Below are 135,495 nucleotides of genomic sequence, written 5' to 3'. Positions count from 1 at the left end.
CGAGAGACGCTGAAGAACTGAACTACAATTGATAGATAATTAGTTAGTGGACAGTCGGTGTTTTCCCTCCCCGAGGAAAAGGAATGAGCAAATTGCACTGCTACAGATGGGCCTGTCATTGGGCTATCCTGTTCTGCTCTCTTTCGGGGCTTCTTTGCCCGGACGCTCCCACAGAGACATATACATCGTCATAGAGAAATTCCTTTGCGAATCGCATCAGTTAATTGCATGTTAACCTCAAAGATAATCTGTAATTTTTCGCTTAACCTTTTCTTATATAGTTTTATCATTGCTCATTAAACATGACCGTTAAAAAAGGATATATCTCCTCTACTTGCATTTCACTTACTTATCATCATTACATAACTTTAAATTCATATATCCATCTAATACCCTTATGAAATCTACACGAATCTTGGCCAATTCACCTGAGTGAGTAGTCGCCAATGCATTTAAGGTTATCATAATCATCATCATCATCATCATCATCATCATCATCATCGAGGAGCAGAGCATTAAAGATGTCTTCGGTGTGCTCGTCGGAAGCGCGCTTCGACGCTCGAAGCTTGGAAGCGGGAGGCGCGGTTCTTGCGGCGACGCCTCGGGCAGCGTCCCCCGGCGACGTCGTCAGCGTCCACCGGTCGGCCCGCGCCCAGCTGCCCGTGATCCTGGAAGAGCTGCGGCGCGAGCAGCGCAGGGACCAGCGCTACGTGCTCTTCGGCTGCCTGGTCGTCTCGCTCGCCATCGGCACGGTCGTGGCCGTGCTCGCCTCGCGCCTATCGACGGACGTGTCGCCGGACCGCCGGCCGCCGCCGCCGCCTCCCGCGGGACCTCCGAAGCAGCCGTCACTTTCAGAAGCGGCCGACGAGGGATCTGCGGTGGACGGTCAACGGCCTTCCTCGTGGGACCTACTGCTGCCCAATGGCATATTAGCCAATCAAAGCGCCTCCACATGAACCATACTGGAGCTGGGTGTGGCCTGGGAGGCGTTTATGGAAGGATTACGGGTGCTGCTCCTCAAAGTTGACTCGTTCACTGATACAGCGTATCCGCCTTCGAGACCCGTGAGCGGCGGGCTGACTCACGCGACTAACTGTTCGAATCAGCCACGCATTCACCAATCAGTGCTGCGCGAAGCGAAAGCTAGAAACGCGGAGCGCGAGGTTCGCCTCCGGAGAGCGTGCACGGGCGTGCACTGTTCAAGTGTTTTTGTACACTGTACCAGGAATGACCAGGGGAACGACTTACTTGTGGAACTGTAGCTCTCGTCTACACGACGGGTGCGCTTTGTGAAGAACACGCGTATCGATTGGTGATTGCATGGATGAATGTTTACTGACCGTTGTAGAATAAATAGTAGTGATGCCAGTAAATATATGCCCGTCACTCAGAACGCAGTCGTCCGTTGCCATGAACAAGGCAAAGCGAATACCGTATTTGCATGATTCTACCGCGCCACCGATTGTAACGCGCAGGTTTACTACCGCTCAAATATCCAAAGGATTAACTTAGTGCCGATTCTACCGCGCACATCAAGTAACCAAACCTGAGTCAACGCGTACCGTGTTGATACGATATTATGGAACATACAAGGGCACACGGACTAGGGCACACATACAGGGGCACACGGTATAAGGACAAAGCCAAGTCTTAGCGGCTATAGTCGCTATCGGAGTCAGACGACACCTCCTCTTCGCTGTCTACCGCCCACAGAAAGTAATCTTCAGTTCCAGTTAATGCATTAGAAATGCCATACTTCTAGAAGCTCCCGCAAGCATCCCCTGCGGGAGGGCATCCCACGCACCATGGCCCCACCTTGCCATGTCTCCGAGGGTCGCTTTCTTCAGACGACCCGTTCAATAGCAGTGTGGCTAGCTACTTTGCATTGAGAGCGAGTTACGATTGTAACACGCCCATGCAGTAAAGCAGTGAAGGGGGCTAGTTGGTGAACGTTCATGGTTATATTGCGCTCAGTTTTACACAGACGATATAAGTGAAGGACGGGACATGGACGGAAATTTGAACGCAGCTCTTATATAAATAAAGTATGCGTTATAATCGTGCAAATAAGGTAATTAAATCGTGTCCTCTGTTAACGTTAACTCGAGGCCAACTCTGATTTCCCTATTCAAATACATATGAAGCGCAAAAATGCTGGCCATGAACAACTATTCATGGACGATGCCCCCCTGTGGGCACCACAACCGCCCAGGTCAACAACAACAACAACGGTTGTGTCTAAAGAAATGTGTTAGCCTATTGAAGCAAAATTACGGAATATCTGAAAAATGAAAAAAGGAAAAACTGACGCGCCAGTTTTACAGCCAAGCAACTCTGTGTCGAGACAACATACTGAAACTTTTTGAACTGCATCTATCTGATAATCTATAAATCGAACAAATGGTTGCGTAAAATGGGGTGTAGCCGCGGATTGGCGCTAAGCCCCGCGGTTTCTTAATCCCGTAACGAAGCGTCACGTGACGTAACAGTACTATTTCGCTCTCAAAGAACTAGTCGTCCTTCCTGAAAGCGTCTGTGCGCCGAAAGCCGAGTGCGCCACGTCCTGTCCAGGCCTGTGTGCTCCCCGGAAACAAAGATAGAACCGGGCTTCGCGTCCTCTTCACGTCGACCGAATATCGGTGCTCAAGCTTCGTCCCGGCCAGCAGCGGCTTCTCCGCTTCCTCCCGTCGCCCGTTGCCCCGCGCACTGCCGCGATCGTCCCGCTCGCCAACACCGGCGTCGTCCCGGGACGCGGTCCCGCGCTCCGGCGCGCGACTCACGGTCCCGGCCCTGTGCTCGAGCCCGCTGGGTCTGGCGTTGTTCGCCGGCTCGGCGAACATCAGCCGCACGATGACCGCGAGCACGACGAGCACGACGCAGCCGAGTGCCAGCGCCGAGCCGAAGATGACGCGTCGCGTGTGCCGCTCCTGCTCTCGCTGCATCTCCTCCAACGCCAACGACAAGGTGGGAGAGGACGGCAGGCCGCTGCCGGGGCTGCGGACGGCTCGCTTCGCGGCGGCGGGGTCGGTGGCACTTCCGAGAGATCCGGCCGACGTGTCGCTTGTCGGGCAGCAGCCGGCAGACGGCGGGCCCCGGGCGCCGGCCATGTCGCGACGCGTCCGCGTAAACTCGCTGCGACGGTGGCCGCGTCGCTGTGCGCGGTTCTTGATGACCTCTCGCCCAGCGACAGGCGTCGTTGTCGAAGGCTTTGGACAGGTGCATCCGCAGTTCCAGCGCGCAGAGCAGCAGTAGCAGTTGTTGATGCTGATGATGATGAAGCCTGGATGAAGGCACAAACCCACTGTGGGGGATAGTCCACGAACCGGGTGGTAATGTGATTGAGAAATGAAATACATTAGTTAATAAATAAGTAATAATAAGCAAAATAAAGGAATGATCAAAGATGATACGTAAATCGATAATCAATGAAATAAAGTAGTGTATAATAAGGTAGTCAGCCTTGCTTATATAGGAATAATAAATAGTACAGGACAGACGTTAAAATCAGCAAGTTAGGTTTTTGATTATTATTATTATTATTATTATTATTATTATTATTATTATTATTATTATTATTATTATTATTTATTGACACTCTTCCAAAAGCAAAACAAAGAAACGGGCCTGTCTAAGTCAACGACGACTTGTGCGACTAGGCCCGGCAGAGTCGGTACAGCGATGTGGTTACATATTTACATAAAAAGTGAAAAGGTACACATTTACATAATAACGTTTTTTTTTTCAACTTTCAGAAGAATGGTTGGTAGTATTACCCGTTAACAGACAATGACATAGTAAATTAAAAGAAACCCATGAACAACTTAAATAAAAATCAGGACTAAATTTCAACATTTCATGAATAATAATAATAATAATAATAATAATAATAATAATAATAATTTAACGGTGGGTGTGTATTTTACTTTGAATTTTCAAAATTTATACCTTATTGAAGGAGAAATAGATTAATCGCGGAAAAAGCGAAATAATAATAAGGCAATCTTTTTGTGTCACACAACAAATTATAAATGGCTCAGCAAATGTTTCTGTGCCTGTATCCTAATATCGTTCCTCCAAGTGAGAGTATAATAGTACTGTATAAAGACAGTACTAGATTTCGAAGCAGAATTTCTAAACCTTTCGGTGAGTAGTTTCGGTGAGTTTTCGGCGAGTAGAAAATTGCCGACACGATAAGCAAAAAATCAGTGCCTTTCCACTGTGTGTATGTGGGCCCCTTAAATGGCGAACTGCACCTCCGCCGCGGATCGGCCCGGTATTGCATTATCCACGGAATCGGCCCACGTATGGGGAGTTTTGTGTCTACACACAGACACGATCCAGGGGAACTAGCCCTTAGAAGCTTCGCCATAAAATTTATTAGGTATTTGTGTTCAAAATTAATTAATACATTATAAATTAATTGATTGAGCAGAGTTTTAAAGCTCTGAAATAGAACCCCCGAGCGTCCTCTTAACGCCAGCACCTGAACGCCAGGCTGGAACTTCCTGTTATAACTCCAAAATGCAGCGCTCTCGACTTTCTTTTAACGAGAAAAGCTGCCTTACCGGCTCTTGTATCTTCGCTCGTGTGCATCCATTGAAATTTCCTAGAGTTATCTTCTTGGCATTGCTTCAATTTGTGCAGGCAAAGCACGCTCTACAGGCGAAGAATTGGTGGAATTGTTTCATAGGTAATCGACACACGAAGTGCGTGAAACACCAAAACTTTAAATTAAGATAAATAAAAAAAGGAAGGAGACTTGCACGACCCAGTAGAATCAAGGAACCAAGTTTCAGCGAAGCTGTTTCTTTCGAGCAGTTGCATTAATTTAAGTTGCTTTTAATTAAACCACACAGTTCAAAGAAGTTGCTCACTTTGCAACTCAGACACTTGCAATGTTGCCCGCATATAATGCTCGGCAAAGGCAGTACTTCCTACCCCCCCCCCCCCCCCACACACACACACCCTTTTAACTTCGCAAGCACATTAGCCGTAGTGTTCCACTCATTTACAGCAAATTTGATCTCGGTGGCTGATACAGTTCTCCCAGGACAGAGGGCTAAATTCTGCGCCGTAACTGAACCACACACTTCGAACTTCGCCTATACATCACCTAAACAAGGTGGCTCGTTTAGTTCACAGAGGACACCGCAGGCGCCTATATAACCCACAATTATAAAGACAAAAAAAGGGTTTATGTTATTTGCTACTACCGTAGGCAAACCAGAAAGGCTAAACTTTCTCCACACATTACCATGAACATTGCTCCCATTCGCACCTAATGAGAACTTGTCACGCGCAAGCGACAAGTTCTCTTAGGACACTGGGAAAGATTGAGCATAACGATAACATAACGTATTCGAGCAAATGATAAATATTTTTTTTCTGTAGGTTGTAAGGTATCAATAAGCATCAAACTTCGCATGCACATCGGCGACAATGTTCTGCCCACTTTCATTAAAGTTTATCTTGGTGGCTATTACAGTTCCCTCAAGAAAATGCGCTGGATTCTGCGCCCTTCATAAGGCACACTTATAACGACAATGAGCGCATGGATACGTAATTCACTGCAACGGCCAGAACTGACCCTCACACTGATCTCTGTACACACATTACCCATACCTGCCCCTCATATTTCACAAATTCAAACGAAGTGCCTGGTTTAGTTCATCGCTCACATCGGGGAAGCCTACTACGTGCTTAGTGGAATGCATGAAAACGAATAATTCAGTAGACATTTGCAAAGCTAAATTAAGAAACGTTATACTTTTGGCACAGATTACATTTAGCATGCAACCCATTGTCACCAAGTGTAGACTCAACGCAACGTGGAGTGCCCTCGAGACAATGGGAAGCATGGCTGAAAATGACTGTACGACGCTTTCGAGCACTTGTTTAACAAAAATTTAGCAAACCCACGCACTGCTCATAAGATGCCCTCTATTCCTTCAAAATGTCAATTTTCTGAAAATTTCAGGAGATTGGGCAAACTTCCTGTGCGCTTGTAAGGGTCTGGAATGCTTGTATAAGTAATTTTCAACAAAGGCTGCAATTAACCTACACACTTCAAATGTCACACATAACAAATGGCCCCCATTTTCTGCACATATAGAATTTCTATAGACAAACAAAAAGGAGACTGGCAAGAGTGGTGGCGTTTAATTGAGCAGTTGACCGTGTTAAGAAAAATGCCCCAACTAGCCCAACAAAACGTCCTAGTATTGTTTTTCTACACTGAGTTAAAATAAATAGTTATATTGGGATCCTAGTAGAAATGGCAAAGGCCAGAAAAGGCATTACCTGCTTACTTTGGTATTTCAAAAGCAGCTACACCTGCATAGATGATCGCTTAAAAATACTAAAATAGAGCTCTTAATATTATGACCGACTAATTTTGTCTTTTTCAAGCAAAAAAAAGTTTCTCTTGACAAAGAGTGGTCAATTAAACAAAAGTGTTCATGTTTAGATTAAATACTCATTCAACCTCACTAGGGGTGCACTACCACTGAAAATCAGCAGCTTTACTACAGTTGTCACAAAACACCTGTACAGGTTGTCAAGCCATAAACAAAACAAAGTCCACATATAAGTAGCTTTACGAGTCATCGTAAAGCACAACTGAAAATAAGTTTTAGGATGCTCATCAACTTCTGTGATACCCTCTGTTAACAATATAAATAAGTGTCGGCATCACTGCTGGCTGCTGAAGGAGCTTAAAGGGGATAGAGACTCGCAGAAAAATTTGGCCATGAGGCTATGAGGCATGACAATCTTTATGTATGCTGGAACGTTCATCCAAGCACACTCAAAGTCAAAGATTTCTGCACATTCTCTTTCACAAAATGTGATGATCACATGTAAGCCATCCAGATATACATTCTTTTCCTGCATACCCAGGAGTTTAAAACAATTTATTCTGGCAAGCAAATATTTTCTATTCAAAGGTCATCGGTCACAAACTGCATAAAGAGAGAAATCAACACACCCACTTGACCATAAATAACAGGTTTATTAGGATAGCCACATGGTCCCCATCACAAAACAAGAGTAAAATAGCAAGGTGTACATAGTGCTATCCATTTCACCACAATAACGTAGAAACAAACATATGAAGGCAAGATGATTGGACATGCCTATAGATAATGAACACGAGGTTATCAAGCTCTTGCAACACACTGACGTGTGAATGAGTATTCAGCATGTTTCAATAATTAATTGTAGAACATTTTGGCATGGCATGGTAACTAAGCAGTCTCACACAGATTTCCTTTCAAGCATGCATCAGAGTTACATCTTGTTGGAATTTCTTGCCTGTGAAGAAATAGTAAATTGCCTTAACCAACAGACGATTGTGCTGCAGACTACTTAAATAATTGTAAAAACACAAACTGAATGCAACTTTCTTGTGCAGTTCGGCATATTCAGATGCAGTAAACCTCGTTATAACAAAATCGCACCTGACAGAAATACCTTCATTATATTCAATTTTTGTTTATAGGCATATTCATCACATGCTGACAATGGTAAGAAACATGTTAGTGCTATTTCGTCATATCTGATAACTCATTATACTCATGGTCATTATGTCGAGGTTAGACTCCATAGCATGTTTGGCAGGAACGTTGCACACAGCATGAGTATGAAGAGGAGAGTGCCACATAAAAAACTGGACAATATGCATGTTAGTCATTTAAGGCACTTTAAGGCACACATTACGCTACAGTCTGGCATGAGTAGGCACAAAATACACCACAGTCTGTAGGACAAAACAATGAAAAAAGCACCGGCCAATCCATGTGAGTTTGCTGTGAGCTGGTTCAAAGAAGTGTTAAAGAAGCAGTGCAATCAGCAGGCACATCAAAACAATAAATATAAGTCAATATTGCAGCAATATTAATAAATACATGTCATTTCCCAAAGCTCATCAATAACAATCAACACAGAACACAGCAATCCACTTCATAACACATTAACTATACGTCATATGTATGAATGCATAGTATTGAGTAGACATTGTGCAAACAGATATGCCAAGGGAAAACGCTCACACAGACCTCATATCAAATACAAACACTGCCCACATGTGCTATCACAGTTTAAACAAAACACTCCAAGCAGCAAAATGAAAATGGAACCTGAACCTCTTCAAAAAAATTCATGTTAGTGAAGAAAAAATAAAATCTGCTGGTTTAACTGCTTGACAACATAAGATGACAAAGAACACTCACTATAGAACCTAAACCTAAACGCCTGGTATTTAAAATCACCGTCACCACAGCGAAACAGCTAGGAATACCAAGCTCAGAATCGACTATCAGTGTGATATGATGACTCAACATAATTGGGGAGAAAAAAGATGATGATATCAAAAAGAAAATGCCAAAGCAAGATACGGTCTAATAACACCGCAGAAAAACAAAATTTAATATACAGGCAGCGTTATACAAAGCCAAATTGCACTCAGAACAGCACACAGGTGTAATAATACACAAAATGGAACAAAAATGTTTCCTTCTTTTCTAAAGTAATGAACAGCAATTTTTTTAGACATATTCAAAAGGTAAGATAAAATTGCAGCCTTTTAAGAGTATTGTATATGTATCACTGGTGTGGAAAGGAACAAATTGTCAGCAAAATGATTTGCTTACCTGGTTCTTCGTTTAAGTTTGTTAAATGAGGGATACACCTCTAGTATATATTCAGTGTAGTGTCATAAACACCCATTGATAAATCACTCCTTAGGCTCTGTTTACAGGACATGTTGAAAAGCAAATACTAGTACAAAACAAATCTTCTAAAGGAACCGTGCAACACTTCCTGAATATGGCAAATAAACATATTTCCTTGATGAACACATTAGCAAGTATCAGAGCCAAATATTGTCTCTGTACATGCAGCCTAAAGCCTGCAATTCATCCCCTTGCAAATACTGCTTGTGTTGTTTTTTGCTTTTACACAAGAGTAAATGCAATGGCTACTGGCTATTCCAGCAAAAGCAAAAAAATTGAGAATCTCATTGCTTACAGGGCAGTGGCATTGTCTGGTGGCAGAGAATGATACCAATGCACCACTACTATGGCCTCCTTGATTATGGTTATGTCACACAATCTTGTGGCCATGTCAATCGAAAATCTCGGCACAATTATGGGCTAAGTGTGATAGGCATTGTCTCAAGTGAATGCAGGGCATTGCTTTTATTTCAGTATGGACGAGGAAAACTAGAGACGCCATAAGGGCGCAGCAAAGACAGGATCTGATTACCAATAAATCTACTTACTACAAGATGTATTCAGAAACTTCTCGCTGGATAAAGCCATCTGTAAGAAGACATCTTTTTCATACAAGACAAATTTCGGACTTCTAATAAAATATGTGAAATATATTTTAATTTTTAATTGTGAAATTGTGAAGTTAACTTTTAATTGTCAAAAGGTGAGTGCAGCACAAATAATCTTCAGATGCCTTTTTCTCTGTCTTGCTTGTTAAACGGTGATAAGTTATGCTTCTGAAACTTGTACACTGCTCTAGCGTGATGCGGTGTTCCAAATTAAAGCTCAGCCAAAATATAGGTGACAAGTGATACCTTGTGTCACTGGTTACATGCAGGTGGCTAGTACAACGCTATTTATACAAAACACAGAAAGAATCAATTATTCCGAGTTGCATAAATCCACTCCAACTTATGTCAGCCCCTAAGTCACTAAATCAAATCTGAGGCCATTTGTTCTTTCTACCCGTACTGCCTCTAAATTAACTTTCTTTTTTTTCAGACACATCAGAAAAAGAAAAGGGAAAAAAACAAGTTGACTTGTATTCATGGCCAAGGCACAAAAGGGATGGGATGAATAGGGGTACATGAACAATAAAAAAAGCACACGAAGTACCCTTTCATTCATGCTTTCACACTTGAACCTTCCCTAGCTCGCCCAATTTCCCACCTTAATATCTCTTGCTTATGATCATATTATGGAGATAATTTATCCATCACTGCTTTCATAAGCTTACTATTCCTGTATCACAACCAAAGAACAATGTGATCATAGGCATGTACCAAGTACATCTACTGAAAAATAACCCAAGGTTTTATACAATTGGATTATTCTTTTTTTAATGCTTCTTACTGTATTGTTTCATTCTTTAACAATGAACACCAAACCAAAACACAAGCTTTGTCTCCGTTGTAAAATATAGAAAAATAATGTACCAGTAAAATCAGCCCTATCACATACTGGAATGTCCTCTCATTTCTTCTTTTTTTTTTTCCTTTCTTTTCGACAACATCACAGAGTAACCGGAATAAGTGAGACGACAATACATGTAGTGCTCCAGACAACTTAGGGATGATTTCAGAGCAGCTGCCAGATTGATTAACCATGAGCACACATGCAAGCATAAAAATATGATAATAATCATCACTTTTTCACTGAGAATACACTGCATAAGCCAAACCCGCTCGTGGGTACGAGCCATGTTTTGAAGCAACAACAACAACAACAGTATCAGCCGGGTGAGCCACTGGTCCTCTACTCAGTGGTGGAACAGCCATTTCAGCTTTCGGTGCAATTCCTGGCGTAGGCAAAAGCCAATTTGGAGCAGCAGCAAGCACTTTTGGTGCAGGGTCGAACGCACATATGCTTATCATATAACACGCAAATTTTAATTGATGTAGTCGATATGCTGTGGAGACGGGTTTGAGCGAGGCTCACCTTGTGAGCGCAGTCACAAAAGAATGCAATGGTCCTTCACACCGTGACACAAAAAGGGCGCTGCGGCCGGGTTCGTTGGCTCTCCGATATGGCGTGGAGAAGGCAACACAGGCAGATCGTCAACAAACGCGAGTTTATGAACCAAGGATTCAACACAATGCGACAGTCATGGCTTGTGAGCAAAGGCTCACTGCAAAACCAATCGAGTATGCGCATGTGCGATGAACATGACATCATGCAAAACACTCATGTCATGCCACACGCATACGGCAGTTTTCAAATATATAATTGGCGTCAGTGCAAGTGCGCCTGCACGAGATGCAAAGAGGGTTTTGCATTTGCTCACGACACAATAGTTTTGCGTCAACAAACAGTGGCCGCCATCGAAGTGTAGGCTCTCACCGTGTACCATATTCGACCTCAGCCCTCATAAATCTGCGGCTATCAAAAGCAATAAACAATATCGTAGGTTCTCGCTTTGTCTCGTTTGGCTGAATCAAATAGAGAACTGCACAACATAAAAAAGTTGTGCAAACAAATTTTATTTTTGCACCTTTGCAATTTTTGCATTCAAAACATTCTTGCATCTCTCCCTCATCAATATGCGGCTGCCACAGCCGCAAGCAACCTCGCAATCTCGAGCTCAACAGCGCAACCCCATAGCCATTGAAAGGCTACTCCGACAGGTCACGAACTTCGGGGCACACTGATAGCTAAGTCGCAAGTGCGAAATGATGTGAAAATTGGTCGTGATATCAGGTCATGGAAAATAAGTTCAAGAATACATATAAACTGCAGAATGCACTAAGGCCAGCGACGAATACTCACACAGTTCTCATTTTTTTTTTTTCTCAACGGTCCCCATGTGTTCAAGTTGAGTGCTTATACATAATGCAAAATTAATAACCAGTCCCATATCCATACGAGCAGTAAAACTGGTGTTACTATCATAAATCATAATCTATTCATTAACTCAGACATGTGAAAGCCGACATGTGCTCGCGAATACCATTCTAAACTATTCACCACGTGTTTTTTCAGATCACAATGGCTGTTTCATAAAACCCTGCTATCACCAACAGACAGTGAAAAAAACTAACCTTTAATCCTAGAATGCGACAGCCTCATTTGGCAAACTCCACGGTATCACACGGCTTCGATAAACACCGAAATAAAGTGTCAGCAAGACGGCATAGCGGCACCACATTTAAGTCCGTCAAGAAAAATGCGGGAATGACAAACCGGCCAACTCTGACCGGTCTCTGATTCCTTCTACGATGGTGATGATAGCGTGTTGTTGGCTTTGATTTCAGTTTTGCTAGCTGCAAAGCATCGACGGAAGGAGGGTTTCGCTCATATGCTCATTTTGGCGCAGGCTCGGCACAATTTGCAGCTAAAATGAAGTTTTCGCGCAGGATGGCGTAGAAGCCCACCCTCGGTGCAGTTTGGTGCAATTTGCGCAGCTGTTTCACCACTGCTACTACATTTTGATTTCACTTCATTCAGCTCCCCTCCCTCACTAACAGTTTGTATACAACCCAACATTGATGCATTTAGTAATGGTATTCCTCTTATGAATTAAGTTGAAAAAGACTGCATCTCATTTTTCATGGCTATACTTCAAACCCACTTATAGCATTACAGGTTTTCACAATATGTACTTGAATGTAACAGCGAACAGTTGCTGCACCTTCAACTTTTGTGTGTGTTCTGTGGTAAAATAAACCACTTACTACAATCTTCCCGTGCCGCACTATTGGTAATAACAATTAAATCTGGGCACTGGGTGCATGTAGCGAAACAAAATGGAACACGAAATTCAGGAAAAGAAAAAAAGCATTCGAGCCACTTCGCCACACCCAACTTGGTGATGCACACCCTGCGAGGCATGTGTTAGTCGCGTTGCCTCAAAGAAAAAAGAAACGCGAGTCACTTTGCTACACTTGCTTTTGTGCCACATACCCGCACAACATGCCCTACTTGCCCCTCTCCCTTCCATCCCTCCGATGTCGGCGAGAGGGTGGCAGGGAAACAGGAGAGGGGCGCACTACACCGGCAATGTAATGTAAAGAAGGCATGCCGTGTGGGATGCACGGCACCAAGGTGCGAGTGGCACCAAGATGGCGTACCAAAGTGCCTTGCGCTCTTCCTTTTTTTCTTTCCTTCTATTTTTTTTTTTGCCGGATTTTGCTTAATTTGTTTTCTCTCTGCGTACACACCCAGTAGGCAGATTTAATTGTTAATAACAATAACGCGACATGGGAGCATTATAATGAGTGGTTTTGTTAACCATACAACACATACCTATAATAGTTGACGGTGAATCGGCTCTTCATTGTTATATGCAATATATTGTTAAAACTGGTATCAAGTGGGTTTGGCTGTATATATGGTCATGTGAACATTTCTACCCAAATAATTTCATGCTCCAAGTTTATCAATCCTTTCAAGCAACGTACAGTAGTGAACCACTGTAGTATCAGTAACATACCTGGTTTTCATCTAGGACACCGCACAATTGCGACCAAGGAAAGCAGTTGTCCTAATAAGGACAAGTCCAGTTGTCAGAACCTTGGCTCCAGTGACAACCCTTATTCAACCACTGCGATAACTTCCAGTTAACATACAGTGGTTCACAAAACATAAACTGAATTGCAAGAGTGCGTTTCACACCATACAAGAGGAGCACCTTCAGTTAACAATCAGCTGCAACCACAGAGAGTCAAGGATATGTGAGGTAATGATGGTTAGTTGGAGTAATGCCTCTCTATTTGAAAGAGTCAGTAATGCAGTGCAAAGGAAGTCACAACATACCTCCCATCTGCCGCATACCCTTCTAAATGTACACATGCTACTTACATGATTGACACACGTCCATCAGACAAGTTCGCACTAAGTTCTGAAGCATAAAAAGAAAGCTTTCGTCAATATGATAACATTAGTGGGGTGAGTTCTTGTATGTAGCCTGGAAACGCAGGCCACTACATTTCCTACTTAACAAAGGAACAACAAGCAACAGCAAAATACACCAGCCCAAAATTGCGAATGGGAACAGGTGATGCATCTTCAATGGATCTATCAGGTGGTGTGAACAAATCAGCATGATCTAGACTGCCATGCCAGAGCAACAGAACAATAGTTGAGCCCAGGGCTACATGAGGTTAGTCATACAATGGAAGGGAAAGTGCTCTGTGATTACCACCATTCACCTGCACCATTAATGTTAATGCTATCAGTTTCCCTATTCCCAGCACACGGCACTACGATAAAAACCACACTGCTGGCTTTCCTACCACATAATTCTTGAGACAAATGCTAAAGAACTTATAAAATAAATGCACCGGCTCTTGTGACTATTAACTGTGAAGTGGTTGTGGTACCTCAGTACAAACAGTTAACTGCCACTCAGATTTTGGAAGAAAAGAAAAGTAGACGCTTGTCTCTTTAGAGTCACAAGATGGTACAGTTACAGAAAGATGTGCCGGCACACTCCAGCAGCACCAGTGCAGCGTCTCCAGTTCTACATTCACATGTGCAATCAGCGCTCAAACAAATGGAAGCCCCAAAAAGAAGGCAGAAAGACAGTGACAATAAGTTGTGCCAGTTAGCATTAAGTAATCCCAGCCACCGTACGTGCCAGCCTTCACTGCACCTTCAGGTGTACTGCCATGTTCCGGCCTGTGCGCGCAAGCAGCTTTTCAGAGAGTGGTGAGCTCACTTCGAGCCAGGTGTATCCCGGGGTCAGCGCCACCTCCTCGACAGAAGCCTTGCACGACACCAGCACGCAGAGGCAGATGCCATCCTGTTCTCCTCCTCCTGCAGTTCCATTATGCTCCAGAGAGAGCACACCAAGTGGCTTGTGAGGTGGTGGTTCTGAGCTGAACATGTTCTGGAAACAGAAATTGAGCAGAACTTACCACAGCCACGCACACCTCACTATAACAGAGTCACATCCAACATTGAAACACCTTCTTCATACCCAGTATTCGTTACAAGCACATATATTCGTTACATACTGATATCAGCCAGAAACATTTTTGATCTACTTTGCTTATCTGATAATCCATCATGTCTGCGTTTGTTAGATCAAAATTCAACTATAACTAGTTTAACCTCTTGGCTCATTCAGCAAAATATCGCCATCGGTATTGTTACGGTGCATTTGAACAGCACCGTGCATGCTAGAGGGAGACGAAGAGGAAGTGGTAGACTGTCTCCTAGAGCTGTGACCTTTGTACCAGCCTGTATTAGATGTTCCGTGCTCATCTGCAGCCACCTGCTGTCCGATAAGTTCCGCAACGTCTGATCTTGGCATATTGCAGAAGATGATCACTGAAGACCTGCTTTCTGAACAAGCTGCAGTTCTTTGTAACATTATGGTGTCTTATCATGACATCTCTGACTCTGAGGATTGCCCGCTGGGACAGATTTCCATTGTTACCCATAAGATTGACACCGGTGATGCTAGTCGTATCCGCCGACGACCTGATCGTGTGTCTCATGCAGAACGCTACACTATCCAAGCTAAAGTAGACAAGATGCTAACCAAAAGTGTAATTCAGCCAAATTCAAGATATAGTCGAGCGCGTCATTGCCCACGCCAGTCGCCTCTTGTCCCCTTCAGAGCGCAATTTTTCTATCACTGAGCATGAGTGCCTCGCTCCGGTGTGGGCAGTGGCTAAATTTTGCCCTTACCTGTTTGGCTACCTATTTTCTGTCATCACAGGCCACTATGCACTGTGCTGGCTATTGTCATTGAAAGATCCAACTGGCCACCTTGGTCGCTGGGCACTCAGACTTCAGGAGTTTTCTTTCATTGTGATGTACAAGTCTGGTCGCTTACACATAGATGACGACTGCTTGTCTCGTCATCAAGTCGATCTTCCTGACAACGACGAACAGGATACCAACACTTGCCTTCTGGCCATTTCTGAATTTCGCGACATTGTTACTGAGCAGTGAAAGGACAGCTCCCTCTGGTCCATCATTGAGCACTTGACTTCAGGACAATCAGATCGCTCAATCAGAATGTTTGTGCTCCATGACCACATTCTTTATCGACACAACATCAGCTATGATGGACCAGATTTACTGCTAGTTGTCCCTTGTCATCTCCATTCTACTGTTCTTGCTGAGCTCCATGACGCACCCACTGACGAACACCTTGGCACCTGCTGCAGTTACAACAGAGTTCGATGTCGCTTCTTCTGGCCAGGCCTTTACCGCTCTGTGCGACGTTACATTGCAACTTGCGACCCCTGCCAGCACTGAAAGAGTCCATGTGCGCAACCTGCTAGCCATCTTCCTCCAATCGATGTTCCAATGGAGCCTTTCTTCCATGTGGGCATGAACCTTCTTGGCCCCTTCCCCACATCCATAAAAGGAAAGAAATGGATAGCCGTTGCCACAGACTATGCGAAGCAGTATGCCATTACACGTGCCCTGCCCACCAACTGTGCTACAGATGTAGCAGGCTTTTTACTTCAAAACATGATTTTTCACCATGGCACGCCAAGGCAGTTGCTGACAGATCGAAGCCGCTACTTCCTGATTCAAGTTGTCGAAGACATACTTCCTTCCTGCTCCACCAAACAGAAGCTCGCAACCGCATATCACCCACAAACAAACGGACTGACTGAATGACTAAACCACATCCTTACAGAGATGTTGTCTATGTACGTTTCAGAAGACCATCGTGATTGGAACAGCACTTTGCCTTACACGACATTTGCGTACAATTCGTCATGTCATGATACCACGGGTTTCTCGCTTTTCTACCTCTTGTTCGTTGCCATCCCACTCTACCTTTTGACACCTTGCTACTTTCGGTGTCGCGACATGAAGGTGTCGCAACATACCCCGGAATATGCCTATGACACCGTTGGTCGGGCTCGTATGGCTCGCTAGATTGCCTGTGATCGACTTACAGCGGCTCAGGCATCACAAAAGACTCACTACGACAGTCACCACTGGAACCTTCAGTTCTCTCCTGGAAATCTCATTCTGCTGTGGACTCCAAGTCGCCATGTCGGCCTGTCCCAAAAACTGCTGTCACGCTATACCAGCCCCTATCGGGTATTGCGACAATTAAGTGGCATAAACTATGAAATCACGCCTGTTGAAGACATGCCATGGTGATCCCAGCTATGAACTGACGTCATCCACGTGTCCCGCCTAAAGCCATACTGTTCATCTAGTTAGCTATCATTCTAAAAAGTGCCAGGACGGTGCTCCAGCCCCGAGGTTTATGTCACGGTGCACTTGAACAGCACCGTGCGCACAAGAGGGAGACAAAGAGGAAGTGGTAGACTGTCTCCTGGAGCTGCAACATTTGTACCAGCCTGCGCAATTACCACTAACCTTTCTCCATGTAAATAGTTATAAATACAATTGTGCATCGGGCTTCTTCTTCGTAACAGTATTTACAGGACCCTCCGTGAGATTTTTGTATGATTCAAGCAACATGCTACTAAGGTTCACAAAGCACTCCTAGGAGCACCATTGTTGACTCAGGGGAAAGCTAGCCACGACACGATTGAACCCTTCTAAACATTTTTGCAAAGGCAGATAGGGCATAGGTATAAATTTCTCACATTCTCCAGTTTTGAGAGCTAGCTTCAGTAAAATTGCTAATATATCCCTGTAAAATGAAGAGATCAGGAGGGAAACTGAGGGGCTAGTAAAATACCTGAGTTACTTGATTATAGGTGCAGTTATTTCATGGATCAACATCAATTTATCCGTTTACTTATTAGTTATTTAGATCGCTGATTAAAATTGTTACTAAACATCTACAATGCAAAGCAGCAAGCAGAACCATGCCATCACTGCACATTGTGTGCACAATAGACAATATCATACATTCAAAACTGCAATCACCTTTAGGGGAAAAAAACTGTTGCACTGCCTTTGTGTAGTCCCACGACATGCCTTATCCATCACTGCAGCTGGTTCAGCGGTTGGTATTTCAATACGCAGATACACATAGTTATTAGCTTCTACTCTACACCTTTTATCCTGGCAACAATGCATAATTACTTTAGATAAAACATTTTAACAAAATTCACTTCTTTTTGCATCCAGTGCAGGCTTCAACAGGAACTAAATGAAAGCGTCAGACTAACTTCACAATATAATAGCGCTGCCAATGAAGTGGCACAACTAGCGAATTAAGTCCAGGAAAGATGAGGATTAAATAAAATACATAATTATGGGTGAGGTGAAATGGACAAGAGTGGTATGGTTGTAGTCTTCAACACTACTATACCTTCAGTTTAATGTCTAGCTGTGAAGTTGAAATCTGGTGTACACTGTAAATGCCTGCAAACACCAGTTTACAAATCATGCTACAATGATTTTACAAGAGGGTACACATTAGCTTTAAAGAGTTTTCAATTTTCATCACTTTTGAAAGGATCTTAACCAGTTATGGGCACTGCAAACAAGCACACATTGTCTGTGCTTTACACAGTGATGATCGTGTCTGCAAAGTAGTACACTGATGCACGCAGTGAAAACAGCAGAAAATTAAAATGAAAGCCTGCATGCTCTCTTCAGAATGGCATGCAAATGCTAGGAAAGGATCAATAAGAATATGTGCATTTAAAGCAACACCCTGTGCACTTTGTTTTTCAAACGCTTTCTTTTTATAACGTGACCAACAATACTCATTTCAAGAATAAGTATGAACTCAAAAAGTTTCGTAAAAGAAATAAATTGGTGGGCTGCATTTACTCCTAGCTGCAACCTAAGAGTAATTTTAATAACTGATGATTATTGCAAGTACTTTAGCATGAGACTTTCTAAGAGTATAATGTACTTATGCAGCGCCCTCAACCATGCTTTGTGCGAAAGAACCGTGCGTGCGGACAATAGCAAAGTGAACAGCCGCGGCACTAAGCATCAGTTTCACAGCGCATCAGCATCTTCAGCGGTGGCACAGGGAAAGGGAGCGCTGTTGTCCCTGATAAGCGATAGGCTCAACACACAGTTGAGAGTGCTGCAATATGATAGCGCACGAGCACAGTCACAAGGTTTTATTTCATATTTCGCGGGCTATCTTTAAACGCCAAAAAAGATAGCCACACAGCATGTGCATTGCCACAAAAATTGGATCGGTCGTTTCTGAACCCCCTCTACAGCACAATGAAACGCACTTGGCCCTAAAGTGAATATTAAGATTCTGCATAAATGATTTTGGTTAATTAACTAATTAAGTGGATTATAAAATATACTCTAAGGAGCGCCATATGATGGCAAACCATATGCCATTGGTTTTATTCAGCTGTGGCTGAGCCTTTTCTTAAATCCTTGATCCAAGTTAGGTGAAACACCCTGCATAAGAGCTATGTGGACAATACAGCCGACTTCCATTAATTTGACCTACAGGAGCGGCGAAATTGATCAAATTATCTGGCAAGTGAAATTAAAAAAGAGGCGCAAGAGACATATAACGACATTGTTGCACCAAATCTAACATGCACCCAGCTTTTATGGGTGAGAAGTAGAAAATTAATGTAAAGTGTCATTAGAACTTTTAAACAAAGTCAAAATCTAGCATGCATTCAATTTTTTAACAGGAAGAACATAGCATGCCCCCTATTCTGGCAATCCCAAAAAGATAAACCCAGTGAATCTTACTTCCACAGAATCGAAATACACTTACACTTAATGTCCATTGTCATCACTCCCAGACACCACTATAATAATGCTGTGTATGAACAACAACATGTCGTCTGCCATACGGTGCATGGCACATTTGATATTCTGCATTTACCAAATTCTGCAACAATCGCAAATTGGAAGCTGGTCCAGACTTAGACTAATGACTTTGCTAGTTTGTCCTGCAAGAGGTGGCAAGAGGGAGGTCGTGCCACCCCCCCCCCCCCAGAATTTCAGGACCATGAGGTTAAATACCATCGTACGTACACAGATTGTGCATGTACAGTACCTAATGCAGATATTTGGCTTGCACCTTTTTACTCTTCAAAAATGCATCAGATAATTCCTTCGCAGGTGCCTAGAAAGCCCCTGCAAACCAACCACTTCATACAATTCAGTTTTTTACTCTCCTTGGACTCACTCACTGCTGCACTGGATTGTTGGTTCTCAAAGAACAATGGAAAGAGCTACAAGCTTCTTCAAATGCATCCTGTATTAATGAAAGATTTTAGTTGTATTGAGTTCATACAGCTCGCTGATTAACTTTTACAGCATTGACAACTTGAGAGGGCAAAGCATCTGCAGCTATGAGATGTGGGTGGTAGGACTGGTGACTATTCCAGTATATCTTACCCGGATCTTTTTATAAAGGCAAAGGCATTCTTTTCTGCTGTCACAAATGGAATCAAGGTAGCACTGGCATTGCCTGTCACCACTTGTACCGTCGAGCATTCATTCAGCACCATGAGAAGAGTGAAAACATGATGCGAAACAATAGGCTTGATGGTCTTTGTATGATGAGTGTCTATCGCAAGATTGGGCTGCTAAGCACGAGGAGATGGGAATGAATCTTGGCCACAGAGGCTGCATTTCGATGGGGGCAAAATGCGAAGACACCCATGTACTTAGATTTCGGTGCACGTTAAAGAACCGCAGGTGGTCCAAATTTTTGGAGTCCCCCACTACGGCGTACCTCATAATCAGATTGTGGTTTTTGCATGTAAAACCCCATAATATTTTTTTTTTCCCGTCACGAGTGAGTGAATATGGACAAAGATGAGTTCATAGATTGAGTCATCACTGAATTTGCCTGGAAGAAAACACGTCTGTAGCTTCTGTTTACTGACGAGTGACTGTTGATAGCATTCAAGCTCTGATTCAATAGAATCTGCAGGGCAAGCATTCTGTTTCTAGAGACTTAGGTTTCAATAATTTCTTATCTATAAACATTGGGCTTTGTTTAACAAAGGCAGCTTCTCCTGACCTCGCTACACTTGGCTGAATTAGAACGGTCACTTTGCACACGGACCTTGAATGTGCATGCCCGGATGCTCACATGAAGCCATTGCATTGTGCTACAAAGACAGTCCCACTCCGCGCTAAGCCACTGCATTATCAGAAAATAGTAAGAGAAATAATTACACTTAAGGCAGCCTGGGCCAGTCACGCATCAAAATAACAACAAAAGTTGGACTGCAAGAATCCCAAGTAAAAGCTATGATTGAATAATTTAATGTCCTTTATTAAAGACAGAAAGGCTCAAGGTTATAAGAAGGGGAAACTCTCATCTTGCAAGTTTTTCTAATTGAAGAAAATATTGTAATTCTGCTAATGTAGTCCACAGGTGCAATTTTTTTCAATGCTGGAGATGAGTAAAGATGAGTAAAGGCATGAGCAAGAAAGGGTGCTTGCACGGTGCAGCGGTACCATGAGGTGGAATGCGAAGGAGGAGGGTATGGCAAAAGCATGAGAAAAAAAGTGTGGTGCCGTGCAAGATGGGCTCTGCGGTGACAATGGCTATGATATGGCACCAGAGTAGTGCATGTCATCTGTATGGAAACAAAGCACTGCATGAGCGGAGGTCTGTCTGCGGTGGCTGCCGTGAATCGCGCCAACGCATCACCCATGCGCTGCCTGTCGCGATCTCCCGATTAGCGAGGCACGCCACACTTGGCTCCGATTGCATCTTGCCGCACGAGACAGATTGTCTGTACCAGCAAATATATAGCGATATGAAATTATGTATAGAGCTGCACTCAAATTTCACATTAGAGAGTATCATAATCATTGGTGAATTTTTTCATTCTCTGCAGCATGAAGTACCCACTGGCATCGTCACTTCTGTTTTATTGGTTGTAATAGCAATCGAAACTTGTGTGAGGGCGGCGACACTGCTGACAATTGATGTTTCTTTGCCAAAGCATGTCATGACCCAGAATCAAAAATTTTAACCTTCTTAAGGAAACAGTAAAACCTTTACTTGCTTACTCATACGGGCAAGTACAATAGTGCGGGGGGGGGGTTGAGGCAGTGGCACTGTCCCCTCCCCCACCTTCCCACCCCTAGAAAATTTTCTGTGGACGCCCATGCATGTGATAAGACTTTGTTGCCACTAGGTGAGCATGTAAAAGAATGTTAATTTTAATGAGCTTTTGTAATCAAAGACAAAAAGCAGCACATCGTCATCGTAATCAGTTTTGAGAACTTGTTCTATCGCCATGTTGTGATGACACTGACAATGACTGATGGTAGGCTGTCATGAACACTATAAACGTGGTTTTGGTTCTGTATCAACCGCATTGTGCAGGCAATTTCGGGACCGATTTTCTCGGGAAAGAAGGCCCATGTTAGAATGTAGTAATTACGGTAATGAACTGATCATTCATAGTGAAATCCAATTCTCGCTTGAATATGTTCCAAGGGCGGGCTGAAAATAGTACCATGAAATTCCGAGCAAGCATTCCTAACCATGCAAGCGCCCCTTCCAGTGGAAGCGCCTCTGTCCTCTCCCCCCCCCCGTCCCTCCACTTCCGAGTGATTTGAAATTGGCACCAACTACTGGGCAAGCGCAGCTTCCCTTTCTTCACTCTGTTCACCGCTCCATGCATTTTCACCGGACCACTTGGCTAAAGCTTTTTGTCAATGTTTTTCCAAAATGGCATATTAAATTACATAAAATGTCACAATTTATGGAGAAATAAATTTATTGCTTAGCTGCACTTCTGCCGAGGCCCAATAGTTCACCATACCTAGGTATCTGCATAGCCACAGCCTTTGTCAGTCGCCATTTTGGTCAAACGTGCGAAGTGTCACATATGAATTAAGCACAAGACACATAATGCAATTTTGCATGCGATCTGTCATATGACGCATCGGAGTCCGACTTGCCGCATACGACGATTCAGGACACGTGGTACGAATGAGCGAGCAGCACGTAGCTCTGCCCAGAACTAGCACCCCTGCATGGGCGCTCGGAATGACTTCACAAATAAAGTGAAAACAAACATGCTTGCACAGCTCTCTTGTTTTAAACAAAAGATGCCAATATAAACACAACTATACGGGCAGCATAGACGTGTTTCTGCACATGTTTCTGCAAGGCCAAGTCCGCAGTGTTGACTCCGTTAACAGCCACCAATAACTAGCAGCCAGCAGGCCTAGCTCGCTGGGCCATCAAATCAGAGACTGGTGGCACTTGTGACTTAACTGCATGCAGCTCGTAACAAAGTGCCTATGTTGGTCAGCACAACGTGTACACAATTATGTCGCACTTAAATTGCAATACAATTTGATTTCATGGATGCCGACGGAAGCAAACGAGCAAGCCAGGCGAGCCTACAATCACTGGGAGATTGTATAGACCTACCTTGCTGGCTGCCGAATCTGGGGTAAGGGCCGTGTTTTCTTTCTTCACCATTTTTACGAGGTGCAGCCCTGACACAGGACCAAGCCTTGTGGTCAAAATGGTGCTGAAGCAGCCAGCACCTTGTGCGCACCCATGTACCATTGCATTAGAGGTGAACACAGCTCTTGTCATCTAGCATCGGCACATGGAAGTATGCAGCGTGCGAAAATTCACCAATGCGTGCACACAGCATCAAGACATCGAATGCAATTTCTTCGCCGTTGGAAATCGTTTCTCTAAATTTTGGTCGCCCAAGTTGAGGGTGCAGCCCTTATAGGAGTCTATATGGTAGTTCCTTTATCTGTATTGTCTTGACTTTTCAGGAACTCCTTGCAAAAGTGGTACAAAAATTGCATCGTAATTTAGTTAGGACAGCGTAAATGGGTAAACGTGAATTTACCTGGATGAATCGTTTGAGTGCAGTGTGAATGCTTCGAGATGGGTTGATCTCGCAGGTAGGCAGGTGTGCAACACCCTTCTCAGACACAAGCACATGGAGGAGGTTGCTGCATAAATGTCAACCATAATAAATGAGCATATGTATAAGCTGTTTACTGTTTTAATGCATTTTGTGTTGTAACAGTGATAATGCTTGTTTAGAGTATTTATCATTGTTTGATCAATACTGATTATCTCATCGATTTGGATCTGCATAGCACAAAGGTGTGCATTGCCAGTTTTCTGTGCTAGGCAAGTAAGTCCTGGGAAACCAAATTTGTTTCTAAGCAACATATGTCACATAGTCACGATCATGTTTCCAGCCTTGAGTGGCTGCCGAAGGTAAATGGAAAGAGATACAAAGGCAAGGTTTATAATGGAGAGAGTCGAACATCTAAAGATATGCAGTGCAAATTTTAAAAGACTTCAGGGAATCTTATCTGGCATATTAAAGCGCTAAAACTGAAGCAATTGAAGGACGGGTGAATACAAAGCTTGTACAGAAGTCATGAGATGGCTGACATGGAATCGAGTGGAATGATTCTACTAATGCCAAAGCAAAGACGAAGCTCCTGCAAATGCAAGAAGTGAAGCAAGCAATGACAACTTCTTCAGGTTAACTGCTTATCATAGTAACTCCTCTTCAAATAATCTAAGCCTGCCCAGTTTTCTTTATTTTCTTTACCTGCTATGCTCTTCTAATCTCTTTTGCTAAAGTTTAATTATACTACAACCAATGTGTATGGACACAGTGTCGTTATTTAACTCCCATTTCTTTTTACAACTGAATAATTCATATATGGCAAGGCCTTTATCAAGCAAAATGCCCTTACCCTTCTCCCTTTCATCACAGCTAGTGTATGGCTAAATCAATCTGCTGGCAAGCAAATTACTTCAGAAGTACACAGCATTCCTCTTACTGACCTGTAGAAAGCAATCGTGAGGTCTAGGATGTATATACAGCTACAAAGAAAGTATTTCTGATGAACACTGTATTACCTACACTGAGTTCAGTGTGTTGGAACAGAACAAAACCAAAACCGAAAAAAGAAAATGGCATTTTTGATTGGAACAAAAACGTAAATGAAACGTTATTTATTAGTATTTTGTTTCAGAGTGAAACCAAAATATTTTTTATCTGTTTTCGGTTCAAGGGGAAAGTCGGCAATGTGAAACAACCAATGTCAGGCAATGTCAGCATTAGCGCATATCTCAGGGGTCCATATAAGTGCGTATCTCAGGAAGGGATAGTGCGAGCGATAGCCAATCAAGCGCTCCACTAATCTAAGCCTGCCGCTAGGTGCACTAGCAGTTCGGCATCGTAGCAAAACCCAGGGCTCGCGTGCTGAAGAGCTCATCATCTTGTTTTCTACGGGTACAAGACTTTGTTACCGAATTTTATTGTTTATTTAGTTTGTTTAAGTTTGTTTTATCGGAACAGCGGTCTCGCATTTCAGTGAGTACACTCGATAACGTGCTGCTTCTGAGATTACGCTTTGTGCCTTGACTCAAGGCACTGAGCATGATCTACAAATCCATAATTCACTTACTGAGAAAAATAAATACTATGTTTTTACTGGTATGTTACTTTGACAATTTTTGCATGTGAACCAAAACAATTCTGAACTGTTACAGATAATTTTTTTTTCCGTTCCAGAGCAGAACCAAAACAGAACTTTTTCGTAGAACAAAACTAAAACCAGAATGAAAAACATTTTGTTCTGACACCCTGGGTATGTTACATTTACAAAAAACTGCTTAGACATTGTAATGTGAAGCTTGCAAGTTACCCCGGTAGCATATCACATATTAGGCAATGTACATGGCTGACAACCACACATCTGCCAAGAGCACTTGTGCTTTTCACAGTCCTCATTTGGTATAGAAGCATACTAATGAAAGCCTCAGATCATGCTTTAGAGACCTGATCTGTACTGACATAGCATGATTAAGTCAAGAATGAGTTAGGTTAGGAATTGTTGAAAATGATGATGATTATGTGTGGTGTTTTATGACGCTAGGGCCAGGTATGGCCAAAGAGCGCCATGACAAATGGTAATGTTAACGATGTATTGTGGATGGTGTGGACAATCATTTACTTATGGTAGATGTGATGTGGCTGTAAAAGGGTCTAAAAATTGCCGCTGTAAGTGGTGTAAAACATACAGGTACTACTAAAATAATGACACTGATTAGTTAGGGATGTGGTCTGTGGCAAATGTGTTTTGTTAAAAACATATGACAACAAGACAACGGTGACACTAGAGCGAATTGTTGAAAATGGTTATGCTATAGCTATCAATTTGCAATGAGTTTTACAATCGCTTACTATGGCATGTCAAAAATTGTCGTGACAGGGGCAGCCCATTGAGTTTTTCATTGTCTGCTTTTGGCACAAAGGGGTACTGAGAAGAGAATTTGATTCTGCTTTAGAAACCTAATCCCAAAAGACTTTGCATTATTAGGTCAAGTAAGACCAAAGCTCGAAATTCTCCAAAATTATTGTGCAGCAGCCCTCAGTCTGGGCTAAGCTTGGCCTATATTAACTTGCACATGTTGAAAATTGGCCATGTAACAGTGGGCAGCATTTACTGAGGAGAGTCTTTAATTGTGCTTTAGAATCCTGATCACAACTCTTTATCAAATTCTTGGAAATGATCACATTACAGCCCTCAGCCTACATTAGGGCTGAGCTTGGGCAACATGCTGGATCAATCTGTTTTAAGGATATTTTACTCACAGTCATTGACAGGCCACATATGTGGGCAAAATTCCCATCAATCCAATTATGTGTTGCAGTGGACAGTTTATCGCACAAAGATGAAAGTAGGCTCCCAAATGTGATCAGTAGAGAATACAACCTCTACAAGCCTGCGTGTAGAAAATAGCCTATGCAACAAATGATGCAAGCACTCAACTAGCACAAGCAAAGGCTGTGCTATATACTGACTTGGCCTTTTTGCGAATGATGGTGACCAGGCGCAGGCAGAGCTTGGCATGTGGCCTGAGGGCTGGCAAGATGGGTGGATGCCATGGCTGGCTGGCATGAGTACTGTGGTAAAGGCGGGCACGTTCAATCACGGGCAAGATGTCCCTGCAACGCAGACTTAGCTGTTCCACATCCCCAACCCAGGCTGCCTGCAGCGATTCTGCGTCTGCCTTCGACACCGTCTTCAGCTCTCCCCCTGCAAATAGCAAATCAATTTTTTCAATTTCAAGTTTATTACATACATTAGGAATGATACATGGTTGTGCATATACAGAAGGAGGTCCCAAGGTTTATTCACCGTTGGTAATGGTCATAATATCACTGGCTTATTAATATAAACTTTGTCATAAACAAATATAAGCTTTGCAACACCATAGGTATGAATGACAAGCATACTGAGCACAAAGTTGGACAAGCATAGTAAAAGGAACATATAAGACAACAGGTGCTCCTCTTACTCCGTTTGCCCAAGTTTACACTCAAACATGCCTATGTTCAAGACCAAGACCAAAAGCACAACTTCACATCCTTTTGAGCTGGGTTTGAATGATGGTGCCAGCAGTGCAAAAAGTACAAAATAGGCAATTATGAGTTGTTTGCATATCACTGTACATAACTATTCTCATTGAACACTGAAGAATTTAGTACCAGCTACACCCACAGAAACGCACCTGCACCCGCCCTTTGTTCTTTCAGACTCCAAAACATAGTTTCACCGAGACACCAATGCTCAAAATAAGTTCGCCTCTGCCATTACACAAAGGAAATAAGCTATACTTCTGGACAACTTTCTGTGGCAATGAAGCGAAAGCTATTGGGGCAAAGCACACAAAAGCAAGAGTGTTTTTTATAAAGTCCCACATTTCCATTTGCGTTAGCTTAAATTGAGGAAGAGAAAACATAAACACCTTATTTACAACCACTAAATAAGACAAAATACACAACTGAGTGTTGAAGTTATTTTGCAGCTTTTACTTTCTGCATCTGTGCAAATGCGAAACGACTACATGTGGAAGAAAAACCAAAAGCGCTGTCAAATGCTGCCGGACTACTTGGCACGGTAAGACATGCGCAGAAGCTCTGCCCCCGTGGCTTTCTCTTCATTACCAAGAAAAGTTCTATGTAAATATAACATAACTGTGGCTGGTTATGTTACACATTCGTTAGCAAATTGCATGATGTAATTAATAACTTATCATCACGCTTTCCATCATCGCCCCTTTATTTATTAGGCGACTTTAACCTTCCAAACATTAAATGGAACACTCAGTCTCCTTATTACTGTTTTTTTCGTCTCAAGCCAAAGAATGTTTAGATTTATGTTCCACATTTTCCTTTTCACAATTGGTCACTCAACCTACTCGGAATCTCAAACACTGTCGACCTAGTACTTACTACTGAACCCAAACTAACTTCCAACATTACCTTCCTTCCACCTTTAAGTGACCATTCTGCTATGCATTTTACCGTTAGTGCCAGCAATCCGAAAAATATCAGGAAAAAGAAAACAATACTCGACTATAGGAGAGCAAACTTCGAGGCCATCAATAGCGAGTTACATATGTTTCTTGACACATTCCTGATTAACTTTGATGACTATTCTGTGCAAACTAATTGGGACATGTTTACTCATAAAGTAAGTGAACTAATGAACAAATATGTTCCCAGCCGTATCTTAACTTCTAACCCACAAGCCCCCTGGTATAACACTCGCATTAAACGACTTTCTAACCATAAAAAGCGTATCTACCACTCAGCTAAGTTGTCCTCAAGTGCTTCTCATTGGATGGCATACAAGGCGGCTTCTAACGAATATATTCAAGCATTAAAACTTGCTAAACATACTTTTCTTCCTGTTACTCTTCCATCTATTCTTAAAACTAGCATTAAAAAATTTTGGAAAATAATTAGACCTGTTTCTGATAACTTAATCTTATTAGATGACTCTACTGGGCAATCTGTTCCTAAGAATGGTGCTGCAACTCACCTTAATGAAGCCTTTCTCAAAAATTTTTCGGGAGCTCCTAATAAGCAACTTCCCAAGTTACGTAACTATGATTATCCAGTCATGTTCCCAGTAATAGTTCATACATCTGGTGTTGCTAAACTTATTGGCAAACTCGCCTACGATTCTTCGCCTGGCTTCGACTCAATTAACACTAAGTTCCTAAAAAACATTTCCGTATACAGTTCTATTATACTAACCAAAATTGTTCAACAGTCAGTCAACACTGCCACTTTACCTTATCAGTGGAAGGTTGGGAAGGTGGTTCCGCTCCACAAATCTGGTAACAAGAACATAGCAACCAACTATCACCCCATCTCACTTACCAGCATGTGTTGCAAATTGCTAGAACACATTGTATTCACAAGCCTCGTCGACTTTCTTGAAGATAACACATTTTTTTCACCTGCACAACATAGCTTTAGGAAACCATACTCATCAGTTGCATCGAATTTTTGATTGTTCATCATGTGCTGACTGCATATTTTTAGACTCCTCAAAATCAAGTCTGTGACAAACTTCGAGTCCCCATTTGAATATTGATGCTAATCTTTTAAAATGGATCGAACGTTTTCTTGTTCATCGCTCACAATACTTTACTGCTAACGACTGCAATTCGCCGGTGTGCTCTGTTGCTTCCGGAGTTTTCCAAGGATCAGTTCTCGGTCCTTTGTTGTTCTCAATATATATTAACGACCTTCCTTCACAAGTAACTTCTAACATTCATCTCTTCACTGATGATTGTGTTATATTTAGAGAAATAAGTACAGATTGTGATACTAACCGTCTTCAATCAGACCTTGATATAATATCTAACTGGGGCAGTTTATGGCTAATGGAATTAAATGTTAACTAGTGTAAAGCTATGCATCTATCTAGGACACATAATGTCTCTCAAGTATGCTATTTAAATTACCTTCCTTTAGAGCAGGTAACTTCGTACAAGTACTAAGGAATTCATATCACATACAACCTTACCTGGACAACCCACATTAATAATATAGTGAACAATGCTAACCACAATCTTGGTTACTTAAGGCAAAACATTTTTAAGACTCCAAACTCTTTGAAATTATTGCTTTATAAAACATTAATACGCCCAAAATTATAATATGCTACATCAGTCTGGGACCCTAATAACCTAAACTTAATTAACGCATTAGAATTAGTTCAGAAAAATGCTGTTCATTTTATTATTTCAAATTATAACAGAACTGCCAGCGTAACAGCTACAAAAACTAGCCTTTCTCTTCTATCTCTTGCAGCCCGACATAAAGTTTCCTGTTTATCATTATTACACAAAATTTTTTACCATACAACACTGCGTGATGTATTCATTCATACTCCAGACTAAATATCTCATCGCATCGATCATTCTTACAAGGTTCACGTCCCTTCTTGTAGCACAAATACTATTTCCCAGTCATTCGTATCTCGGACGTCACTAGAGTGGAACCACCTTCCCGCAAACATTGTATCCATCAGCGATAATTTCTTGTTTCATGATGCCTTAACCAACATTACTTGCTAGAATGTGGTTTCATGTACTTGTATATATCGTCCTTTTTTTTATAGCTTTTGTAATTGCTCATTGTATTCCTACTGAATTACTTGCGAAATTATATTTTTATGATGTTTTTTATCTCGTGTAATACTTACTGTTCAAATTTACCTGTAACACACTCTCTCTGTAAAGCCTTCAGAGGCCTTGAGGGTATAAGTGAAATGAAATGTTGTCAAAAAGTATTTGCTGTTTGTTTTTTACACTTTGTGTCATTTGAAAGTCGCAAAAATCGATCTTGCTGTCATTTGCCTGCATTCATTTTGTCATCTTCTTAGCCTGACTTGCATGCTTTTCTTGTGACTTAAATGTGGTAATTCTTATTTACGTATATTTATGTACACAAGCGTTACTGTACTGATGTACTTCTTGTGTCATATGGCGATTATCTTCTTTTTTTTTTTGCACTGTTATAACTTTTCTGACATTGTAATACTGAGTACTATGTCATTTCGGGGGTGAATTTGGGTTTTCAGGAGGCAGGTGCAATGTCAGGCTTTCTTGCCTGTTTGCCAGTTCTATTAAACATATTTTTTTTCTAGTTGTCTGAAATAAACTTCGAACTTCAAGTTACATTTTGTTTAAGTTTGCTGGTACTTAAATAATTATGTTAGTGCTGTGGCTAAGTCATCTCACTGATGCTTCACCTTTTTTGAAAATCTAATTAAATAGGCTAGCTGAAATTTTGAATCTGTGAAGTTGAGGCCAGAGCTTTCACCTCAGGATTAAAAAGCTGTAGATGAGCAACAAAGTTTCACACTCACCGACTACCGTTCCACTGAAAACAAATCTGTACCACTGGCCTTGCGCTGTTTCGACCATCACAAGTGTAGAAGGCTCAAAATCTAGGCCGGTTTCTTCCATAACTTCTCGCTTGGCAGCCTCCTGAAAAGCGAACAGCGGGAATTCACTATGATCACATAACACAAAGGAAGGTAACTTATATTAGTCACATGCGCTCCTAATCCTTATTGAGCTCGATCAGCATTGGATCGAATTTTTGAATGCGAACGCAGCACGAAGCGTCCAAGTAAAGCATGTTTGAGAATAACGTATAACAGCGATCTATCTGCACAGCATTCGATCGTAGTCGATTCATACGCGCTTGAAGATGCCAGCGTGACAGGGGTATTAAAGGGCAAAACGCGGAATTTAGAAAAGGCAATAGCTTACAATGATATTTTCACCAGGCTCCATTCGTCCAGCAGGCAGGTACCACGTGCCTGCGCAAGAACTTTTCGCTTCCTGCATCATAAGGACCTCGCCTTTTTCGTTGATGGCGACTGCAGCGACGATGTAAGTCACCGACTTCTTGACAACTGGTTTGTAGTCAGGTAGCACGGCGGACTCGATTCCTTTAGCAGCTAGGGAATAATAAAATACACTAATGGTGGAACACTGCCAATATTTAAATCCACAAAAAAACAGCACCACGCAGGTTATTACCTGCTACAGCATGCAGGAATGCGAAGTTCCTCGTATGAGGTACATCGCACCATGCTCACAAATCGAGACCCGGGACTATAAAAAGTAACTGTCACTTTACTTTCCTTGGTTCTATAGATAAATAGCAATACTTGAAAACGTTTTGCTCACATTTTTATCCCATTCCTGGTACACAAGATCCCATTACGGCTGTCAAAAGCGAAGCAATGGAAATCCGAAACAGCGACCACACGCTGACAGCCAACTCACCAAGCTCCTCCACTTGATCGGCGAGGCTGTAGTCTATGATATCGGCTGCATCGTCGTTTATCGCCAGACCCTTGAGCGTGTCGTGTATCACGCTTTCTATTTTGTCCATCCTCAGGAAGTTAAACTCAACAATGCGAACCAATTAAAAGATCTCCAGGTACGCCCAAGGCATTCACATTCACACCACTCACGAGCTGTTTCTTGTTTTGGTATAACCGTGCTGCTGATGATGATGCCGCGTTGGCAAGGCAAAAAGAGGAAGATGTTTCTTTTGTAAAACTTTTTAGAAATAGTATACTAATATTTTATGGGGATAAATTTGTACAACAAATTTATATTGAAATATATAACAAAGTTAAAGATAGGGCAATAACGTTGAAGAGAAAGCATCCTAAACCAAAACACGATTTCACTTTCCGCGGAATATTTAAATGAAAGGTGGTGTTCGTCCAGGTAACTGCGGTCGCAAATAAATTCGTTTTCTGTCGCAAAATATAGAAGATTGTGTTGGTACAAATCGTCATGTACTGTGTTGCCTTTGTCCTACTTGCAGGAAAGTAGAGGAGAATAAAGATGAGGAGTGACGATGGAATAATACTATGCGATAATTGCACCTGTTGACGATCAGTCCAATTCGATCAGTGTCCTGGCTTAAGACACGCACAATGTGCACACAAACACATTAAATCTATACGCAGAGCAATATACTTATACAGTTCCATAAGAAACGTTTACGTGCATTAACTATATATTTACGCGTATCATAGTTTCAAACCGCACAGTTCTCCAGGGGTGGGATTAGAGAATAATTATGCAAGATCATGCGATGTCGTGGGAAGGGTCGTACTATTCTGTCGCTGCGCGGGAAAAGAAGGATGCAGCTTCCATTCGATGGCGGAGACCCCATAAATAATTCACAGCAGATTATGCGGACCTGCTTCGCATAAAAGACTTAAAGGTTTTAGGTGCACATAGACCCATTCCCGAAATCTTGCCAATCTCCTAGAAGAGTTGTAACGTTTAGGCAAAAAGCATCTCTCCGTCGCAACTCAGCTGCTCCAACTTTGCCTTTGAACAAGCACGAGAAATTTAGCGCTTGCAGATTATTCTGAGATTTTTAGCAGAACGAAAACGCGAGAAATATCGACCTAGCACGAATTAAGCTCGATCCTTTGCGCAATTTTCTATTCAACTTGGTTTTTCGTGCACTAAACTGGTAGGAACACCTGGATCAATTACATTTCGCACTTATATATCGCGAAACACAGCGAACATACCCTGTGTGTGTTCGCTGTGTTTCGCGATATATAAGTGCGAAATGTAATTGATCCAGGTGTTCCTACCAGTTTAGCGCACGAAAACCAAGTTGAATACAAGTTTAGCGCACGAAAAACCAAGTTGAATACAAGCGGGAAGGCTTCGCGGCAGTGGTTGAATACAAGTTTAGTTTAGTTTACAAGTTGAATACAAGTTTAGCGCACGAAAAACCAAGTTGAATACAAGCGGGAAGGCTTCGCGGCAGTGGTCGTTGCGGCGGCTACCGGCACCAAGACAACGGCAGCGAGCGTGCGGTGCACGAACGCCACAGACGCTGAGGAGGTTGCCATCGCTCTGGCGATCACCGAGACCGAGTGTCGCACCGTGCTCAGCGACTCGAGGAATGCCGTGCGCAACTTTGCCAAGGGGCGAATATGCGCGCCGGCGGCCGCCATCATCGGCAAGCTCCAACTTCAAGATCGCGGCAGCACCGTCCGTATCAAGTGGTTCCCGGCGCACGCCGGCGAGTGTGCATCCTCACCGAACCACGACGAGACGGCCCATTCGGCGGCGCGAGCGCTTACCTTCCGCGCCCCCGAGAGTGACCGTTCCGTGTGGTGGTTCGAAACCAAGGACAGATTGACTAGTTATGCCGAAGTAACCAAGTGTTACCGCTTAGCTCGACGGACAATGCCGCCTCCCCACCCGGCACTCAGTCGGGAGGAGGGCGTAATCCTAAGAAAATTACAGACCACGTCACTCCTCGCCCCCGCAATGCTGCACGTGCTTCACCCAGAGCTCTATCCGAGTGGGCTGTGCGGTGTTGGTGCAGCGGGTCCGGCGGACCAATGGCACATCATGTGGGACTGTGCCAGGTTCCCGACGGCAGCTACCTCCAGGACTTACCCGCCAAAACTTCAAAGTGCACTGCAGTCTGCAGACAAGGACTCACAACTATGGGCCGTCCAGCAGGCCCGGGGTGCGCTCGAAAAGCACAAGCCTCATGACCCACAACAAACGGGCCCAACTGGGCTAGTGCAGAGTACGGTATAACCCCGGGTCGACGCTTGGCCAGCGTCACGACTCGTTAAATCGTCGTTTGCCGGCACTTTATTAAAGTTATTCCTATCCTATCCTACCCTGTGTGAATTTTTCGCGCAAATTAAAGGACAGGCAGGACCACGTTCACGTCTCGTGCCACGTTACCACGCTCGCACCTTGGTGAGCACGCGCAGTCCGTGGAGCCGAAGAAGAAATGGAAGACGCTCAGCGCGTTGAAAGTCTTTCGTCGCCGCCGGCAATGGATTCTTACGCATCTAGTCCGAAGTCGGACACCATGGCGAAGTTCTCGAGGACGTCCAAGAGACACCATAGCAGGTCACCCAGCCGGCGCATCAAGGAAGTAGCAGGCGAGTGACGCGTGATCGACTGTACGCACTGTTGGCACGCTTGTGTGTATACCTCGCCATAACTGCCTTAACTGAAGCCAACGTTTAGACAAGAGGACTTGTTTTCGCCAGGGAAGCAACTTCTCTTCTCGTCGAAACCTTGGCTCCAGTGACACTTTTTGTTCTTAAAGCATCCGTCTTCTTGTGAATCTGTCTCTTGTTTGGATCGCCATAAATGCGACTGTTTGCGTGCCAGATATTAAGGGGGCAGAAAGAATGACAGCGTCTGCTTGGGGTTTATTTAGTTGTTTATCGGTAAGAAATTATTACACTGCATACCGTAGGCGCTATATAGGAACTCAAAATACTAAGTTTATGGAACATTTTCTGTGCCGAAATGGCGCGCATACGAAGTACTTTAAAATCTGTGACGACAAACTGATATACCGGCGTTGAGGTACAGGCGGTACATGTGCGAAATTCAAAATAACGGAACTTTTTTGTTCTTCACTTTCTCCAGTAATAATGGAACATGTTTCCTCCAAATAAATGCAAATAGTTTTCCAGGAGTACTTTACTAGTCCGATCTAGTTTAGTATAGTGATTTAGTATTCCTTTAAGCCGTGTCATAAGTGGTGGTTACCATCACCATCGGGGGAAGAGGAACATCCTGGCGAGAATTGTGCGCGCTGGGAAATACTAGAAGTTGCGTCATAGCTTGACGGCACCTCAACATCGGTGCATCCGTCCAGTTGATCTTCCAACAGCACTATACATCCGGTCGACCACATGGATGTCCGTTTCTTCAAAAGGTGCTCCAGCTAGGAGGCGGCAGTCCAAGAGTTTTCTCATACGCTACGACTGCCCACTTGTCATCCATTGGCAACAGCGGGGACCTTGTGCGGCGCAGACTTATCCATTTAACTTTCATCAAGGGCTCTCATTTGAGTAAAATGTTGCGAAATAACGCCCTTCCGAAATTTCTAGCACCCGGCGGCACCATTATAGACTGCTCCTGTGGGAATGTGACATGTACACGTGTGTGGAACTGTTGCGTTGTAATATAGTATCACTGACGTTGGCCAGTAGAAGTAAGGCTTTCCTCTTCTGCCTCAGTGCCTTCTTCAAAGATAGCGTATTCAAAGCGAGCATGGCGTGCTGCCTGTTGCTAAAGCGTACCCTTTGTTACGATAGTGCATGACCTCCGAGATTGGCCGGCGCTCGCGCGTGCGCTATTTGACCTCTGTGGTCAGGAACACAGCGTGATTGGTGGAGAGCTGCAACATGAGAGAATTACGCTTTTTACTGTAACATCAGCCTGTTATACCTTGGTGGCACAGGCGAGGCTTTCTTTTCTTTTACCTTAATTTAATAGCCTCACCATTCTTTCTTTTCTTTTTGTAACATCAGAGCCTGGCCATCAGGACAGACGCTCTGGCGCTCATTCTCAGCGCCAGCGTATCCCACATAGCTTTACACCAACCGCTGTATAACTATGAAACCGTGTTTTATACCTGGATGTTTCAATACTAAACTAAAATTATTCCACCTGGCAGATACCGTGAATATTGAAAGATCCTAAAATTAGATGGCGTGATTTACTTTGCAGGCACTTGGATTAACTTTGTTGATCGTCACCGGCGCATTAGCTTACAATATCACACAAATAGGAAGTTTTGATGGCGCCTGAGCTTGATTTGCCAGAGAAACGCTGCCACGCGATGTTACGGATTGTAATAAAACCGCTAAATCTACAAGTGTCCACTATAACCGGTTTTCAACTTCGTTTATTCCTATATCGATTTCTGCCTTCGACCATCTAATAACAAGAGTGAGCACATGAGCGTGACTCACGCATATGGTTAATGCAACGGAATCTATAGCGTCGTTGCATGTGCAGGCTTGCTACAGATAATGAGTCCAATACAATAGGTTGCATATATTACATCCCGTCGAGAATTGCATATTTGTATGAATGCTTGAATTTGCGTCAAAACCAGATTAAAGGTCAGACGTCGACGTGCATTTCTCCATCAGATGAGAAACATGGCAACGATATCCCGGATCCGGTCGAGTCGATGTCGATGCCGACTGCCTTGTCGTCGCCCGCATCGCCGTACGCCTCTCTGACGTCCCCCACCCAGTCACTGCCGAAGCGCCAGGTGACCTCCTCTGGTCAGCCTAGCCAAGCCAATAAAGAGGGGACGCAGGAGGAAACACTAAGGTCACAACCTGCGGCCGCCGCCAGCCCGCAAGAGCTGTACCACTCAGCTCCACAGTCACTGGCCACCTCGACGAAGTTGAAAGGCAATGACACTGTCCCTGTCGTCCCTGCCGCCGAACGTGTCGTGTCCGAAACGAAGCCTGACAGTCAACTAGGCAAGTGGTTCAAAATAGGAACACAGTGGCAGTTTTATTGTACTTAGTTGTTTAAAGGTACGGCCTCACTTGCGAAAAGAAGCGCGCTTAAAAACTCGCGCTGCGAAAGGCGCTTTCACGGCACGAATTCTCTAGAATAACAGCTTGGGGTTCTTGGTTTTTCATCCTGGTGTTAACAGCGCAAAACGTAGACGGGACACGAGACGAGAAGACGACACCACGAGCGCTGCTGAAATAAGCGCGCTGCCTTGCGCGCTTACTTCTGCAAGTGAGGACGTACCTTAAGACATCAGGGCCGATATGATGTAACGATTCCTTTCGCTCGATTCTATTCCTCCCTTATCGGCCACCGTTCATGGCTGGCAGGCCTTTTCCGCGGTGATAACGCGGGCGGACTGCTCTCGCACCACTCACGAAGAGCGAATAGGAATGACATTGGAATAGAACCGTTACATTTCATCGGCCAAGGTTGCGGCTGCACGTCGCGGCTGTACTATTGCCGTCTTTCATTTTCACATGTTTCCTGACTTACGAAACCTCCTCTCAGTGTAAAGGTTACATTTTTGGCATTGTAGAAGTGTAATTTCTAACACAGCTCAACATTTTTTTTCTCTCTCTCTTTAGGGTCCCTTTAAATATAGAACAGGCAGATATATTCTCCGAAAATGAGTTGCCAGTAGTCCCTCTGTTTGTTCTCAGCGTGAATTCCCGCTCTCGGCGAATCTGTCACAATATTGCACGATGCCACGGCGAGCGTCAGGTAACGTGGATTTCTCGGGTACCACGCAGCAGCCGCGAAGACATCGCCAGTTTCAGTTGACAAAGTTGCGCCCAACAGAGGGATTCCGCCGGTGGCGCCTCTGCCAGCTGTACCGAGCGCGGCTACCACGGCTGCGGCACCGAACAACGCGTGCGCTACTCGCAAGCCATGCGAGAAGGCTTCGTTGACGAGCACGCATTCGGGTCCGGGAACGTCGGTGAGCGAGACACACATGTTACTCAGTTATGAGCGACTTTCAGCCGCCGTGAAAAACGCTGCCTTCCTGTCTGTCTGTCTGGTAGCCTTTAAATGGCACCTACACAGATGACACATGCACCTGGTGGTTAACGGATATGACGCAAGCCCCAGCACGTCGCCTCCGTAATTTTTTTTTCTTGCGCGCCGTGGGCAGGGCCAATCTCGCAGGTCATGCCATGGAGTCGCGCATTCTGAGTAAGGAGTCCCTTCCGGGCAGCGGTAATAGCGGCGTTCTTTCTTTTCCCTTTTTTTTTAATTTACAGCGAAGCTGTATAGCTATACCTCTCAATGGGTCTGTCGTGTCCTCAGACGAAAACTCAACCAATCAGCGGGAGGCGCGCGCCGTGTGCACCGCTGGGTTCCTTGAAGCACCAGCAGACGACGCTCCCCTCCGCGCATCCGCAGCAGCACCCGCCGTGCGGGAAAAAAAAAGAACCAGAAAGCTTGTCTTCGCCCATAGCGTTCGCCGCAAGCGTTTCCCGGTAAAGATTGCGTTTGCATAAGCTGCAGATGCCGGGAAGCGCCAATTGTAGTATACGAAGCAGGGAGTGACGTAACTACACTTTCGTATGTAAAAGAAGAACCCGCCAAGAAACTGATTCGATTTGGCACAGTGCTATGGGAAAGCTGCGTATAGTTAGGGCTCCTGAAGAGCAGTGTGCATACGACGCGCGGCGAAAGTGTGGTTAAGGGCATTTCTATTCTCTCAGGTACAGTCTTTATAGGTACACGACGTAGCGGCGCAAGTCGCAGGCCTTTGAAGCGTCTTAGGCTAACAATTAGGCAAAGTGCTTGTTAATATCGTCATGTGAATCATTTCAAGCTACGCAGCAATGTGTAATCGTTCTAGTTGTCGTTTACAGCTTAGCTGTCGAACCATCTTCACAGCGTGAATTATAGTGACCCATTTTCTTTTTGATAGTGTGTTTCACTGTTGGCATCAAAAACTTCACATTCGTTAGCTTTTTGTGATGCCTCAACTCATATTTCAAACGTAACAGCTTGCACGGAGGCTGCAATAGCTGCATCTACACTATCTGAAACTAGGCTTATCACGCGGCCCCAAATTTTGTTGCAGTCAGCACTTAATGCATATATTTCGTTGCCTCGATGCGCGCTACTCAGCTTTCAAGTTTATTTACCTCTCAAGAGCCTGACAGAGTGTAACGTCGGCAAACGGGCGTACAATTTCGTGCGCTTCTTCCTTTCCTCGAGGTCCACTAGACTCAATATTGACGAGTTTTTTACCCACGAAACACGAAATTCAGCTTGGGCCAAAGGGAACACCTCAGGGGGCGATGATCTCCCCCACGCTGTTCAACATCTCCCTGATCAGCCTGTCGAGGGCTTTGAACAAAATACCGAACATTAACCACACGATCTACGCGGATGACATCACCATCTGGTGCTCCAGCGGATGTGAAGGTCAGGTCGAGGGTGCTTTGCAAGGGGCCATCGATGTGACGGAGCGGTATCTTATCCCCACCGGGCTAAGGTGCTCGCCCGCTAAATCCGAGCTCTTGCTCTACAAGAAGAGGCCCAGAGGCGGTTATCGCCGGTCCTGGAAGCAAGCAACAGAGATCCACATTACGTTATTCACCGGTAAGGGCTCCCCAGTACCGCGGGTAGACACTTTTAGGGTCCTAGGAATGTTTATCGAGTCGAACGGGGCCAATGGAGTAGCCGTCAAACGCATTTGTTCCAAGACCGAAAGCGCCCTGGGCCTGATCCGAAGAATCGCCAACAGGTGCCGCGGAATCAGGGAGGACAATCTGATCCGGATTATCCACGCCTTCGTGCTATGCCACCTCGCTTATTCAGGGGCTATGCACAACTGGCTCGTATCGGAGCGCAACAAGATCAATGCCCTAATCAGAAGGGTCTTCAAGCTTGCCCTCGGCCTTCCCATCCGAACGCACACAAAAGACCTCCTCAATTTGGGAATTCACAACATGTTCGAAGAAATCGTTGAAGCCGAAGAATTTTCCCAGTTTGTCATACTCTCCGGTACCCCAACGGGCCGGGCCATACTTGGCAAGCTGGGACGTAACCCCATGGTCGTCAGTCTCGACGCTGTGAAGCTGCCGAACGACGTAAGTTCTAAGATTTACATACACCGGATGCCACGCAATATGCATCCCACCTACAATAAAGGACGAAGACGAGCCAGGGGTAAAGCTCTGCTCGCCAGTGCCCGCTTGAACAAGGACCGAACGTGCTTCGTAGACGCTGCTTCGTGCGTTCAAGAAGAGGCCTTCTCCTCAGTGGTCGACTGTGATTCTAAAATCCTTAGCTGCGCTATCATCCGCACTTCTAATTCCAGCGTTGCAGAGCAGGTTGCTATTGCTCTTGCATTGACGGACAGTGTGCATGACACGATTTATTCAGATTCCAAGGCCGCTGTTAGGGCCTTTCAGATGGGAATGGTGGCTCCCCAGGCCCTACGTATCATCCAAAGTTCTAAAGACATGAAACATCACTCTTTGGCCTGGTTCCTTGCGCACCTTGGAACCATTGAGGGTGCCTCGATCAACCCCGACGAGGAGGCGCACTCGGCTGCACGAGGTTTGACTGACCGTGCGCTGGGGTAACGCGTCCTCTCCTGGGCGACCCGAGCCTCTCTGCTCGTACAACGAAATTTGCAAACATAATTATCTGTCAAGAAGACTCCTGCCTTTGCCGCACTCCTCGCTATGCAGGGCCCAAGCAGTCACTCTCAGACTACTGCAAACAAGCACTTACCCGAGCCCCGCGGCCCTGCACACAATGTACCCCGAACGGTTTCGAAGCCCGGACTGCCCTTTGTGTGGTGATTATGCGGACTTCGAACATGTCCTGTGGGGCTGCGCCTCTTCCGGTCCCCTTTTCACCCAAGAGGAAATGATGAGGCTAATTAGGGCCCAGGATCAGAGCTCTCAAATCCTAGCAGTCCAGAGGGCTCGCGAGAGGGCCGTCAGGTTTCACCGGATGGTCCCCGAGTGGGCCTAGCCAGGTGACGTTGAGTTTGCTTACGTCTATAGTGGACTAAATAAAGTTGTTTCACTCACTCACTCACTCACCTCTAAAGTTCGACCTCTTTGTTTAGTAATAACAAAAAAGTGACTATATCCTGGAGCGATCAGGGGTGCAAACTTCCCTGTTGACAAATCTGCTTCCAACTTGTGGATTACCAGATGAATTGCGGAGTACCAGTTAAAAATTATTTGAACCAGCTGTATTAGTAAATTAGCTTCCTACAATAACAAAAACGTCATTATCAATGTAAGAACAGGCTTGGTAAGCCAGAATAGATGCATAAACAAAAGACGGCTTGCGATGCCACCTGGAAGTGCTTGCACCATCTTGTCGTGACATCGTGCATTTTGACAGCGTCTGCTGGGGTTTAGTTAAATGAGCCAAAGATTGAATTTAGCAAGTTCCAAAGTTTAGTACTGGATCAGAACGACACAAATACGAAAAGCACTGTGTGACGTCTGTGTTACGCCGTCAGTGTGACGTTACCTTGACGTACTGGTGCGGGGGTTCCGGCACGAAATTCAATAAATGGAAATGCGGTCTGCTTTTTCTGTTCTATAATAATCAACCTACTGCCACGAAATTGCAGAAAATAGAGTTTGAAGGAATACTTAATCAGTCTAAGCTGATGTACTGCCTCTCTCTAGGGTCCCCTTAAGTCGCTCATTGTGTGAGCATGCGCAGAGAGCCTCCAGGCCGTCGGCAGCCAGCGTGGCCGTGCCCAAGAGGCGCCGAACAAGCGGTCACACAGGCGACTGCGTCCTGAGGTTCCTCTCCAATGGCGCCTGCACCGTCTGCGTCATCGGGGCCGTGCTCGTGCTGCTCTTCATCCTGCTCAGGCACACCGCTCACGAGTACATCCAGAGTACCACCGCCAAAGTGGAAGAGTACTGTCACACGAAGGCGAGCAACACATATACTATATCCGCTTGCTTCTGCGACTACCGCATTTTTACGAATACAACCAACCTGGAATTTACAGTAGAAGAGCAGCCATTCTTCATGAATTCTGAGGATGGAACAGCACAAACAAAAAGAAAAAAAGCTACAGGCTTAAAGTGTGTCATCCCTGTAGAATCACGTCCCAATTTCCTGCAAAGCTGATATTTCGAGCAGTTGCATTGAGACTCAACTGTATGTAACTTAACCGACACATTCTTCGTCGTGACTCCGGGAAAAAATTCTATAACGCTTGTTTAACGTCGTATGACGAACTCACGTGCATACATGCACTGAAATTTGCACGCATGTCTGACATGGCATGTCGACGTTCAAGCCATTGCCGTGGCAGGTCCTCCACAAAGTACCTCGTCACAAACAGCCTTAATGGAAATGTAATACGGGAAGCACTATAAACGCACGGTTTCAGTTCGTTCATACGTGTAGCACTTAAACGGTCATTTTTCAACTATTTGTTCCGATTGGCCGCTCAATGCGAGCCATTGAGAGGCAAATCGGAACAAATAGTTGAGAAATGAACAGTTTGGAAGCGCTTGGCTCATCGTGCATCACTGCAGCTCTCTTTCCCGCTGACGCTTCGCCACTCTTAAAGGGACACTGAAGAGACACACTTAATCGAATTTAGACTGATAAAGTACTCTTTGGGAACTTTTTCGTTAATTCCACGGAAATAGGTTGATTGTTAGAAGAGAAAATGAACGTCAAAGTTCCGCCTTTTATATTTCGCGCCGAAACCTCAGCGCCGGTATAGGTCAGTGTGACGGCATGGATTTCAATTTAAACTTTCGTATTTTGGCCGTTATGGCTCAGCAAAAGTTGCTAAGTTCAGTTGTTGACAATTTTAGAACATAAGTATATCTGTAGCTGCAAACTTGGGGGTGCGACCCTTACACGACACTAAACGGTATTTCAGAACGGTGTGTGCATAATCAATTTTGTTCGCTTTAGATGTCTCGATAGGTGCAGTTTACAGAATTGTGATATTGTTTTTTTCTCCGGTATTGCCACTTTTTGATTTCCTAATACTCAAGAATTTTACTAAAAATTTGGTGGCCTAAATCAGAAGTCTACTTTCTAGGAGTAATGCAACTAACCTCATCAAGATTGTCCCAGTGGTTGCTGAGGAAAACGATCTCTCCGTTCCCATTTATTTAAACGTGCCCATCCCACCAACCGCAGCCTGTAAAGCCGTCGCGCACTTTCGACAGGACTGCGAGCAGCACGCGCAGCTGATCCTGTCTATGGTGAACATGAACGAGGACCCGTGCGAGGACCTGAACGCGTTCGCTTGCTCGTACTGGGAGCCCCAGGCCGACAGCTACAACTACGGCGCCGCGCTGGACTCCCAGGCGATCCACGACTGGTTCGCCAACTTCAAGAAGTCACTGGACGAAGGCAGCGCCCACCTGATGGCAGGCACCAAGGCGCTCGATATGTTCAGGGCCTGTCTGCGGCATCGCATCACCGCCGAAGAGGCCGAGCGGGGCAAGCGTATGCTGCGCGAGTTCATGTCCAAACTGCGCATCCCGTGGCCGGACGAGCCGAGCTCCGACGTGGATCCGCTCGGCGTGCTCATCGACCTGTCCTTCAGGCGAGTGCACCGGTGACTATAGCGTAGCGAACGTTTCTTATAAACCGGGAAGTGAGGAGACGGGGTTGCAGGTCACGTGTAGGCCCCGTGCCAGATTGTAGAATCAGCATTGTCTTTCGCCGACAAAACCGCACGCTTTGTCCCAGGCACAAAGAGGTGATACAGTGACTATGCCACAGACACAGACAGACTTGAGTGATGGAGGAGCCAGTAAAGAAAGCAGTAGCAGGCGGGGAAGAGCAACAGCACTCGCCGCGTGTTTCCAGCATGGGGCAGAAACTGCTTTATTTTTTTCTCTATGTGGTGCTCAAGGTACCAACAATGTTTGCGTTCTTGGCGCGCGCCTCGGTTAGGGCCACCGAAATTAAACGTTGCTAGGGCCGACGTGTTCCCACGTGCAGGTGGCAGCTGGGAATGTGGTTTGAACTCCAGCCCTTGCAACGCCAGCCACGCTCAGAGTCACCACCGCAGCCCGACTCTCCTAAAGACGGTGCCACGTCGAAAAGGCCCACCGAAAACAAGAGCCGTTACCCGCTGCTCATGTCGGTGGGACGGTTCGTCGGTTACTGGTCGGTGCACAATAGCGAGATAGTGCAGAGGCGCAACTACGCCAAGTACTGGGCCATCTTCTACGAGGCGTTCGGCGCCGGCCGGCCCAACAAGAGCGACGCGTACGTCCAGAAAGTGGTCATGGTCGGACGCGACGTCCTCGAGGAGTTCCTGGGCGTCGTTAACAACGAGGACAAGGAACCCGCCCGATTCGAGCTGGGCGACATCGGTAACCACACGCCAAACCTACCGGCGCGCCGCTGGATCGAGCAGCTGAACGCCAATGCGGTGCCCGTCGTCGCTAGTGCTGCACACAACGCCGGGAATCTCCACGGTTACGCGTCGAGCGACACGATCACAGTCGCGGACACGGCACTTCTCAGGGCAGTGAACAGGCTGTTCGGGGCGCACAACAGCACGATGCTGCTGCGACACCTCTCCTGGTCCTTTATACAGGCGAGTGGCACAGTATAGCCCTCTTGATGTTAGCTACGTCTATATAGGTAGCGCGGAGCAGCGTGAAAGTACGCTTATTTACGCTTGCGGAACTCTCGCCCACCCCCTGCATGGATAATGGAGTCTGGATAAGCGTTTGGGCGGGGAATCGCTAGCGTACGTGTATCAGAATTACGAAATTCTTACGCGAGCGCTAACGGCGACGTTTGCGATTGTGTTTAACCAAAGCGCGCAGTTGCTACGGTACCACAAATTGAACGCAGATTGCTACGGTACCACAAAGTGGTACCGTAGCAATCTGCGTTCTTCTTTTTTCCCCTATGTTGGACTGCACAATCTTCGGGATCGGCCCACGAAAACGGTATATAGGCAGTCACACGAAATCTCGGTTAGCTCCCAAATAATGCTGAACGCATCACGAAGCGTTCGTTTACGACACCTGACGAGCTCTCGCACAGCAGGCATTCGGGGCCCTGGCCGACCGACGCCTGTTGGTGGCCAAGTACGGGGACAATAGGAAGACGTCTGTGCGCAGACACGTGTTCTGCGCCACCGAGCTCGAGGACGCGTACGGACCGCTGGTGCGCTCCCTGTACGTGTTCCCGCGCTTCACGGCACGCATGCGGTTCGCCATCGACGACACGTTCGCCACCGTCACCAAGGCACGGCAAGGCTTTGTTCTCCAAAACTACAGGGTGCACGAACGATACGAGGCGCGCTGGCGTTTGAAGCTTCTCTCGCGTAGCGAAAATTCCCATAGGGATTCCTGTATATAGTCTAGTAATACTTAGCACTTGACGCTTAAAATATAGTCTGGTAGGAGTCTATATTGGTTTAGTAGAATTGTTCATCAGTTTCCTGTCAGCCCAATAGGAATTAGCTTAGCCTGTAAAGGTAATTTGTAATAGTGCCTACATAGGTGCGTGTGATAGTGCTTGCTGATAGACATGTATGGTACAGCGTCATTTGGGACTATTAATGGCAAAGCTTTCCGGTCTTGTAAATTTCAACATCAAAATAACGTCACGCATATTTGTGTCGGGATTTGTGTTCAAATTGGAGCCGATGCCACGTGGTTTTGATGAGGCCCGATATGTAATTTGTCCCATAGATATTTCTATAACACAAACAATAAAATAAATAATGACTTCTACACCTACTACTGGTAAGTAGTAGTAGTAATTAGTAGTGGTAAGCTGCAGCTGCAGTAGTACTAGTAATACTATGGGTATGAGCGCTCATACCGAATTGTTGTTCAGAGTTGTTCCTGGGCACGTTAATTAAATCAATTGATTCAATTGATTTATTGATATATTGACTGGTTGTGTGATTTATTTATTTATTTATTTATTTATTATGGAAGTATGGTACTCCTTCCATGACCACTCGGCACCGCGACACTCTTTTTCTTTATTACTTTCTTTCCGCCCGTATTCTTGGTCTCTGAGCGCGTGAAACTTGTACGGACACTTGTACAGCACGACCGCGTGCGACACATCACCACGCAGGAGGCCGCACACAAGGTGTCGGCGCTCGCGTGGGCCGACAGTGCCACGCGGCTGGCAGCCATAACGAAGCTACACAACGCGCGAACCGCGCTCTGGCCGCCGGACTCGTTCCTGACCAACGAGGGGCTCAACGTGATGTACGCCAACTTCACGACCAACCTGACGGTTGGCAAGTCTCTGTTCATCGACTACTGGATCAACGCCCAGAGGCAGCTGCGCGGGCTTTCCGACGAGCCCAGCCTGGGGGACGCGCTCAGCCTGCCGCCCAACTACGTGCTGCCGTACTTCGACTACGACTACCTGCAGAATCGCGTGCTCGTCTCGGTGGCCGCTCTGCACGGCGCTCTCAGAAGGGTACAGGCCACGCCAGCCGTGCTCTACGGCGGCCTTGGGTTCTCCTACGCCCGCCAGCTGCTGCGCGCCCTGGACAGCGGCGGACTCAAGATCGACGCCGTGGGCAACATCGTACCGGACACGTGGGCTTCGCCGCGTTGGATGCAAGTCAAGCGGGAAAGGCAATGAAAATCACCCTCCTAATACACGTCATAAGCCAGTTCGCAGAAAGATTTATGGCCGGCGCCAGGTTCGCCGATCGATCAATAAAACTGAACAGTGTTAGTTATGACGAGGCACCTTACGTGCGCTGATACAACCAAATATTTAACTTTTTCCGCTTATATTTGCAACGAGGAATGTTTAGGCTATAGAGTCGACGCTTGATAAATATGTCGCAGTCTCGCACGAAAGGCGAAGCACCGGTCGCGATAGCAAATTAGCAGATAGCTACTGTTGTAATCGTACCGCTGGCACGAGTTGTTGGGGTCTCGGTGCTGACGCCCGTTATTGCCAATGGGTCGCAAGCCCCAAGGGTAGCGTTGGCCTGGCGGCCTGGGGCACTGGAAGCATCCGAAGGTCCCGGCAAAGCATGAGAAGACTGGTAACAGAACAACTTGTTTATTCTAACATAGCAAAAGAGCGGCCGGTCAGGTCGACCGAAGTGGAGAGACGGGAGAGCACGTAACTCAACAGTACAAATCGGAGCCTCTCTCTGGCGTCCGGGGGCAGCTGCTCTTATACTCCCGGCGTCGCGGTCCAAAAGGGAAGGAGGGAAGGTCACGGGATGAAGGTCACGGGACGGCGCAGCAGGGGCCCACGACGGCGCGAGCGGTTGAGCCGAGAGACCTCCAGGCCCCTCATTCGGGGAACTCCGCTCCCCGGCTGCCGCGCTTTGACAAGCGAGGGCACACACACACACACGCACACACGAAGACACGTGGCACAGAAACACGCCTGGACACGCTTGGCGGGTAGGCGTTGCGGCGTCGTCGGACGGGCCAAAATGTCCGCCGCTTTGAACAAAGCCCCGACGTCCGTTGCATCCGCGCCGGCATTACCGCGCGTTGTAGGCGAAACGTAACAGACCGCCCCGCCGGGGGAAGGAGATCCCGATGGTCAGGGGACTGCATCCGCTGTCCGGAGGGATGTCGCTCGATGATGCTCATAACCGAAGTTGGGCGTCCTTGGGCGTTTCTTGAGCGCAGCGCACAGAGAAGGCCTCGTTCTCACGTTCAGGTGCACACAGGACACTGCAAAGTGACTTCGGGAGAGTTGACATTTTTGTTCTCGTTTCCGGCAAGCGTTAGAACCACGCCAAAAGTCAACCGCTCAGTCAGCAAGCACGGCACAACCCTCACTAAGCCCTGCCAGGCTCTTTCCCCTTTTATACTGCTGCCTAGTTCCTTACAGTAGTTTAGCAGCACTCAGAACGCGTCCACAAATCGGAAAAATTGCACTAAAAAGCACATCATCACTTTGAAACACTACACAAAAGCAATAAGTTAAAAAAAATCCTGCCTCAGGAAAAAAAACATCAGTAACAAGCAATTTTGAGGCTGATTCCCACGTTAGGGGCTTCGACTTAAGCCATCGGCGTTACCGTTGAGACTCCCCTTTTTGTAACGCACCTCAAAAGAATATTGTTGCAAAGCGAGGCTCCAGCGCAGGAGGCGGCCATTTTTGGGAGAGATGGTCTGCAGCCATTGGAGAGGGCAGTGATCCGTTTCAATGATAAACCTCGAGCCGGCTAGGTAACATGACAATTTCTGAACGGCCCACACGATACACGCACACTCTTTCTCGGTGGCGCTATACGCCTGCTCACGACTGGTCAGCTTACGACTAGCATACAGGACGGGGTGTTCTACTTCTCCATTTTCCCGTTGGCACAGTACAACGCCCATGCCTCGCTCACTAGCATCACACTGAACAACGAACCCTTTTGTGTAGTCGGGCGATCGTAGCACCGGCTGGCTTGTTAGGGCGCTCTTTAGGGCGCTAAAAGCCCTTTCCTTCGTCTCCTCCCAGACGACTGTTTGCGGCTCTGTCTTTCTTAGAGCATCCGTCAAGGGAGCCGCGATATCAGAGTACCAGGGGATGTACCTCTGATAGTAGCCGGCGACACCTAAGAACGACCGAATATCGGTCTTCGTGCGCGGTTGCGGGAAGTCTCGCACAGCGGCCACCTTTATTTCAGAGGGGCGGCGACGACCCCGACCAATCACGTGTCCGAGGTAGACAACCTCGGCCTGTGCTAACTGGCACTTGGGAGCCTTGACTGTCAAGCCCGCATCGCGCAGGCGGGTTAGCACTGCCCGCAAGTGCGCCATATGCTCAGGCCAGGATGCGGAGAATATCGCTACGTCGTCTAGATACGGTAAAGCGAATTCTTGCTGTCCCCGCAACACTTTATCCATGAGGCTTGAAAAGCAGTATGGCGCGTTCTTCAAACCAAAACTCAAAACTTTAGGACGGAATGTCCCCATTGGTGAAATGAACGCCGCATACCTACTAGCCTCTTCTGTAAGTGGAACCTGCCAATAACCCCTGACAAGATCTAGGGTGGAAATAAACTGAGCGCTACTCACTCTCTCAAGGCGCTCCTCGATGTTAGGGATCGGATAAATTTGATCCTTAGTGATGGAATTAAGCCTGCGGTAGTCGACGCAAGGACGAGGTTCCTTGCCCGGTACCTCAACTAAAATCAAAGGGGAGGTATAATCACTCTCACCCGCTTCAATAACACCGAGCTGTAGCATTTTCTTTACCTCAGCCTCCATAATATCGCTCTGGCGGGGTGACACCCGGTACGCCTTGGATCGTACTGGCTCTGGGGAGGTAAGTTCTATGTCATGAGTAAGGACAGAAGTCCTACCAGGCCTCTCAGAGAACAGACCTTGAAACTCTTGTAAGAGCTGGTGTAGTTCGGTTTTCTGCTCAGGCGACAGCGATGCTTTACTTATTAAGTCACTAATGACTTGATCGGTGTCTTTCCTGTTCGTCACTGAGCCTAGTCCCGGAAGCTCGACCGGAAGCTCTTCTAACTTTCCCGCATCGGGAATTTCCTCTCCAGTATCTGGTGCCTTTAACGCTACAGGCTCAATTTTATCCCGTTCGGGCGTGCTCTGAATACTAGCTTGCTGCGCCTCTGACCCTTTCTCATCGTTCAACAACGTCGGCCCCGCAACTACCGCCTTTGCAGCGAGCTCCCGAACCTTCGATCTGGTTAAGGCCTGAACGCTAGCCTCACCAAACAAAAGCCCCTTCTCGCGCAGGAGGTGATCGGACCTGTTTGAAAATAAGTATGGGTACTGGGGGGGCAGCATAGATGACACTGCGGCCTCCGTCTCAAGTGCTCCGAAAGGTCCTTCAATAAGCACTTTTGCTACCGGCAGACACACGCTATGAGCTTCCACTGCTTGCTTGATCCATGCGCACTCGCCCGTGAACATATCGGGTTCTACGTAAGAGGGATGAACTACATCCATCGTAGCTGCGGTATCGCGAAGCACTCGGCACTCTTTCCCGTTCACGAGGAGGTCTCGCATGTAAGGCTCGAGAAGCTTGATGTTCTCGTCAGTGCTGCCTAATGAAAAAAACACGACTTTTGGTTTTGTTTCTGGGCACTGCGCCGAAAAGTGACCCGGCTTCTGGCACGTATAACACAGGCGCGCTTGCCTCGCCTCGAACCGCTTTCTGCGTTCGGCTTCGGCTGCCGCCGTCTCCTTACGTTCGGTCGGACACTGCGCCGAAAAGTGACCCGGCTTCTGGCACGTATAACAAACGCGCGCTTGCCTCGTCTCGAACCGCTTTCTGCGTTCGGCTTCGGTTGCCGCCGTCTCCTTACGTTCGGTCGGACTGCTTTCACTCGCATCCGCACTACGTGTATCCCCCTTTGCTCTCATGGGTGTGAACTTCGGCCTCTCCAACTTGGAGCCAAATTCACCCTTTTGACCGTCCTTAGCTCCGCGAGCCCGACGCGTCACAAACTCCTCGGCTAACTCAGCGGCTCTAGCCACCGTACTAACGTCTGGCCTATCCAAGACCCAGTACCGCACGTTCTCAGGTAACCGACTATAAAACTGTTCTAGCCCGAAACACTGCAGAACTTTCTCGTGGTCACCAAACGCTTTCTCTTCTTTGAGCCACTCCTGCATGTTTGACATAAGCCTGTAGGCAAACTCTGTATATGACTCACTTTTGCCTTTCTCATTTTCCCGAAACTTCCGACGGAACGCCTCCGCTGACAGCCGGTACTTTTTTAGCAGACTCGATTTCACTTTGTCGAAATCCTCTGCCTCCTCTCTCTCCAAGCGAGCGACTACGTCGGCCGCCTCGCCGGGTAGCAAAGTGAGCAAGCGCTGTGGCCACGTTTCCCGAGAGAACCCCTGCTTCTCGCACGTTCGCTCAAAGTTAACCAGGAACAAACCAATGTCCTCTCCAAGCTTAAACGGCCGCATCAGGTCAGTCATTTTGAACAATACTCGTTCTCCTGCACCGTGTGCCTGACTTCCATTACGAGCGCGTTCCATCTCTAACTCGAGACGCTTCATTTCCAAAGCGTGTTGACGGTCGCGCTCTCTTTCTTTCTCTTGTTGCTCTCGTTCTATCTGTTCTTTACGTTCGCGCTCATCTTTCTCTTTCTGTTCTTTAAGTTCACGCTCCTGTTTCTCTTTTTGCTCTTTAAGTTCGCGCTCCTGTCTTTTTGCCGTCTCCCTCTCCTCAATGGTCTCAAGGCATTCCGACAGCTCGTCATCCTCAGCTTCTAACTCAAGAATAGCCCTTAGCAGTTCTGGTTTTCTGAGTTTGTCTGAGACATCCAGACCCAACTCTCTCGCAAGCTCCAGCAATTTCGGTTTGCGCAACGACTTCAAATCCATGGCTGCTCTGAATGCTGCTTTCTCTACTGCCTACTATTGTCTTGCCGCAAACTAACCCGGTAGCAACGACAACCACAATTACCAGCTCTGTTTCTAACACTAACAAAAGCCTGGCAAAACTCAGAAGAAGAAAGTCCCGCACTCACCAAACCTCGCAGCCAAGAATTCCGCGCAGTCGTTCCGCTGCAGGCAACCAGTCATCACACAGGGCTCGTTGCGCTGCTCCCGGATGGTCGTTGAGCTGCTCAGCATACAGTCAACCGCATCTCTTCGCTGCTGGCCTCCGTTGTCGCGATCTCACCGCTGGCAACCAGATGTTGTAATCGTACCGCTGGCACGAGTTGTTGGGGTCTCGGTGCTGACGCCCGTTATTGCCAATGGGTCGCAAGCCCCAAGGGTAGCGTTGGCCTGGCGGCCTGGGGCACTGGAAGCATCCGAAGGTCCCGGCAAAGCATGAGAAGACTGGTAACAGAACAACTTGTTTATTCTAACATAGCAAAAGAGCGGCCGGTCAGGTCGACCGAAGTGGAGAGACGGGAGAGCACGTAACTCAACAGTACAAATCGGAGCCTCTCTCTGGCGTCCGGGGGCAGCTGCTCTTATACTCCCGGCGTCGCGGTCCAAAAGGGAAGGAGGGAAGGTCACGGGATGAAGGTCACGGGACGGCGCAGCAGGGGCCCACGACGGCGCGAGCGGTTGAGCCGAGAGACCTCCAGGCCCCTCATTCGGGGAACTCCGCTCCCCGGCTGCCGCGCTTTGACAAGCGAGGGCACACACACACACACGCACACACGAAGACACGTGGCACAGAAACACGCCTGGACACGCTTGGCGGGTAGGCGTTGCGGCGTCGTCGGACGGGCCAAAATGTCCGCCGCTTTGAACAAAGCCCCGACGTCCGTTGCATCCGCGCCGGCATTACCGCGCGTTGTAGGCGAAACGTAACACTACATAAAAGTAAGGATAATAGTTCTATCTGCCGTATGAACTTGTAAACATTCGCTTACTAACTAAATTAACAATTATATAATGTGTAAGCGCGACTGAACGAGGACGTAGAAAGAAAGACACACAGAGACAGCGCTGTCTCTTTGTGTGTTTTTTTCTACGCCCTCATTCAGCCGCGCTTACACATTCTATCATGGATTCAAACAAACTAGCCCGCCAACGTGGTTTAACTAACTTAACAAGCACGGTGTCACACGCGCACAGGTAAACATGTACACATCTCGCCCGATGAACGCGGAAACTCGTTGTCAAAAATACTGGAGTGAGGAATCGCGGCAGCAGCAGCGATCACCTCTGGCTTTAGCGCGAACGGAACCTCGAAAGCACTGCGCATACGAAGCTACAGGCACTACGCGCACTCTGCAAACTTCATAGATCGCTTTCCAGATGAAACTGCGATACTAAATTTTGCTCGCGGGAGAGTTCACGTCCCTGCATTTCGCATACTGAACTCTCTCGCTGCATACCCGCCCCGCCACATGGAGCTCATATGGGTGCCTGCCCACTCTGGGAATCCTGGAAACGAGGCTGTCAACGCTTTAGCCCGAGGTTTTCTCAACCGGGCAGCAGCGGCCTCCGATCCAGGGTTCTCACGGGAGCGCATGCATTCATTCACTGAATTGACGCAAGCCTGCAAAACTGAGCGTCGGCTCTACCCCCCACCCCATCCCTCCCTCGACAATTATCACCAGACACATTGGAGGCGGCTCCAAACACGCACCTTACCCTCCCCTTATATACGCTCGCGCTATCACCACGTCCACACCGACCCCTCCTGTACCCTCTGCCACCACCCCAAAGCCACTCTCGATCACATTCTTTTCCTCTGCCCGGCGGATCCTCCCCCGCGGGGCCTGGAGCACCTTACTACTTGGGAGGCTTGGGAGACCCTACTGCGCTCCGAGGACCCGGCCAAGCAAGCCATCGCCACAGGCCGGGCTGCCAGCGTCATGAGCCTCCGGGACATGAACGTTTGAGTGCAGTGGGGCCGTGCGGGGGCCCAAGGACCTGCGTATCCGCAACTCCCCTGTGTGCAATAAAGTTATCACCACCACCACTTTCCAGATGAGGCCCGCCCAGGCGCGCACTTTGGCTACGTCGCAGATCGCTTTCAATATAAGGCGCCCGCACGGCCGCGCCGTAAGCAGCAGCCGCCGCCGAAGAACGTCCCACTTCCCCGCCTCGCCTCCGTGACACGCGTCGACATATATGCACAATGTTTTGTTGTAGACGACAGCTTATAACTCGAGCCTTAACGTTGTTTCGACAGCGTGCGCAAGTACTCTTAGTAGACACCTAAATAACAGCAAGCTGGCTTCGCCACAATAATGGTATTTATAAGGAGAAGCCGACTTTTGCACGCCTTCATGTCTTGCAGACAGCCAGGGAAAACACGTAGAAGGCGGGAGATGGAAATTCTAGACAACGAGGTAAAATCAACAGATGAGTATTCGAAGTGCGTTTGTGTGCGTGTAACCGAAAACGTTACCTGTGTAACGGTAAGCGCTTTTATGAACGTAAGCGCTTTTATGAACGACTTAGTATATATATATATATATCAGCTGAGTGGTAAATTACACTTCTGAAAGATAATACTCAAAAGCTGCCATACGGTGAGCGACGGCTCGGTAATCCAGAAAGGACGTAAGAACGAAATCTCGCGGCAAGGTCACCTTGAAGCTCCCACACTAGCTCATAACAAAACTGGTTTCATGCGCATTTGCTGGGGACCAATCAGCTGGCTGTCGATATGCAGGCATTTATGTGAATCCATGCGATAAGCAGGCATTCAGCGCCGGTCATGTGTACTATGTGGCTCTGTCTGTTCTTTTAGCGCTGCTTTCCCAACCGTTCGACAATGAACCAACTCTGCAAACCAAGGTTTTGCTTCTGCTAACCATGTTTTACATTCAAATAAATTAAAACGCTGTCTTAACAGAATGAATCAATCTTCCGTTGTCTATACCTTGCTCTTCCCACAGCGTCCATTTAAGGAACACATTTAGGGAGAATAGGGCAGAGGGGAGCATGGGGGGAGGGGAGGAGGAAATGAATAGAAAATTGGGTGGGTTGTAGCACTTGCACCTATTGAAAATTTAGCAGTGTAAATCACATGCATTGTTACATTAATTGTAGGAACAATGCGGTGCACTGTCTCCCTGTATCTTGCGGGCGAGTGTACGTAGTCCTGACCGGCCGCTGTGAGAATGTTAGGTTGTATGTACATGCGCTTTATTTAAGGGTTTATTACACACTCTTGTCTGCCAACTGTCGGAAATTTAAAGTATTATATGCCCACAAGATTTAAAGGGAAGCTGAAGAGTGTCGAATTCAATAAGGCGCTCATATACGGATGCGGGAACCTTATAAACCATGCAGGTAAAATTTTTTTTGGGGGGGGGGGATTTTTCCCTTAGGAGCGACGTAATCGTCGGTTAAAATTGCGCTGTAGCTCCGCCCCCCGTCGAGCGCTGCGCGCTGCTGCTGACGATGCGAGCGGAGACCGGAAACCGCGGCGTAGTGACGTCAGCACTGGTGTTCCGTTCCTTCGCAGTATCCGCGACCGTGCCTGACCGGGATTTTTCTCCGTGCGTGCCGTCTGCTTCGCTCGACCCTACATTCCTTTGTTTGCGTGTATATTGGAGTGGTAGTTGACGTGCGCAACATCAATTGAACTTGTAGGCCGATCATGCCGGCGTTCTGTGCAGCCTACGCTTGCACGAACGCCAGCGGCCGCGACGATGTTCCATTAGTTCCTGCAAGACAAGAAGCTTTCAGCTAAGTGGGAGGCTGCTGTGAAGCGAAACAACTTCAAGCGCTCAAGAACAAGTGTTGTGCTCTAACCACTTCCGTGACGATTACAACCGGAGTTTATCAATAATGCGTGCTTTGGGTTCTCGTAAAAAAAAATAGCACGCTGAACGGAAGGTGCATGTTTATCGCCCACCCTTGACGCAGGTTTCATCGCCAAGCGCCGCGAATTTTCTATTCGCACGTGTGTTGTGAAACAGCCTGCATGCAGCTACAATAACGCAGTGCAAGCGTAAAGTTTACATGTGTTGGAAAACCTGCTCTCGCGAAGACGCTGCGCTCCCCCTTCTCTCGCACACATAAGAAACCGACCATCTCACGTAGCCGACGGAATTCACCGGTTACGAGTAGCGTGCGGATGGCGCGCTGATGAAGGTTCAATACTACACGTGCTACAACAGCCGGTAAACTTTTCCCGCGTTTAAACCGTCTGTGTAGATTGCCGACAGCTTTGGGGCAGCGCACAAATGCCGAAGATCGCATCACCGCTTACGTTCTACGAGGAGGCATGCAGGAACATAACACTACAGTTGTTTGCCCGGAAACGTACTCACTGGAACGCTGAATGCAGCTTAGCAAAAAACATACTCGACAAAGAACTCCGAATTCCAGAGGGCCCAAGAACTGGCGGAGCGTCATCACGTTCCCGTCCCGACTTGGGGGTCGCCTACGGTTTCTACCGGAGGAGTTCCCCGCGTGGGATCTCCAACGGATTGAAACTCCTCAGGACTTCAATAAAGTTCTTGACTGACTGACTGACAAAGAACATTTTCAACACAAGGAGATGCTAACACTTCGCCTTCGTTCGCGTGGAAAGCAGTGCTTGCACCAGCATTTTTTGCTTCTTGGAGAGGCCGGCTCTTCGCAATCGGCTCGTACATGTAGGGAGTAAAGTATAAACCCCTTACAAGTGATCTTGCACGCGACAGCGACAGCGCGACAAGCGAGGCGATGGCTGTCGCGTTCACTCGTCGCCTGCAAGCCGAACTTCACGCGAGCGACGGCTTTGAGCGACGACTACCCGGTATGAGGGCAGCAATATACGCGCCGAAACTAGCGTGACGCATGCGTTATCAATTTAAGTTGATGTATTTTACTGAAAAAGGAGCATAAAATATTTCTGAAGGTCTTGCACTAGGTTCTTATTCTTGCACGTGTAAAATTCAATAGTTTGCTCGTTCCGTGCGACAAACAGTAGTATTTGAGTTATGTACATCCAGTTCCGGCTTCGCACTATTGGTTAGCCGCTCATAGCACTTCCGGGCGACGAGAGACGAGTTCTAGATTTCTAGAAACGAGCGATCGAGCGACACCGAGCGATCTGTTCAAGCGACGGCCCGTTTTGTCGCTCGCGCGCAAAGTCGCTCTCGTGGAGTTTGGACTTAACGCCGAACTCCTCAGAGAAACGCAAGCTCTCGAACTTTTCCATGACCGTCTCAGCAAAACAGCACCAAACTACCTTGCACCGGGCTTCGTGTGTGGCGGCAGCAGTCGGTTCGGACGAACACCATTGTTGACGTCACGAGGTGCCCGACCAATCACAGGCGGAAACGAGGCGCGCGAGCTTGGCGTGTCTGCTGCTGCACTTTTCGTCGAAATAGAATGTTTGCGCTTGCTTCCGCTCAATTTCGATGCGATATTCGAATTCAGAGGGTTGAAAACCACGACGTACTGCCCTTCACTCATTTTTTCTGGAAAAGCTTTCAGCTTCCATTTAAGTTACCAGATAAATCATGGAAGCAGTATTTATCAAAAATAAGGGCGACACGCACATATGCCAGACATTGGTATCGCTGTCTCATAAGCAGATATTTATAATGGGTAACGTTTCTTTTATTGTGTGCACGCTGCTTTGTGACGTGTAAGTGCTTTTAATAATAACTTCTGACTTAGGTGTGCTATCTGGCTATCATCAAGTGCATGCAGATAACAATAACCAAGGGAGTTATGTGACTTCTCCTTTAATTGTGTGTGGTATATCTTATACATGTGTGTGTCCTTGAGAATAAAGCATTGCTTCAATTCAGCGCATGTCCCGCCTTTCTTTCGTCTTATGCGTGTCTATTTTTGTGCTGTTTTTCCAAAGAGGTAGGGATTCCTTCTTAAGAAGAGCAAGTGCTAATGCTAGAGCACTGGCTTACGTAACACAGGGCAGCCTGCATGGCACCGCCTTATGACGGACCTTCCCCAGAGATCCCAGCACTCGAAGTGAGCCACGCGGCCTTCCAGCACCAGCTGGAGCTCAAAGCGGGGGACGCCGAGCAGGATAACCGTCACAGGCGCATCATGAGCACGTTCACTGAGCAACAGGTGTTCTTCATCACAGCCTGCTTCACGCTCTGCCGCCTGCCCAGGACAATCAAGTATGTTCCCCGTCCCCTTCTCCTTCCCTTGAGATGTCGTCCTCGCAGTGTTTTCCTTGCACGTGATACCTGTATTATGAAACGCGTATCAATATCCCCTCTAGTGCTTTGTTTAGCTTGTCCGCATAGCATTACTAGTAAAGTTATTTCTTTGTGGAATAGCGGGGTTACCGGAGACATGAACGGTAGTAGCAACGCTGGTAGAGACATCTAGTGACGGTTTGTCCAACCACAACGCGATATAAATGTTTTCATATGTCTTGGTCAAAAGAAAATAAAAAGGCTGCGTGTTAACAATTCTTACGCTGCCGAAGCTTTGCACCAGCAGCTGAGTAGAATATGGTTGGTAACGCCAGTGACATCTCTGGTAAAAGTCTGCACCACAAATGCGGCTGCCCACGTCTACGTTCCTGGTAGCTCAGTATTCCGTAAATTTATGCCTGCGGACAGGCAGGACTGTCTGTTAAAGGTACACCAGAAGAATGTACACAGGGTGTTTCAGGTAACTCGAACCAAACATCGAATGTCTTGTGAGAGCCCCACTGAATGACGACGCTAACCATACATTGATTGTAGCTGTTAACAGTCCAGAATATTTTGTGTATTGCATTTATGTAGCTAAATAGGGGTGAACTGCAAAAATATTTAGAATTAATGTCCTCTCAGAATAACTGAAAAAAAGAAAGGTTGCAAAAACGACTAAGAGGATATCTATAATCTCCAAATAATGAACGTTCAAGGGACCCTCTAAGTGAAATTGGCAACCTGAAATTGCAAGGCCTCTTTCCCAGCTGACTTACAGCCCAAAATATTGCATGATACTGTTGAAATTATGTTTTGTACATGCAGTTTTTTTCATACAGTGAGTGCACGAAGCAGTGCAGTTACCAGCACATGCTTTACAGTTCTACGCTGCTACAGCGATGAACAGTATCTCCATCTCCAAGGGACACATAAAAGACAAAATTGTCAGCGAATGCACAGGGGCTACACTATATCTTTCTTGAATTTTGTATGCAAACCATGGCACCAATTACATGCATATGTGACTCAACGGATTTTGTGGTATTTTCACATATTCTTGTTCTTTTCCTTTGTGCAGAATAAACGTCACAAAGGCTGCCAGTTCGAGCTGTGTATCCATAATAGAATTGAACCCCTTCGTTATCAATAAAAAAATTTACTAGCCCTGACTTCTGATGTCACAATGAATGTGATGTCACAAGGATCTGGCATGGAACATACTAGGTAGAGTTGTCACCTCTATAGTTCTTATATGGTGCACAAACTGAAGCCTGCCTTTGAGGTAATCACCGACTAGTACAATAATTCTCACCTATCAGGCTAATATATAATATTGCAATTTTGTGTATATTTAACAGCAACAATTAAGAGATATTTCTTGAAGCTGTAAGAGCCTATAGCTTGTTTGCTTCCATCAGGGAATGGAAGGAGAAAACTAGAAATGCTTAGAATAAGTTAGCAATTTGCACTTTTTGCTTTTCGAATGCAAACAGATCCTTTGGTGGTGACTGCAACAAGGCGGCCATGCACTTTGAGCCCTACGCGGCTGCTTTCAAGTGCAAGCCGGGCTCCAAGCTGAATCCATTGGTCAAGTGCCCCTATTTCAACTGAAACAAGCAGCAGCAGTCGACTAGCAACTACATCTGTGCACTAAAGTGTAGATAGCCTTCAAGTGCACCGGTCTGTGGAGGATTGTTCAGCAAGCTCTTGCAACAGCAGTTTCCTATCACAGCATACATCGAGTCTAATTTTGTGTAGAACATAATAATCTACTAGTGCCTTATATACATATCGCGTGTGTTTTAAATGTACCAATTCATGGTATCCCAGAACAAGTGCATGGGACAGAAAGCTTAGAGCTTCACTTTTCTTTATTTCATGAGATATTTCACTGTTACTAGGCTTATGCTGGAGTTGACATCTTGCAAAGCTGTGTTTAGCTAAAGAACACTGCAGAAGATATATTGCAATGTGCGACTGTCTAGATGTACTGACCAATATTGTATAATGCTGGTAGCTGTACGTGAACAAAAGCTTCTGAATAACAACAAAAAGCTTTTTTTTTTATGCTGGCATCCAACTACAAGCATTGAATGAAAGTGGCTTGAAATCGGGAGGTTTTCAGCATTCCTCTGGCATGCTCATAAAGTGCTGATTAAGTCTAACAATCAATTTCATTTTCTATCCATCTTATCATTTGTTGCGGAAAGTGACATCCTGGCAATAATGGCAGGCGTGGGTTTGTCCAAACTAATTACTGAGTGCAAATTGAATGGAAAGCAAGATGAATCACTATAAAATGTGTTTCCAGGATGCGAGAAACACCTGGACTTAGCATGTGCTGCAGTGTCACGATTGGGCACCGCAGCATCATTTCTCTATGCCTGCCATGCGCTCTGCTTCTCGCATTTCATTTCATGCAATAGTGCACAACCTTCGAACGCACTTTGACGAAGGCACAGTTGCACTGCTGTGTGCAGAGTACAGGAAAGTGCAGGTGGCTACTAGGCGACAGCAGTATAGTGCACCGAGGCACGGTGGGTTTTTTATGTTGCCAGATGGTTGACAGCACATGCTTCATAAGACGAGTTACTAGCAGCGTCTTGCGCTGCCAGATTTCAACCAATGGTGCAAAATTACCAGTAAATCTTTATTATGAACTAAAATAAAGGGGTTCATTATATTCATTTTTATGAAATTATTTCTTCGTTAAAACAACACTTTAATTGCATGTGTTTCTATGTGAATTTCAAAAGGAATTGCGATTACAGTAAAGCCTTGTTAATACACAGTTCGCGGGGAATATAGATCAGGTATGAAGTAATAGCTCTGCGGAAACCCACAAGGTGGAGAGAATTAATATAGGGGAAATGAGACATCCACCCAAACGTAGCTAAGTGCTACAAAGGAAACCCATACGGGTTCCTCTAAAGAAAAGCTTCACAGTTGAAGAAAAGTTCGTCCTTTGTTGATAAATTCGACTTGCCTGCCATCTGCTAGCCGCCTGGTTAGCTGAGATGGTAGAGCGGCTGCCCCAGGAAGGCGGTGGTCCCGAGTTCGAGTCCCGGACCAGGATGAATTTTTCTTCAACTGCGAAACTTTTCTTTAGAGGAACCCGCATGGGTTTCCTTTGTAGCACTTAGCTACATTTGGGTGGATGTCTCATTTTCCCTTTATTAAGTAGATAAGGTATGCACTAAGCCATGTACTGATTAACCAACAATATCAGATGAGTGGCTATAAGCTTACCAGTAAAGAAAAGTTAATTCTAACTCAAACACATGTACATACAAGTTTTATTTGCGTGCAAGTAGCAAAAAGTCTAATTTTGACTTGCCGCCATGGTGACCTAGCAGCGACGACAGCATCCTCAAACTTGGCAAGGCCGCAAGTCAGTTTATCCATCGGGCCCCACATTTCTGCGAACACCCTCATGACAGTAAATGCACTCGCCACGTCGGGTACGGAGAGGCCATCATCCATGTCATCCATGACGATAACGTGGAGGCGCTATAGAATCTATGGGAGCAGGAATCGCATCATGGCTACCATGTTTTGACGTCACTACTGGTGGCAACTGCAGTTCAGTAAAAGTCCGTGCACCAAAATTTCGCAATGTATGGTCTGCATGCACGACATTTCACCAATTCCACGCTTGCAGGCGGCGAAAAATGAAGTAAATACTACACACTAACCATTTGGCATGCGTTAAGCAACTACAGTCAGCAAAACCATTAGGGCCAATGGTAAAAATGTGGGGGTTCATCGTGACTATGTTTAAACTGGAATTATTACGCGGGTACGTATTAATGAGGATTTACTGTAGTTGGTTGTATCCATTGGTTCATTATAACAAGGTCTGGCTGTATGTATTAAAAATGCTCCCCAAGTCTGTATACCTACCTTATTTACCGAATTGTACCATGAACAATAGACTGGAACTGAAGTGCAACATGCATATAGCAAACACAGCAATTCAGGCAATTCTGTGGATATACTTGAAAGGTGATCACAAAGAACATCCTTTGTGAGCCAAGCAGTGGACTAGTGTTATTACTTGTTTAAATGAATTGGCAACAAAAGTTGCTTGGAAGGTAAAAGGCTATACACTTTTTTAATAGTTGTTGAATTATGCAAAATGTTTGATTAGCAATCTCAAGTACAAATAGCTAAAAACAGCATGAATCCTTTTCGTTGTGTATTTACATCCAATAAACTGGAGATGCAATTCATGTATCAACAGCCATCTCTGTGTCTTGACTGGCAGAAGCTCTTGCTGTGGCTTTCCTGGCAGCCCTAGCTGCCTTCTTTTCTTCGGGTGTCTTCTTGAGGCCTTTGAGCTTCCTAGTCTGCAATTTGCCAAAGTCTTGCTTTTCCATGTGAATACGTCCCATTGTGGCACCCAGCGCAGTCTTCTCAATGTTCTTCTTCTTCTTGATCTGCACAAAGTCATGTGTTGAGGAATTAGACTACTTGCGGGCGATTTCATGAACCCAAACATGTGATATCAAATTATATTTACAACAGTTGTCATGTTCCACTTGTGCATGCCTACAGAAGATGGGATGTACTTTATTGCTACACTGCACTATGTAAATAACACTGTGCCTGGCGCACCATAAATTTAGCCATGTGAGAGAGCGCGTAAGAGTCATGCAAATCACTAGCAGCTTCTGCTAGAAAATTCTCATAACGATACCATTATAGGGCATGGGAACAGCACACAAAACAAGGACAGGGGCAAAGACGCCACACAGCGCTTGTACAGTGTCCTTTTTGTCTCCATTCTCGTTTACTGTGCTGCTCCAACTAGCCAAACATTGCAACTTTTTGCAATTCTGTTATAGCAGCGAATACCGTATTTACTGTCATAATGATCGCACCCCTGAATTTTGCTGTCAAAATTCGATTCTTTTATTTCCCGTGTAATGATCGCACCCCGAACTTGCCGCAGCGATATTTCGTGTGCCAAGTCTAGCTAATAATGTTCGCGCTTACCATCTGTTGAATGCCACGCAAACGACTCAAGACAAACCAAGCGGTCTGGACGCACCAAACATTCTTAAGTAGATGCCCCATTTCATTACTTCCATCACTTTCCGCACTTTCATGACAAAAAAAGGTACCACCAAACCTGCCTTTGTTATGTGTATGCTTTATAAAGGTTCTGGTCAACAACAAAAAGGCGCCTTTCTAGTCTTCTGATCTGCACTCATGGGCACGCAACAAATTGTGAGAGGCAACGATAGTAGCCACGTTTACACTGATACGTTAGAAGTGTACTCTATTCATACGCTGACACTTGTAACACAGCTAAGATATTCGCCCACCCTTAGCAGTAACGCGCCATATTGGAATAGTAGTGAAGACAGATGCCGCAGTTTCCGCAGCATGCTGGCGATCTGTTTCTATGTCACTGGCAGCTAAGCACACCCATCTGTTTCTGTCCCCTCAAAGTGGACATGGCTATGTTATTGCCGCAAACTTGCCGATATTAACGATATTATTCATTACTGATACGGAAGAAACTGTTTCAATGCACGTAATGTACTCATGAGAAGGAAAAAAATCTCTTTCGGCACGTTCGGCCTGCTCTGCCGGCTGCCATTTTTCTTTTGGTGTCCCGCACTACATACAGCAGCAGCCGCCTATATGTTGACCTGTTGTCATCCCGCAGCAAACGCAGGATGGAAAAAAAATTGTTTTCACAGGAAATTTAACCCGCGTAATGATCGCACCCCTGAATTCGCATCAATTTTTTTGAAAAAAAAAAGTGAGATCATTATGCAAGTAAATACGGTAAATAAGAACATTTATGAAAAGCTGTGCACCTTGTTCTGCTTGGGCTGTCTTCTTGCTGTCTTGAACAAGTCATCAGATGCAATCTTAGTTCGTCTGAGGGTTAAGTCTGCACGGGGTCCAATTTCCTCCAGTTCAACACGAGGAGTCTTGGTTCCAGACTTCTTTAACAGCACCCTGCATGCAGTAATGAATGTATATTAGTCTGTCTCTATACACTAGGTCTGAAGGACTGGCCAGTGAACGAAACACAGTATTATAAATTCTAAGTATACACTGCATCACCAACTAATAGTAAGTATGATTATTTATTTATTTATTTATTTATTTATTTATTTATCATACCCTCAAGGTACGGTTGTACATTGCAGAGGGGAGGGGCAAAGTAAGTAAATACAGAGGCAATCACAAAATAAGGAGGGAAGGCAAACAACATGGCAAAAAACATCGTATACAAAACAAGAATGGTAAATAGAAACTTGTGAGCGTGGCAAAAATACATGGCGGAACAAAATAAAGAAAGGAAAGAACATACGATATAAAAATACAAGCAATAATGTGAAACAATGGCATAAAAGCAGTTATTATACAGAACAAGCAAACGCAACAATTATTTATAACATGAAGCATTGAAGTGTGCTTTTAAAGTTATTGGTGTCAATAATGCTTGTAAGTAATGCGGGTAAGTTATTCCAATCTTTGCTCGTTTGCGGAAGAAATGAGTATGAAAAGCCGACGGTGTTGCAGTGCGGAATGTTTACCTTTTGGCGGTGGTCTATGCGAGATGAAATGTATGGTGGTGGTTGGACAAAGATAGAGCGTAAATATGTGTTATGGTAGTAGATTTTATGCAAAAGACATATGCGAGATAGTTTTCTACGGGTTGATAACAGCGGGAGGTGAAGGAGAGCTTTCATGTTAGTGACACTCGCAGTTCTTTGGTAGTTGGTGAGAATGAAACGGGCTGATCGATTCTGTATTGCCTCTAGAGACTGTATGAGGGTGTCATGACCAGGGTCCCATACTGATGACGCGTACTCTAGTTGTGGGCGAATGTAAGTTGTGTACAATAAGAGTTTTAGTGATGATGGTGCTTGAGAAAATTTTCGACGAAAGTATCCCAGCGTGCGAGTGGCCTTAGATGTTATATGATCAATGTGAGTTTTCCAGGATAGATTGCTGGCAATGTGAACCCCCAAGTATCGGTATGACGTTACACATTCTAGTGGGATGTTATTTAGCGTATAGGTGGGGCAGATGACGTTAGTACGAGAAATCCTCATAGTCTTACACTTTCTAATGTTTAATTCCATGCGCCATGTACGACACCACTCATTTATGTTATTGAGATCCTCCTGAATTAGTAGAATATCTGAAGAATTAGTTATTTTTCGATACAAGACGCAGTCATCCGCAAAAAGACAAATGTTCGAGGAAACGTGAGTGGGCAAGTCATTAATATAAATTAGGAATAATAAAGGACCGAGCACAGACCCTTGCGGGACGCCGGAGTCAACTGGGGCTAAAGGTGAGTTAGCGTCATTAGTGGTTACATATTGAACACGTGATGTCAGAAACGCGCGGATCCAATCAATTACGGAGGGGTCGATGTTTAGAACGCCTAATTTATGAAGAAGCAATGCATGGTTCACTTTGTCAAATGCTTTAGAGAAGTCGAGAAATATACAATCTGTTAAAAAACCAGAATCTAAATTGGCATGTAGGGCATTAGTGAAGAGGATAAGCTGAGTATCACAAGAGAAGTTTTTACGGAATCCATGCTGCATAACTGTGAAGAAGTTGTTATTTTCAAGAAAATTAACCAGATGTGTGTATATTATATGCTCCATAACTTTGCATGGTACAGATGTAAGTGAAATGGGTCTGTAGTTGTGTGGATCATGGGTTGGTCCGGTTTTGTGAATGGGGATTACTTTGCCAATTTTCCAATCATACGGTATGGTGCCAGAGTTGTAAGATTGTGAGTAAATGCATTCTAGTAGGATTGAACAGTATTCCGCTGTGTTTTGTAAGAATATAGTGTTAATTTCATCTACCCCACATGATGCTTTAGGTTTTAAGTTTTGTACTATGGCTTTGATACCAGTTGCGTCGAAAACGATGGGATCCATGAAATGGTAGTTAGTTGATTTTATCTCGGGCATCGGATCAGGGGTCTGAGGTGATGAGAATGACTGAGTGAAGGTATTGTTAAGCACGGTAGAACACAATAGGTCAGGTACTGGGTCCCCAGAAGTTGTTAGCAATGAGATTCCAGTTTTATGGTTGTTTCCTCCTATGGCTTCCCAGAAGCGTTTTGGATTAGTCTTCAATAAATTTGGAAGTGTACAATTAAGGAATGAAAATTTAGCTGACCTTAGGGCTTTAATATATGAAATTGCTGCGTGTTTATATGCTAGCCAATGTGTCTGTTTTGAGGAATGTTTCGCTGTACGGAATAAACGTTTTTTCCTGTTCGATAACCGATTAAGATATGTGCTGTACCATGGTGCTTTATTGTTAGCATAGACGGATCGAAGAGGTACGTGTTTGGTGATAAGCTCACTTATTTTATTTCTGAAGATAGACCAGTTAGTTTCTATGGAGCGTTGCAGATAAAGTGGTAGGAAAGTGTCTAGAAATATGCATAGTTCTCTGTTGATGGCTTGATAGTTAGCTTTTTTATAATCTCGGAATTTTTTCCGCTGTCGGTATGTTTTTTGTTGTGTTGTTGTAAGTGTAAAATGCAAGATGTCATGATCGCTCAGTCCGGGCATGTGTGTCACCGCAGAAAAGTTATCGGGCGATGACGTTAGAATGAGGTCCAGGAGTGATGATGTGTTATGTGCTACACGTGTTGGAAGTCTGACGATCTGCGATAAGCCGAAGTCAGAGCAAATGGAAATGAACCGATTGGCCTCGGCCGACGAAGGATTAGAAAAGGGACTGACATGTGACCAGACAATGTTAGGAAAATTAAAATCGCCTAAGAGTATAATTTCAGTTCCGGGGAAACGCATGGTAATCTTATTTAAACAATCATATAAGTCATCGCAAAAGGATGAGTCGCTTGATGGGGATCGGTAGCACACACCTAGTATTATTTTTTTAAAACTAATAGTTATACAGCACCAAATTAGCTCTAAATTGGTATCAATGGTCACAAAAAAACAATTAATACATTCTTTAACGGCGAGCAGAACGCCACCACCAATTCTACCAGTTCGGTCACTTCGGTAAACAACGTATTGGTTCTCGCACTGAAACAGTTCGGGGTTTGTTATTTTTATAAAGTGCATATTAAAGCACGTCTGCTCTTACATGTTCTGATATCAGTGTGAACGAAGATAATGTGAGCACAGAATTGTGATTCTAGGAAGAACATCGAGACCTGCAGCTGCATGAGCCTTACATGTTCACCACACACACAGTAGACTTGGTGACTTACTTGACTGCCAGCTGTTGTGCCTGCAGAGGCCTTCACAATGTTATAGCAATGCGAGGTACCCCATTGGCCACTACTGCATCAAAGGCACTGTTTTACTAAAATCAGAAGTGATGTTCCCGTTTTCAATAAGGCTAAATGGGCAAAGCATCCTTGTTTCGATTTGTAGAGGAAGTGCTTGCCCTAAAGCTAGAGCCACCAAACTTCTTGCCCTTGCATCGAAGTCAATCCTGAAACTCACAGGAAACTTCCAAGCCCTAAATCTAAGTGGCTCCACGGACATCACTATGGCATTTGGGTTACATTATATGGCTAAGTGACCATGGTTGGGAACCAATTCAGTGCAGATTTGCCAAAGCTTTTCGAGCACTAGCTTCCATGTGAGGTGTGGTAGTAAAATGGTAATTCTGATTTCACAGGACTGGAAAAGATGTCCAAGTTAATTAAAGGTTGCATTATCGAATGGACCATGAAAACAAATAGCATTTGCTATTTCAACATGCTTTTATTTACTAAATAAATCTGCAATTTTTGCAAATAGCAAATTTTTGCACAATATCAGTGCAGGAACTCAAGTTCTTGTCATCTTGTGATTGACAAGTTCTCACAGGTGTGACAGCTGCACAACTTCTTTAGCAGTGTGGTAGTAGTGCGAGATGGATGTCTTTAGACATGTAGACATGCTTTTCAGAACCATGTACACATCCCAGTTATTTTATTGCCAATGAGCTGGCTGGTAATAAAGCACCAAATGTGATGCCAGCACGTCAGTTGCATTAAAATTACTTTTTGTCCTCGATGGCTACCATGGTCTTTGCGACACTGCACGTGTTGCTCTGAATCAAAATGAAGCCAGTGCTCAGCAGAACCACTGCAGACGAATCCATAGTCTATATCGTCACAGCCACAGATGACACGCAGTCATAAAGGAACACAGCCAATGTGATGCCGTGCCTGGCGCTGGACCTCTATGAAATAAAAGGCATGAAGCGCGCCTGTTGTTCCCATATGGTTCCAGCTGATGACTGTGACAATGCAGACTCCACCGCTTTGTTTTGGTTATATGTTAGTTGTGCTTCTGCTTGATAGCATCACTTTTGCAACCCTCGGTGTGCTCCAGGAGTTGTTCGAATCTATCAGTGTGCAGCCAAATACATTCAAATTAATGAGAGTTTGGTGCCATTAAACAATGCGTATGTTTATACTTACGGGGACTATAGGGTGAGTAGGAATTGTAATTTTGATAATTAATGAGCATCACATCGAGATTTGACTGTATGTGGAAGTGCTCCGGTATCTCGTGACAATGCTGGAGCACAGAGCCACCACTTCTTTACGGACAGAGTCTCAATCAGGCTTCAGAATCTTATTAACCCTTTCGCTGTCACAGACGTACCGGTACGTCATTGCGCTTCCCCCCCACGGTGTCACTGACGTACCGGTACGTTCTCTATCGTGCGTTCAAAATTTCGCGCCTGAGCGCAAAGCTGGCGCTCCTGAATTGGCCACGCCATCTGTTGACTCTTTCTACAAGTTCGTATATTCTCCCCGACCTGTGTTAACCCATGTATTGAAGAGTACGGTGCGACTGCCACTCCCCACTTTATCTTTGCTGAGTGGCGCAGTGGCTCCGCGTTCGCTGGATCATGCGTCGCGCGCGTGTGGTTGTGGGTTCAAGGGTTGTTCTGCCATCTCCGCTGGTTTGAAGGTTTTTCTTTTTCTTCTGTTGGTGCGTTTGCTACGCCGCGTCAAGTTCAGGCGCACGTGCCGTCGCCTCTCCGAAAAGAGTGACTCGATTGCTGCTTTCGCTCTCTCGCCGAACCCTCGCTTCCGACTTGCAGCAGTAAACGTAAAGCCCTTCGAACTTTGTTTAGCCTTTTTCCATCTCCCTCTGTCTTCTCGATCACGCAACATTCCATTTCTCTCCGTTGTGCGGGCGACTGAAAGCGCATCCTCCCAGCGCGCGGTTACTTTCGGATGGCTGAGCGCACGGGACCTTCGTCTGCTCATTGGTGCGGTGGCTCAATTCCGATTTAGAATACGAGCCGAGCTCAGATTCATCTTCGGACAGAGTCGCATGCGAGGAAGAGGGTTCCGCATCGTCAGATTCGGATGTTGAACGGATTTTATAGTCAGGCTGATGATGATGATGTTTACTAACAGCAGCTGCAGAACACTGAAATGTGCACATAGCATTGACTATGTTATTTGTATACCAATCATAATCAAAAATAAATTGCTATGTTCATTCCCTGTTATGCTCGTTCCCTGAAACCAAGCCGACACTGGGGGTGCGTCACGGCCAGAATGGTCCGACAGCGAAAGGGTTAAGGAGTAGAGCTTAAATTGTATCAGGGAGGTGGCAAACGGCGGTGATAAGGCACCAGCAGATTTCTCTTGAGCAGCACTCATCCGCCATGGAGCGCCGATGGTAACACTGCCTGGTATGCACTGCTATCCTAGAGCGAGTTTAATTCGTCTGATAGAGTGATGTCCCTCCAACTTCCATATTGCCCACATGGAGCTCACAGCAAATCACTCTCTGCCACATGAATACTGCTTAAGCAGAGTTGTAAGTATTCTTTTCCGCCGGCTCTATACTTCTTGCCATCTGCATCAACCAATGGTCACTCCTGCTAAAGCTTTGTTTGAGCCCATGACAAAGTGCAATAAGAATAGGAAATTTAAGTAATAGTTATGAGATACATCCACCTACATACATGCCCCCACCATCTATACCAGCAACATAAAAAGCCAAATCATCTTACTTATAGCTTCTCAATGTTATCTTGTTCTCCGCTGCAGTGAACATGATAACATGCTCAAGTCCTTGTAGACTTATAGCCTCTGCTGTTTCACCTCGGAAGAAATCTGGAATGGGCGTAAACAAGAACATGTGTGCCAAACTTCAGATAACAGGCTTTCTCAGCACCACCACATTTTTCTGTACAGCTCTACACTACATAGCCAATAGGAAGGAATACTACTGCACATAAGGCCAAACAAATACCTGCATTTGGCGTGACAAGAGCAGAAACGGGCAGGACATAATAATGGCATGCCAGCAGCGAGTCGTATAGGGAAACACTGGCACTGCAGGACATTACAATGCTATATGTCATGCAAATTAGGACATAAGGATAATGAGTGCTCGTGCTACAGTGAACCCCTTACATTAAGCTAATCAAGACCAAGCTTCATGCTTTTTATGTATAGCACATTACAACAAATGAAGCCACTACAAAATTTTTATTCATTGTCTCCATGCTGAAAATTATGTTCATTAGCTGTCTGCAACCATAATGACAAGTGATTAGCCCTGCTTATCCATGCCAGTACATGTAAGGGTCATGAAAGGGCACAGAACATGAAAGTGTCCATTACTCTGAACCAAATATGTCCCCAAGAAATCTCAATCGGTGTTGTGTGCTTATTGTGGCATGACATTGTTTTTTCCTAGTGTTTCAAAGTCTAGGACCTCCATTTAATGCAAAAAACGATAAGTTGGAAACGTCATGTCAGTATTCCCTTAATAAAATAATCATTAAAAAATCTTCTATACAAGTGAGAACTTGTTCTAATGGGCACACTTGTGACCTGCAGTAGCACCACAGTGGTTGTATGTTTACAGTAAAGGACGTCTCTGGCATGTGGCTGCTTACATCCAGTACTGTGCTAAGAAAAGCGTGAGAACTTCATAGAGATTAAAGCTTAAGGTTACTTTAACAGTATTATTATTATACACTGGATTAATGGAGCAGTTTAGCTTAGTTGTACCTCACTACCGCTACAATACTCTGGAGCTTCGTAAATCTGACTGCGCATATATGGAAGCAGTTCGTACAGGAGTCATTGGAATGATCTCTTCATTGTCAAGGTTTATGTTTTAGCTAACTTCTTGCTTCTACCATGCTCAAACCTGCTGTGCTTGTCATGCAAGCTAACAAATCCATGTGTTACTAATTTCCCTGGACATATTACTTTACTAAAATGACGAAACAAGGCACTGTCCATTGCCAGAAACAGACGGGGGGGGGGGGGAGGGGGCAGTATGTGTGACTAGGTACATCTAAAACATGATTCTTCATGAAATGAACTACACTTCTCCCTGGTACTACACTCAAGAATAGAAACATCATTGAGGAACATGCCATCCAATATGTCACATGGCGTTTAATGTACAAAATGAGCATCATATCCTTGCTCAGATAATTCCAGCATATTTGCTTAGTATTTAGCTATCTTTGTCAACCTACAGGTAATCAAACTAAATGAAAAAGACTGCTTCAGAATTGCTGTACAGCATATATGCTGCACAACGTAAACGAAGTGGCACTACCAGTATGCTGTCTAGCCTTGCCAGCATCACTTGTTTGCTCTGCATTATGCAACTGCATGCACAGCAGTTGTAATCGTAGGAAGTATGATAACTCTAGATTCTTCCAGGGCCTTGATAAGGAGTCAAGCTTTCTAGAATTCAGTAAAAAAACTTCAATAACATGCAAAGTAGGAATGCAGCAGTGAGTAGTTTTCGGTGCAGCAGCAGTTAAAAATTTGCAAAAGGGTTTGCCTCGCTCTGTTTGTAGCATTGGCACACGTGTCATCATGCCGAGGCATATGCATAATTTAATTAGTGTACAATACTGATACCAAATCGAACATTTTACTGAGACAGCAGTTTAGAACTTCAGATAGGGCTAGCTCCATCCACATAAGCTGCCATAGCATGTGTCATTGAGTCGCTGCTGTTGTTGCTGTATACGGCTGAAAGAGTTTGCACCAAGTTGAGAAATGTCTTGCAGAAAGCTGCAGAAATTATAAAACTAACTGTTTGTAGTTTAATAACTGCAGACAAATGAAAAGGTAGGGGAAACTCAGAGAGCACAAAGAAAAAGTTGGCAGGCTTTATCGATTGCTCCAGCTTTATACGCATCTACTGCAAAGTAATTACTGCAAAGTAATTACTGTGCAGTAAATGTGCTTAGAGTTGCAGGATTTGATGATAAAGTGGGCTGACATTTTTGTTCATGCTCCTTAAATAACTAGTTCAGCTGAGAACCATCAACATTGAGTTGATGGTTCTTGGTTTTTCGTGAATTCTATGTGCTTCACAAACCGATGCGCTGAAGAGCTCACAACTGCACATGACAAACATGGTACCACAGTACTCCATCTCAGCAAGCAGCAGTCACACCAGCAGAACATAGACATGCACAGTCACATCACTGAATTTCTGGTAGCAGTAATGGTAGCATAGTAATGTACGCTAAAACACTCTACAATAGCAGGGCTCATGCTATTATGCACACCAGAAGGTGTGGTTCAGAAGTGAACCTGTCGAATAATTTTGCTGAATTTAAGTTATGTATTGGCTTGCATGTCAGTACGCCACCGTCATGGTTGTATGGTTATCCGAAAAAATTTACTGCCTACAAGATTTGAAAAAAGTTACAATTACTAGCAGCCTTGGAACAAAGCCAGGCATTCAGATTTCTAGCCTCTACATGTATATATACGAACAACACGGTGTTGTATGTTTTTGCTGGCTATGGTCACAACTGCTTATAAATGCATTATTTCCTCAAATCACATGGTCCATAAATTTTGTAGTTAACTGTACATGACCACACTGCACTTCTTTATCCTTAGTATGTTGCATCCGAGTGCACTTACTTCTCCGAACCTCAATTTTTCATTTTTGCAAGAGCAGTTTGTAGTGAAAAGATGGCGCAAATGAGAAGTATATACCTATAAAGAAATTCTTCAACCGTTCAAGATCCTTGTTTTGTTCAAACTGTTCACCAGCAAAAATCAGCATGGGCTTTGTGCCTACAGGTACTTTTGGGATCTGGAAAAAAGTAAGAAAACTAAAATAGTGCTTCACCTAAAACAGAAAGTGCACAATGCTGTTAAATGACTTGACAAGGTTGTTAATCAACTGTCCCAACTGTCAAATTAAATTCAGCCAGCATAATCATGTGAAACCTGATTTTCACTGCTTACCATATGCACATAAGAAAACATCAATCACCAGCTTTCAGACATCCTTTTGTTACTTTAAATCTGTCTACCTAAAATGAGCTGCAAGAATACGTTATCAGTATAGCTACTCTATATGGCTAAACTAAAGCACTTGTAACCCTAGTAGATACCTTTGACAACTACCTAAAGAAACTGCTATATATAGACACCATAATGAAAACTAACCGAGGATGTACGTTTTTACAGTGTTCATAATAAGATGCAGGATTTTAATATGAACAGCCCAAATTTCCTACAATATGACAAACTTTAAAAAGGTAGCGAAGTTTCCTGCGACACTAACATATGAAAAAGTATGAATATACAGAGTTCACTTGGACAGCAAACATACAGCCCTTCATCACCTATGAGCTGTACGAGAAAAATACCTGTGCTGCAAACAACACAACCAAGGAATGCATTAAAAGATGACCACCAGTGCTTTAAGTATTGTCCCACGTTGCTCTCGCTTGTTTTTCTTTGTTGCACTAGTGTCTACCTATGTGCATATGAAATGAAAAGGCTGTTCTAGTAAACATTTATGCACCTTGATTTCTAACTTCTCTATAATGCATGAATAGTGTCATGCATGAAGCATGAAGACGTTGACCAATAGTGCGCTGACCTTGTCTTATGCTGCGCATTTATCACCATACCTGCCAGCCTGTGACTACACCAAAAGAGAGGAAGGAGAAAATAGCATGTATTCCTTTTATTAGTTTGCCTTGAGCGTACACTTTTTGACGGATACATATGCCCTTCATTAACGATAATTTGTCTTTAAACGCAGCAAACAAGTAGCAGCAAATGTGGATCAACAAAGACTGAGAAGCAAAAGATTGTTTTCAGATCACAGTGATTTTTCCAGTGACCTTGCTGTTGCCAATTTCACCTGCTTTGCAGTCTGTTTACTTAAAGTAGGTGCATACCTGGTTTCCTTTCATAATCACAGAAAGGAAAATCTGCTGATCGGTCAAAGCAAAACTTTGTCACTAACAGAATTTACCTTATCAAGATGGCAAGTTGGGCCAGTTGGTTAGGATTCATTGTAAGGTTCGTTACAGCAGAACACAAGACACGGACAAAAGGAAGGTATAAAACGATGTGTCATGCCATTTTATACATTCCTTTTTCCATGTCTTGTGCTGCACTGTAACGAACCTTACGCAGAATTTACCTTTCCTAACGCTTGATGAAACATTCGTAAGATCTTCGAATGAGTCTGAATTTGTAAAGTTTAAAGAAAATTTGGGAGAGTTGGTGAGCATTATTGCTGTTTTCTCATTACGCACAACACTCACGTTGATATTTTTTTTTAAAGGAAATATGTATGTGTGCTATCCTTAAGCAAATAAGTTAATGCTTCTGTCAGCTAACCTCTTGGTGCACTGCTGAGGTTTAACAGCTTGCTTTAATGTCCTTAAGGCAGCAGCCACATTTATGTGTCAGAGGCAAGAAGGCAGATACACATAGCTCACATATGGCTCACAAGGCCAAGTACATTGTGCACGCGTGCATTGCTTAGTCACAAATGCAAAGACATGCAAGAAACCTTGAAGTCCTCCAGTGCTTTAAAATCTTCCATTCCGAGTTCAAACATATCCAGAAGGTGTCCATCGTATGTCCGGCCGACAACCAAGTTGTTGGGCCGCTTTTTCGAGTGCGTTCCAAGCACAAAATGCGAGGCATCATTTTTCTGTGTCATGAACTCCTGAAAGTTAATCAGATCAGCTATTTAAGAATTACCCGGCTTTCTGGCAAGCAATGAAATAGAACACGAATAGGAATGGCTTACAAGCGCTGTCTGATCTTCGAATGGCTTCATTTCATTTTTCCTGAAAGGCAACAGTTTGTTAGATGGAAAAGCCACTAAAAGCTACAGTGCGATCATGGTACTCACTTGTTAAAGAATACTGAATGAGGTCTTTTCAGAGAACACTGTAAAGTGAAAACGACAGTTAGTTAAACGGTGTAACTGAAGAAACATATTTAAAGTCTCTTACTATATTCCTCATGGCTTTCAAGACTGTGTTGTTGGCATTGGACCCTCGGATGAATATCGCACTCTTCGTGTTTTCGACTAGCTTTGACGCGCGGTTTTCGAGAAAACGCTTTCCTCTTTGCGTTTTAGGTTTTCTGAAAAGCAATAACGTCGTATTAAAGATGAATGACACGAAGCAGATGTTGGATTTGCATCAGAAATAGCACGGCAACTACACTGGCAAGCGCTTGTCAGGGAGCCATCGCCGCCGGACAATTTCTGTCCACCAATTATTCCTAGCGAATGGTTCAATATGAATAAATGACCTGTTAAGAACATCCAGAAAAATGAACTACGTACACAACGCCGGGTATTCCTGCCATTTTAGTCATTGATCAGGCACAGAGCGCACGCACACGTGCACAGATGCAAACCACAACTACACAACGCTAGGGTGGCTAGAAGGGGAGGTGTGAATACCGGCGGCGCAAACGTGACCCCACAGCGCACCGATGCCGCGGGGCGGCGCTGTTGACCAAGGCGGGGTAAGCGCGCAGCCGAAATGAGCGCCTCGCCAGCCTCGCGTCGGCTGCATCTCTACCACCGAAGTGAAAATGAGCCCGTTTCGGGTATCCCGCGCTTTCTGCGAGCGTCAAAGAATGAATCTTTATCATGAAAACAATGTTATGTCAGCCCAAATCATTACTCCTGTGAGATTTTACGGGCCCAGTTCGCACTGTATCGAGATTCAAACGCGTTTTGTCTGTGCGCATTTCGTGAGCTGGCTTTGGGTGTTAGGAGCTAGTGGGGGCTTCGAAATAATTTCGACCACTTCGGGTTCTTTAACGCGCACTGACATCATACGGCACACGGGCGCCTTGCATATCGCCTCCCTGAAAATGCGACCGCCGTCCTCGAGATCAGCAGTCAATCACCCTATGCGTGCCGTAAGACCTGTAAGCTGCAGACATTACCTGCTAAAGTCTGGACGTATTTACAAACCACTTTTTGTCTGCGCTTGCAGACCTGTAGCATGTCATGTTGACGCTCATATAAGGAATTTACTATGATTGTAGACAGTGAAGCAACAGATCTGGTCACGAAATCGTTTATTTACAAGTGAGCAAAAATATTTACAATAATAATAATAATAATAATAATAATAATAATAATGCCTTTATTTTCCATCCCAAGGATGTGGGAGGGGGAGAGAAAAAGCTAGATATCCAGCTTGACGGGCTCTCGCCTCCCCGATACAATACATGATGTTTAGAAAAAAAAGGCAAACAGTACAAGCATATAAGTACAGACACAAGGAATATCACAAATGACAATTTTTACAAAAAATGTACATTTGCAAAAAAAAAAAACAAAGCGATGTGCATAATATGATGTCGTACATTTCAAATAGAAAGTGCCGCCCTTTCACTTATAAGTGAAACAAAATGACGCAAATCTTTTGACCGGGTGCGTTGGAGATTTAAATTGTAATGTTGGCAAATGTTTAAGAGATGTGGAAGAGTGTTTCTGAGCATATGTTGTCCGTAACCTGTTCTGAATGAATGTATGTGCCAAATATCGGTGTTTCTGGTTGCGTACGCGAAATTTCTTTTCTGCAGTGATGCCAGTTGGGCAATGAACGAGACGTTATTTTTGACCTCTGTAATGTATTTAGTGATTAGGCGGTATGCGTACAGATCATGAATCGGCATTATGTTGTCTTTCATAAAGAGCGGTTTAGATGGGTGGTCATATATGCTACATTGTATATTATTCTGAGCATTCTTTTCTGCTGAACGTGCAATTTTCGTAGATTCGCGAAGGATGTTTCCCCCCAGACCAAATGACAATAATTTAGGTGCGAACAGAACAAGGAATTGTGAAGGAGCAATTTCACTTTTATAGGGAGGATGTCCTTATGAGTGTAAATCGATCCGATGACACGTGACAGTTTAGATGCTACGTAATTTGTGTGGTCATCCCACGTCATTTTCTCATTGAAAAGTACACCTAGTACTTTAAAGGAATTTACTATATCTATTTTAAAATTATTAAGAGTGATATCATCGTTAATATGAACATTCTTGTTCTTTGGACGGTAAATAATGGCCTTTGTTTTGGAAGTGTTAATTTTTAGAGCGTTATATTTTGTCCACTTCTCAAGCTGCCTAAGTGCTGTATTTGCTTTCATGACCACGTTCGAGGCAGACGAGGCTGAAAAGAATAAGCTGGTGTCATCAGCATATATGACCATTTTTATTTCTCTGTCTATCTGTGTTATGTCATTCACGTATATATTAAAAAGAAACGGGCCCATAATGCTATAACACTGAAACACTGACACTGAAACACACAAGGTTTCAGTGTTTTCCGTTTCTTCTCACTGCTCTGCTGATTGAAACTTTTAAGCAAAAAGTGAATCCTTGTGAGGCAATAAAAACGTATAACTGAGGCTGTTAGGCTATCAGAATGGTCTAGGCAACCAATCTTTGACATTTAACCAATTGACTGCAAAATCTCGGCCACAGCTTTGGCATGCTAGCGTGTTACACTGAATTAAAAATAATGGGGTTCTACGTGCCAATACCACTTTCTGATTATGAGGCACGCCGTAGTGGAGAGCTCCGGAAATTTTGACCACCTGGGGTTCTTTAACGTGCAGCCAAGTACACGGGTATTTTCACATTTCGCCTCCATCGAAATGCGGCCGCCGTGGCCGGGATTCGATCCGACGACCTCGTGCTCAGCAGCCCAACACCATAGCCACTGAGCAACCACGGCGAGTGTTACACTGAATAAACGAGTTAGTTTGTTTTCAATTGGGGCATTGCCCAGCTTATAGAACGATTCTGAGGGATATAAAAGGCCCTCAAGGTCCCACTCTTTGGATGCCTCTGGTGGAAGCTCTCTGGGGATATTGCCTTTATGGTGCTTCGTAGTCTTCACAATATGTGGGCAAAACACGCCTTCTCGCCACATAACCTGCAATGTAATAAACTAGCCGTGCGTCGCTGCGGTGCTCAACATAACTTTGGTGGTCCACAGCATCTCGCCCTCTAATGACGGAATGGCGGGAGGAACACTCCAAAACAGGCGACGAGACCAACTGACAGCGTAGGGCGCAGGCCAGCGCGGGAGTACCACGCCGTAATACCACGCCGCGAGCAGCAGCGCCACGTTCCCCCTGGTGGCATCGGTGCGCAAGGGGGTCACGCGCGCCCGAAGGAAAGCGCCGCCGGTATTCACACCTCCCCTTCTAGCCACCCTAACAACGCACTGCGCTTCGTATTGGCTTGGATTGGATTAATACTCAATCTAGCCGTGTAGTTGTAAAATAATGAAACAAATAAAGTCGTCTGTTTAATGTAGAAATTTATACCAAATTTATACCGATTGATTTTATGCATATAACATTATACTATAATAGTTCCTTATAAATTTTATATTTTATCGTTTTTTTGTTTACAACTGTGGTTCTGGTTTCGGTATGGTTAAAAAACAAATTTTTGGGGATTTACGTGCCACATTCTGATTCTAATTAAGAAGCACACCGTAGGAGAGGCGGGGCGGGGGGAAGGGGGGACTGCACATAATTTCGACTACCTGGGTTTTTTTTAACGTGCACGCGATGCACGGTGGTTTTTGCATTTCGCCCCCATCTATATGCGGTCGCCGCGAACGGGACTTCACCCTGCGATCTCGTGCTTAACAGTGCAACGCCGTAGCCACTAAACCACAAAGGCGTTATCTTTTTCTCGCTTTATTACATGGAATCATGAGTAGTGTCACGCGAAAATTGGTTACATTTAAATACACATGAAAAACAAATCCACACATGCTACGCATAGACTGGGAATCAATCGCAAACTTTAGCCTCTGAGGTCGACAAAGGCCTCAATACTTCCAAGCCAACGTTGAGATAGTGCTCGGTCAGCACACCCTTCTCCGTTAAATTTGCGTCATAAATGTTGCGTAATTTTTTTTCATGAGCTAGTCTTCATAAAAAAATCACTTTACATCAGCAGTTACATCAGCAATAACTCCGTGCTAGCGCTGAAGAACCGGTGGGTTTCGAAGGGTGCGATCATTAATAATAAATAAATTAATTAATGATTAACTGCCTTCCCGATCACTTCTTCCTGCTGCCACAAAAAGAAAAAAGAAGTCTAAGTCCATACCTCGCGCGTAGAGTTCCTTATGATTATCGCAACGCATTAAAACCTCTATGATCCGTAGTAATGTTACTCGGACAGCAAGATCTATCTATCTATCTATCTATCTATCTATCTATCTATCTATCTATCTATCTATCTATCTATCTATCTATCTATCTATCTATCTATCTATCTATCTATCTATCTATCTATCTATCTATCTATCTATCTATCTATCTATCTATCTATCTATCTATCTATCTATCTATCTATCTATCTATCTATCCCTCCATAGAGGAAGAAAAATATATCTGTCTATCTATCCATCTATCTATCTATATATAGATAGATTTGTGAGCGGGTAGATACCACACACACTCTCTCTCTCTCTGTCTCTCCATGTTTTCGCGTGCACTTTTCCCTTAGCGCTAAATCTCCCCACCCCTAGTAAATGCTAAACAATCTCCTTCCCTTAGCTTGCAAGATTGGTGATGAACGCGGGTTCATCTTCGTACCAGACTGCTTTATCTCTCATCCTTGCCTCCCTGCTTTCTCTTTATCTTACAATCGATTTTCGCGCTACTCGTATTTCCCCTTCGCCTATCTTGTACTTCGAATTGACCTTGGAAAATATGAAACCTCGCCAACGTTGAGGTGCATTTGAAAGAGTTTGGTTATACCACGTTATTCTGTTTTCCCCATGACAATAAAGGGCACGAAAAATTTGAAATATTCGTGGCTTTAAAATTCGGTGAAATCATATCGTAATTGGCTGGTTATACGCGGATAACAATTGCATGAACGAATGAATAGCTGGAAAACGTAAAACTGGGAACAAACGACTAGTGAGTAATTTAGAAATCGGAACAAATGAACGGGTGATTACATTCAAAAGAAATAATATAAGGGTGATTGAACGACTTAGACGGGGAGGAATTTACAAATATAATTGTAACAGCAGGAAAAATAGGATCAGCATGATAGACGTTCTGTAGCTTGAACAGAATCAAACACAGCGTCATTACACTACGTTATTCGCTTCCTTTGTGTGTGTTTGCCGCTGCAACTATTGTGTACTGTTGGTATGTAATATGTGTCACATCCATCTTGAACAGTGTGTGGGTGGCATGGCCACTGTCATGCGAATATTAAATCTGTCTTTTCCCTGCAGACCAAGACCCAATCGTGTCTGAAACAACCTTAGAAATAAATAAAATTAAATAAACCAGTAATGTCACTGGAGGATGCCTTCGTTGTTTTTCTGGGTGAAACTACGAAGAACTAAGCGTCATCGTCCACACCTGCCAGTGTAGGTCCAAGCGGTGTTTCACCGGTTCTCGTTTCAAAGAGCGGGATGTCGGACAATGCAGCTTGCTGTAGTACATAGTCACAACACAGATACTTTGGTTGAGACAGCAAGAAAAAAAGTCGAATAAAGTGAAGATTCGAATAAAACGAATTGATTATTTTGAAGACTCGCAGTGAATAATTATTATATAATTAGATGAATCACTAGCCTTGCTTAATTAGTCAAATCAGTGTTTGTCCACGTTCATGAGACACAGAGGTAATTACCATGGCATTATTAATGTCAACGTGGCTGTTGACAACACACTGTTTATACAAATAAAAGGTAGAATTACAAGCGGAAGCAAAAGTAGCAGCAAAAGTAGAATAAAAATATATGGCAAGCGTGACTGCATGGTGCTGACACAAGAACACGTTTAAAAATGGACTGCGTTTGAGCAACTGAATACAAAGTTGTGCTTAGACCTATATGAAAGTCGGTAACGCTTGAGCAGTGCATTTCTTAAATTCACCATGAATATAAGGAAAATGCTTGTGGGGAAGCTTGGTACAATATAGCCAGGCGGCCAAGCCCATCTGTGTGTCTTGTGCGGTTACATAGGTTTGCAGCACAGTCAACGTTTCGGTGGCTATCATTGCATCTGTTGTTATCTTAAGAAAAGTGCCAAGGCCCTCAATTCTACGAATCGGCATATATATATATAGTGCAGTTAAAACTTGTGCAATGTAGCACTTGACTTTCACTTGTTTATACCTCGCAATTACACCGCAATCCCTTTAAATAAAAGAAAATCCATTGCAAGAAGAAAAAAAAAAAGGCTGATGGTCTTATTCTAATATAACTTCAGAACTTCCAGCCGAGTTTCTGGGCAATGCATTACCTTTCAAAATACAATTCGCACACCTCCTACGTTGTTCCATAGGAGCGCGCCTGTGGCGAGATTTCTTTGGCCATTTTGCTTCTTTACGCAACGGCGACGGAAGGGTGTTCGTGATCAACTGCTAAGCAGTGAAGATAGCCCGAGCTCCCAAAGTAACTGCTTGAAAGGCGCTCCCGAGAGTATTGCGACAAGGCGCACCGAGCCGAGAGGGTCTTCCCTCATTATTTCTCGGGGTCGCGCACGCCAGCCAGTCGCCTCGCGCGCTGGAGCCGACGACGACGGTCTGACCGGTCGACGCCACGGCTGGAGCCGGCCGCGCACTGCCGCGGTCGATGAGCGTCAAAACGAGGCAAAAAGAAGCAAAGAAATCAAAATCGAAGAATCGGGCGCTCCTCGGGATAACCGGTGGCGCCGAGCCACGGGGCGCCCTCTGTCGGCGTCACAGGGAACCGCTGGGAGTGCCTGCGACCGCCATGCTTGCGCTCGGCGAGGGCTGCTGGCAAGCCCACAGCGGCGGCTCGAGCTGCGAAAAGCCAAGCCCTCGACCCGGACTCGCCTTCGCGCCTACTCCCAAGACGCCCTAGGCCTTCTTTGTTTCTACGGGGAATCGTGCCGTCGCCTTCGCAGCTCAGCTCGGGAATTTAGGCCGTCGCTCTGAGAGAGGTGAGTCTCTTGCTTCGCTCGCAATTACCTGCTTCGGGAACTTAACGAAACGCGTTGACATACAGACGGACCGTGCGTGGTGTGCGTGTGTGGTGTCTCTCTTTCAGTCGGCGGATGCGCCTCGACACATTGAGCCGATGCGGAGTGTGACGAAACAAATGTAGCGATCGTGCATCGCGTGTAGGGCCTTCTGTTCTCGACCTGTCTCTGCGCAGTATGCAGTTCTTTCGCACCTTTTTTCCCCCTCCCACCGGCGTCGGTTGAGAGCTTCGCTTGTCTCGTAAAGCGTGCTTCACCTCGGTGTTTTGATGCGTGTAAGAAAGCCAGCTGAACCCTTCCCTTTCTTTTTCTTTTTTTCTTTCTTTCCTATCAAGAGCTTCGTCAGAGGATATTGGTATAGTTTTTTAGCGCCTTTAAATTGTGAGTAACCAATACAGCGAAGGTGGTCTGAATTGCTTCAGAAAGAGCAATTAATAGCTGTCTTTCTGTTGCCAACAGCAAAATCTCACAAGATACAGTCCGTGCCGGGTCGAGGACAGCTCATTCATCTATTAGCGAGCGTAGTAACAGATCATTCCACCGGCTCCAAGTGCCTGCAGCTGTAAAACGGGCATAGAGCAGCAGAGACGAGCGTTTGTAGACCAAGAAAGAAAGCTGTGCACCCGTTTTTGTGTTTCACGAAATTAGTGTTCCTATAGACTGGAAGACGGTCACAGCGAGCCGCCTCACCATCAAGGTGGATGTGCGGTACAAACTTTAGCAGAAATTCTTGTCACTTTTTATTAGTGGCATAACTTCATAAATCAATACATTCTGCGCTAAGTCTGCGGGATGCGCTCAGTGCAGTCGCCTTTCACCGCTCCATAGTCTAAAAGCAGCTATTCATTCGCATAAAACACTATTTTAGCCTTGCGCAGATATAGCTTTGAGATCCGCTGTTATAATATTTTGTATACTAAACCTCGGCTATTATACACGTCTTTTGATAACGCATATTTGTTCACGCACTTGTGTGTTTCATTCACGAACATGAGATAACAATCAGGGCAGGGAATTTTAATGAGAAGTTCAAAACAAATCAGCATTCACTAAAACCGGGTAGAGCAAAAGTTGGGCATTTAAGTTCACCACGCTTTTTGTTGACTCGAACGTTATTTGTCTTGTGTGCATAGCCTAAATCCTGAACGTACTCTTTCTCTTTGCCGACTTTGCATGTCTCTACCCTTATGCATCAAAAAGTGATATATAGCAAGATGATGTATTAATGGTGCCTGAATTTGCGACTGTCAGAGGTGTGATCAGTTCAGTTGAGTGTAACATAACGCAGCATTTTCTTAGGTATATTAGCTCGCTACTGAGCTAATCGCAAAATTACTTTAAAGTTGCTCGAATATGTTTTATGTTCTTGCCACAAATTCTGTTTCCGTTCTGCAGTTTCACTTCTCAAGCTTAAAATGTGGTACTGTGCATGGATAGCAAGTACGCAGAAAGATGAAGCAGGCCGAATAATTTTAATGTTTCCTACTATAGTAACAGCAGTTGAACAACGGTAACTTCGTTGTCCAAGAATATATAGATAGTTAAAAATAAATGCGGCAGGCAGTGTTAGCTATGATCCTATGAAACACAAAGCGACGTAAAAAATGACAAAATTGTTGTGAACAGCAGTTATAAAGTAAACAGAGCCAGTCATCAGACAAGCTTTCTATCTATATATAATCGATTACCACACGAAAATTCTTGTTTCGTCTTCAAACGTTCGAATGCGTAGCGCATTTTTCTCACCACAGGAGCATCGACGAACATGACTACATGTATTCGCTGCGCTTATCCACAACGTCGTGGGTTGGTTGCAAATTGAAGCACCTCTTGCAACGACGTCTGGGCACAATACATATGCATCTGTAATTCATTGAAGGTAAACAAGGGATATTGTGACAGCGTTATCTTGAGACACGTTGGTCGCGGCACACGAGTGGGAGTGGGCTCGAACACGACAGTGCTCATTGCGTTCTAACAACCACGTGCACCTTTCGCAGCTAACCAATCGTCTCTGAATGTATGCGAGAGTGCTGATGGCAAAAGAACCGCTTTTGTTTTCGCGGGTGGTGCTATCGCAGTGAGTTTCCTGAGTAGCGGCTGGGTATAGAGCATATGTAATTAAAGGAAAGATTTCTGTAAGCATTCGTTGTGTTCAACGAAGGCTGTTTTGAGATTGAATTGCATTTAATTTATTTCAATTATATTTTGCTTAAGAGCCTAAAGGCATTACATAAGGGTCCCACTACCACCGAATTGAGGTAATCTGTATTGGTATTGCTTGTACCGCAACCACCGGTTATAACTGGATGCATTGTGCTGGCAAGAGTACCAGCACACTGCTAACACAAATATTTCGTTTTAATTCCTTGATACACTAATTATTTTCGGTTTCTTGTTTTTCTTTTTTTTCCTGGGATAGAGAGGCGCAGTGGGTCTAGGTCTAGGTTGTGCTTTGCAAGTCTGTGTGGCCGATGATACTCGTGGAACAAATCCAAGCGAAATGAATCTTGGAGATATACCGACCTCCCTGCCTGAAGCTTATGAGGCCGTTCCAGTTGTAGAGCCGTATACGGCAAAAAAAAAAAAAAAAAAAAAAAAAAAAAAAAAAAAACGGAAAGCCACTTTGCACATACAACAGAAATACATATCCAAGAAAGAACGAAATAAAAGCTCCAGTAAACCTAAGCAGCTAACACAAGAAAAAATAAATAAAATACCGGCATTAGTTAGGCTAGGCACCGCAGAATTACCGTTTCATAACCCTTTAAATCGGTAACGAAACAGAAAATTGGTTCTGCTCGCTTGACATACGACCCGGGTTCCTTCTTTCACTATAGAGCGGGGTGTGGGGCGGACGTCTATTGGCGCATACGTGGACGGAATTGTCAGGGCGAATAATGAGAATGTGCATCCGTGATCACTCTGCGAAAAGTATTACAAAAGGGCACGATTAAATGCGGAAGCGTAGGATTTGAGTACTCGTTATTTTGGCTTCCCTATAGTAAAGAGCAAAGAGTTAATAGGCGCGAACAATGCAATGCTTTTCGCTCAGCGCATTTCAAACAAAAGACGCACTTCATTCAAGCAGCACGAATGCTTCCTTCACCGTGAAAAAAAAAAAGCCCGTCTCATACCGAGTTTTGCGCAACGCGTTCGAAAGTCCTTAAAATAAGGGAAGCCGAGTTCGTTAAGTGATTTACTCTGGATTAGTTTTACCACAGAGGCACACATTTTAAGATGACCTAGCGCGATCGTGGCTTGATAAGGATTGTCGCTTGATACCCGCATGACAGTGAGGCGCAACCAGTAACGTCTTACATGGATGGGCACCGACTAGTGGCGTGATGCTTTGCACTATTCAGTTGTTCAGTTTCGCTTGTTTGTGTCGAATCGGTAGGAATAAAGTACGCTCTAAAATTAGCGGCGTCAAATTGTTTTTTTTTAATTTCTGAAACAGTTATGAGCTCCTCGAACAGCGCGCTTCACGTCTTCCACTGGGACCAATCGCATGGCTTTTTTGTTTATATACAGAAAGATAAGTAATGTTACTTACATAATCACATTTTTGATTTCTACATCGAGTAACATTAATATGTGTGCCTCCGTAGTAAAAGTAATTCAGACAAAATCGGCTAATTACCTCAGTCTCCCTAAATTTAAGGAATTTCGAACGCATTTCGTGTAAAAAGTTGGTACACCAAACTCGCAGAAGGAATGAGTGCGTTTCCGAGCCTCGAAAGAAGCTTAGAAGAAAATGTCGCAACGGAAGTTTAAAGACTGGACATGCAACTTTTCAATTGTGAGGTACGCTGCTCTTTCAGCCCTTACACGCACTATCATTATTCGCTTACAAGAGACAGGAAAAAAGGGGGTAACCTTGGAGCCTGCTGTAATATTCATGTAGCCTAACGCACGATCACTACGCCGCGTTTTACAAAAATAAAGACAAGCGCAAGTCTGACCGTATCACGGGGCGTGTACTGCATACCGGCTCCCTTCCCTTATTTTTATTCTCTGATCCTATTAGCCACACACGTTCCACGTGGACGGAAAAAAAGTCAGTCGGGGCGATCGTACACAACAACAACGACGTTATCACAGTGTACGTTTGTGCCCGAGAACGACTCGCTTTCTTTCCCATCTTTTAAATGCCTCTTGTTTTAAATAATTTTAACGATTTGCGGCCAGTTGCCGACCGTCCGTCTTTTTTACGAAACTGTCCGTCTCAAGCAGGCGCGCGCGATTTGCAGGCCCCGCTCCGAAGGAGGGAGGCGACGCTTTAAAATTCGACCCCGCTGACGACAGCTGGCGAGGCTGACGCGCAGAATAGAAGAGCCAGAAAAAGAGCAGCAAGAGAAGCGGGTCGCGAACTTGGTGGCCTCGAGGAGAAGTGTGCAGGCGAGAGTGGAAGAGGGAGGGCACGTCAATGACGCAGCGCGTTCCTCCGTGACGTGTTGTAGCTGTTCCAAGAGCAAAGACACGCATTCCTTCTGCGCAGTGGTCGACACTGCGCAGCGGGATGAGACGAAAGATTTTTAAAAATTAATAAATAAATGTAAAAAAAAAGGGGAGGAGTGGGGAAGAACGACTGTACGAGCAAGGCCATCAAAAAGCACTCCGTCGTTTCTAAAACGTTGAAGCCTCTTGGAGCCTATGGAAATAGCGTTAGCTTTTTCCATGCGGATGACAAAACATCCAGCTGCTTAATCCTTTGTTTGTTTGTTTGTTTGTTTGTTTGTTTGTTTGTTTGTTTGTTTGTTTGTTTGTTTGTTTGTTTGTTTGTCGAAGGATGTACATTTTCCCCCTCTTGGGAGGTTAGGCTTCAACGAAAATTACAGCAAAGCTACCATAGGGGTCAGTTGCTCGGTTTGTCACAACTGTACAAGGTGTTTGCGCGGCATGCATTGCTAAATCACGCAGACGAGACGAGCGAAAAATGATCTACAAAGCACGAGCGCGAACTCAACGATGCTTTATTAGTTCGCATTTATTGTATGCCCGTTGTGTTTTGTTCTTTAGCTCGAGCTCTTTGTACGCACTTCGTTTCTCGTTCGTTAGCTCGCGTCTATTGTATGCACACGTCGTATTTCGTTCGTCAGTTAGCTACTTGGTTAGTCCGTCGCGCTGGTGGTGGTGTTGCAACAAGCGCGGGTTGCCGGCAATTGTTCCGCCTGAGCATCTCATACATTTTTTTTTATAAAGGGTGTGTCATCAGACGTTTATCAACCTAGTGCCTAGAAGAAGAGCAATCGGCAGTCGTACAACTCTCCGCCTGATTACAGCGGGCCCTTCGGTAAGTTCGCGTTTATCGCATGTAGCGTCCTTCTTCTGCGTCAGTGTGTTTTAGTAACTTTTCCAGCGCAAATACATCTACAGCAAAGTTGAAGCGCGGTGATTTTGATATTTCGGTTATTTGGTTATTGTATGTCAATCTTGAATATTACATCGACCGAAATTTAGTTCATGCGTGTTTGCTGTAATTCGCAAGCGAGCGTAAAAATAAGTAAATATGTACGCCTTTCTCAGTTTAAGAAAGGTTTATCATCGACTCTCTCTTGGGCTATTTCCTCGTTATCTGATGACACAAGAGAGCTATTGATTGTATCCAAGACCACAGAGTCTATCCCTTCTACTTCGCTCCCAGCCACTTTTTTTTTTTGCATGTGAAATAGTTTTTTGCGTTACTGTGCACGTGGACGAATGCGTTGTATACATCACCTTGGCCACCTTCTTATTGTTCTCCCCCATTCGAGCACATAGCGACTGACAAGCCTATTCAATCACCGTCCTCTGAACGCCTTCGTAAATCCGAATAGCCGACAATAGCTTCATAGCTTCCACAGAATTGCATGGTTCCATAGAAAGACGTCACCATAGGCGCTAGTTTGTGAGACGCACTATAGCGTTAAACAAAAAGAAAAAGAAAACAAGAATAACATGAACGCCTTTTTTTTTCTCCCCTCTCCGCCGCACAGTGTGTTTGTTGCAAAGCGGCGTCATTTTTCTACTTTTACCGCTTTTTCCGACCGATTGAAAAGGCACAAATGCGGTGTTCCGATGGATGTAGCGCGTACGGAATATCCCACGTGGCACTGGACATGACAATCGCTCATATACAGGTTAGGTTTAACTTAGGTTAGGTTACACACGCCATCTGCCGACAAGAGCGTCATCACCCTCTCTCAGAGAGAGCTGGATAACCTTCTAAAGTTAAAATAAGATTGATGTCCAATATTGAAGACATTCGAGCGCAGAAAAAGTAAGAAAAAAGAGCGCGTCTGTTCCATTTTGATGCTACGCCAGGCTGTCTGCGGCGTTGACGAAATATGGCGATTTAAAGGGATGAAAGCGCTTGCGTACGGGCATCAACGAGCTACATCCGCTACATTTACGCACCCTTGTGGTCTACTTGCACGTGAGTCTGGGTATAGCTGCGCATGCGCAGAAGGAAACCTACCCGGTGCCGATTGCGGTAGCGGGTCGCGCATCACAAGGGTCTGACATTTAAAATTTTCGGGCGAAGAAACAACGCTTCTTTATATGACGAAGTAGACAACAAACGCAGCGCTAGCGTCTGTCGTCTCCTGTCGGCCCCTTGAAAAGCTCTGTTCCTTCGCCCAAGTACGCACCAACCAGGCCAAATTAGAACGCTTTTGACTTTGTTAAAACTTTATGCTGTGCTGAATTGTAGCGGGCTCTAATCGAATCGAAATGCAGTCTGCTCTCCTGTAGATGGTTCACAAAAACGAAAAATGGTCCTGATAGTTGCTTCAAGGTAAAATCCTAGCAGATGGCGAACCTTGTTGTCACATACCTTGAGAAGAACGGGTTTACTTTACTGCGAGCACTTGGCTCAACGCTTCCGATAGGGCTGATCGGTCGTGGGCCTATATGAGAAACGTGCTCACTTTTCTTTTTTGCCCTTGAATTTCTCTCTTTCTTTCTTTTTTTTTTTACAGAATACCAAATACTCCAGGTGGCAATATTGTCACTTGCATGGGAATGACGGTGCCCAGACAGAGCCAAAAACTGGTACTAAGCACTAAACACTTTCTTAGGTGAACTCCTCAAACCAAGACACAGTAAGATGGCGGAGACAGAAACAAGCGCTGTCGACAGTCAGCGAATCGAATGACGCCGCTATCATGCTGTCCTCTATTTATGTAGGGGCGCCATTGTACATTTTATGTAGGCTATACATTGAGATAACTGCGCTCGCTCGAGGACGTCCTATACAGTAATCGGTTCTCGCGCGTACTCTCTGATAAGGTGGGGTCGTCTTTCTACATGCGGCTACGACGCTCGAGCTGTACGGACGGCCTGGAATGTCGGGATAATCTCGCGCGACGACATAAATGTGACAATGTGTGTCACGTTTGACCCGACAAAACGTACGCGACAATGTGCAGTTTCCCGATAGCAGCGTGCGCAATCTCGTCGATTCTTCTAGCTTTCCTTGGATAGCGCGTTTAATTCTTTCATCAGCGCATTTACTCCGAAATTCAATATATTACCTTGAGAGAGAGAGAGAGAGAGATTGCTGAAAGCTATGCAGACACAATGGAATATACTCAGAATGTCCTAAAAACTTCTGTGAGGAATGCGCCGGGTTAATGTTTCTGCAGCACTCTCTCCCCGGACCAATGTTCAAGGGACACTATCCACTCAGTTCAGTGGGATGATCGCGGAAACGCATCATAGCTACATACTGCACCGAATTCTTGTGGAGAAGGCAAGGGTCGCTGAGTTTCAAGCGGAATTCGCTGGCGTATCTGCGGCGTCGCGACGCAATACGACTGCGAGAACCAGTCGCAGCTACACACACAGTCGGGAACACACGACTCTCGCATCACGAATCGCGTTGCGCAAACCTAGAAGGCTGGCCGTTTAGTTTCCGCCCGGCTTTGGCGCTCTGTTGTGACCGCTGCGCCTTCTCTCAACACAGCCTTCGTACCTCACGTAAAATTCAAATGAAAAACCGAAATATACGAAGCCTTGAAAGTGAGCTCGAACTTCGTTTTTGATTACTCACTCTCTCTCTTTTTTTTTTCTTCTACACTTGTTTCGTCTCTTGAGAAAATACGCCACAACATTAACTCGATTCTAAGCACATTTCGTTATGATCACATCTCCTCCCGCTTCGCAACGAAAGGGAGGAGGAGGAATGAACGTTTATTGTAAGAAACAGCGAGAAAGTGTCCTTTCTTCGCCCTAGGTGGGCGGCTCTCTTAGTCCAGAAAGCCGTTGGCTAATGCTGGGAGAAAGTAAAATAATTTCTTTCATTTAACGTTCAACAATGCTACGTAGAAAGGTATTTTGTTGCTGCTAGTTTTCTCGCGCTTGCGCTTAGCGCGCGCGCACGGCCATACAAATCTTCATAAAATATTTCATTCCACACACTCCAGGCATACCATAATCTCGCGAGAATACATATCTTTTGTGCGGGATCTCATGTGAAGATGCAATATTCCTGGACATGGGAGTTAACTACGTGAAAGATGGAATTTATATCTATGGGGGCGCATAGCACGAAAACGCAAATGGAGCTTAGTCCGCGTTCCTTTCGTAGGTTCGTGTGTTCCTCGTTTCTGGTGTTGGCAAGAAGAGAAAAATGAACATTTGCTTCTTGCTTTTATACGTGAGCTCCGCTCGCTCTGCGATGATTAGTGCCGTTTCAAATGGAAGGTGATCTACGCGGCGCGAGCGGGAGTCGCTCTGCCGGCGTGTTACGCCTCTCATTTCGCTGCCCATTTGGGCCCCCAATTTCGCGCATACTTTCTTAAATATTCTGCCTGCTCGAAAAATTCGTGTCTCCTTGGAACGCGAGAATTTGCTTTTCTCGCTCGACGCGTACTGTGAAACGTCTTGCGGCCGTAAAATGTTCATTGCGAGGCCCCAGCGTTGTACCTAATCTAACCTAGCCAACGCGCTTCGTTCGAAAAAGGTTGGTTAATTTCCTTCAATTACGTTCCTCTGTGCTTGGCAGTGGGTTTATATTGTTTGCCCCATGCCAAGAACTTATCTGACACTTTGGAAGTATACGTTTGCGATTCGTCGTACAAGCATACCGAATGTATACATCCCACGTGTGCTAACGCGCCCTCTCCGCTCCCCGGCCCTTTCTTTTTCTTTTTCTTACGCCATTTGCAATCAAGTTGTTGTGCTCGAATCCGACGAACGCTCAGCGACACCCCTGTTTGATATATATCTTAGTGCCGTCAAAATGACACCGCTAATGATGCCAGGCATGCACGTCGCTGTTTTCTTATTTGATAGCAGTGGCGTTCCGCTACGAAATGAGGCTCGTTCCTTGCCGCCGCAATTTCTACATGCACTTACACTTCCGCCGTCTACTATTTTTTCCCTCCCATTTCATCTTACGGAACGACGTGCGCGTTTTCTTTGCGTCGAGAAACCATGTGAACACCTGGTTTATTATGAACGTAGTACGTCAACTTCGTGCGGCGCAGTTTTTGTACATTCTGGAACGATGTATAAACGGAGGGCGCTCTGGTCGATCGAACCGCAGTAATATATGTTCCGTTCCGACTTTTCTTTCACTTAATATCGTGAAAAAGCGATACGGCAGGTTGTATAAAGCCAAAATACAAACTAAATGGATGTATGTTTCACATCTGGCACAAATGAGCTCCGCGGGGACACATTAATTGATCTCGACTAAAGCCAGGGCGATCTTCTTCATATCGGTCCCGGGTGTATCATTAAGCATCCGGACAGCCAACGATGTGGGTGCGTTAGTGCTGGTTTGTTTCGCACGCGCGCGTGGGGTCGCGTACTTTCGTAGTTCTATAATTTGCCTATATATATATATATATATATATATATATATATATATATATATATATGGCCGCGCATGATTTTCCCGAGTAGAACAATTCAGCTTCACGAAAGTAAGAGCTACATGGTCGGCTGATGAGCGGACAAACTCGCACAGCTGTACGCATTTGGAGAGCTTTATTCTCTGAAATAAAAACAAAACAGAGCAATGTAAAATGGAATGCCCTCGCTGTCCGCAAATTTCTATGATAACACGTCGCTTTTCTCTGTTCGTACGTTCACGAATCATAGCGGCGTTCACTTCACGTACGTGTTTTTCTCTATGTTGCTCTTCTTTTGCGCCATGTTTCTCGCAACGCAGAGGAAAACAGCTTCGTTTACAGAATGTGTATAATTTTGACATTTATTTTGGTTCACTGTCGCTCTATGAATCTGTTTTTTTATTACTGCATTGTGTACGCGGTGTTGCATTGTACAACTTGAGCTTGTTTTTTATAGAAATCATGTTTTGTTCTTTGTTTATAAACATTTTGTTTATAACAAAATTGGTTATAAACAATATTGTTTGTTTATAACAATTTGTTTGTCACGACGGTACCGGCTTCCCTCCTGCGACGTTATTTCGCGTTCCTAATTTTCTGAAGCAATCTGCAGCTTTCACTGCAGTACACGCGAGTCCATTCTTTGTCTGGCTGGCATTCGCTAAATAACGTGTTTATCGTTAAAAAAATACGAACACAAAAGCGCACAAACGTGACCAACGACACGGGTGGTCCACTTGTGTTGGTCATTTTAGCGGCAGACATGTCCTTCCTGCAGTGCTGCACAGATCTATTGAGACAGAGAATGCTGGTTTTGACAGCACTGCACGATTCTGTTGGGACAGTTTGCACGCGCAGCATAGCGGACTTCGATTCGGTTAATGACGCCACTCGGATGCCACGGAGGAGGGGAAGAAAGCAAATATGCACAATCGATTTTCCCGTCACCGTCAGGCGTGTATGGCGCATAGTTTTTTTCCACGTTGTCGACACTGTGTATTCAGGCGCAATCATCGCCTGTATTGGCTCTGGGCTCGCGTGTCGAAGCATTCGCGGCGTCGTCGAATGCCCGCAGCGAGACGTCACGCGGTGACAGGTGGTCGTTTTCGGCTGGTGTTTACCGGAGACCCGCGGCTTCGAGACGACGACGGGGCCCCGGACAGGAGCAGGTAGGCGTCGCTCATCGGGCGACGCCTACGACCGGCGCCGTCCGGCGTTGCCTAGCAACCGTGAGAGTGAAGAGAACAGGGCGTAGGAGGCGTAGGAGCCGAAATGGCCGAAGAAGGGTGGGCGGGTTGTTTGCCTCTCAATGGGTAAATGACCTGATAAGCATCGTGGCACGAACACGAGCGAGACACAACTTGGCCCACGTCTTGCGTTAACAGTAACATTAAAGAACAGTAAACGCCTGTCGGCACGTCGGTCGGTCGGTCGTGTAGGATAAATAAATAAACAAACAAAGAAAGAAATAAGCCATCATGCTACGCAGATTCGAAGAGCAAGGAGAGCATCCTTAGGCCCATTACGCGGGCTTCGTTCACGCCAGAGATGTCAGTCCCATGCATCTGCATAAGGTAGCATGTGAAGTCATCAGCGAGCATAGAGGAGAAGGAGAAGGAAAACTGCACTGAGCGAGGCCTTTTGCAAGTTCCGGATTCATGAAGGAGTTAGAAGACATGAGTAGCAGTGTTAGCAGAATTATTTTATAGAAAGGGTAAGAACTGACCCAGTGTATACAGATAACGCCCTTACAAAGCAGGGCACGGTGTGGCACAAAGGCTGAAGCATAATAAAGCATGAGGCATTCGTATAGCATAACATTTCTGGGACGTAGCTGTGTCCTATATACAGGGTGTCCCAGCTGATTTAGCCAGAATTTAAAAATATGCGAATGCCACGTAGCTGGACAGAACCAAGGTAATGTTGTTTGCACTCACTTGCAGATACTCAAATTATTTTTTTTTTCATTCCGCCTATTTAGATAATTCGTCTTAATTAATTATTCCATTTCTCAGATATTAAAATTAGATGAAAAGTGTCAATGAGAAAATTGTAGAGCGACATGAAAAACTCGCGATACAGCTTTCTGTTACTCAATACGTCCTACATAATATTGTTTTTCCGGGCGTGAAAGCAGCTCACAGATGCCCGCCAAATTTCCGCGCGACTGGCCGCTCGAGGCACTTTGCGTGCATTTGCGGGTTGCTTTCGGGCTCGGAAAAACACTTTTATGTAGCACGTATTGAGCAACAGAAAGCTGTATCGGGGATTTTTCATATTGCTCAATTTTCTCATTGACGCATTTAATCTAACTATAATGTTCGAGAACTTGGTTAATTAATTAAGACTAATTATCTAATTAGGCGGAACAAAACAATCTGAGTATGTCCAGGCGATGGCAAACAACATTTTCTTGGTTTTGTCCAGCTCGTACGAGGCATTTGTATATTTTTAATGCTGGGTCCAAGTTACGTGGGACATCCTCTATTATATAGAACACAGCTCTCTCTCTCTCTCTATATATATATATATATATATATATATATATATATATATATATATATATGTGCAGCCGAGCGAATGTTAAGCGCACGGGGAACGAAGACGACAACGGAATCGGAGGCTACCCGTCTTTGTGCTTTTGGCGTGGCATGGTTCCTTTGTCGTCTTCGTTTAAGTACCACTCCGGGCTCCTGCACTTTGTCTTCTTCATTTATTATTATGTATTGCGGAGGACGCTGTCGCAATAAATCAACGCCGGAACTCGACACACGAAATGCTCAGTTGGCAGGGAATGGACTCCCTTAACGGTGCGCATTTTCCAACGAAGATGGCCTGAGCAGGCTACGGACAAAAAAGCGAGAAAGTTCTTCTTGATGAACGCCCGACGAAAAGAAAGAAACGGAACAGCGAGGAAAGCTTTGTTCATTCACGGTTACTGGCGAATTCTTTCGCAATTTGTCATATTAGTTGTACTGCTTCTCTTTTTTTTTTTTTGCGGCTGTCTTTTGTTGAAATTGAGCTTCGTTTGATTTGATTTCGTCCTCGTTTGGACAGACAAGAAAACTTGTTCGTTCAGTTACTGTCCGCCTCCGGACATGGCTTATTTTCGCGACATCACAGAACTGGGAATTCGTATCTTGATTGTCGTACGATTGACTCCCACGGTTTACTGGGACATCGTTTTTTCTTTTTTTGCGTCTGGCAAAAAGGTAAAGTCCTGACTAACGTAAGTTGTTCGCAAGCTCATGCTGCTTTCATGTTTCATTCACTACATTGTCAAAATATAGGAGAAAGAGAGGAGGGTACACTATATACTACCGCGAAAGCAAATAAACTGCAGCATTTCTCGCTCTTGTCAAGCCAGAGTAAATGTTCCAGCCGTTCTATTCATGGCAAGGGAAAAGAAAAGAGATATAGTACTACCGCGTTTGTCATCTTGATAAATAGGTATGCACCCACTCTACGAGACGATGAAATGCAACCACCGTATACGCAGCTTTTCCGTGCGACGCGAAATGGACCAACGAGATGAGAGAAAGTAAGCAAGTAGGCAAGCAAGAAGAGCCAGAAATGTTTCTCCGGTAGCCAGAATCCTCCTTGACTTATACTGAAACGACTAGCACTAGCTATTGTTTATGTCACCGTTTATCCTCTCATCTGTCGAGGTGCTGGTTTAGCTACAGTCACATATTTTCATTCCACGATCGCAATGTAGTCCAAGAAGATAATTTTTATGCTCGTTTTCCGGCCCCCAATGCTTGCTCTTCCGCTGCTCCAACCCTTCTTCGTTCGACTTACCATAGTGCAGTTGAACGAAAGCTTCACGGCTGTACTGAGCACAGTTTGGACCATTTTATTCGGAGCTTCGAGTGCACATCTACTGCAAACGTGTTCGTAGTACCCGAGTCATTTGATAAAACGTTATCAAATGACTTTGGTGGTGCTGTTTGTTTCGGGGCTCGTGCGCGATAGCTTTGAAGCTACATGTACTGCATGTACGATGAATGGCATGCGCGAGGACGAGTCGAGGCAATGGACAGCGCATGTCCCGTTGTCATTTGATCTGTCTTCGTCTTCGTGGTGCTGTTGATTGTGTATTTGCTGCACAACCCATAGCGTTCGGATCAACCTGCAAACAATAGGAAGGTTGTACAGACGCGTGGTACGAGTAATTTAACGAGGAATTTAAGTGCGCTGAAAAAAGAAAAAAACATGGCGAGCTGTTCTTGCGCAGACACTGACTCACAAGCACCTAAGGCGACGACGACGCGACGACAACGCTTCGTTGCCAAAAACTGTGAAATCTGTGAAATCTGTGAAATCCGTGAAATCGGTGAAAACGTTTACTCTGCCCATGAGAAAGATAAGAAGCGCGTTACAATATACCCACTGCAGCCGCTACGTTCAAACAAAGTTTACCTTAAGCAGTGAAACAAAGGCTTAGTAAATATCAACGCACACTTACAGACACAGAAGCGCCGGCTTTGACCTTGTCTCTCTAGGAATGCATAACTCACGTCCGGCCGTCACATTGCTGCTCCAGCTTCGTTTATCCCAGGGAACTAGTTCCTCTCTGTGCCGATCGCGACGAGCTGTCGCCTTCGCGTCTGGACCTCATATGACAACATTCGCGATTGTATCCATTTCCCTCGGGAAACCGTCCTCTGGTATAGGCCGTTCCAAGACAGGCCCTGCTGCCATCGTGTCTGAAATATGGGCTCACCCACCAAGTTGGAGCTCTGCTGACAACTTGATTCATTTATCATCCACTTGTCACTCGAATACAATGTTGCAACTTCTGCTGAATTTCTCGCCATCTTCGTCTTTATTTGTTCTTCGCCTGCTCAACTTATCTTCGAGTAACACAATCACAGCGCATGAGACGGGAACAATATAGACACACACGGCGCTGTTTTTTCCAACAAGAAAAAATAGAAGCTCATCGCCGTGTGCGTCTTTCTATCTCGCCCTCGTCTATTACGCCATGCTTGTGTTACGATGAATTAGCAACACGCTCAACCCTCTACCCTTGTTAGCTTCCAGGTCATCATACAATTATGTTATTACCATTATTTCTTTTTTCAGCTTTAAACGTAGAAAAACATGAAGGCAGATCTCTTTAGGAACCGTAATACATGAATACGTGATGCACTATTCAGGTTAAACTAATGATGAGTTTAAATAAAGACAATGTAGACAAACATTCCAACACGCACCAAACACACAAACCTAAGTCATAAGCACACGAATAGAGCCACTATACGGGCATTAACACCATCACTATATAGTCCAGTATACGTGGGACAGTTGTCGACTACATAGGAGTCTCTTTCATGCGTATATATACATACAGCATCCCTCTATGCACAGAAACCTGACCGCGAGGGACAACACGGACGCTGTCTCAATACGTTGGAAGAAGAGCGAGAGAGAGAGATTGTGTCATTGTATCCTCAAGTTGGTGCACAAAGACACTTGTTCTTTATCGCCCAAGTACGAGTGGACGACCGGTTATTGTGTACGCATACACATGTGCTTGTGTATGTGTGCGCGTATGCGTGTGTGCGCGTATGCGTGTGTGCACGCGTGTTATTTCGGTGGCATTTACAGCGAAGCTCCGCTTTCGTGCGACAGAGGCTGGCGTGCGGCGGCGGGCTCGGAATCAATAAGCAACGCGACTTGAGTCGGGGTCCGGAATTCTTGCAATGAAGAGTAATTATCAATGATTAGAAAATGAAGTTACCTTGCGTACTACTCACACGAATGGACAGCGCCTTCTCTGCGCGGGTTTAGAGCGCAGCTCGCCCGTTCCTGGGTTCAGAGTCTGCGTCGGCGTAACCGCGCGAACGCGTGCGTGCCACTGCTCACGCGTTTGTCGTCGTATTCTTCCACAGCTGGCTCTGATGCCGCTAATCATGCCAGCGTTCCCATATAGTGCCCCTCCCTCTGTGACCTGGCCCACTGCCAGTCGGTGTGGTGATTTCTTCCTCAAATTCTTTGCCTCAATATATCGCGAAATGAAAATACGCATAAAGCTGCGCATTTCGCCTTAGAGAGTATCGTAATCGTAGGAAATTTTTTTTCTTTAGCCAGTTATGCGTATTTCTTTTTTCTCGCGTCTTGTTTCACCAGCTCCCCCTTGGAGGTCAGCTAGGAGTTTGTACAGCTGCAGTGGTAAAGAGCAGCCAGAAACGCAGAGGCAGCCTGCGTGCGACCCCCAAAACGACCGTATGACCCGGGCGCCGGTGAGAACTGACAGTAAACAGACTCCCACTGTACTACCGAAGCGCGTGAGAACTCACTTATACAGCTTGGCTGTCTTTGATACATCGGCACCCATCTGCGAAATATTTTTTGTTGCTCGATCACGTGTTCACAGAAGCTATCTCATCTTCTAATATTTTCACTTTCCGCTGTGTAAGTAGCCAAACGGATGCTCATCCGGTTTCTTTTCTTGAGGAATCCACGCTACCTCTCGTGTCCAGCTTATATATTTACCGCCTTCTCACCTGTGCCATATATATAGTGCGTTTGCTTTGCGTTGTCGAAGTATTCTTTTTCGAACCTTGGTTACTTTATCCGTGAATTCGACCATACTTTCGGCGCTATACTATTGGTGGCTGGTGTTCACGTACATTTATCAAAATTCTTCGTCCCATTACATCAATCGACTAACCGTGAGACGGTTAATTCCCAGATAATCAAAAAGTAACAGTACTTACGCAGATATATGAACGAGATGCCTAAGGTTACACAAAATGTTCGAAGGCTTTTCCTTTGTATCGGGGAGGCAACAACTGTCCTCTTGTAGCAAAGAGAAATGCTAGCATCGTTGCATTTCCTTCTCGCACTTAGCGACTTATACTTACCCTCTGCCTACATCCCAGTCTTCTCTTACTTGTCTCTACCTCGTGAATAATAACCTTCGCTTAGCCACTTTTAAATCCTAAATTATTCCTGGGTCTCGTATGTCTCACATATAAATGGGGGCTAACGGGGGCTTGGAAACATGGCTGAAACGTCAGCTGAGGCTTCTCAATCTTAAGGACGGGAGTATTTATTCGAATAGAAATCTTCGGCATGTATAGTTAATCCCACAGCGCGAATGCAGATTATAGGAGATAAACAAGGTTGCTTTCCTCCGTGCGGCGAGGAGCCCACCGCAGCCTGTCGGCGCTCGGTGTATACGTTCAACGTTGCGGCTCCTGTTCAGCGCGTTGTTTCGATGCGGCTCATTTGCACCCGGACCGCCCGTCTCAGACCGCCGTGTATCGACCTACGCTAGCACGCACACAATTTCATCTCCCCCCTTTCTCTGTTTCCTTCTCGAAATTGATGGATGCGGACCGTGCACGATGGGCGCCGAAAACGGAGTAGTCGAAGGAGGAAAACGGATGCGTTCATCCCGCGCTTCTCGAGGGAATACAGATGCCCGAGCCCGGCATCGCCATTGAGTAAGGCAGACAGTTATGGCATGCTCGGAGTCAAGGGGAAAAAAAGATACAACGGCCAAAAAACCAAGTTAAGCTCTGCCTTTCCCGTATTTGCTTTCGTTCTTCGTTGTTTTGTTTTGTTTATTCTCCCCCCCCCCCCCCCCCTTCGGCGGTAGCGGATGCCTGAATCTCGCTAAATCTTGCGCGTCGGCCGGATGTGGCAATACACGCGCCGCAGCGATACTGAAAGCAAGAAATAAACGAGAGAGAGGACGCTGACCTCCTGTGCATCAGGCTCGCTATTCTTTAAGGAAGGTCGTGCTAACGGAAATGTGCGGACAGAACACGTTATTCCCAAGGGCCGAGCGAAATTAGAGAGAACATACAGTAATGATAAATACGTAGTCGCTTACGTTTCATCACGCATTGTGTCACCATTTCCATCAAGACGAAGGACAATATATTTGCCGGGAAAATGGGGTATGATACATTTTAAATAAAGAAGCAATTAATCGTGAGCGGTCTGTTTGTCGGACGTTGTAACTACTTGAATGACAAAACTTGTGCTTTCTTATTGCACACAGTACACTAATAGGACGATCATGCGCACAACTACAAGACAAATTATGCGCATAGCGAAGACAAAAGCCACGTGCTGTTGCTATAGTATACAGAAGAGAAATGACAGAGCACCGACAAAGCTGGAGCACCCTTTGTTTGTTTGTTTGTCTGTCTGTGTGTTTGTTTGTTTGTTTGTTTGTTTGTTTGTTTGTTTGTTTGTCATAGAAACTTTTACAGTGGCATTTAAGTGTGCCATGTTCACATAATAGGTTACAAATTCTAGCCGTGGAGTTCGCAAGGCGAATCTATTTGGAACGAATTCTCAGGGTGACACCAGTTTAGAGATATTAATTCCCAAACTTTGCGGAGAAATGCATTGGCGTTCCAGTTACTTTCTTAACAAAACGTCGATTTATCCATTGAAGAACAAAAGTCTCGGGAACGCCAATGCATTTCTCCGCAAAGTTCGGGAATTAATATCTCTAAACTAGTGTCACCCTGAGAAATCGTTTCAAATGGATCCGCCTTGCGAACTCCACGGCTAGAATTTGTAAATTGCAATATGGGTCATAAGGTAATTAGTGAAAAGCTAATTAGTGAATTTTTGTTAGTCAATTATGCATTTCAATTTTTTGTGCAAGCTGTGTCCACCGCTTCGAGTAGACCACACCTCATGAACAAGAGTTGTGCTATCTGCCACAGGCAACCTTTAAGAATTTTTGAAAGTGTTCGCTGAAACACCCTGTATACGTGTGACGGACGCGCAAGTGCTGAAAACTTTTGTATTTGTACAGTTGTGTCGTGTCGGGAGTTCTCTGCATGAGTGAGTTAGGCGCTGCCGTGTTCATCAACGTGAGAATATTATGATCGATTGACCATGGCAGTCTCGCTGATATAGAAGATGCGTCTTAGCGAAGCGATAAAATATTGTGTAAAACGCGCCCTATAAAGCAAGTCTTGAAAGTTGTGCGTACAACTTGAAGCAGCGCGAAGACGTGGACAAGATCCGAAAAAAAACACAGCAGGACTACGCTTGTGGGTAGTTGCAGATATATTATATTATATTATATTATATTATATTATATTATATTATATTATATTATATTATATTATATTATATTATAATATATTATATTATATTATATTATATTATATTATATTATATTATATTATATTATATTATATTATATTATACCGGGTGTTCAAAATTAACCTTTATGGTTTTCTTAAAATTAGGCACGGGGAGGCACGGGGAGGCACGGGAAGACCACCTGTGCAAGTAATCTATGTGGCCAGGGGGACACAAAGTCTGATGATAATTATCGTTGTCAGCAGCCTAATTAATTAAAATTGAATAATTTAGTTTTTGTTGACTGCAGTGAGTGGGTATGTGTGTGTTGAAAAGTTAGAGGCAGTCGTGTTTCTACAGAGTATCAGTTGGAAGAATTCTCCTAGCGTGCCTGGCTCCGAGATATCCGACTCCAAGTTTTAATTGTCGCTCGCATGATTACGCATGCAAGAGACTGAGGATTGGCGTAAAGCTCCTTCCTGATGTGATGCGGCTGCTGCGTGCGGCCTTTAGTCTGACGACGGGGCGGAGGCATAGGCAAATATGTTAACTGTCTCCCTTTTCCTCTCGGCTGGCGAAATAAAAAATGGAGGAACCCGGAACCGCTGTCGTAACACGCGACCGCACAGCCTGTAACGATGGCGGCAGCTGCCATGCCGAGATAAAGGCGCGTGTGGAGAAGCCGGAGGGCAGTGCGCGTGCGTAATGGTGATTAAACGGGCGGGCATGGTCCTTGCCTGGGCTACGCAAATAAAGCGACTTCTGATTTCCAAGTATTGTAAGTTGTATTGAAATCAAAAGCAGCAACTGCACGGCACACCGCACCGCCATATCTTGATTTCGCTAGCCGAGAGGGGAAGGGGAGAGTTATCATATTTGCCTATGCCTCCGCCCCGTTTTCAGACTAAACGCCACACGCAACAGCCGCGTCAAATCATGCTTTGCACCGATCCTAACTATCTTGCATGCGTAATCATGCGAATGACAATTAAAATTTGGAGTCGGATATCTCGGAGCACTGACACGCTGGAATTCTTCCAACTGATACTGTGTAGAAACACGACTGCCTTTAACTTTTCAATACAGACATACCCACTTACTGCAGTCAACAAAAGTTAATTATTAAATTTTAGTTAATTCGTCTGCTGACAGTGATAATTACCATGTCATTTTATGTCCCCCTGGCCACATAACTTATTTGCACAGGTGGTCTTCGCGTGCCTCCCAGTGCCTAATTTTAAGAAAACCATAAAGCTTAATTTTGAACTCCCTATATTATAATATATTATATTATCTCTGCAATTATACGTTATGACCGTGGTAACGGTCATAACGAATTCTGATGTTGGAGGAAGGACGCTCGTGAAACTAAATAGTTTTTACTGTTGACTTCAATCTAGATGAAAGTAAGGAAGCAGGTTTCTTGGGCTATCGCCTGCTGAACGCGAGCAGTGCGCTTCCTAATCGAATAGTATATTGGCAACTGCCCGTTAACAAGATGTTCGCACAACATTTCGTTGGTGTTCACAGCGAACTGTTAGCAGAGCACAGTGCGCTGTGAACACTAACGAGACACTTGCCTATCCACACCATTTCTCGGCGTGGCACGCAAAGTTCCGCTCGAAGCTCCCACTGTAAGGAAGCACGGAGTCACTGCCAGGTCTACTTCAACGCGACTAGATTGTACACCTTATTGTAATCTCACACGTCTTTCAGTCTTGATAAAACGCGCTGTGTTAGGAAGCTGTAGTTAGCGCAAGGTAGTCACGGAACTATCTGACAGATCCATTCACACTCATATGCAAGAACCCTGCATCACGAATGGCAGCCGGCTTACTTGTCACATTGTCGTATTAATCGTCACATTAGTCGTATAAGAAAAAAAATCGTATTGCGATCCTTCTTGAGCCTACCGCACAATGCGCACATATCCGAACAATTTGTTAGATTTAAAACTACAAAAATTACGATTCGTTACGAGTACGACTTGTTAACAGCATTTACATCCGAACTAATTCAAAATGATCACCACATACGCTCTTCAGCAAATTTAACAAATAATCTCGCCTCTCGTATAACATGACATAAATTTTTTTTTTCTACCCCTACTTACTAAATGTGGTCTATAGCTGTAGCACTTTTTTCTACCCAACATATTAAATAAATTGAAGCTAGCGGATGACAGCTTGCATCTCTTATCTAAGAAAGCCATATCGTAAGTGGTGTATTGAATGTGTTTTCCCATGTTTCTTTAATATCGTCTCCTCAGGAATATTTATCATATGCATATTCTGTTTTCCAATGCAGGGATTCTCTTGCGCCGTCTGTGTCAGTGCTGTCTTTGCTCTCTGGGGGTAGCGGGGCTAGTCAAGCTTCTAAAATGCAGCATTCCCCCTGTTAACCTCACCAGTAGGGTGAATTTAATTGTGTACAATTATGTTGAGAAAAAAAAACAAATGAAGATCATTGGATACAGTGATTGAGAGTCACACGGTCGCTGGAGATATAAGAGTCGTTTTCACGCCTCTTGGCTGGCCTCTGATGAACAGACGCCAACTGTATACCTTTCGTGATGCTGCACCGTACTAGTGAGACGCGCGGCATATGTAGGAGTGGGCGTAAACGATCGCGAGGGACACGGATAGTTGCAGAGCCTTGCAGTAGGTGTTTGATCGATAGCTGTGACTCTGCTACACTGCGAGATGATGTAGCGTGCGCAATAAAATGACCGCATGGCACGCAAGAAACGTAGAGAATATGGCGTTGGTCTCAGCAGCTATGTTTCCAAACCGAAAGACGTTGTTTCACGGTTTGGAAGCTTCTTCTTCCACGTCTAAACACAATACGTGGACGATGCACAGAATCAATCAATCAATCAATCAATCAATCAATCAATCAATCAATCAATCAATCAATCAATCAATCAATCAATCAATCAATCAATCAATCAATCAATCAATCAATCACAACATAAATGCATTCTCCAACAAATCCATCAGTTGCTTTTAACTTTTCTACGAGACACTTTCACCAGTTTTAATGAGATACTCTAATTATGTATGTTGTGTGATGCGGGCTTTGTGTATTTTAAGTGTGCCGATGAGCAAAACGAAGACAAGGTGAAAGCAGGAGCCTGCTCCTGCTTTCACCTTCTTTTCGTTTTTCTTATCATCTTGAATTTCCATCTCCCGCCTTCCCACTGTTTTCCCTTAAGTGTGTGCCGTGTTTTTTGTGTGTATAATTCCATTTATTATCGCATTCACCTGAAGAGTCATGCCAAGAGTGCCGACAGGCAACCTTTCCTCGTTTTCACTAAAAAGTATCTCTCATTTTTACAGTAACTCATTCTGTCAATCAATCAATCAATCAATGAATCTATCTATCTATCTATCTATCTATCTATCTATCTATCTATCTATCTATCTATCTATCTATCTATCTATCTATCTATCTATCTATCTATCTATCTATCTATCTATCTATCTATCTATCTATCTATCTATCTATCTATCTATCTATCTATCTATCTATCTATCTATCTATCTATCTATCTATCTATCTATCTATCTATCTATCTATCTATCTATCTATCTATCTATCTATCTATCTATCTCAACCAACGCCCTGAGCCCTCTCGGACATGTGATGTTTTCAGCTCGTTCGCGTTCTTTATCGCGCACCAAACAATTTACCTAATGTAATCCGCGCACAAAAAGCGTATGCTCTGCATGCAGAGGAGGCGCGGCCGATTTCTGTTTTACTCTCAGACCACGGTATACCATAATACGGTTCCACATCGTGACACGCGCGCTGACACCAATAACGAAGGAAAAACTACCACATGCCAGGAAATGACACCGGAAGGTAGACCGACGCAAAATAAAAAATAATACCACGCCGAAGCGCGAAAGGCGCACCACGCGGGTACATTTCTGCGCGCGAGAAGGTGGCTTCGCGCCAGTGGTTATTCATTAGAGTGTCCGACGAAACTCGCTCTCTGTCGCCCTGTCGACCATTCGCGTAAGAGGATTTCCCGCCGGGTCGCTTTTAAGCCTTCGCGCTGCGACCGCTCCGATCCGATGATATCAGCCACGCCCTAAACTGTCTCGTGAGAACGCAAAAAGGGGGCAAAGCTAACGCATAATCTGGTCTCCTTCCCTTTCTATTCTCTTTTTATTTATGTGTAGCAGCAAGACTAATGGATTTCGTTGCGGTCTATTTAGCCTTGCTCAGGGGGTGCGAACGTCCTACTCTTATTTTTAGGTGGCGGACTCGCGAGGAAGGGTGTTGACACGTCGCCTTGTGGTTTTCGACGCGGCATCAAAGACACCTCGCGCCGCGCAGTTGGCGCTCGGACTGTTTAGCTCCCCAGCATTGCTGACGTCACTTTGAAATGAGACGATGTTGCGAAGAACAAAACAACTCGCCCTACTCCGCGCCCTTAAACATTTCTTTCAGCAGACATAATGCGTACGAAATATGACGCCAAATGCAAGTCTACCGAGCATGCAATTGAAATAGAGAGATACGATTGCTCGCCTGCTTGATCTGTCGTCCGAGCGTGATGCGACGAGCCTTGTGCAGATTACGACTGAGCTAGAATGTGCATCTGTGCCGTAGAGCGGCCACTTCTCAGAGCACAGTCACGCAGCGCGCGGACATTTGTAGAACAGTCTGTCTCGAAATAAGCGACAGCTGCAGGCGCTGCGGGTATGCTGCGTGTCTTTCCAGTTTCAATACCACCGCACGGTACGTTGTGTTATGACGCTGCTGCTACTGTGAACATCTTCCTCGCAATGAACTTATAAGAAATAAAAAAAAAAAGATAAGAATTATATGGGGCTGAAGTTGTACCGTTGCTCATAAGAACCTTTCTGAACCTTTTATTCGCAGAAAAGAACTACTCTAAAACATTGAGTTCGCTACTGTGGCCTCCGTTACGTAATTGGAACACGGCCCACCACGCCCAACGTGGTCGCGAGTAACTTATGGCCGTGGCCTAAGGCATTCTTGTCTGCGTCGCTGTTGTCGCGTCTGAGGAAGCAGATAAGAATAGTTGAGAAATTTGGGAAGCATTAAGTCAATGAAACTGGTTGGAGATAGTCTGCTTTCCGTTCCTGTCCCGTACGTACAGACTTCTGCCAGTAGCTCACTTTCTCAAAACGATAATGCGCAAATCATTTACTTTGCGTACAGAGCAAAGTTTGTCCGTTAGGTTCTGTCAGCAGCATGACTACTTGGTCGTGTGCATGTTGCGTAGCTTAGAGCGTGCAAAGACAAAGAGCGAAAGTTATGCGAGCTGTGAGCGTGTAGATATGGTGCTATTACAATTAATCTGCTGTTTTGTTGTGACCACCTGCCTGGGGAAGCAATAGTCAAGATAGCTACGACCGTGAATTCCTGAACTATGAAGCAATGAAATGTCGATGGTTTACTTTATTTGCGTATTACTTTTACGAAAAATAAATACTACGTTTGCTTAAAACAAGGATTGTAGCTGGGAAGCGAGCAGCTTGCCTCAAATTGAACTCACTTAATCCTTCGTGCGAACATAACGTTCAAGAATATATTAACTTTGCCTTTAATTGTAGCTTTTTTAATAGCACTACTGTCCTATAACAAAGCCAACTCACAATTAGGAATGGGAAGATAATAATGAAAACTTGTTCGAGATCGCTGAATCATTGACCGAGCTGAATCGCTGACCGGGAGGCGACAGCAGTTTACATTTGCAGTGATGTACAAGCAACGTCTCACACAGACAGCAAAGGGAAGACGAAGGCACACAGTTCACTTTTGTCGGATACGCTTTACGCGTTGGTCGAGCGCCTGCGCTACGCTACGGTAAAGTCACCCAGCGTACATCGCAATGTATGGTTGTACCGTATGATTATTATTTTTTTAATACCGACGTAAAGTGTCTCGAAATCACTGCGCGCTTGCCTACGTCCGCCACCGGACGGCCTAGAGGGGCCATTTAAATTTTTTAAAGAGTGTTGTTGTGTTTTTCAGTGCAAAGCCACAAATACTGGCATAAAGTGCGCCGGTAACTTGCGTGATTTTCCTAACGCAAATATTACTGCAGGACGTTCGAACTCTAAAAGGGACAGATGCTGTGCATGTTGCCTAAGGCTCATTCGAAGCACCGAGAGCGCGTAACATTGCCGGCGCTTTTTTTCTGAGCGCCACGCGATCTACGTCAGTACAAATGAGTCGACCAGCAGACGGGCGCGTTCGTTACGGCCGGTCATCTCACCGCCGGTAGGAGAAGAGGAAAACGAGACGTGATTGTCATTTCGCTAATTGATCTGCTAATTGATGATAACGAGGCAGCAGCGCGCCGCACTCAGGACAAACACAGCAACGGCAATAAGAAAATCAATTTTCGCCCGCTCGGCCGAGAATACGGAATGAGAAGCGCCTGCTTAGATTAACGCATCCTTGACTTGGACGCATACTAATGGCTAGATTATTGGGTGCGCACATTAGGACTGCGCGCATTGCAACTGCTAATTGTTCTGGACTGCAACAAACGAAACAAACGAGTGCCTCAAGAGGCCTGTATAGGTGGGAGTATGAATAAGCGGTTAATAACTCGCCAAAGCACTGGGCGATAATCGAAGTCAGAGTCAGATGTGTAGCTTGATAAGATTTGTGTTCTTCCTTCAGTCCTCGTCTTTTGCGCTGTGCAAACATGCCGATGCAGATGTGTAGGCAACGAGCGACACAACTTCTTCGGAAATAGCTATTTCTTTCTCTTTCTCTTTTGTGAAAAAGACACAACATAAAGCAGAATTTAGGGCAGCACTCAGGAAGGCCCTTCGTTGTGTGCTTCAATATTATTTGGAAGTAAAGCGGCTCTCATTTCTGTCCTCAGGTTGACACTGCTATCGAAGGATAATCTGCACGGTACTTTCTTCACAATTCACTACGTAGTAACAATACTTGTTCTTGAACATGCAGTTACGCGTTGTCGCCTATATTGTTCTCCACGACGGTGTTATGTTTTTATGTGCGCAGTGAAATTGCAGCCACCTGTCGGAGATTGGAGAAACGAGAGCGACTAGAAAGTGGCGCATAAATAGATTTTAAAAAAGAAAAGATAGAAAGCACTGCCGTTTTCACGGTTACTCTCTTCCTTCTTCTTCTACTTCTTATTTATTTATTTTTTCTACTTTTCTTCGGCTTTCATCGCTTATCGCCGTGAGCTTCCGCCATTTTGCTTTATCGATATATGTACTCGTCAACTTGATGAAGCCTGTGGTTTGACGGAAGTCCGCCTGATCTAGATGAAACAAGCGCATGACGAAAAGCATACGACGCCGACCACGAGAAATAAAAGCCCAGCATCTTTATGCTGAAATCTTGCTCGGTACTGTCACTCAAACAGTGAGCTTGTAAAACTTGGTCGCTGCCGGAGTCAATTTGACCAAATCATTGCCAAAGTGTCCATAAAAAGTTGTTCCATGTTTGTGCTGCTTCTTCGCCGTGATGAAGCACACATTCGCACTGTGAAGAAGGCAGCTTGCATTTCTATGTCAAAATGCGTGACATGGCAGTGCATTGATGAGCCAGCAGCAGCTTTATCACGATTGATTGATTTGATGATATTAGAAATAGGGGCAACGATGATGATTGAAGACTTTATTAATCGGCAGAAGGTTGGGAGATGATGGGTTGTTGGTAACACTCGGCAACCGGAAGCCCTTGGCCCTCGGCGACCTCTCTGGCCCGCTCGACGGTACGGAGTTGCACTGGCGGGTCGTAGTTGAGCAGCATGGCCTCCTACTTCTCGGAAGTAGGAAGCTGATACAGTTCTGGGGGAGGCGGGTTCTCCGAACAATTCCAAAGTATGTGATCTAATGTTGCTTTATCACCACAACGAATACAAGAGGGAGAGTACTGACCAGCGTATGTGTGAGAGTATACTGCCGGGTTGGGGAAGGAGCGGCTCTGTAACCGGTGCCAGATGATTTCCTGGGCCTTGGTTAAAGTCTTGTGAGGGTGCAGGTAGAGTTGCCTGTTAAGGCGGTAAATTTGCGTTATATCGTGAAGTGAGACCAGCCTGTCTCTCGCAGACCTCAGGCCGGAGACGTCCAGGGCCCGGTCGTCGAATCCTCGGGCGCTAGTGTGGGCTGCCTCGTTCCCCGGGTTGGAGGAGTGGGCTAGTCAGTTCAATCTCGCGGAGGGGATAGGGGGGGGGGGGAGTGACGAAGGAGGGGGAAGATGGGGGATAGGCAGCCCTTCGCTATCGTTAGAGCGCGCGCGCGCGTGCACACACACACACACACACACACACACACACACACACACACACACACACACACACACACACACACGCGCGCGCGCGCGCGCACGCGCACACGCGCACGCACGCACGCACGCACGCACGCTCACACACAACACGACGTACCTCCGGTATTTTTTTCTTTTTATTCGTAAGCGTTTTAGCAACACTGTATAGCTATATACGTCTTTTTGGTTAAAGTTGCGCCGAACTTCGTGCGCGAGGAAAAGGTATTAATCTTCGAGAGGCACGCGACCCCGTTTGCAGTTCCACATGTTCCCTGGCGCGTTGCAAGCAGCGCTATAACGTAGAGTAACGCGTACTCCTGGCCGCTGCGCAGCACGCGTCTGCCTGTTCAGCCATTCGACCGTACGTCCCTTGTAAATATGCCCCCCCCCCCCCCCTCCTCCTCGTACTCCGTCCGGCCGCCAACCGCGCGACTGGCCGAAATGACCCGAGATCCAAAAAAAGAAAGCGGGTCTCCGGGAAGCACGTCGGGAACCGCGCGCCCAGGCTAGGCTAGGCCAGGGCGACCCGAGCCGCTCGGCTGCTCCGCATAGCGTAACGGGACAGCGCATCAACGACCGGCATCGGGGCGGTCGACGCCGGTAGCTGGCCCCGCGGTGCGGCCGGCGCTAACGGTGCAACGATGCTCGTCCGCCGGAATGGCCGTCACGTGTTCGCTGAGCTCCCCTTTCTCTATTTCTTTCTATCGCTGCGCGAGGGAGAAGGAGATATAGTTGTTGAAGAAAAACGACAAAAGTACAGTCAACCACAAAAGTTTACTGACCACGACATCCCAGAAAACGTTCAATGTCCGAGCAGCCTGTAACAGTAGTCAGCAAAACCGAATATTACAACGTTGTTCACATGTACTAGCAGAGGATGTAAAACCGAATATTACAATGTTGTTCGCATCTACTATAGTAGAGGCTGCAAATGTGAATACTATAGGCTGCGTTGTAAGGCTGCGCAGATATCCAGCTTTTTCTCACATCTCGTGTTGCGTAAAATATTGTGGTTGACTGCGCGTCGGTTGGAGCAGGCTGCGTCTGGTCATTGCAGTATCGTTACGTAAACAAAACGCAAGCTGTGACCATATACATAATTTATTTACACCGAGAGGCGAGGCCCTGAACAAAATGGTGGACAGTTCGCGCGCTGAAAAACAGTGGGCCGAATTCACAAAGCTTTTCGTTCGTAAGTGCTGTTTGTCATTGGCTCATCGCCTTCGCTGATAATATGTCTTACATCATCACTATTGACTGGCACGAACGCTTTTAGCGTAAAAACGTTTTGTGAATACGGGCCAGCGTTATCATCGTCGTCTTTGTAACGCTACAGCTGTTTTCCGTAGATTTCTGCAGCCTTGTAGCAATGCGCCAAGAGAAAGGGTAAACAACTAGTTCCCGAGAAGGCGAGAGTGAAGATGATGGCGACGATGTAAAGTGAGGAATTGACCGTGTGTAACAGCTTTCGCCTTGTTGTGCCTAACGAGCCTTATATCCTTCTGAGAGTCGAAGACAACTCAGTGACATAATCGCTTTGCATTTCGGTTTTTATTAACAACTGGTATATTACGATAAACGTAAAAAAAGGTTGTTTTGTTTAAATACCACGGTCGGGATGTTGAAAGCAGCATCTCAATGCAGTGCACGGATGAAGTAGCCGTCTTCAGATGTTCGTTGCCGACAAAAACCGCTTTTCCTTGCCTAAATGCGGAGACGTAGATGTAGCATCGTGTGGTAGGCGTGACACGTTGAGTCTGCATTCCGAACTTGGTATGATTATTCTATGGTATGATGTCATTTCGTGTCATTCAAGACGCACATCACGGGTGATTTTCGTCATCTGTGACGACACAACAGTCTGTTACAAATTATAGACGATTTTCTCGAAAGGTGAGGGAAAGAATATGATTAAACTACTTGCATAGAGTTTCGCATGCATTTGACTTCACGTATAAGGGATAAATATTTTGCTTAATGCCATTAGAGTTACAGGTGAAAAATGTTTGTCAATGTACAATATAATGTACGTACAAGAAGTCTGTGGGGGACATATGAATTGCCATGTACCTGTGTGACGCCGTCTATGAGCGACACAAGGGATAATTTGTTGATAACAAATCGTCGGCCTAGCAAAAACTATGTGTTTATTGTTTTATTTTTTTAAGTTAAACTAAGTGTGAGCTAGAGAGAGAAACAAGAGGGAATGGGAGGGAGGTTGCATTTGTGCACTTCGGCCTACCATTGGGTGTTCCTAGCATATGGCATTTAATATCGTCCTCGCCACGTTTTCGTAAGACAGCGTCATTTCTCCTGGTCACAATATCATGTCCTTATTGCCCTCCTGAAAACAGCCGTCCTTAAACACATTTACATTGCGGTCTTTATGCAATAAATTTATTTAGAACGCAGGTAACAGCTTCTGGGCTATAACAATTGCAGAAAACTGACGAGGCTATGTTGCACATTTTATCGTAGTGACTATTGAATTGTTCAAAACAATTATATTTTTTTACAGCTAAGAACGTGCCCTGAACTTCAGTAAAAATAGCTGCGCGCAGATCAACATTTCACGACTTGCATTTCCAGAAGACCATTTGAAGAGCGGTCATATTGTCTTCGTTTGACCGGTCGATTTCGTTGTTTAGAACAGCCGCATCCGGAAGGGCTCCCGTTCTAAGCCGCAGGCGGAGCGCCTCACGAACGTTCGTAAGTGTCTCGGAGCATTGTGAGTGCCGGAAACGGACGCAGACGGACAACTACCGCAAGCGCCGTGCCGTAAGAAAGGAGGTTGCGGCGAACCGCAGGTCGTATACCACCGAAACCATTACGCACCGAACGACGGAAGCGGTCGATGATACGTGACCGCATATCGGTCATATATACGGGTCCATATATGCTCAAATCCCCGGGCAGGCACGACCAACGAGTCAGAGATCCTCGGAGCGTTCTTTCCGGGACCATTCACTTTACTGCGCTGGTTTGCGCACGAAGGACAACACCAAAGAATAAAATAACAAAAAATTGCGCAACTTTCAACTGCTCATTGTTCGCAAGCGGGTGTCAGATATAGTGTGTCCCAGACAACTTTAGCCAGAGTAAAAAATTATGCGCATGCCACGTAGCTGAACAGAATCACGGTAATGTTGTTTGCCATCTGTTGGAGACACTCAAATTATTTTTTTTATTCCGCCTAATTAGATAATTAGTCTTACTTAATAAATAAACGTCTCAACTGTTATAATTAGTTAAAAGCGTCAATTAGAACATTGTAGAGCGACATGAAAAACTTCCGATACAGCTTTGTGTTGCTCAATACGTGCTACATAAAAGTGTTTTTCCGAGCGTGAAAGAAGCCCGCAAATGCACGCAATATTGCCGCACGACTGGCCGCTCGAGGCACTTTAATTGCGCCTCGAGTAGCCAGTCGTGCTACTCGAGGCACACTTTCGCGCGGAAGACAGCGCAATGAACCGAACGTTGCACCAGATCGCTCTAGCTGAATAGTTATTGATCTTTCCAAGAAGTGATCAGGGGTGAGCAAAGCCAACCTTCCGCATTTCGACCGCTGATTCTCAATCAATCGACGCTTGAAACTAGGCTGGCTGCAAGGTGAAGTTCCATGATTCTTTCGTACAACGTAAGAACTCCAAGATCATGGAACACTAGCACGAAGGAAAAAGATGATGCGCTTCAGTCGTTTCGACTTCGTGTTCGTGTACCTGTCCTACTGTTCTAACGCCATGTGCAAAAGGTATGGCGCTTAAGCTCATGTAGCCATATTTTAGACTACTCCATAGTGCTCGAAAACAACCAGCCATACATCTCGAGCGACCACGATGTTGTGGACCACATGCGCCGTTCCTGACCCCGCCAACGTGTCTCGTGCAGGAGTTACACGCTGCAATGCTGAGCTTCGGAGGTCACCGGTAAGGGGGCGGCCGAGCCTGCAAAGTGGTGGGGCGGCGGCGGCGGCGGCGGCGGGAGCGGGAGGCGGCCCTCCTCCTGCTGCGGCGATGCCCTGATCCATGGTGCAGCTGCCCCAGGCCCCGGTCAGCCACAGCAAGGGGTCCTCATCTTCGGTGTACCGGCGCTCTGTCGTCAACGTCTCGCTGCCCAACGCCGCCAACGCCGCCGGAGGCTGCGAGTCCTGGGAGGACGCGCAGCACATCCTATGGCAGGTACGCGGCGAGGAACACGAACGATAGTTGCCACACGTGGTTGTACGGTGAAAGGAGCGGCGTGTTCCTAGGCCTTGTCCTCAGGCCTGTGGTCAAGACGTTTTCATAAAGCTAGAAGTAAATTAAAAACACGGGCACAGGGACGAGGACACATTAGTCTCCTCTTGCGTCGTCGTTTTACCTTGCGATACATTTAGTTGAAACCTGCGACACCAGTTCGAAAAACCGATATGCTACGAAGAAACAGGCGCTATGGTCTCTACCTTTATATAGCTTGTTCCCTTTATTCACGCATAAGGTGACCCAAGGCGAAATGGCTTTCGCAACTTTTTCCATGGCGAAATTCCTACACGACAGCGCTCTTGCAGACATGAAAGTATGTACCAATAGCAAATTACTAAATGAAATAGATTCGGTCGTTGGCGCACGACAGATGTATATACGTCACTCTATAAAGCACACTCGAGTCAGCGTACTATAGTTGACGCCGGTGTGACGGGTCTCGATGGCTCAGGGCGCCCAGATCTGCTTCGCGGCGGCGTTCCTGGTGCCGCACCGGTTCTCGCTGTCGTCGCTGGTGCTGCGTTGGCTGCTGACGCTGAGCTTCGCACTGACCAGCATCTGGGCCGGCCTGGTGGTGTGCGCGCCCGACGTTCTCGCTTGGCACCTTACCTGCCTGCTGGTGAACGCGGCGCACGCGCTGCGCCTGGCCTGGCGAGCGCTGCCACCCCGAATGCCGACGCACCTGAGAACCCTCTACGAGCGCATGTTCCTGCCCTACCAGGTGAGCGGCCCGGAACACGCACACGCGGTTCACTCGGTTCGTGAAAAGGAACACGGAACACGGGAACTACTTCGAGCGGTGTATAACACCTCCATTACGTTCACTGCGGCACTGCAGGACTGACAGATGAGTAAGGAACTTTAGAGGAGTGCCTCCCGCTTGCAGCGAAACCGAAGCAGCTTTGGGCTCTCGGGTACGCAATTCGCTTGTGTCTTCTAATCTACAGCTCGCTATTATGTGTCTTCCAGCGATCATCATACTGCGACGTTTACTAGGGAGGTATTGGCCAATTACTGCGCCAGTGGGACGAGTTCCTCGATTAAACGGTGCGATAATTACGAGAAGAATCGCCGAATAGCCCAACAAATATACTATATACAAACATACAATATATAAATGTACAGCAAATACGCGACTAACCAGTTGCCGTATTCGCGACAGAGCATTCTGGCACTTGGTTTTTCTGGTGTGGGGACTGCTAGACTAGCATACAGGCTCAATGGTTTGCAGCAGGTTTTCGTGTTGATGGAGGTTTGAACCAAGAAACCCAGTACAGGCTTCGATAAACAATTCGATAAACAATAGCTTCTTGTTTACACATCGCAGACATTAAAACTGCGCGCCAGTACGCTAAGAAAGGCAGGGAAATTAAAGGTATATCTGTGGCCCCCTTTTTATCATTTTTTTTTCATCCAGATAAGCGATGTTTAGTTAACCAATAGATCGACGACTCATTCGCTCGCTCGCTCGCTCGCTCGCTCGCTCGCTCGCTTACTCACTCACTCACTCACTCACTCACTCACTCACTCACTCACTCACTCACTCACTCACTCACTCACTCACTCACTCACTCACTCACTCACTCACTCACTCACTCACTCACTCACTCACTCACTCACTCACTCACTCACTCACTCACTCACTCAACATCCGCTCGCCGACCGCAGGTGAGCAAGAATCGATTCGTGGACCTGACACGTGCTGCCGAAGTGGTGCACCTGGCCGCCGAACGGAGGTACGCCACAGAGGGCGTCACCGCGGCCGACCAGCGGGTGTCCATACTGCTAACCGGCAGGTGAGTAAACGCACAACGGCCTTAACGCGGCCTTTACAGATTGAAATGCCATGTCCTAACGGATACCGGCAAAATGACGTTCTCCTTGGGCAGCTTGCACGAACATTTAATAACGAAAATAATAACGAATTTAAGAACGCGTTCTTAAATGTTTCGTAGACAACCCTTAGTCCGCACTAGAACGCGTTCCTAAATTCGTTATTATTTTCGTTATTAAATGTTCGCGCAAGCCGCCCCTGGTGACTACTTTGCTCGGATGCCGCCAAGATGCTGTTACATCTGAGTCAACGAGGTGAGCTGCTCAGGTCTACTCCAACAATGTGCTTCACAGACATAATTGTCCAACTAGTGGTCTTAAAGATAAGATATGAACTAGTTGGCTCATCAAGTCCGTGTCGTGGGGGTAGCAACTTGCTGTCATTTTAGAAAAGTACTTCTCTGATGAGCGCAGTAGTTCCTTGTATAGTGGTGTGCGAACAGTAATTTTCGCGATTGAATCGAAGACGAATAGAATACGGAAGCGAATGACATCGAATGCGAATACTTTTCGAATATTTAGCAGCCGTTCTCGCCATTAGTACAAAACGAACTTCACAGTACATGCACAACGTTAGCAAGTTTATTTCATTAGATTGCGCGCTATGAAATGTTATGAAAAGCACAAATGGAAAATTATAAAAGCAAATAAGCGGTTTATTCGCATACTGAGGAGTAACTGGCGAGTGCGCCTGATGGCAATTTAACCGGTAATGCCTGACTAAATGGGCGCCTTAGCGTGCTCTACTACGTATGACTTTTCGTGTTTAAGTCTGTTATGATCACCAGGAATAAATTTGTCGCACGTTTGCTTCTACTTTACGCGTGATCGCGCACAGTTGGCGATTCCAGGTACTCGAGAACTATTTGAAAAGTATTTGTATCTGCGAATATCGACTATTCGATTCGAAAACCGAATGAAATATGGCAATATTTGATTCCTTAATCGAAATTTTCGAATATTCGCACGTTTTGTGCTGTCGTGTGACATCCTGATCTCCATCCCTCGATGCGCAGGCTGCAAGTGACCTGCGAAGACGTATTGCTCCACTACGTAGAACCCAACGAATTCATCGACTCTCCAGAATACGAGTCCTGTCCTATAGGTAGTGATAAGTTATTTCAGGTGAGTGTTACATTGTAGCACCATTGAATGGTCATTTATTTTCTCACGAAGCTCAGTAAGCTTGAATAACCAATATACTGTATATCGTCATTGAATTATGGGATTTTACGTATGTGTTGCTTCCCCTCCGTGTGTGCCGCGCATGCGTTGTGGAGGGTGTAGCTTCCCTTCTTCTGGGTAAAATACGGTTGCTAGTGGGTGAACGCTTGTGTTTATTACTCCCAGCAAACTTGCAAATTGCGATGTTCTGCAACATTCAGCGTCTTCTTATACTAGCTCCTGCGCTGTTACAATGCGATCGAGCGTGCCACTGTAAGCAATTATCGTCCATCGTGCACAGCTGACCGTGGCGTTCTTGATTAGGAAGCAGTTATCACCTGTCTTGGGTGCTGTATTGCGCCCGAACCGTCCGCGTGCAATATTAAAGCGCGAAGCGTTTATTCGCGTGGGGTCACGGCAGTTTTACCATCTTGTCAATTGGTAATCGCTTTCAATGAAAGAAGCGAACAAGAACATTTCTAACCTTTCATGTGCATTGTGTGAGATAAAGGTGAGTTAAATAAACACGCCTGGCGAGAAAATAGTTTGTTTTGATTCGCTGTTGTTTAATAACTGTATACAAACGGAAAGGTAGGCTACATTTGAGCCAGCTATCCAAAGACATAGTTCCGAAAATGATGTTACCCCTTTCCTCACATAACATACGTCATTGCTATTAGAAGACACACCATGTGCAATTTTCGTACACGCTTTGCGATGATCCATTGCTTAGAGTCGATGAAATGAAATATTTTGGTTTGTACTTTGACAAAACTTTTGGCTTCTCTTCACACGCTAAATATGTCAAACAATGTGCCCTTCGCGCTCCTTGTATTTTTTGCAGCATATTGAATGACGTCCACTCCCCTGCTGCCTTTTTGAAATTGTATTCTGCTGTGTGCCTTCTGCTACTAGAGTAAGCCTCTGTAATCAGGCGCGGAACTTGCAAATCTGATTCTGACCTCATTGAACGCATCCACAATAAATTTACATCTATATTCACGCACCGGTCTTGCCGTTCTGGCGACCATAGTCCAGCCCTCTCAAAAATACCCAAACTCGCACCTCTAAAATCAAGACGTATTAAAAGAGTATTTTGTTTTTCTTCGGTAGAGTGGTCCATGACACTACACATTGCCCAAAGTTTCTTGGTTATATAGAATTTTCCGCGCTTCATGTATAACAGGCAGCATTCCGCGTTTCCTGCGCGGCCTTATTGCTGTAATCACTGTCCAATGACTCGCCTTTAAAAAAAATTAATAATCATTTTAGCCGTAGTTCGATATATTTCAGAGTGTGTTTCTGTACATGTGTACATAATTGTGCTGTATGATTAATTGCCTTTTATGGCGCCTTCTAGTTTGCCTTAACACTATTTGTTTCTCTACCTCACATTGTTTTCTCTGGCACATTTGCCTTCTCGGTACATTTTGCTTTGCGTATTACTTTTTAAGTGCACTAGTTCAAAGGCTCCGCTGCTGTTTCTAGGCACTGTAGTAAACATATTATTATTATTATTATTATTATTATTATTATTATTATTATTATTATTATTATTATTATTATTATTATTTGATATGAAAACACACGCATACAAGAGAGGGAAATGGCAGGGAGCACGCTGGCAACCGCCACCGGCGCAGGTGACCATCACGGCGCTGGAGCCGTGCACCTACCTGACGTGGCAGCGGCGGCGGCTGCAGCTGCTGCTGCGCGCCCACCCGGTGGTGTCGGCCGTGCTGCACAACCTGGTGGGCCGGGACATCGCGATCAAGCTCTACTCGCTCGCCGAGTTCCACCAGCTGGGCACCGACGGCGTGCCACTGCCCACGCGCGACGTCAGCCCCGACTGGGGCAAGCAGGTGCCTCGCAGCCTCAGCCTGGACGCCGTGTACACGGGCCCCGGAGGCAGGCTCCGGTCGACCGCGTGGCACGCGGCCCGCGAGGCCTCCCGGCGGGTTGTCGACGCCTCCCTCGCCTCCTCCTCGCAACTCTCCTACGCAACCGGTACGGTGTACGACGCGCGCTGTACGGAGCAGAGAGCTTTACCCACCGTGGCTTTACCGTTACCGACGCCGTCACCACCGCGTTAGCGATAGCGGCCGCCACGACTGCGCGTGCGCGGAGTTTGTTACCGAGCTCCGGTAATGTTAGCGCTAACTCCGCACGGGTACTTTCGAACACGATCGAGCACGATCGAAAGTACTCCATCTGGCGCCTCTATAAGTTTACCGAAACGGCTCCTATCGGCTACCATGACTGCGTAACAACATGGCAGTGCACAGGTTGCCCGCGTCGGACCTAATTCGCCGGTGTTACTGGCTCTTCGTCGTGACGGAAAAGGATAAATGGTCAAATCAGCCATCGCTTAGTCTCATCCACGCTGAGGACAAAGCGCAACCGCTGTTTTGTAATTAACATTAAGGTCAGCTGTTTGTTTCGACGCTACGAGGCCTATAGAGAGACGGACACCGAGGTAATAAGGTGTTTAGAATTATACCTGACAGTTGGTGCCACAGTAGTGTTGATCGACATCAAATGCTATAACGGTATGATGGAAACATTGTGTTAAAACTCTACTGTAAAAGCGCTGGAGCGCTGGCAACTCATCCGTGGGGGGAGTAACGGCTTATTTAACTCCATTTTCCTGGAGAATTCTTAGCTCCCAATTTGGTATAGGTTCACCCTGATTGGGACAAGCGCAGTAAGTATACTCGATCAGGGAGTCAAAAGAAAGCTAAATACGCACTCCGCCGAGGGGGACGTGAGAGACAAGTACACGTATACACGTGCTAAAGGTATAACAAACGTTGTGAAAACAGAAGAACGGCATTAATGCGCTCGGTGCGAAAGCTGCGCTCCCGAAAATTCAGGACCATCCCGCAAATAAGTGAAGGCACAGATCTCGACGAATGTCGCACGCTGCACTCTTTGCGGAACTTCCTCACGTTGCAAAACGGCTGCAAGTAATGACTATACAATGCGGCGCCACTGGTACTTTTGTGTAGGCGTACTTCGTGCTCGATATTTTCAATGAAGGATGGTATGGACGGCAAGCCACGGGTAGGGCTCTGTTGCCATGGCAGCGTTGCCGTGGGCCATGAGTGGGTGCTGCGTGCAATTGTGGGCTCTAACTTGCGAGCTCTAGCCTCGCGCCTGAACGTCGGTGTACGTACTATGCGCGATGCCGCAGCATGTAGCCAATAAGTCAAGAGACACAAAATATTGAAGAAAAGAAAGCTACTCGTGGCTGGTAGTTTTGAAACTCGTCTGTGAAACCTCTGTTGAGCCTCTTGATATGGACATGTGCTGCGACAGCCATGAGTCGACTAGACCAAAGTATACTCCTCCTGATGTGTCTAAACATGCTCTGTGCTTTGGGCTTGCTCTGTGTGCACTGCCAACATTCGTCCTCGTCGCTTCTGCATGCGCTACGTGTCGTATACTTCCGTTAATCACTGGAACTCGCACGAGACATTTAACAGAAGCGTGACGGTATCAGAGATCAGTGCCAAATCTGTGCCCTGATAGAAAACTATTGAAAAATAAAGTGCATTCGTTGTGGCACAGTCTAAGATCAGTGCATACAAGCTGCACCGGACACTTGCCCCGCCCCCCTCGACATTTGTGTATTCTCCTCTGCCCCCTCTTCCCTCCCCCTTCCTGTCCCCAGTCAAATTAATGCCCCCTCCCCCAGAAAAACCGATCTGACTACATCACTGACAAGCTGCCATGATATTAGTCCACAATGCATCGCTCTTGGCCAACTGGTGCATCGAGCCATTCGCATCAAAGAACGTCAGAACGGGATAACGTGTCAATTGAGTGAAGCTGCAGGAAAATTTGGTTTGACTATGGAATGTACGTAGTGCCTTGGAGAATGTGGTGCTGCATTATAGAGCGCGAGTCTGTCGAGATACGCTTCCCCGTCTGTATCGTATATTTGGCACAGGGAGTGCAGGGGACACCATCATCCTGCCTTGCTCCATGTTATCACTGCCGTCTTGTGTGTATATTAAGACAAACAAGTCCAGCTACTGCACGACTCTTTTATCCCAATCCACCTTCTCTGTTCATCTGTGCGCTTCTGCTTAACTTCTAACAGCTACTGTTGCGCCCCACTCCCGATCCTACCTCCCCCCCCCCCCTTCCCGCATGTGCCTCCTCGCCGAAACCGTCCACAGGCCGTGCCCCCGAGCCACCTCCAGTGCACACGAAGAGGATCCGCCCCAGCCCGCGCCCTAGTCCGCGCCCGAGTCCGCGTGCATCGCCTCGTCGCTCCTTGGTGCGGTGCGGCCGACGGGGTAAAGTGACCACCAGCCTGGTTCCCGCCGCCATCGGCACCGTGTCTGAAACGCCGCTGTAGAGAAAGAACGCTTCGTGCACCCGCTGCAGCTGGTGTCGCTATCGCTGCTTCGCTGCTGCTGCTGCTGCTTCATGCTTCGATATAAGCAGCGCGCTTTCGTGCTTGTGTTCTGCTGATGCTGGCTGGTGCTGCCTGAGCTTCCGGTGTGTGCCCGCGGCCGTCGTCGTGTGCGCATAGTGCGGCTGGCTGTGAGCCCCGGAAGTGATGTCGCCGTAGCTCCAGGTGAACCGTGCTCAAAACCGCAGTGAACGAAACGAAAAAGAAAAGCGGTCGCCCGTTTCTCCGGCCTTCGTCGCATGGGTGGCGAGTGGCGTACGTGTTCGTCACTAAACATCGCTCAGCGCTTTCCTTGTTTCTCTTTTTGTTCGAGTCACACGATTCCACTGACTTTTTTTTTTTTTTTTTGCTTATCTTCCAACGACATATCATGATTGCCACCGCTGCCATTGTGGGTCGACTGCATATCTTCAGTATATCTCCAGATGAAAACGGCAGTGTGCCAGCAGAGGCTAGCAGTGCATGCCAAAAGGCAACAAAACCATTCCGATGTATTGTTTAGAACTTGCAAACGCTCTGTAGATACGTCGATAACGTGGGAGCAAGGACTTACTAAGCGTAGCGTTCAAACCGCGAGCCAGCCTTTCCGCGCGAGAAAAGAATGCAAGTGTTTCGGTAGTTGCTTCCACTGCGTCACCTGTGCACATGGTGCCAGATAGCGAGTCGAGTCGTACCCTTGTTGATGTGGTGTGGAAGGTGTGCGCCTCCCACAGTGCTTGTCGAGCGCCAGTGAACCTAACACGAAGCCAACCGAGCAAGGGCAGGCGTTTTCATTTTTCTTTTTAAGGCCTTACGCACTTTGTCAGCGCTGAGACCCGATAACGTTGCAACCCTATAGCAGCCGGAACCAAAAAAATTAATAACTTTTTTGTAGTAACAGCTCTCCAAGCGCTTGTATGAGCACTTAGAGAGTTAAGACGTCAATATTACTGACACTTAATTCATGACTGCATGTAAGTTTAAAGAAAAACATTACTGTTTCGTATCCGGCCACTTGCTCACGCAAACCCGCATACTTTTGACGATGTCGTGCGGGTAGAATAAGAACGTTATTTTAAATTCACTATGGTAACACAAACGCCACCGCCATGACATTGCACAAGAAGCGCAGCTGCAAACGTTTAAAACGCAACTATGTATCATGTTCGTTTCTTTGTGCCGAACAGTTTATTCTTCGTTACGTTGCATTATAGCTATATTTACATGAGGCCAACAAAGACTGGTCAAGTCGGCTTGTCGGTCTGAAACCCGGCCATCGGGTTCATGTAAGCGCTAGCAGGTCGAGTCGAGTGGGCGTCGCCGCGATTTCGGTCAATCATGGTCTGCAAGGGCTCCGTTGACTCGCCCAATCCGCTCGGCTAGAAGCATGTAAGCGAGGTCGAGTCGGGCTGGATCAGCTCCACTTATGACTCGACTGGCTTGCGTCGAGTTCGTGTAAACAAAGCTATCGAATACAGGAGAAAGTCCGCTATGAAAATATCTTTATAAGACGAGAACTTTCACTGCTTATTTTGTTGCTCTCCGCAGCCCGCGAAATACAAGTGCGACTAACTACAGATGCGCTGACGCATGTATCCTTTTTTTTTGTCTTTAAAAAGAAGAATGACAGACCGAACAAATTCAAACAACTGTTTAAATAAAGTTTCTAGTTAAATGTTCAAAGGCTTTCAAGAACTGAACGAGCTCTACAGGCAGTGCCGCTGTAGAATCGTCGCTACGCAAGCTCAGCCTAAGGCACTCACACTCTTGTCATGAAACTGAGAGAGCCGATCACTCGATTTAGCGTTCAACTTCGACCATAAACGCCTACATAATCATATAAAGCATAATCACAACATAAACATAATCAGCGCAACAACATCAATACCAACATAATAATCGATGTAAAGTTTTTTTAAATTTTTATTATCCGTGAATAGGATGTAACTCAAGAACATTTATAACCCTTTGCGGTTAAACAAAGCGCCACAAGATGCCGCCATCAGCGCTGAGGCTGTAATGCGGCTGCAGTCCGCATCTCCGGTGTTTCGGTATTCCACAAAAGATACTACCAATACAAGAACCTAAATCCTCCTATACTGCGTTCTGAGGCGCTATCACGTAAAGCCATTCCAAACTTTTCCATTCCAATTCTGCAATCAGCCCTCCGCGATTGGACAAAAACTTTTTTGGACCCCCCCTACTTCCCCTGTCTTTCACGCAACGTAACGAAAACCGCGATAGCTCCCCATCTGATATGGTGTGTACACAATAATAATATATGGGGTTTTACGTGCCAAAACCACTTTCTGATTATGAGGCACGCCGTAGTGGAGGACTCCGGAAATTTCGACCACCTGGGGTTCTTTAACGTGCACCTAAATCTAAGTACACGGGTGTTTTCGCATTTCGCATTTGGCCCCGTCGAAATGCGGCCGCCGTGGCCGGGATTCGATCCCGCGACCTCGTGCTCAGCAGCCCAACACCATAGCCACTGAGCAACCGCGGCGGGTGGTGTGTACACACTTCGCCCACTTCACCTGCCTGTCACGCGACGTCACAAAACCGCAAGAACTCACCGCGTCAAAGCGACGTGTGCGCGTTAAAAATGCACTAATATGCCGAACAAAACTGAATTTTCTTCTGAATAGCCGCAGGCTGCCCCATTCCGAAAGGAATAAAAGATGGCTGCCGCCGTTCACTCAGGCACTGGCTACTGGCATGTGCCGGAGAGCACGGGTTTATTTGCATATATTAAACCTTCTTGCGTGGCCATGTAACGTTTTCGAACACTTTCGGCACGCTTACGATCTCGCTCTGCCAACTCTTCTTTGCTGAGGATCCGTTTTAGCGATATTAGCCTTCTGTTGCAAGCCGCCGCGATTTTCGACCAGCCACCGCAAGCTAAGCAAGGGAAAGTGGACCAATGGCAGATGGCAGCACCACCCTCTTCATCCGGTTATCTATTTTTAGTACTCTGACTCAGCCGCATCGAAACCCTCTCCATTTGAGAGTGCTCCTCGCCTCCAGACAGCGTACTGCAAACGAAAAACCACTCGATGTAGGCAATGTTATTCGCTTTGAAAGCAAGCAAAAGTGTCCTCCTATAAACGAGCAGAGCGTTTGATTGGGCTGCTCAGGCAACGCTGCGGGTCACCGCCCGATGCTTGCGTCGGCGGTTACGCAAATTTGACGTCAAGCGATTGGAATAAAACACAATGGAATAGTTTTACGTTATAGAGCCCCTGGTTGTAGTCTACTGCGGTCAGCGAAATTTTGGTTTGGCATGCAAAAAGCCGGCGTTCCTTTGTGCTTCTTTTTTTGTAGTCGACTGACAGAAAATAGATATGGCAGAAGGAGACATTAATCTTCGGTACAACCAAGAGCCGTGCCATACATACGCATCGTCCTCCGTGGATACTTTTGCACTAGGGTGTAGTCATACGCCGAAATCTCGCTCGGCAGGGCGTACCGACAGTAGTCTACCATTCTCTGTTGCTGCCGTAGTTGCTATAGGAGAAGCAAAGAACATCGAAATCAATTGCGAATTAATTTCGATGTTCTTTGCTTAGGCTGCTCTTGTTGTGCGACCTCGTGCGGACAGCTCAGTTTGCATACTTCATAGATGCGCTATAAGTTTTACTTCTATATATTTTTTATGTCACAGAGATGGGGCAGCCACTGTTAGATTCCGAGCAAGTGCCTCTCTCCCTGGCTTCAAGGCAATTGAGTGAAAGTTGGAGACGGATGCTACTCATAAAGTTCCAACCTATGACGCAAAAAAAAAAAAGACAGTGCAGTTTGCTTGTTTTTAAGTCTTCATCTACGAACATTCTTATCCATTTCAAATTCAAAATCAATCAGGAAAGAGAGCGGATTGAGGGAGGCGGCATTGGGTCTGCACGTCTCATCTTAGACTGGATTCACGAGTTGGTTCCTTCAGCTGCACACGCGTGTGCCTGATGTCATAGTACATTGAGACAATATATATAAAGGAGAACGGGGTCTGGTAGGGGCGAGGGTAGCTCAGTACTCGGCAGCGAATTCTAAGTCTCCAGGAAGAAATAAAGGAAACGGGGTGCTTCAGTGAGCCGTGACGTTTTCTCTGAAGGTAGCTGGGACAGTTTTCAGCTTCGGTAGCCGATAGTTTTCTGCACATCAGCAAACAACATAGACACAGTGGCATGAGGACGAGCACGGCACAGTGCTGAAGTAGCGACAAAATTTATGTTCGACTTGGGGCACAAGTGTAAACCGTGAATAAGAATGTTTAAAAATAAGGATGCTCATACACATATATGTGCAGCCTCCTTTGACCAATACTGTTGAGAAAGTAATCTTTTTTTGTAATCGTTTGTTAAGGCGACTGATAGGCCAATCACAGAACCGCCGCGGTAGCTTAGTGGCTTTGCGTTGCTAAGCTTAAGGTCGCGGGTTCGATCCCGGCCGCAGCGGCTGCCTTTCGTTGGGGGGCGAAATGCGTTCGTGTACTTTGATTGAAAGAGAGGAAAAAAAAAAAACGTTCGTGAACTTTAAGTGAAAGTTAAAGAAGCACAGGTGGTCAAAGTTAACCCGTAATACCTAACTACGGCGTGCCTTCTAAATATATCGTGGTTTTGTAACGTAAAACCACAGAATTTAATCTAAATTTTTATGGCCGAACACACACTGCTCGCTGTTTTCTTCAATGGCAAAGTCGTCTGATACGTCACACGCCATTTTATCACATTTCTTGTGGTTTCGGCAGCTTCAATAACAATATTATGCAATTAAATGACGAATTACATTTGCCTTGTCAACCATTGTTGGTATAGCCCAGGATTGTGTCGTGTTGTTTCTGGTGCGTTAGCACCTACGTTGTTTGCTGATTCAAAGAGAAGAAGCGGAACAGAGCGGGCTGGGTCGTCGTCATACGAGGGAATATACGATTTACTGAAGTAACTGTTTACAAAAAGCATCGTTTTTTTATTATTGTTATTATCTGTGTGTGACGCACGTTTCAAGTGAGGTGAAGTGTGCGAACCTCACTGAAGAATCTAACGGCATGTGAACACCCCGCTCAGACAATCTCAGCGGCACCACGTGGTGACGTGATTGCTCTATAACGCCCGTGTCAGAACCAGATGTGAGTTTAGAGAGTGCGTGTGCGTGTTTTGTCTGAACTGAGGTTGTGAAAGTCGTAGCTTGATTAGATAACTTATCTCTCTTTTCTTTCTTCTTATGGTAGTGCAACGTAGTAAATCGAAGTAAAGACGGGTGTAGTGCGCGTTCTTTCTTTTTCATTTTTCGGTAGAGTTTGACTTTTTACCAAGTCAAGTTTGTTTGCTGTTCATACAGCAGTAGTAGTCAATAAGAAGAAACGCAAGCAAATCACGTGACTAACCAAGAAAAGTAGGGACATCCGCGGTGATGTGATTATGTTTCACAAAATATTTTCCCGAAACGGGACTTTTAGCCGTCTTTCATGTGACTATGCGAGACAGAAAAATTATTTTCATTACCGCCATTTAATCCTCTCAAATCTCTTTCTTTCGACCTGCTGCAATACCACCGTTAAACAAATGGCGGTAGAGCAAAAGGAACTTCGAAGACTTGCACGAATGAAAATGATTAAGCTACGCATAAAAATTGTCAGTCCCATCAAAAGATTCGCTCCATATTTTTATTTGTTTATTGTTTGCTTCAGCTCAGTGCGAATGATTCAGCCAGCCTTCTTGTTTCACAACGCCAGCGTGCAAACAGAAAGAAAGAAAGAAAAAAGAAAGAAAGAGAGAAAGAAAGAAAGAAAGAACATGAGTAGAAGTGTTCTGGAGTAGATGTAGATGCGTCGGAAGATATGCAAAGAACACGCGCTAAGCGAACGAATCCGTCTGCTGCGAACGTTTCGAAAACCAAACTCGTCTTCGCCATACGCTGTACCTACACCTGTCATGCTTGACGTGGTTTGCTAGAACGCTGTATACATAGGGAAGAGAAGATGAACATACTGCATGAGAAATTTATACTTTAGACATAGGTGGTCTTGTCACAACAATAGAAAACGACGCCCAACAATTGTATTTTTCGCAAAAACTTATTTGGCCTTTTTTTATCACATCCGCCTTTTTTTTTTTTACAAGACGCAATGACTCGATTAGTTTCACAGCGACAAACCGCGCGTTTTCATATGTACGTCAGACGACATATTCACAAAAAAAGCGTCGCGACGTTCGCTTCTTTAATCACACTTTAGCATGGAACGGAACGCACGAACTTCGCTTCGTGCCAGCCGATAGCACATTTGCTTGCTCGCCGCACTAGATCTGCACTGCTTTCCTGACAATTTCTGCACAATTCTGCAAGAACGCCTGCCTCAGGCACGTGGAAAGAAACGTGCATAGAGGGGTGTCTATGCTGTAAACACCCCCCTTTCTCGCACTTATCAGTTCTTTAGAGTTCCGTTAACATCCTTTATGAGTAGAAAAATAAATGTATCTGGATTTTACAGCTCTAAGTAGGATAAGATAAGATATCCTTCTACGATGGCGCGTACCACTGTGGGGACTTCGCCAAGATTTGGATGGACAAAATGGCTTCTTTTTCTTTCTCGTTCTCTCTGTCGAACACGGATCCCCTAGACTGTATTAGGCACTCCGAGATACATGGTGCGTGCTCTAATCAGCACTTAACGCACGCAGCAATCACCTTCGCTCTGGCACAATTCTGAAACTTGGCATCATTTATTTGGTCAATTCATACGACGCAAGCAAATGGGAGAGGAAGAATAAAGATCCAAGAATACGTCGGAGATGCTACGGATAGCATGAAAACACCATAAAGAAGAGGGAAAACAAAACGGTAACGCGGTGAGGCTAAGCAGTCGTGGTGAAATTGCCGACGGTATTCGAAATGATATGGATACTGCCGAATTTGCCGTCTGTGTGTAAACCATACGTTTTAATTAAAAAAAGAAAATACGTCGGTCTCTTTGAAGAGAGTCTAGCTCCATAGCATTTGCAGAATTAGCACCACCCTGCCTCATTTTCTCTCTCATCCTCCCCTTAACCGTCGGCTTCCTGACCGATTCCCCGTAGAGGGGAAGAACCACGGAACAAGAAGCAAGCAAGGAAGCAAGTAGTTGTGATAACATGCGCATTGCATTGTGTTCTACCGGAGTCATCAATTGAGAGAAAGAGAACACAAGGAAGCCATTCACGCTCGTGTAAATCTGCTCACACGCAAAAAAATAATAGATCCACGAAGACATCTTCCATGTGGTGCCTTGCCTATCAGCTTATGTTCGACAGAGTTAGTAAGCGTTTGAAAGATCTTTAGGAAGTGTCTGAAACTTATCGAGACACACTTCACATAATCGGCCTGTCCGTATAGGGCGTACCCGCAGATTCTTATGATTAAAATTATATTTCTAGACTTTGCACATGTACATAATCTGCCTAAGTGATCCTGTTATTGTGTAGTTTAGAGGCAGTCCTACATGCACAAAACAATATCCCAAGTGCTCGTAGACATTTCCAGTTCCATCACGCGCCTTCATGCGCACGTTCTATAGGCCTTTTCTTTCTTATTTTTTTTAAACAGCATGGACACAACAGCATTGTCATCCTTGTGCGAGATGCTTTCCCGCGCGTTCGGCATGCTCCATCGGTTTAGAAGCATGCGTTTTTGTGCTCTGCGAAATCACCGCAAGTGAAGCCCCGAGTGGCCCGACAGATATCAGGTTGACTCTATTCGTTATAAACAACGATTTTATTGGCGATAAGCCGAGCGTCATGATGCGAGAACAAAAGCACAACAAAAGGATTGCAGGCGGCGAATAACACACGGGACGGGTAACGTCCGGTCTTAAATTCTTTTCTCCCTCTTTTTTGTCGTCTACCAACTAGCACGTTTCGCACATCTGTTGCGATAGAGATGGCATAGAAGAGTAAGAAGTGACAATATCGGTGCATGCTTTCTTACACACTTAGTGATGCCGTGTTTCGTAATTATCGTGCAGTTCTACTCGTTAAGTGTTTAAGCATACCCGTACAATAGCTGCAACTTCTCTACCGAAAAGCAGGAGCTACTGTTTAACGTCTTAGCCAATAGAACCTTAAGTGTACGCGTACGGCAACACTTCCAATGGTAAACCACCCTCCCGAAAATTCCGCGCTAAAATATATATACAGGGAAGAATTTCTCCACTCAACAAATTATTTCATGTGCTTAGAATATTTTTTACCTTTCCTAAATGGTTGTGCGTCGCCTTTGAATTTCTCACTTTCTCAATAATTCGCCCACACATAGACCGAAGGAAATATGCTTTTTTGTTAACCTTCGCTCACACATTTTATCGACTTTGTTTGTCCGGAACAAATTGTCTACAAGAAATTAGGCTGGCGTGTGAGAGACTAGTAGTCTACAATAATTTTTTTGTAGTGTCTCGGATAATTATTCGGCATGACACTGTCAGAAAAGCTAGTGAACAGCTCCCGACCGTGGCTCCCAGGGGTCTATTGTATTTATTGCTATTTGTATCAGCGACCGACTGTCGCCTTTCGGGGTCGAGTGCGAACCACAACGGTTCGGGACGAGGGCAGAGCTTCTTACAAGAGGGGCTTCAGAGCGGTAGCGTCATGTAGGAGGGACCTTAGCGACAGCAATGGCAGTCTGTCGCGGTTACCGTGTTCACCAATCGTCACCTTTGTCCCCCCCCCCCCCCCCTTTCTCTCCATGTAGCCGTGACCCAAGAAGAACCGGAGAGAAGGAAGAGAGTCAAGGTGGTCGCTGCGGCAGGAGCCGCCAATGTAGAGGCATAGCCTCTATGTATGGGCCTAACGCAGCCAACACCCTGGTTCTGCAGAGACTCGACGACGTGATTCCGTGCGCTTCGCGCTACTTAGTCCCTCTGGAACAACATGTGTTGCTCTTGTGCCTGCGTTCCTCTCCAGTATATGCCTCGTGAAGCCGCTTGGTTTGCTGATACGAAAAGGAAAACGCCAAAAGGGCCGCTTCTAGAAGCAGTGCTCGGTGTTTACGCGCTCGTAAGTTGTGCGTGCGTTGCGACGAGCAGTTGCTGCGTGCAGCCTTACGCGACCAAGACGGCTGGAGCACGACACACGTTTGGCAATAGCAAATGGCAACTTCACTCGAGCGATGGCAACGAGTACACAGAAGTGTGTTGATGTTATCGCGACTGTCATGTCGGTGAACTAATGGCAGGGTGAATAGTGGCTCCTTAACTCGAGCTGCTTAGCTCAATCAGCGCTGAAGAAGTTGTGAATGACGTCAAAACATGGCGTACGTGATGTCACGTGCAAGAAATTTGCACAGAGGCTTTCTTTGGCGCTCCTACCTGGGGTCAGTGCAAGTAAAAGAAGTAGGGTCATGCGCTGATGCCCGCTTTTTAGTAACTAATTAAAGTAATTAAGTAATTTAGTAACTTGCATTAAAATGTGCATTCTCTAAAAAAAAGAACTCGTGAGTGTGTCCTAAAACTTTCAACCACAGCGTAAAGCATTCGCCCAGGTCATTTGCACAAGTGAAGCAACGGTTCTGACCAAATTCGAAACCGACGCCAGCGCCGCCGGATTACAGTGTACTCACTAGCTGCAGCTTTTGTAGCACGGAAGACAACCGCGAAGCACATCGAGTTATTCGGCAAAAGTGTACGTAAAGATTAGATGCGCGAAGATTTGCACGTTAAAACATAAGACGGGATGGGTGGTTCCCATTCACGATGACGTGGCGGAGGCAAATGTGCAACATCAGGCGCACGCATAAGGATCTCGCTGAAAAAAGTGTTTGCTATTTTTTGCCTCCTCCGGCAATACGTGCTTCTTTCGTTGTCGTATGCTCCTGTCGTGCTGTACGTGTTGGGGTTCACGCAGTAACGGGTCGCATACTTAGGAAGAGGCATATTTATTAACAAGCTAAATGCTACGAAGCGCATGTAAGACAAGAAAGTGCTGTAATCTCTGGATTATTACTCCGCCTCAATACAAGGTATATACCTCTTTCCCAAAATAATTTTTCGAAGAAACAAATCTCTACGAAACATTTAGGATATGTTCAAACGCAAGCATCACATTTTTCTGGTCGCTGTGCCCGAGATAAATCGTGGCTACTTAGAATCGAGTAACTGCAGCGCTTGTGCTTTGAACCATCCGACGCAAGTCTTAAAACGTGGACAATCCTGCAAAGCACGCCGACCTTTTAAAAATAGCATAATCAAACATAACCAAAAGAAACGGCCACTTGATTTACAGAAGCAATATAGCCTTGACCGGCGAGACTGCAGTTAATAGGATCAGTAAAAGCCCTGGGGCGTCTGTGTAACCTGCGCACACGCTTTCCACTGAAGCGGCCCTTTTTCGCACAACTGTGGTAAAACGTGCGAGATGAAACTTGAGATGCGTTTGCGCTGTTTCATGGTTCTCTACCGCTCAGCGAAACGAAATTACACTCGCATCGCATACGAATATGCTTGTAAACATTAGACGCAGCGTACGTTCAGGGTTTTATACAGGCTAGTTACCAATTAACATTAAAGGCATCACAGGTGCTCATGTCTGAACACACATGTCGCGTGTCAAACAACATTTTGTCGTAGAAACTTCAAGTGCGATACGTATAAGATTAGCGCGACTTATAAATGTTCATATCGTACCAAGGATTGAAAGTAGCGCTCCACTTCTCATAGCACAAAACCATGCACAAGCATTACGTGACACTGTTTCAATTTAACTCGAGCCGTCCGCGGAAGCAGCAGCTCACACGATGAGTAATTGCGAAGCGATCACTATTTCGCCACATGCTTTTCTTTGCAATGCCGTAAATGTGTTCCTTCACCTATACACCGGTGGTTGTGGTAGATCGCAGGGCGCTCTCGCTGCTCTCAGAGCGGTTAGTCGTTGTCACACTGCAGTTATTGTGACTCTGTTAAGGGGACCGAGAACCGTTTTCTCAAGATTGCCATTGAAGTAGGCGACGTTCCTTCGGCGAAAGGACAATGTTCGCCCTTGATGGTGGGTGATAATTGAATAGACACGTTAAATTCTTTTAAAGAAAGAAAGAAAAGAAGTGGGTGGGTGGGTTGGCGGAGAGTCGGGATTGCTGGGAATTTGGAGTCACTGTCACTGTAATAATTCACAAATGCCTACTTCCAATAGCAACCTTAAAAACCACTCCAGGGTCTCCTTAACTTGTGTAACCAGTGTCGCCAACTTGCGTTTTGATGAACATGATTATGACTGCTGGCCACAAATAGCTTACAGCACGGCTGTTTTTGACTGCCTTTTAAGTGCAGAACATTTCAAGCGCGCAGGCATTTTTTTTCTTTTTTTGAAAGCTTGGACAGGAGCAAATTTCCTGCTGCATTGAGTGAAACCGTAGCACCATGCTGACTGCAGCGTTGAGTACGAGTGTTTCAGACGCCCACGCGACAGATTTCATCCGAGATTCATTAATTACACCACACCCTCAGAAGCGCTTCTCCGATTGCTGTAAAAAAAGAGAGGCCCGCTGTGGCCGTTATCTCCCGCCTGCTTTTGGAAGCCGCGCCTTGCGACTGCGCTCGGCGAGCTTTTTATTCTTGTACCACGAACGTATTTTTGCGTTTCTGCGAGCAATGCTTCCTGTGTGTACAAAGTTCCGAATTTCTGTGTATATACCATGTACATTGTTTTTTGTATGTTTGTACATAACCATAGCCGGGCGGCAGTGAGCTAGGATAGTTACTGAAATGAACAATAAAGCGTGACTGAAAGCATGTGACAGCTGGAGTCGCTGTTTTGTCTGCGTGATTCGGGCGAACGCCCACGCTTTCTCGGCGGAACGAAGGGCACTTGCAGGTTGGGAAGAGCAGTGACCGTCTCGCACGGCATGAGCGGCACAGAGAGACGTACACAACAGTGGGCAAGTGGGCAGTGAATTGTTCTCGTTGCAGCCGAGGCTATAGTGTCCACCACCTGAACGGACGTTAGTCTCAACGCGCGAGAAATGCTTCAACAGAGTTTACGCGGGCGGATCAAGGACACAATACATCTGGCAGCAAAAAAGGTATGCAAGATGTTATCGAGATATTTGCTATATATATATATATATATATTGTACTGAAGGTAATGTGCGCATAGTGCTAGTTAAAGAGAAAACGATGAGAATTGCTGGCTTCCCCGTTTCGCTATAGTACCGACCTGTTTAAGCCTACCGCTACAACCTAGAACTAGTGCTGCTAAGCAAACACCGCCGTTGTATTTGGTGGAGGTGCTGGGTTTCTCTTCCACATCCTGGAACTCCGCAGTCGGACGCTACCACCAGCAATTTCAATGGATGAACCGGGACCGTCCCAGGCTGCTGCTCCCGTGCCCCCGGCCATCGTATGCTCTGGCGTCATCCGGCAGCGCTATCCGGCTATATTTACCAGCACAGACGACCACGACGTGGAAGACTGGACATACATACACCTTCATGGCTGCACATTGCGAGACAGCATCCCTCGTGGCTTCCTGAAAATGCGTAGGAAGAGTAAACATAAATTTTATACCTCTTCCCTAATTTCTAAATTGTCTTTAGTACTTGAGACTCGAACTGCGAGGATGGAAGCTCACTTTCAAAACTTTATTCGGTTGAGAATTGCTTGCGCTCCACGCTTGGCGACAGCAAGCTGCATTCCGTAGCCATTATGTCCACCGAAGGCAACTTGTCGAGGAATATTTCTGTTGATGAACCGAAATCAGAGTTCGCTAGCAGCAATAGCCGCAAGACGTACTTTTAAGTGTGAAATTGGTTTAAACTTCCCGATGTTATCATAGCTTCATTTTTCTCTTTGTATGTGAATAATATCAAGGGCCACGAGCCTCCTGTTTATTGCCATCCTTGACCGGCGACTTCTATGAAAAGTTTTTGAGCATCTGCGTTGTATGCTGTGTCAGGTGTGAAGTGGATGCCATATATAATTGCGCACGCTGAGAACCTCTAATAAAGGCAGAGTTGTACGAGTGCTTTCTGGCATTCGCCTCGTGCGTCACATGTGCAGAGCAACTTAAAGTGTCCATATATAACTAAAATGTTGGCTACTTTACAACACGTATTGTTATTCTTCTTGAGTGATGGTGATAAAACTGTTCGGGGGCCTGCAAGTAACCTAACAGTTCATTAACGGCGATGCGATCGTTAGACAATAAGCATTACATAGCAAGAGTGTTAAAGGGTAAGCTAGCAGCATTGCCTGATTCAAAGGCTTCCCTTAAAGGGACATTAAAGAGAATAAATACTTAACCAGTTAAAATGATATAGTATATTTTCAAATCTCTGTTTCGTTAATTTCGAGCTAACATATTATTATAAGAGAGAATAAAGTTAGTGTTTCTTTTTATTTTTTTCGCGCGAGAACGCCATTGCCAGTACGTCAGTGTGACGTCACCAATTTCACATATTCCCTTTTTTTTTATTTGGAGCGGTGTTGCTCAGTAAATGTTCTCGAAACATGCTAATTCCGGTGTTTGCCTCTTCCAGAAGTAAATATAGTGCTCGTTTACCAATGAACAATCGCCTAGGCGCGAGCAGACGTTGTTAAAATCCGTTACGTCCCGGCGAGCTACTCCGAGAACATCAAGGCGGCGTAGCTACCGGCTATTCCTATCGTTTTGCTTTCTTTTGTTTGGCGCATCAAGCCTTGTCTTACGGTAAGAGTGGTCTTTTTGGTATTAATTAATGCGAAAACATTATATGCCCACTACGCGAAAATCCGTCGGCGTCGGCGTGACCGAAAGATGTTATTAAAAATAGCCGACAGCGCAAAGAACAAAATCAAGTCAAAAATGCTCGGATTTACGTTGAATTTCTCAGGGAGATTATTAACAAAGTAAATGGTTTTGAAACGAAAATTTGGTAAATTTCGGTCCGGGTGGGAATCGCACACGGAGCTCCGGGTTGCGAGACGAGCACGGTTCCCCGACGCCACGGCACAACATGAGCGCGTCCATGCGTTACAAAGTCTACAAACGGTACAATGCTTTCGCATTCCCCCGCGCAAACAGTTTTTAGAGTCTCTGCGGAATTTTTTACTGCAGCATATGAACTTTTTAGTGTCGGTTACTGCACCATTTTGCCTGTAAAGAGTACTTCGCCGCAAGTAAAGTAGCGTAGCGAAGAAGCACCCATAACTAACCTGTCAGCACACGTTGTGTTTGGTTCAGTGTTATGATCTTAAAGCCGTTAGCTTTTCTTAGCTCATTCCAGAGTTTCACGACGTCGTCGTCGTCGTCGTCGCCTTCTCCTACACTGGTATTAGGAGGGCGTCAGAATTCTGCGCAACTGTGACATCACGTCGCGTTTACCTTTTGACGTGAGCGCCTGCGATGGGGCTCGCTAGGCGCGCTATTGCGCGCCCGGATGCGCCAGTGTGTGCTCAGGAAGCCGGTGGGAACTCGAGCAAACATGCTTTACATCGACATGTCGCGGAGTAAGCAGGTCCTATCCATCCCCACACCTTGAGGAACGTGCATCGACCTCGTCTTGTAAAACAGAGAATTTAAGGCATTCAGCATATAACTCACATTAGCGATCAAAAGGCCGCCATCGCTATATCAAAATAAATTAAGCCGGCAAAACTTAGCACGCCGGCAAAATACTATTTGCTCTCACATCGCAGCCTAACGCTTAAACATTGGCGTCACACACTGTAACCATCGTACGTCTTTTTTTTTTTTTTTTTTTACTGCGAAATTCGCCATTTTTTTTAAACTGCCTTAGCAATTATAAAAACTCTCGAAGTACAAAAAAACGTCGCCGCCACCGCCGTTAATTTTCGTGCTGTCCCGCTCAACCACGCATGCGCGGCTCGCGCTTAGAAGGCCTCCAGAGACACGGAGTGCGTTTGACTGCAACGACGACAAAGCGTAGTCGGCGCACCTCCAACGCTATGCTCAATCGGCTCCGTGGTGGAGCCAAGCAGCGTTCTGTCTGCTGAACCGTGCCAAGGCTCCGCAAATTCCGGGAAAAAAGAGTTTGTATAGCTTTTTCTTTTTCGCTTTAAACCGAAAACGTTTCACCCTAGATGTGAAATACCAATTAGCTTTGCGTCACAGTGAGGTG

At 45.5% G+C, this 135,495-nt stretch overlaps 5 protein-coding genes across 8 annotated transcripts; 3 read left to right on the top strand and 2 right to left on the bottom strand.

Annotated features, from left to right (window-relative positions):
* Positions 1-6,989: 6,989 nt before the first annotated feature.
* LOC126521354 (8-oxo-dGDP phosphatase NUDT18-like) lies at positions 6,990-31,944 on the bottom strand. Its single transcript, XM_050170040.3, has 6 exons — positions 31,741-31,944; positions 31,219-31,409; positions 30,810-30,930; positions 26,441-26,675; positions 23,453-23,558; positions 6,990-14,595 (listed from the first exon to the last, which is right to left on the bottom strand). Exons 1-6 carry the CDS (start codon positions 31,847-31,849, stop codon positions 14,350-14,352), a joined length of 1,008 nt encoding a protein of 335 aa, XP_050025997.1. The 5' UTR covers positions 31,850-31,944; the 3' UTR covers positions 6,990-14,349.
* A 7,227-nt stretch (positions 31,945-39,171) lies between these two features.
* LOC126521560 (endothelin-converting enzyme 1-like) lies at positions 39,172-46,383 on the top strand. The gene is made up of 6 exons (XM_050170257.1): positions 39,172-39,207; positions 41,482-41,700; positions 42,966-43,348; positions 43,750-44,353; positions 44,815-45,048; positions 45,832-46,383. Exons 1-6 carry the CDS (start codon positions 39,172-39,174, stop codon positions 46,381-46,383), a joined length of 2,028 nt encoding a protein of 675 aa, XP_050026214.1.
* A 10,350-nt stretch (positions 46,384-56,733) lies between these two features.
* LOC126521360 (uncharacterized) lies at positions 56,734-61,270 on the top strand. The gene is made up of 2 exons (XM_050170046.3): positions 56,734-57,259; positions 58,777-61,270. Exons 1-2 carry the CDS (start codon positions 57,057-57,059, stop codon positions 58,892-58,894), a joined length of 321 nt encoding a protein of 106 aa, XP_050026003.1. The 5' UTR covers positions 56,734-57,056; the 3' UTR covers positions 58,895-61,270.
* A 100-nt stretch (positions 61,271-61,370) lies between these two features.
* Non3 (Ribosome production factor 2-like protein Non3) lies at positions 61,371-74,974 on the bottom strand. Its single transcript, XM_050170041.2, has 9 exons — positions 74,890-74,974; positions 74,552-74,684; positions 74,449-74,486; positions 74,344-74,383; positions 74,101-74,259; positions 72,276-72,375; positions 69,296-69,398; positions 63,115-63,259; positions 61,371-61,722 (listed from the first exon to the last, which is right to left on the bottom strand). The coding sequence occupies exons 1-9, from the start codon at positions 74,919-74,921 to the stop codon at positions 61,513-61,515; spliced, it is 960 nt and encodes a 319-aa protein (XP_050025998.1). The 5' UTR covers positions 74,922-74,974; the 3' UTR covers positions 61,371-61,512.
* A 6,355-nt stretch (positions 74,975-81,329) lies between these two features.
* On the top strand, positions 81,330-132,182 carry LOC126521352 (popeye domain-containing protein 1-like). 4 transcript variants are annotated; one of them, XR_008610359.1, is made up of 8 exons: positions 81,330-81,535; positions 112,669-112,958; positions 113,473-113,742; positions 114,690-114,817; positions 115,871-115,979; positions 117,662-118,025; positions 120,203-120,696; positions 129,139-129,229. XR_008610359.1 is itself a non-coding variant. In XM_050170036.2 (8 exons), the coding sequence occupies exons 2-8, from the start codon at positions 112,806-112,808 to the stop codon at positions 129,216-129,218; spliced, it is 1,224 nt and encodes a 407-aa protein (XP_050025993.1). In that variant the 5' UTR covers positions 81,330-81,535; positions 112,669-112,805; the 3' UTR covers positions 129,219-132,182. The 4 variants fall into 4 exon arrangements, 3 of the variants coding, with proteins under 3 accessions (XP_050025993.1, XP_050025996.1, XP_050025995.1); XM_050170036.2 differs by having other exon boundaries at positions 120,203-120,322; positions 129,139-132,182; XM_050170039.2 differs by lacking the exon at positions 120,203-120,696 and having other exon boundaries at positions 129,139-132,182.
* Positions 132,183-135,495: the final 3,313 nt, after the last annotated feature.

The sequence above is a fragment of the Dermacentor andersoni genome, chromosome 6, assembly GCF_023375885.2.
Source record: "Dermacentor andersoni chromosome 6, qqDerAnde1_hic_scaffold, whole genome shotgun sequence".
In the NCBI taxonomy this organism is placed as follows: domain Eukaryota; kingdom Metazoa; phylum Arthropoda; class Arachnida; order Ixodida; family Ixodidae; genus Dermacentor; species Dermacentor andersoni.
This window is presented reverse-complemented; position numbering and strand designations above follow the sequence as displayed.

What these genes read in the sequence shown, in the direction of transcription:
- LOC126521354 (XM_050170040.3), bottom strand. Translation starts at nt 31,849, where the DNA reads ATGGACAAAATAGAAAGCGTGATACACGACACGCTCAAGGGTCTGGCG. An exon ending in TTTCAGTGGAACGGTAGTCG is followed by an intron (nt 26,676 to 30,809) that starts GTGAGTGTGAAA and finishes TGCTATTTGCAG; the next exon opens with GGGGAGAGCTGAAGACGGTG. An exon ending in CACTCAAACGATTCATCCAG is followed by an intron (nt 14,596 to 23,452) that starts GTAAATTCACGT and finishes TTCTGTTTCCAG; the next exon opens with AACATGTTCAGCTCAGAACC.
- LOC126521560 (XM_050170257.1), top strand. Translation starts at nt 39,172, where the DNA reads ATGACATCACCATCTGGTGCTCCAGCGGATGTGAAG. An exon ending in TCTCCTGGTCCTTTATACAG is followed by an intron (nt 44,354 to 44,814) that starts GCGAGTGGCACA and finishes CTCGCACAGCAG; the next exon opens with GCATTCGGGGCCCTGGCCGA. An exon ending in TTGTTCTCCAAAACTACAGG is followed by an intron (nt 45,049 to 45,831) that starts GTGCACGAACGA and finishes ACACTTGTACAG; the next exon opens with CACGACCGCGTGCGACACAT.
- LOC126521360 (XM_050170046.3), top strand. Translation starts at nt 57,057, where the DNA reads ATGGCACCGCCTTATGACGGACCTTCCCCAGAGATCCCAGCACTCGAA. An exon ending in CGCCTGCCCAGGACAATCAA is followed by an intron (nt 57,260 to 58,776) that starts GTATGTTCCCCG and finishes GAATGCAAACAG; the next exon opens with ATCCTTTGGTGGTGACTGCA.
- Non3 (XM_050170041.2), bottom strand. Translation starts at nt 74,921, where the DNA reads ATGACTAAAATGGCAGGAATACCCGGCGTTGT. An exon ending in GTTGAAGAATTTCTTTATAG is followed by an intron (nt 69,399 to 72,275) that starts GTATATACTTCT and finishes CGCCCATTCCAG; the next exon opens with ATTTCTTCCGAGGTGAAACA. An exon ending in ATAACATTGAGAAGCTATAA is followed by an intron (nt 63,260 to 69,295) that starts GTAAGATGATTT and finishes TACTGCATGCAG; the next exon opens with GGTGCTGTTAAAGAAGTCTG.
- LOC126521352 (XM_050170036.2), top strand. Translation starts at nt 112,806, where the DNA reads ATGGTGCAGCTGCCCCAGGCCCCGGTCAGCCACAGCAAGGGGTCCTCA. An exon ending in TCCATACTGCTAACCGGCAG is followed by an intron (nt 114,818 to 115,870) that starts GTGAGTAAACGC and finishes CTCGATGCGCAG; the next exon opens with GCTGCAAGTGACCTGCGAAG. An exon ending in GGTGCGGTGCGGCCGACGGG is followed by an intron (nt 120,323 to 129,138) that starts GTAAAGTGACCA and finishes CTCTCCATGTAG; the next exon opens with CCGTGACCCAAGAAGAACCG.